At 39.4% G+C, this 144,179-nt stretch overlaps 1 protein-coding gene and 1 long non-coding RNA gene across 2 annotated transcripts; one reads left to right on the top strand and one right to left on the bottom strand.

Annotated features, from left to right (window-relative positions):
• The first annotated feature begins 2,273 nt into the window (after positions 1–2,273).
• Positions 2,274–17,152, top strand: LOC137206041 (uncharacterized). Its single transcript, XR_010934414.1, has 2 exons — positions 2,274–5,209; positions 14,880–17,152. It is a non-coding gene; the product is annotated as an uncharacterized lncRNA (long non-coding RNA).
• Positions 17,153–30,505: 13,353 nt separating this feature from the next.
• Positions 30,506–127,154, bottom strand: TACR1 (tachykinin receptor 1). Its single transcript, XM_067704564.1, has 5 exons — positions 126,146–127,154; positions 104,514–104,708; positions 42,527–42,677; positions 35,250–35,446; positions 30,506–33,699 (listed from the first exon to the last, which is right to left on the bottom strand). The coding sequence occupies exons 1-5, from the start codon at positions 126,532–126,534 to the stop codon at positions 33,408–33,410; spliced, it is 1,224 nt and encodes a 407-aa protein (XP_067560665.1). The 5' UTR covers positions 126,535–127,154; the 3' UTR covers positions 30,506–33,407.
• Positions 127,155–144,179: the final 17,025 nt, after the last annotated feature.

Below are 144,179 nucleotides of genomic sequence, written 5' to 3'. Positions count from 1 at the left end.
GAGGTTGTGAGAGAGGAGGGGAAGAATGCAGGTATACACTGTGTATATGTTATCATCTTATCTGAAATCAAGGATATGTAACTTAATGTTTTTATTTATTAGTTCAAACAAGTATTTATTAAATGCTTGAAAGTGTATAACACTGTCCTAAGAATGAAGGTGGGATACAGGACTTCAAAAGGTAAAAACGACATGTGTCCTGTCTTCAAAAAGCTCAGCATCTATGGGGGAGACAGGCATGTAACTTATCAAATTTTACATCTTACAAAAATTAAGTATCAAAAGAGAGATATAAACTAAATATTGTGGCAGTTTTGATGAGAAAAGGATCAATTCTGTCGATGGGGATTAGGGGCCATGTTCCTGAGGAGGTAACCTTTGAGGTGGCCTTGAGAATATGAATAAAATTTCATTTCAATAGTTATGAAAAGAGTTAGTCTTGGCAGCAACACTCTTAACAACTTGTGTTTATTTAGCACTTCCCCACTGACTGAGTAGCCTCACACACTTTGTTGTATTCAATTAGAACAATAACTTTGCAAAGTTAAGTAAGGGGATATTATTATTATTTTAAGGTCAAATTTTGGCTTAGAGAAGTTCTATGACTTGCCTATGAGGACACATTATTTAGTCGGGGTGGGGAAATGTAGATGTGGAACCAATATCTTCTATCTGCAAGTACTGTGAGAGCCCTTCCCCTGCCCACCCCTGCTTTTAGCAGGCTAACTAGAGGTGCATTCCCGGAGTTTACCAACTGTTGGTCATTCACAGCCTTACTAACTAGCCTCAGCAACTACTGATGGTGCACAAAGTGTGGTCGCCAGACAGCAGTATCAACATCACCTGGGAACTTGTTAGAAATATAAATTCTCAGACCCCTTCCATACCTGCTGAATCAGAAATGCCAGCAATGTGTTTTAACAAGCCCCTCAGGTGATTCTGATGCAAGTTTAAGTGTGACCTAAACCCTACACATTTGAGGATTCTTTTAACTTAAAATAGATGATATGAAACCATGAGAGCTGACTCTAGAAAAAAAAAAAAGCCCAATTAATCCTTACAGTATCTAGAAATTAAATTGTGTTCTCCTTTTCCTTCTGAGGATTGTTATTGAACAGGATGATGTGGCATATAGGGCTGGAATAAATTTGGCATTAAAACTGCATTTACTTCTTTCTCATTGAGAAAACATACATTCAAAGCCACAGGGAACATGGGACTCAGCCTGCAAAAGTCAAGGGCTCCAAGAGCTGAAGTACAAGGTCACACATTGCTTCAGAAAACAAAGGGTTAGATTTCTGACAAGGGTTACCCACAAAAGAGAGGCCTTAACCCTGAGAATTCATGAATCTGCTCTTGCGAACATGCAGTTTCCAAAGAAATTCAGCTGAAAATGGGAGATAGGCTGGTGTCATGGCATTTCATTCCTTTGAATAGTTTGTGAGAAAAAGCAAGAGAGATAAAGTTATTCAGTTACCATGACAACTTGGAGAGGCCCAGGCTGGATAATGATACAATGGAGCTGACAAAGCTTGGCATCCTGATTCTAGATGAGAAAAATGGGGCTGTGGAGGCCTGGAGATTATGTAGAATGAATATTCTTTTCTTCCCTTACAGTTCTGCCACATTGCCTGATTTTAAAAAAATAACCCATTAAACAGTGCACATAGTGACTATGACTGATGTACATCTATTCATGTGTTTTCCTGGAAGGCACTTCTCCCCTTTGTCTTGTTTCTATCTATCCTTTGCTGCATAGCTCCAAACGTGCTTCCTTAAGGAGGGTTCCTCATTGACTGGCCCTCAGTGAACCACAGCATTGAAAGGCTCAGTCATGCATCTAGTCCCATTTTGCAATTTTTTTTTTTTAACACATACAAACTCTTTCCTTCAGGGGAGAGAAAGACAATAATGTTACTTCCTTGTGACTTCAGGGTCTAAAAATAGCAAAACTGTCTATAATCATTTCTTTTCCTCTTTTGTTTACAATAAAAATAGCTAAGAGTTATTGAGTGCTGATTGTATACCATTCCAGTACTACTTAAAGCGTGGTTGAAGACCAGCAGCAATAGCATCACCTGGGAACTTTTAAAAATGGAAATTTGAGGGCTCTACCCCAGACCTGCTCAATCTGAAACTCTAGAGGGTGGGGTCCAGGAATCTTTTTTTAATAAACGTTTAATAAATACCAAGTTTTCAGAATCACTGCATTAGACGCATCTAAGTGCATCATATTTTTTCTCACTTAATTTTCACAACAACCTGGGAATTAGTATCATCTCCCTGTACAGGTGGGGGAACTGAGGCACAGAAAGTATGAGTAAATTGCTCAAGGTCCCTGTAGTGTATTGTTTCCAAAGATTGTGGCAACAATCTCTTCTACTTTTTCAAAGTGACTTTGTCACTTCTATCAAGAGGTGTAGTCTATTTCTCTTTTCCTTAAACTGGACTGGTCTGTGACTTGCTTTGACCAATAGAATGCAATGAAAGAGATATGGTACAACTTCTTTTTTTTTTTAATTGAAGTATAGTTGATTTACAATGTTGTGTTAGTTTCAGGTATACACCAAAGCGAATCAGTGATTCACTGTATATATATATTCTTTTTCAGATTCTTTTCCCTTTTAGGTTATTACAAAATATTAAGTAGAGTTCCCTGTGCTATATAGTAGGTCCTTGTTGGTTATCTATTTTGTACACAGTAGTGTATATATGTTAATGCCAAATTCCTAATTTATCCCTCCCCCCATACTTTCGCCTTTGGTAACCGTAAATTTATTTTCTATGTCTGTGGGTCTATTTCTGTTTTGTAAATAGGTTCATTTATATCATCTTTTTTTTAGATTCCACATATAAGCAATATCATATGATATTTGTCTTTGTCTGGCTTACTTCACTCAGTATGATAATCTCTAGGTCAATCCATGTTGCTGCAAATGGCATTATTTCATTCTTTTTCATGGCTGAGTAATATTCCATTGTGTACATGTACCACATCTTCTTTATCCATTCCTCTGTCAATGGACATTTAGGTTTCTTCCATGTCTTGACTATTGTAAATAGTGCTGTAATGAACATTGGAGTACATGTATCTTTTCAAGTTATGGTTTTCTCTGGATATATGCTCGGGAGTGGGATTGCAGGATCATATGGTAGCTCTATTTTTAGTTTTTTAAGGGTCCTCATACTGTTTTCCATAGTGGTTGCACCGATTTATATTCCCACTGGCAGTGTAGGAGGGTTCCTTTTTCTCCACACCCTCTCCAGCATTTATTATTTGTAGACTTTTTGATGATGGACATTCTGACTCATGTGAGGTGATATCTCATTGTAGTTTTGATTTGCATTTTTCTAATAATTAGTGATGTTGAGCATCTTTTCATGTGCCTCTTGGCCATCTGTATGTCTTGTTTGGAGAAATGTCTGTTTAGATCTTCTGCCAATTTTTTGATTGGGCTGTTTTTTTGATATTGATTTGATTTTTTTTTTTTTTTTTGCTATGAGCTGTTTGTATATTTTGGATATTAATCCCTTGTCAGTCACATACTTTGAAAATATTTTCTCCCATTCTTGTGGTTGCCTTTTCATTTTGTTTATGGTTTCTTTTGGAGGCCTTGCAGAGTCTGTTTTCATTCTCCTACTAACTTGACTCCCATGTAAAGTCCAGGCTGCTGGAGACAGAGGCCATATGATAATAGGGACCATGTGGAGATAGAGACCATGTGGAGGAGAACCAGAGTGTGCTAGCTGACAACCCCACCTAAGCCTTGTCCTGTGGGTGAAGCCATCTTGGACCTGTTAGCCCAGCCTAGTCACTAGCTGAATGCAGCCACGTGCAGGAGCCTTGCTAATGCCACATGGAGTAGAGACTTGCTTGCTGAGCCCTGCCCACATTTCCAACACGAAAAATTGTATGCAATAAAATGGTGGTGTTTTAAGCCACTGACTGTTGGGATAGTTTCTTATAGAGCAATAGATAATGGAAATAGTCATATAATTTGTCAACCATAGATCCTGGAGTCCAACCCATGTACCTTTAGCTTTAGAGCTATCCATCTTAACCATTGCTCTTTTTTTTTAATTTAAAAATTTAAGTTAATTAATTAATTAATATTTTGGCTGTATGGGCTCTCTGTTGCTGCACGTGGGCTTTCTCTAGTTGCAGTGCGCAGGGCCTACTCTTCGTTGCACAGGCTTCTTATTGCAGTGGCTTCTCTTGTTGCAGAGCACAGTCTTTAGGCACATGGGCTTCCATAGTTGTGGCATCCGGGGTCAGTAGTTGTGGTGCACAGGCTTAGTTGCTCTGCGGCATGTGAAATCTTCCTGGACCAGGGCTCAAACCTGTGTCCCCTGCATTGGCAGGAGGATTCTTAACCACTGCACCACCAGAGAAGTCCTTAACCATTGGTCTTTGCTTTGTTTCATTTTTTAAAAATTAGAATTACTATTTTATTAACATATCAGGTTTTAAACTCACGTTCCAGGGCAGACAATCTGGTAAGTTTCTTTCAGTAAACCATGTAGCATATATAACACCCATTTTTACCCTAAGCTAGGTAATAATAATAGCTAACACTTTATGGTACTTGCTATATACCAGGCTAATCATGCTTTGATTATGTTTTAATTTGCTAATTTTTCTCTAACTTTTGAAATACATACTTAGGTAATCAATTTTCAGCCTTTTTTCTAATGCAAGTATTTAAAGGTCTACATTTTCTTCTAAGTACTACTTTAGCTGCACCCTAAAATTTTTGATATGTTATATATTAACTATCATTTCATTTAGAATAATTTCTAATTTCCATTGTGATTTTTTTGACCCAGGAGTTTTGTTTTAGAAATATATTGCTTACTTTGGGATTTTTCTTACTGTCTTTTTATTATTTTCTTCCTAAAATAATTCCATTGTGGTTGGAGGATATATATTCTGTATGATTTCAAACATTTAAAATTGATTGGTGGACTTTCCAAGATGGCAGAGGAGTAGAAGGACATGGAGTTCATCTCTCCCCGCAAATGTATCAAGAATACAACTACAAATGGAACAATTCTCACAGAGCACCCGCTGAACACTAGCAGAGGACCTCAGACACCTAAAATGACAAGAAAGATCCCCACGTAACCAGGTAGGATGAAATAAAGAAGAAATGAAAAGGAAGAGGAGAGGAAGCAGGATGGGACTTGAGCCCCTGGCAGAGAGCTAAAGGTGAGGAGAGGTTCCTGTATCTGTGGAAGCCCCCTCACTGGTTGGGGGATTAACTGGGACAGAAGGGGAGTTTCAGGGGCTTGGAGGAGATCCTAGCAACCAGTCTGTGGCAGGCAGGACAGAGTGAGACCTACCCAGATTGTCCATGCCACAGCACTGCACACCCCAGGCTGAGACAGTTGTCTACCACTGTGCATGGGGGCTGAGTACTGGAACATGGGGTTTGGAGAGCAAACCCAGGGAGGGGACTGCTGTTGGCTGTGAGGAGACAGCCTGAGGGTATGGTAGTGAGGAGCTCCACAAATGGGAATGCTCGTGGAGGAAACCCAGACTGCCACAGAAGAGAAGTGCCATCATTGAGTGATGTACAAAGGGCTGGGCCACCATTGCAGCCTCTTTCCTCACATGCTGGCCCTGCCTCCATGGGCACTAGGGAGGGCTCCCACCAGAGCAGGCTCATGTTCCCCTGCCATTGCCTCCTCTGCCCCCACCTGCCCCACCTGGGTGACCCACTCACCCTGATTGCCACCTCAGGTCCTTCCTGCCTGTTGGGCTTGTGTGCTCCAGCAACCTCTGGGGCAGACTGTGGTGGGAGGAAGACATGCAGAGGAAGGGCTGAAACCAGGTGTTGGCCATGTGACTAAGGAAGAAGAGCTGGAATCTCTCCTCATGGCTGCGCAAACTGTGGAGTTACACCTCCACTGACGGCTTCCTAAATTCAGCGCCTGAGAAATATTGAAAAGGACAACAAGTGCTCCAGCAGCTGGGATGGGTCTGGCTTTAACAGCTATGGGCTTTGTGGGCACATATATGCAGGGGTTGGGCTAAGCCAGAGTCTGAGCTGCCTCCATAGCTCTCACAGCAGGTCCAGATGCACAACTACTGCAGTCCTGGGACCTGATCTCAGTGTATCTGTGCCAGTGGCCTGGTGAAAACAATGCCTGAGAGACACCAGGGCCAATTGCCGGCACACCCACAGTTAAGGTGGGACCAAGAGCAGTGCCAACAACAGTGTAATTTTTGAGCCCACACAGTGGGTGAAAGGGGACACAACAGAGCACATTCACAGGTGAACAGCTACAGAGGAGGAATACTCAGTGGCTTCTTTCGCAGTGAAAGTACTGAAATCCCACCTACCTCACACGACAGATCAGAAACACAATGAAGACACATATCTGGGGGCCTCTACTCCAATAACCAGAGAGCAGACCCTGACCCTGACAGGGCAGGGACCACCACAGAGCAAAGGGGAGGCCCCACTTAATATCCAGGGCAGACTCTTGTAACCACAATACCAGTCAAACCCTCTATCAAGGGGATAATGGCATAAGCCTCTGGACCAACCTCACCCAGCAGGGGACAGACACCAGAAGCAAGAGGACCTATGATCCTGCAGCCGGTGGAAAGGAGACCACAAACACAGTAAGTTTGACAAAATGAGATGACAAAGAAATATGTTGCAGATGAAGAAGCAAGGTACAAACCTACAAGAACAACTAAATGAAGAGAAGATAGGCAATCTACCTGAAAAAGAATTCAGAGTAATGATAGTAAAGATGATCCAAAATCTTGGAAAAAAAATGGAGGCATAAATGGGAAAGCTCACTGGTAAAGGATTGAGAAGATACAAGAAACATTTAACAAAGGCCTAGAAGAACTAAAGAACAAATAGAGATGAACAATACAAAAACTGAAACAAAAAATACACTAGAAGAAATCAATATCAGAATTACTGTGGCAGAAGAACAGATAAGTGAGCTTGAAGACAGAAGGGCGTAAATCACTGCCATGGGACAGAATAAAGAAAAAAAGAATGAAAAGAAATGAAAAGAGTCTAAGAAACCTCTTGGACAACATTAAATGCACCAACATGTGCATTATAGGGGTCCCAGAAGGAGAAGGGCCTGAAAAAATATTTGAAGAGATAACCACTAAAATCTTTCCTAACATGGGAAAAGAAACAGTCACCCAAGTCCAGTAAATGCAGAGTCTCAGGCAGGATAAACCCAAGGAGGAACACATTGAGACACATAGTAATCAAACTGACAAAAAATTAAACACAAAGAAAAAATATTAAAAGCAACAAGGGAAAAATGACAAATAACATACAAGGGAACTCACATAAAGTTATAGGCTGATTTCTCAGCAGAAACTCTGCAGGACAGGATTGGCACAACATATTTAAAGTGATGAAGTGGAAGAACCTTCAACCAAGAATACTCTACCCGATAAGACTCTCATTCAGATTCGACAGAGAAATTAAAAGCTTTACAGACAAGCAAAAGCTAAGAGAATTCAGCACCACCAGACAAGCTTTGCAACAAATGCTAAAGGAACTTCCCTAGGCAGGAAAGAGACCAGCAACTTAAAACAACCCTGTACATATATAGACTGCTATAGCAAAACCTCTTTGGAACAGCAAACCCCAGAACTACAATAGATACACACACAAAAAAGAAAAATCAACACCAACACAACACTAAAGATGGTCATCAAACTACACGAGAAGAGAACAAGAGAGGGAGGGAAGAAAAAAGACCTACGAAAATAAACTCAAAACAATTAAGAAAATGGCAATGGGAACATACATATTAATAATTACCTTAAAACAAATAGATTAAATTCTCCAACCAAAAGACATAGACTGGCTGAATGGATGCAGAAAATAAGACCCATATATATGCTGTCTACAAGAGACCTACTTCAGACATAGGGACACATACAGACTGAAAATGAGGGGATGGAAAAAGGTACAGTAAGTCCCCTACATACAAACATTCAACTTGCAGACTTTCAAAGAGGCAAACGTGCGTTCACATGTCCAATCATGTAAGTTAGTCCATATGTCTGGTGTACATTGTCATGTGTGTGCATCCTCTACAAGTGGTTGTGCTTTTGTGTACTTTACAGTACTGTATAGACTACAATAGTACAGTATCTTTATTTCAAGACAAGGATGTATGGAAGCAAGTGTAAAAGCAGTGGTGATGTAGTTGGTACTGCTAAGAAGCACCAAGTGCCAAGAAAGGATGAGAGAGACAAGAGGAAGAAGAAGTAACTGAAAAAAGAAGAGATTCATGACACAGAAAATGGCAAGGGGATTTTCTTTATTTGAGGAGGCACTGTTAGTTTTTGAGGCACCCAAACATAGAATGGTACACAAATGTTGCAGCAGCTGTTCAGAATGCAATCCAGTGCTACCATGTCATTATGATGAGACAAAAAGATCTACTACCCAGACATCACTGGATCATTTTTTCAAGAGGGTAGATAGAATTGAATCCAGCAAGGAACCAGAACCTGTGCCATCAACGTCAGGTAAGAGTGAAATTTCAGCTTGTCCTCCATCTCCTATTGCTGATGATCCTTCAGCTCTACCACCTCCCACCTCCTCTCCCTTCCAGTCAGTAACTCTTCTTGCCTGTTCACTCGATGCCAGCCCCTGTATGCCAGCTGTTGTACTGTACTAGTCTACTTTTCAAGGTACTGTACTGTAAGATTTTAAATGTTTTCTTTATTTTTATCTGTTTTTTATGTATTATTTTGGTGAAAAGTATTATAAACCTATTACAGTACAGTACTATATAGCTGATTGTGTTAGTTGGGTATCTAGGTTAACTTTGAGGACTTATGAACAAATTGGACTTATGAACGTGTTCTCGGAACAGAATTTGTTCATATGTAGGAGACTTACTGTAGTCCATGCAAATGGAAATCAAAGGAAAGCTGGAGTAGCAATACTCATATCAGACAAAATAGACTTTAAAATAAAGAATGTTACAAGAGACAATGAAAGGCACTACATAATGATCAAGGGATCAATCCAAGAAGAAGATAACAATTGTAAATATATATGCAGTCAACACAGGAACACCTCAATATATAAGGCAAATACTAACAGCCATAAAGGGAGAAATCGACAGTGACACAGTAATAGTGGGGGACTTTAACACCCCACTTTCATCAATGGACAGATCATCCGGACAGAAAATCAATAAGGAAACACTGCCTTAAATGACATATTAGACCAGATGGACTTAAATGATATTTATAGCACACTCCAACCAAAAGCAGCAGAATACACATTCTTTTCATGTGCACATGAAACATTCTCCAGGATTGACCACATCCTGGGCCACAAAGTGAGCCTTGGTAAATTTAAGAAAATTGAAATCATATCAAGCATCTTTTCTGACCACACCGCTTTAAGATTAGAAGTAAACTACAAGGAAAAAAAATGTAAAAAACACAAACACGTAGAGGATAAACAATATGCTATTAAAGAACCAATGGATCACTGGAGAAATCAAAAAATACCTAGAGACAAATGAAAATGAGAGCACAATGATCCAAACCTACAGGATGCAGCAAAAGCAGTTCTAAGAGGGAAGTTTATAGCAACACAATCTTACCTCAGGAAACAAGAAAAATCACAAATAAACAACCTAACCTTACACCTAAAGCAACTGGAGAAAGAAAAACCAACAAAACCTAAAATTAGTAGAAGGAAAGAAATCAAGAAATCAGAGCAGAAATAAATGAAATAGACATGAAGAAAACAACAGCAAAGATCAATGAAACTAAAAGCTGGTTCTTTAAAAATATAATATTTATAAACATTTAGGAGGACTCATCAAGAAAAAAAGGGGGAGAACACAAATCAATAACATCAGATATGAAAAAGAAGTTACAATTGACACCACAGAAACACAAAGGATCATAAGAGACTACAACAAGCAACTGTATGCCAAAAAGATGGACAACCTGGAAGAAATGGACAAATTCATAGAAAGATACAATCTCCCAAGACTGAACCAGGAAGAAATAGAAAATATGAACAGACCAGTCACAAGTACTGAAATTGAAACTGTGATTTAAAAACTCCAAGCAAACAAAAGTCTAAGGCCAGATGGCTTCACAGGTGAATTCTATCAAACATTTAGAGAAGAGCTAACAGCTAGCCTTCTGAAACCATCCCAGAAATTTCCGGAGGAAGGAAAACTCCCAAACTCATTCTACAAGGCCACCATCACCCTGATACCAAAACTAACCAAAGATATCACACAAAAAATTATAGGCCAATATCACTGATGAATATAGATGCAAAAATTCTCTACAAAATACTAGCAAACAGAATCCAATAACATATTAAAAGGATCATACACCATGATCAAGTGGGATTTATCCCAGGGATGCAAGGCTTCTTCAACATATGCAAATCAATCAATGTGATATACCATATTAACAAATTGAAGAATAAAAACCATATGGTCATCTCAATAGATGCAGAAAAAGCTTTTGCCAAAATTCAACACCTGTTTATGATGAAACTCTCCAGAAAGTAGGCAAAAACGGAACCTACCTCAACATCATAAAGGCCATATATGACAAACCCACAGCAAATATCATTCTCAATGGTGAAAAGCTGAAAGCATTTCCTCTAAGATCAGGAACAAGACGAGGATGTCTACTCTTGCCACTTTTATTCAATATAGTTTTGGAAGTGCTAGCCTTGGCAATCAGAGAAGAAAAAGAAGTAAAATGAATCCAAATGGGAACCCAAACTGTCACTGTTTGCAGATGACATGATACTATACATAGAAAATCCTAAAGATGCTACCAGAAAACTACTAGAAATAATCAATGAATTTGGTAAAGTTGCAGGATACAAAATTAATACACATAAATCTCTTCCTATACACTAACAACGAAAGATCAGAAAGAGAAATTAAGAAAGCAATCACATTTACCATTGCAACAAAAAGAATAAAATACCTAGAAATATGCCTACCTAAGGAAGTAAAAGAACCATACTCTGAAAACTATAAGACACTGTTGAAAGAAATCAAAGATGACACAAACAGATGGAGAGATATACCATGTTCTTGGATTGGAAGAATCAATATTGTGAAAATGTCTATACTACCCAAAGCAATCTAAAGATTCAATGCAATCCCTATCAAATTACCAATGGCATTTTTCACAGAATTAGAACAAAATTTTTACAATTTATTTGGAAACACAAAGCACCCAAAATAGCCAAATCAAGCTTGAGAAAGAAAAACGGAGCTGGAGGAATAAGGAATCAGGCTCCCTGACTTCAGACTATACTACAAAGCTACAGCTATCAAGACAGTATCATACTGGCACAAAAACAGAAACATAGATCAATGGAACAGGATAGAAAGCCCAAAGATAAACCCACACACCTATGGTCACCTAATCTATGACAAAGGAGGCAATAATATACAATGGAGAAAAGAGAGTCTCTTCAGTAAGTGGTGCTGGGAAAACTGGACAGCTACATGTAAAAGAATGAAATTAGAACCCTCCCTAACACCATACACAAAAATAAACTCAAAATAGATTGAAGAGCTAAAAGTGAGACCAGACACTTTAAAACTATTAGAGGAAAACATAAGCAGAAAACTCTCTGACATAAAGCGCAGCAAGATCTTTTTTGACCCACCTCCTAGAGTAATAAAAATAAAAACAAAAATAAACAAAAGGGACCTAATTAAACTTAAAAGCTTTTGCACATTAAAGGAATCCAAAAACGAGACAAAAAGAGAGCCCTCAGAATGGGAGAAAATATTTGCAATCAAAGCAACTGACAAGGGATTAATCTCTAAAATATAGAAACAGCTCATGCAGCTCAATATTGAAAAAACATAAAACCCAATCAAAAAGTGCACAGAAGACCTAAATAGACATTTCTCCAAAGAAGACATACAGATGGCCAAGAGGCACATGAAAAGATGTTCAACATTGCTAATTATTAGAGAAATGCATATCAAAACTACAATGAGGTGTCACCTCACACCAGTCAGAATGGCTATCATCAAAAAATCCACAAAGAATAAATGTTGGAGAAGGTGTGGAGAGAAGGGAACCCTCAGACACTGTTGGTGGGTATGTAAATTGGTATAGCCACTATGGAAAACAGTATGGAGGGTACTGAAAAAACTAAAAGTAGAACCACCATATGACCCAACAATCCAACTCCTGGGCATATAACCAGAGCAAACCATAATTCGAAAATATACTTGCACCCCAATGTTCATTGCAGCACTATTTACAATAGCTAGGACATGGAAGCAACCTAAATATCCATAAACAGAGGAATGGATAAAGAAGATGTGGTACATATATAGAATGGAATATTACTCAGGCATTAAAAAGAATGAAATAATGCCACTTGCAGGAACACGGATGGGCCTAGAGATTGTCATACCGAGTGAAGTAAGTCAGACAGAGAAAGAGAAATATCGTATGATATTGCTTATATGTAGATTCTAATAAAAATGATACAAATGAACTTATATACAAAACAGGAACAGATTCACAGACTTAGAGAAGGAACTTATGGGTACTGGGTGGGGGAAGGTTGGGGGGGAGGGATAGTTATTGAGTTTGGGATTGACATGTACACTGTTATATTTAAAACGGATAACCAACAGGGACCTACTGTATAACACAAGGAACTCTGCTCAATATTATAGAACAACCTAAACGGGAAAAGACTTTGAAAAAGGATAGATACATGTATATGTATAACTGAATCACTTTGCTGTGCACCTGAAACTAATACAATATTGTTAATTATACTGCTGGGCTTCCCTGGTGGCTCATTGGTTAAGAATCCACCTGCAGAGGGGGAGACCTTCAAGATGGCAGAGGAGTAAGACGTGGAGATTACCTTCCTCCCCACAAATACATCACAAATACATCTACATGTGGAATAGCTCCTACAGAACACCTACTGGACGCTGGCAGAAGACCTCAGACTTCCCAAAAGGAAAGAAACTCCCCACGTACCTGGGTAGGGCAAAAGAAAAAAGAGATAAGAGAATAGGGACAGTACCTACACCTCTGGGAGGGAGCTGTGAAGGAGGAAAAGTTTCCACACACTAGGAAGCCCCTTCACTGGCAGAGACGGTGGGTGGGTGGGGGAAAGCTTCGGAGCCAGTGAGGAGAGCACACCAACAGGGGTGCAGAGGGCAAAGCAGAGAGATTCACAGAGAATCAGTGCTGACCAGCACTCACCAGCCCGAGAGGCTTGTCTGCTCACCCACCAGGGAGGGTGGGGCCTGGGAGCTGAGGCTCAAGCTTCAGAGGTCAGATCCCAGGAAGAGGACTGGGGTTGACTCCGTGAACACAGCCTGAAGGGGACTAGTGAGCCACAGCTAGCCAGAAGGGAGTCCGGGAAAAAGTCTGGACCTGCCTAAGAGGCAAGAGACCATTGTTTTGGGGTGTGCAAGGAGAGGGGATGCAGAGCACTGCCTAAATGAGCTCCAGAGATGGGCTTGAGCCGTGGCTATCAGCTCAGACCCAGAGATGGGCATGAAACACTAAGGCTGCTGCTGCAGCCACCAAGAAGCCTGTGTGCAAGCACAGGTCACTAACCACACTTCCCTTCCTGGGAGCCTGTGCAGCCGGCCACTGCTAGCATCCTGTGATCCATGGAAAATGTCCCCAGGAGACCACACAGCATGCCTCAGGCTGTTGCAACGTCACACCAGCTTCTTCCATGGCAGGCTCACCCTGCATTCTGTACACTTCCACTCGCCCCACTTCCCCCAGACTGAGTGAGCCAGAGCCCCCTAATCAGAGGCTATTTTTACCCCGTACTGTCTGAATGGGGAACAGATGGCCTCAGGCAACCTACACGCAACGGTGGGGCCAAACCCAAGGTGGAACCGCAGGAGCTGTGCGAACAAAGAAGAGAAAAGGATATTTCTCCCAGCAGCCTCAGAAGCAGTGGATTAAATCTCCACAATCAACTTGATGTACGCTGCATCTCTGGAATACCTGAATAGACAACAAATCATCCAAAAACTGAGGTGGTGGACTTTGGGAACAACTATAGACTTGGGGTTTGCTTTCTGCATCTAATATTTTCTGGTCTTATGTTTATATTAGTTTAGTATTTAGAGGTTATTATCATGGGTAGATTTATTGATTTGGTTGCTCTCTTCCTTTTTTAATATATATATAGATATGTATATATTTTTTTCCTTTTTCTCTTTTTGTGAGTGTGCATGTGTATGCTTCTTTGTGTGATTTTGTCTGTATAGCTTTGCTTTTACCAATTGTCCTAGAGTTCTGTCTGTCCTTTTTTTTTTAGCATAGTTTCTAGTGCTTGTTATCATTGGTGGATTTGTTTTTTGGTTTGAGTGCTCTCTTCTTTCTTTTATTAAATTACTTTTTAGTTTTTTATTTTTAATAATTTTTTATTTTAATAACTTCTTCCTTTCCTTCTGTATTTCCTTCTTTCTTTCTCTTTATTTCTTCCTTCCTTCCTTCCTTTCTCTCTTTCCTTCTTTCTTTCTTTCTTTCTTTCTCCCTTCCTTCCTTCCTTCCTTTCTTTCTTTCTTTCTTTCTCTTTCTCTCTTTCTTTCTTTCTTTCTTTCTTTCTTTCTTTCTTTCTTTCTTTCTTTCTTTCTTTCTTTTTTCTTTCTTTCTTTCTTTCCTTCTTTCTTTCTTTCTTTCTTTCTTTCTTTCTTTCTTTCTCCCTTCCTTCCTTCCTTCCTTCCTTTCTTTCTTTCTTTCTTTCTTTCTTTCTTTCTTTCTTTCTTTCTTTCTTTCTTTCTTTCTTTCTTTTCTTCTTCTTTCTTTCTTTCGCTATTTTCTCCTGAGCTGTATGGCTGACAGGGTCTTCTTGCTCCAGCCAGGTGTGAGGCCTGTTCCTCTGAGGTGGGAGAGCTGAGTTCAGGACATTGGGCCACCAGAGACCTCCTGGCTCCATGTAATATCAAAAGGAAAAAGCTCTCCGAGAGATCTCCATCTCAATGCTAAGACCCAGCTCCACTCAACGACCAGCAACCTACAGTGCTGGAAACCCTATGCCAAACAACTAGAAAGACAGAACACAACACAACCCATTAGCAGAGAGCCTGCCTAAAATCATAATAAGGTCACAGACACACCAAAATGCACCATTGGACAAGGTCCTGCCCACCAGAAAGACAAGATCCAGCCTTATCCACCAGAACACAGGCACCAGCCCACTCCACCAGGAAGCCTACACAACCCACTAAACCAAACTTAGCCACTGGGGGCAGACACCAAAAACAACGGGAACTATGAAACTGCAGCCTGTGAGAAGCAGACACCAAACACAGTAAGTTAAGAAAAATGAGAAGACAGAGAAACACACAGCAGGTGAAGGAGCAAGGTAAAAACTCACCAGACCAAACAAACAAAGAGGGAATAGGCAGGCTACCTGAAAAAGAATTCAGAGTAATGATAGTAAAGAGGATCCAAAATCTTGGAAATAGAATGGAGAAAATACAACAAACGTTTAACAAGGACCTAGAAGAACAAAAGAGCAAACAACCAATGATGAAAAACACAATAAATGAAATTAAAAATTCTCTAGAAGGGGGCTTCCCTGGTGGCACAGTGGTTGAGAGTCTGCCTGCCAATGCAGGGGACAAGGGTTCATGCCCCGGTCCAGGAAGATCCCATGTGCCGCGAAGTGGCTGGGCCCGTGAGCCATGGCTGCTGAGCCTGCGCATCCGGAGCCTGTGCTCCACAATGGGAGAGGCCACGTACAGAAAAAAAAAAATTCTCTAGAAGGAATCAATAGCAGAAATACTAAGGCAGAAGAACGGATAAGTGACCTGGAGGATAAAATAGTGGAAATAACGACCACAGAGCAGAATAAAGAATGAAAAGAATTGAGGACAGTCTCAGAGACCTCTGGGACAACATTAAATACACCAACATTCGAATGATAGAGGTCCCAGAAGAAGAAGAGAAAAAGAAAGGGATGAGAAAATATTTGAAGAGTTTATAGTTGAAAACTTCCCTAATATGGGAAAGGAAAGAGTCAATCAAGTTCAGGAATCACAGAGAGTCCCATACAGGATACATACAAGGAGAAACACGACAAGACACATATTAATCAAGCTAACAAAAATTAAATACGAGGAAAAAATATTAAAAGCAACAAGGGAAATACAAGAAATAACATACAAAGGAAACCCCATAAGGTTAACAGCTGATCTTTCAGCAGAAACTCTGAAAGCCAGAAGGGAGTCGCAGGACATATTTAAAGTGATGAAAGAAAGAGAAAAACCTACAACCAACATTACTCTACCCAGCAAAATTCTCATTCAAATTCAACAGAGAAATTAAAACCTTTACGGACAAGCAAAAGCTAAGAGAATTCAGCACCACCAAACCAGCTTTACACAAATGCTAAAGGAAATTCTCTAGGCAGGAAACAAAAGAGAAGGAAAAGACCTACAATAACAAACACAAAACAGTTAAGAAAATGGGAATAGGAACATACATATCGATAATTACCTAAAATGTAAATATATTAAATGCTCCAACCAAAAGACATAGACTGGCTGAATGGATACAAAAGCATGACCTGTGTATATGCTGTCTACAAGAGACCCACTTCAGACCTAGGGGCACATAGAGACGGAAACTAAGGGAATGGAAAAATATATTCCATGCAAATGGAAATCAAAAGAAACCTGGAGTAGCAATTCTCATATCAGACAAAATAGACTTTAAAATACAGACTATTACAAGAGACAAAAAAGGACACTACATAATGATCAAGGGATCATTCCAAGATAATCCAAGATAATCCAAGATATAACAATAGTAAATATTTATGCACCCAATATAGGAGCACCTCAATACATAAGGCAAATGCTAACAGCCATAAAATGGGAAAATGACAGTAACACAGTCATACTAGGGAAATTTTAAAACCACACTTTCACCAATGGACAAATGTATGGACACCAAGGGGGGAAAGCGGGGTGGGGCATGGTGGTGGTAATGGGATGAATTAGGAGATTGGGATTGATGTATATACACTAATATGTATAAAATAGAGAACTAATAAGAGCCTGCTGTATAAAAAATTAAATTAAAAAAGGGTGAAAATAGCAAAAAAAAAGAAAAGAAAAAAGAAAAGGTAGAGTATCTTATTAGACAAGAAATTGTTTAAACCAGATACACATTGTTAGACCCTAATCAAGCATTCTGAGCAGAGTTTTAAGAGGCGGTAAATTGGAAAAATCAGGTTTAAAATAAAACTCACAAATTCATGACAAATTGGACTGATCAGTTGAAGCATAAACTTTCAAGGGAAGAATCAGAACTCCTTTGACCTGAAAATCTGAAATCAATTTTCAGAATGCAAGCACCATTATGGAGAATGGTTAGAGCCTTTAGAGTGATCACAGATTTGATGTCATACAGAATTCTAGAAGTCCTGCCCCTAAGCACAGTATGAACCGGCTAAGGAAAATCTAAAGGAGTCACAGGTTTCAAAGTCTTTCTCTCCGTTTGTGTTAAATGTTTTTTTCTGGTGAAATTTGGATAGTAATTGACATTTCTGATTAAACATTAAACTATCTCTCCCAAGGAATTTTTAGAGTCTTAATGAGGGGAAAGATATATTTCTGTGGTCACCACAGCTGCTAAAATGAAACAACTGAGGTAAACTGACAATACCAAACCTCTTTTAGATGAAAGGAAAGGGTTGTAGTATGCCTATTTTGTTCTGAATGCATTATTCTTTTTGGATTTTTCTCATATGTTGAATCTCATGGATAGCTGTACTCATTTGCCAGAGGAATCAGAATACAGTTGTTACCATGACCCCTGGCAACACATGCATATTTAAGTTCAAGTTATTTTATAAATTAAAAAGATTCTTTTAATTACATACTCCTATTAGAGTAAGAGGCACATAATAGATGCTTATGTATAGCTGCTTCAAGAGTGGTTTCTATAATAGAGGATTCTTCCATTCTCTTTAAAGACCTCTAATGTTCTCACCAAAGATTTTTTCATAGATTTCAGGGCTCTCCCTGGGTCAGAATCCAATAACTCCATTCTCCTTAAAACATATGAACATCCACCATATCCTGGAAGGTCCAGGAAAAGATATTTGGCTTCCAGAATTGTTTAAATGTTATCCCAAGTTGTGGGGTTTTTGCTCTCAATCTCTATTCACTGATTCCTCAGACAGTGCTCTCAGCATAAACTCAAAGTATGTATTTTTTTGTTTGTTTAATTAAACTTATGTCTACTTTTCCTCTTTCCAAAAAGTTTTGAAGCAATTAGTAGCAACAAAGCAAATAAAATGGAAATGGAAAGTGTTGACTGGAAGAAAAAGGCACAATGTGAGTGTTGTGAATAAAGGTTTATTCAGGGTCTTATTGAGGACCATAAACTGGGAGATAGCCTCTCAGATAGCTCTGAGGAACTGCTCCAAAGATGTAGGGGGGAAGCTAGTTTATATGTGATTTTTGTTAGGGAGTACATGCAGTTGAATATACATCTTGGTGAAAAATTACTGAGAGTCACAAAGAACAGATATCTCAAGTTAATGATTATAGTGCTTTTCTATGTATGGCAAGATGCAAGAAGTGAGGTTCATTAAAATTCTTCTTGAAAAGCATCTAACGATCTAAGGCCTGTTTGTCCAAAGCACAGAGCATCCTGTTATCATCTTTAATTTCTTCTCTCTGAATCACAGAGTACTTCATCCTGTTATTGCCTTAATCTCTTTTTCTGAAGCACTGAGTATATTGTCAGTCAGTGACTGCAGCAGGTTAATATTTGTAGACTTGGATAGTGAGTGAAAAGCTCTTTGCTTTTCTTTTGTTTGTAGTTCCCCCATTTTGGTCATAAATTCAGCCAAAGTTTGGGAGGCATTTCATGACAAATTTGTCCCATGGCCCTAGGAAGGCTAATTCCTAGGTCAAGAGAGTACTTCATTGATAGACCACTCGATGTGCTATGACTGAACTGGGCCCTGTTAATTGTAAATGTCTCTGGACCGCCTGTCTTACTAGTCTGTTATGGTCCAGGAAATGATTCTCCCTTGTTGCTTCTTCCCCTATCTAGAGTTTACACTATTACAATCAATCTTTTACTGTTATATAGAATTATATAGCTAGACAATTGTTTCAATTCACTTAGTCATCATTATTTTTGTCACAGATTCAGTTGCACATTGTGTAATACAAGAAAAACAGTGTTGAGAGGAGGGGAAGATAGAGGAGGAGTAAGACGCGTAGATCACCTTCCTCCCCACAGATACACCAGAAAAACATCTACACGGGGAGCAACTCCTACAGAACACCTACTGAACACTGACGGAAGACCTCAGACCTCCCAAAAGGCAAGAAACTGCCCACGTAATGGGGTGGGGCAAAAGAAAAAAGAATAAAGAGAGACAAGGGCATAGGGATGGGACCTGCACCAGTGAGAGGGAGCTGTAAAGGAGGAAAGGTTTCCACACACAAGGAAGCCCCTTCATGGGCGGAGACTGCGGGTGGCGGAGGGGGAAGCTTCGGAGCCGCGAAGGAGAGCACAGCAACAGGGATGGGGAGGGCAAAGCGGAGAGATTCCCGCACAGAGGATCAGTGACAACCAGCACTCACCAGCCCGAGAGGCTTGTCTGCTCACCCACCGGGGCCGGCAGGGCTGGGACCTGAGGCTCGGGCTTCGGTCGGAGCGCAGGGAGAGGACTGGGGTTGGTGGCGGGAACACAGCCTGCAGGGTGTTAGTGCACCACTGCTAGCTGGGAGGGAGTCTGGGGAAAAGTCTGGACCTGCCAAAGAGGCAAGAGACTTTTTCTTCCCTCTTTGTTTCCTGATGCGCGAGGAGAGGGGATTAAGAGCGCTGCTTAAAGGAGCTCCAGAGATGGACGCGAGCTGCGGCTAAAAGCGCGGACCCTAGAGACGGGCAAGAGACGCTAAAGGCTGCTGTCGCCACCACCAAGAATCCTGTGTGCGAGCACAGGTCACTATCCACACCCCCATTCCGGGGAGCCTGTCCAGCCCGCCACTGCCAGGGTCCTGGGATCCAGGGACAACTTCCCCAGGAGAACGCACGGCACGCCTCAGGTTGGTGCAACATTACGCTGGCCTCTGCCGCTGCAGGCTCACCCCACACTCCGTGCCCCTCCCTCCCCCCGGCCTGAGTGAGCCAGAGCCCCCAAATCAGCGGCTCCTTTAACCCCGTCCTGTCTGAGTGAAGAACAGATGTTCTCCTGTGACCTACACACTGAGGCAGGGCCAAATCCAAGGCTGAGCCCCTAGAGGCTGTGAGAACAAAGAAGAGAAAGGGAAATCTCTCCCAGAAGCCTCAGAAGCAGCAGATTAAAGCTCCACAATCAACTTGATGTACCCTGCATCTGTGGAATATATGAATAGACAACGAATCATCCCAAATTGAGGAAGTGGACTTTGAGAGCAAGATTTATGATTTTTTCCCCTGTTCCTCTTTTTGTGAGTGCGTATGTGTATGCTTCTGTGTGAGATTTTGTCTGTATAGCTTTGCTTCCACCATTTGCCCTAGGGTTCTATCTGTCCATTTTGGTTTATTTTTAAATATTTTTTTCTTAATAATTAATTTTTATTTTAATAACTTTATTTTATTTTACTTTATCTTCTTTCTTTCTTTCCTTCCTTCCCTCCTTTAGAAAACGAATCATCCCAAATTGAGGCGGTGGACTTTGAGAGCAAGATTTATGATTTTTTTCCTGTTTTCCTCTTTTTGTGAGTGTGTATGTGTATCTTCTGTGTGAGATTTTGTCTGTATAGCTTTGCTTCCACCATTTGTCCTAGGGTTCTATCCGTATTTTTTAAAAAAATTTTTTTCTTAATAATTACTTTTTATTTTAATAACTTTTTATATTTTATCTTATTTTATTTTATTTTACTATATCTTCTTTCTTGCTTGCTTTTTTTCCTTGCTTCCATCCTTCCTTCCTTCCTTCCTCCCTCCCTCCCTCCCTCCTTTCTTTCTTTCTTTCTTCCTTCCTTTCTTTCTACTTTGATTATTTCTTTCTACTTTTTCTCCCTTTTATTCTGAGCCATTTGGATGAAAGGCTCTTGGTGCTGCAGCCAGGGGTCAGTGCTGTGCCTCTGAGGTGGGAGAGCCAACTTCAGGACACTGGTCCACAAGAGACCTCCCAGCTCCACAGAATATCAAATGGCAAAAATCTCCCAGAGATCTCCATCTCAACGCCAGCACCCAGCTTCACTCAACGATGAGCAAGTTACAGTGCTGGACACCCTATGCCAAACAACTAGCAAAACAGGAACAGAACCCCACCCATTAGCAGAGAGGCTGCCTAAAATCATAGTAAGTCCACAGACACCCCAAAACACACCACCAGACGTGGACCTGCCCACCAGAGAGACAAGATCCAGCCTCATCCACCAGAACACAGGCACTAGTCCCCTCCACCAGGAGGCCTACACAACCCACTGAACCAACCTTAGCCACTGGGGACAGACACCAAAAACAACAGGAACTACGAACCTGCATCCTGCAAAAAGGAGACCCCAAACACAGTAAGATAAGCAAAATGAGAAGACAGAAAAACACACAGCAGATGAAGGAGCAAGATAAAAACCCACCAGACCTAACAAATGAAGAGTAAATAGGCAGTCTACCAGAAAAAGAATTCAGAATAATGATAGTAAAGATGATCCAAAATCTTGGAAATAGAATAGAGAAAATGCAAGAAACATTTAACAAGGACCTAGAAGAACTAAAGATGAAACAAGCAATGATGAACAAAAATAACTGAAATTAAAAATACTCTAGAAGGGATCAATAGCAGAATAACTGAGGCAGAAGAACGGATAAGTGACCTGGAAGATAAAATAATGGAAATAAGTACTGCAGAGCAGAATAAAGAAAAAAGAATGAGAAGAACTGAGGAGAGTCTCAGAGACCTCTGGGACAACATTAAACACACCAACATTCGAATTATAGGGATTCCAGAAGAAGAAGAGAAAAAGAAAGAGACTGAGAAAATATTTGAAGAGATTATAGTTGAAAACTTTCCTAATATGGGAAAGGAAATAGTTAATCAAATCCAGGAAGCACAGAGAGTCCCATACAGGATAAATCCAAGGAGAAACATGCCAAGACACATATTAATCAAAGTGTCAAAAGTTACATACAAAGAAAACATGTTAAAAGCAGCAGGGAAAAACAACAAATAATACACAGGAGAATCCCCATAAGGTTAACAGCTGATCTCTCAGCAGAAACTCTGCAAGCCAGAAGGGAGTGGCAGGACATATTGAAAGTGATTAAGGAGAAAAAGCTACAACCAAGATTACTCTACCCAGCAAGGATCTCATTCAGATTTCATGGAGAAATTAAAATCTTTACACACAAGCAAAAACTGAGAGAGTTCAGCACCACAAAACCAGCTTTATAACAAATGCTAAAGTATCTTCTCTAGGCAAGAAACACAAGAGAAGGAAAATACCTACAATAACAAACCCAAAACAATTAAGAAAATGGGAATAGGAACATACATATCGATAATTACCTTAAATGTTAATGGATTAAATGCTCCAACCAAAAGACACAGACTGGCTTAAAGGATACAAAAACAAGACCCATATATATGCTGTCTACAAGAGACCCACTTCAGACCTAGAGACACATACAGACTGAAAGTGAGGGAATGGAAAAAGATATTCCATGCAAATGGAAACCAAAAGAAAGCTGGAGTAGCAATTCTCATATCAGACAAAATAGACTTTAAAATAAAGACTATTAGAAGAGACAAAGAAGGACACTACATAATGATCAAGGGATCGATCCAAGAAGAAGATATAACAATTGCAAATATATATGCACCCAATAAAGGAGCACCTCTATACATAAGGGAAATACTAACAGCCATAAAAGGGGAAATCGACAGTAACACGTTCATACTAGGGGACTTTAACACCCCACTTTCACCAATGGACAGATCATCCAAAATGAAAATAAATAAGGAAACTCAAGCTTTAAATGATACATTAGACAAGATGTACTTAATTGATATTTATAGGACATTCCATCCAAAAACAACAGAATACACTTTCTTCTCAAGTGCGCATGGGACATTCTCCAGGATAGATCATATCTTGGGTCACAAATCAAGCCTTGGTAAATTTAAGAAATTTGAAATTGTATCAAGTATCTTTTCCGACCACAACGCTATGAGACTAGATATCAATTACAGGAAAATATCGGTAAAAAATACAAACACATGGAGGCTAAACAATACACTACTTAATAACGAAGTGATCACTGAAGAAATCAAAGAGAAAATAAAAAAATACCTAGAAACAAATGACAATGGATACACGATGACCCAAAACCTACGGGATGCAGCTAAAGCAGTTCTAAAAGGGAAGTTTATAGCAATACAAGCCCACCTTAGGAAACAGGAAACATCTAGAATAAACAACCTAAACTTGCACCTAAAGCAATTAGAGAAAGAAGAACAAAAAAACCCAAAGTTAGCTGAAGGAAAGAAATCATAAAAATCAGATCAGAAATTAATGAAAAAGAAATGAAGGAAACAATAGCAAAGATCAATAAAAGTAAAAGCTGGTTCTTTGAGAAGATAAAAAAAAATAGATAAACCATTAGCCAGATTCATCAAGAAAAAAAGGGAGACGACTCAAATCAATAGAATTAGAAATGAAAAAGGAGAAGTAACAACTGACACTGCAGAAATACAAAAGATCATGAGAGATTACTACAAGCAACTCTATGCCAATAAACTGGACAACCTGGAAGAAATGGAGAAATTCTTAGAAATGCACAACCTGCCAAGACTGAATCAGGAAGAAATAGAAAATATGAACAGACCAAACACAAGCACTGAAATTGAAACTGTGATTAAAAATCTTCCAAAAAACAAAAGCCCAGGACCAAATGGCTTCACAGGTGAATTCTATCAAACATTTAGAGAAGAGCTAACACCTATCCATCTCAAACTCTTCCAAAATATAGCAGAGGGAGGAGCACACCCAAATTCATTCTACGAGGCCACCATCACCTTGATACCAAAACCAGACAAGGATGTCACAAAGAAAGAAAATTACAGGCCAATATCACTGATGAACATAGATGCAAAAATCCTCAACAAAATACTAGTAAACAGAATCCAACAGCACATTAAAAGGATCATACAGCATGATCAAGTGGGGTTTATTCCAGGAATGCAAGGATTCTTCAATATATGCAAATCAATCAATGTGATAAACCATATTAACAAATTGAAGGAGAAAAACCATATGATCATCTCAATTGATGCAGAGAAAGCTTTTGACAAAATTCAACACTCATTTATGATTTAAACTCTGCAGAAAGTACGCATAGAGGGAACTTTCCTCAACATACTAAAGGCCATGTATGGCAAACCCACAGCCAACGTCATCCTCAATGGTGAAAAACTGAAAGCATTTCCACTAAGATCAGGAACAAGACAAGGTTGCCCACTCTCACCACTCTTATTCAACATAGTTTTGGAAGTTTTACCAATAGCAATCAGAGAAGAAAAGGAAATAAAATGAATTCAAATCGGAAAAGAAGAAGTAAAGCTGTCACTGTTTGCAGATGACATGATACTATACATAGAGAATCCTAAAGATGCTACCAGGAAACTACTAGAGCTAATCAATGAATTTGGTAAAGTTGTAGGATACAAAATTAGTGCACAATAATCTCTGGCATTCTTTACACTAATGATGAAAAATCTGAAAATGAAATCAAGAAAACACTCTCATTTACCATTGCAACAAAAAGAATAAAATATCTAGGAATAAACCTACCTAAGGAGACAAAAGAACTGTATGCAGAAAATTATAAGACACTGCTGAAAGAAATTAAAGATGAAACAAATAGATGGAGAGATATACAATGTTCTTGGATTGGAAGAATTAACATTGTGAAAATGACTCTACTACCCAAAGCAATCTACAGATTCAATGCAATCTCTATCAAACTACCACTGGCATTTTTCACAGAACTAGGACAAAAAATTTCACAATTTGTGTGGAAACACAAAAGACCCCGAATAGCCAAAGCAATCTTGAGAACGAAAAACGGAGCTGGAGGAATCAGGCTCCCTGACCTCAGACTATACTACAAAGCTACAGTAATCAAGACGGTATGGTACTGGCACAAAAACAGAAAGATCAATGGAACAGGATTGAAAGCCCAGAGATAAACCCAAGCACATATGGTCACCTTATCTTTGATAAAGGAGGCAGGAATGTACAGTGGAGAAATGACAGCCTCTTCATTAAGTGGTGCTGGGAAAACTGGAAAGGTACATGTAAAAGTATGAGATTAGATCACTCCCTAACACCATACACAAAAATAAGCTCAAAATGGATTAAAGACCTAAATGTAAGGGCAGAAACTATCAAACTCTTAGAGAAAAACATAGGCAGAACACTCTATGACATAAATCACAGCAAGATGTTTTTTGACCCACTTCCTAGAGAATTGGAAATAAAAGCAAAAATAAACAAATGGGACCTAATGAAACGTCAAAGCCTTTGCACAGCAAAGGAAACCATAAACAAGACTAAAAAACAACCCTCAGAATGGGAGAAAATATTTGCCAATGAAGCAACTGACAAAGGATTAATTTCCAAAATTTACAAGCAGCTCAGGCAGCTCAATAACAAAAAAAACAAACAACCCAATCCAAAAATGGGCAGAAGACCTAAATAGACATTTCTCCAAAGAATATATACAGATTGCCAAGAAACACATGAATGAATGCTCAACATCACTAATCATTAGAGAAATGCAAATCAAAACTACAATGAGATGTCACCTCACACCAGTCAGAATGTCCATCATCAAAAAATCTAGAAACAATAAATGCTGGAGAGGCTGTGGAGAAAAGGGAACACTCTTGCACTGCTGGTGGTAATGTGAATTGGTACAGCTACTATGGAGAACAGTATGGAGGTTCATTAAAAAACTACAAATAGAACTACCATATGACCCAGCAATCCCACTACTGGGCATATACCCTGAGAAAACCATAATTCAAAAAGTCATGTACCAAAATGTTCATTGCAGCTCTATTTACAGTAGCCCGGAGATGGAAACAACCTAAGTTCCCATCATCGGATGAATGGATAAAGAAGATGTGGCACATATATACAATGGAATATTACTCAGCCATAAAAAGAAATGAAATTGTGCTATTTGTAATGAGGTGGATAGACCTAGAGTCTGTCATACAGAGTGAAGTAAGTCAGAAAGAGAAAGACAAATACCGTATGCTAACACATATATATGGAATTTAAGAAAAAAAAGGTCATGAAGAACCTAGGGGTAAGACAGGAATAAAGACACAGACCTACTAGCGAACGGACCTAAGGATATGGGGAGGGGGAAGGGTGAGCTGTGACAAAGCGAGAGAGTGGCATGGACATATATACACTACCAAACGTAAGGTAGATAGCTAGTGGGAAGCAGACACATAGCACAGGGAGATCAGCTCAGTGCTTTGTGACCACCTGGAGGGGTGAGATAGGGAGGGTGGGAGGGAGGGAGACGCAAGAGGGAAGAGATATGGGAACATGTGTATATGTATAACTGATTCACTTTGTTATAAAGCAGAAACTAACACACCATTGTAAAGCAATTATACCCCAATAAAAATGATAAAAAAAAAAAGAGGAGGGTTATGAAAAGGCAAGAAGGGAGACTAGAAAAAAACAACAACAATAAACCCAATTGAAAAATCAACAATTGAAAGAGGGTTAAAGAATTTGGAACTTCAGAACCTAAAAAAGTTAGGATGTCTATCTGATATGAGAAAGCTTAGGAGTTTGTGGAAGTCAGTCAGTGAGACAGGAAAACATTTTCTGTGAGTGACTGTATGTGCGTTGCCACTGAGGAAAACCTTGGGCTTAAGATTTTGTTGTCTTTCGACAACATTTGGTGTGGTAAAACATCAAGGTTTCTTTCCAGCATCTCTACTTTGACATTCCTCCCACTGGACTGTGGTGAAACTCTGTCCAGGGGGGTAGACAGTTTTTTGAGGGCAGGGACCATGTGCTATTGAAATTTATATTTCCAACCCCCCACAGACTGACTGCTACATCATGGCAAATCTTCAGTGGATGAAGTTGAATTACCAGCTGTCAAGTCCTTATAGGTATAAAATAAGCAGAAAAGTGCTGCCTCTCTTTCTGAGATAGCGTTTGGGTTGTCCCCAAATTTCTGAGGTGAACCCAGAATCATGTTCATAATCATCCATAACAACATCTGTTTTTGACTATCTGGACCAGCCCAGGTGGCTGCCATGTTTCAGGAATAGTTATTGTCCCGTAGGACACTTTTGCCAAAACAGGTACTCCTCCAGGCGGTGGTTATGGAACAAGAGGGCAATGGGCATGGGTCAATGAGTCAGAAAAGGGCAGAGGAGCACGGCCAAATCCAGAAGGAGCTTTCTGGGCAGTGAGCATGCACTGCCTGGCCTCTTCATGCACTAACATTCTTCTTTAAATTCATGATTGGCATGGTTAGGAGATGACAGCACTGGAACCTGGCATCCCTCTGGAGTCTGCTGTTCTCCCAGCCCAGCCTAGTGGCTGGATCTCTTGCTTCAGCTGCTTCTTTTGAGTGTTGGCACTAATTCAGGAGTCCTGCTCTGAAAATCTTCTTAATTTCAGAAAATGGGTGAGTGGGAGGTGAGGTTAGGGGGTGAAAGAAAAGAGTGGGTGAGTGGGTACATGAAGTGGGCAAGAGGGTACTAGAGATAAGAAACGAGAATTTGTTAGGGATGGTGGGTTTTCACTATTCCACCAAATACGCTCTTTATTAAAATGTGTACTAAGAAGGCATCCAGAGTAGTGGGATTAAAACCTAGAGATTTCAGCAGGGAGTATGTTAGGAGGAGAGAGTTTCTAGGGATGAAAATAATTTTGGACTAAAGAGTGGAGTACAAAAGGATACTGGACATAAAAAGAAGAGGAAAGAGACAAAGGACATGTGAACACATTGCAGAGGACTTGGGTTTGAATCTGTCTGTGTGAAAATCTCTGAAGCTCGTGAAATAGATGCTAACATGCCAGCAGGCAGTGGTGAGGCAAGGGCAGCACCCCCGGTGGGGCTTATGTCATTGTTGATACACTTTGTCACTTGTTTCCAATTAGCAGCCTTTTCTCCTTGCTAGCTGCACTGCTTGAGAAAGAAGCCAGAACCAAAGGTTGAATTTTATGTTGAATTTGGTGTTCATGAGATGTGCCCTTCCATGCCTCATTCCACTTCCTCCCTGTTTTCCTAACTGGTAAAGATAAATGAGGGTGTCTCAGAACATTGCCTGTGGAGTTCAGGAAAGCAGTTTCTGCAGTTAAATGCTCCCTTCACTCTTGAAAATGGAGAGGAACGCTCTTGGTGTGTCCCTACCTTGCCTGCCTCTGTTTGAGGCCTTGACTGAAACCCCCTCTTGAGTTCCAGAGCTGAGGAAATCCATTTACTCATGAAAAGAATCTGAGGCAGCTATGCAGGGAGAATTACCAAAGCCAGACTGGCTCCTAAAGCTAAGCACCTTCAGCGCGTATGAGGTCACATGTGCCTACACAGGACTAAATGAAAACGTGCTTGCATTTCCACAAGAATGTCAATACTCCACAGCTGATATTATTTGTTGACCTGTAACTAAGGTTAGTCTTTCTTCAGCTAACAAATATTCATATTTCCATGGAAGAGTGAGCACACCCCTTAATCATGAATTTGGTGTTTTTACTGCCACAAACATCTTTAAGGATGTTCTACAGCTTTAACACATCTGGGCGCCTGAGGTGAATTATGATTTTGTTCCAAAGTTGTTTCAAGTTTCATGGCAGCCACTCTGATTCTCCCAGGGCTCACCTACCTCCCAGTGTGCTCTGAAGGCCTCAGGGCTCCTCACCCCTCTCCCATAAACAATTTATTTTCTCTCCTTCTCTAGAGAGTGGAGGATGAATGATTTCTTCTGAGAAGATTCAGGTTTTGCACCCTTTATTACACACACACACACACACACACACACACACACACAGTGTTTTACATATGATTTGTGGAGACCTTGAAGGGAAGATGTGGATTTCTTGAAGCTTATCCAGGCACCTCAATTTAAGATGCCTTAGTTTAAACAGAAACATCTTTATTATTTGTTTCTGATACTCATCGTGTTGCGACGCTATCTAGATTCTCCTCAAACCTCCCTGTTTTAACGCAGACATAGAGAATGGACTTGAGGACACGCGGAGGGGGAAGGGTAAGCTGGGATGAAGTGAGAGAGTGGCAAGGACATATATACACTACCAAATTGTAAAATAACTAGTGGGAAGCAGCCACATAGCACAGGGAGATCAGCTCAGTGCTTTGTGACCACATAGAGGGGTGGGTTAGGGAGTGTGGGAGGGAGGGAGACACAAGAGGGAGGAGATATGGGGATATATGTATATGTATAGCTGATTCACTTTGTTATAAAGCAGAAACTAACACACCATTGTAAAGCAATTATACTCCAATAAAGATGTTAAAAAAAAAACCCAAACTCCCTCTTGTAAGCTTTACAATCTTTGTCATTGCAAGTTTGCTGACAGCTGCTGATCACTCTTTTGAGGATGCATGCCTGAGGGGTGAGGTGGTACAGGGTGGCCCCTACTTCCTGGGCTTCCGTTCAGGTTTGCTGGGCTTACAGAGATGAACCATTGAAGTTTCTAATACTGCCAAGGGTTTCCTGATATGTGTTTTCAAACAGAGGGGGCTGGACCAAAGCTCTGGTGGAAGCTGTGGAAGTGATGTTACAGATCTCCCTTCAGGAGAGGCCCTGCAGTGGGTGTGCCATCAGCTGCCTGCCTCCAGCTGCTGTGATTTCAGGGACCACCACAGTGTTCAAGAGCAGACCACCCTCTCCCAGGAGAGCTCCCAGTCAGTGACCCAGCATGTTGAGGGTACCAGGCCTGGCCATTTCTGCTTGCTGGGGCTTTTCTCTGGGCACCCTTTGCACACTGGTGGGCCAGCTGAGACTTTCTCAAGGCTGCTCCTCATATGGAAGCTCCTCCTGCCCAATCTTACCCTCCCCCTTTTTTCACAGGTGTCAGATCTGCATAGTGGTCTCAAGGCCTCCCCTGCTTACCTTCCTCACCCCTTATCTTTCCCAAGTGTTCCCTCAATAAATCTCTTGCACTTCTGACTCTGTCTTGGTGTCTGCTTCTAGGAGGACTTGAACTGACACAGCTCTACTCATAGGTGACACTGTTGGTCACTTCATACAATCCCATATTACCTTCCCAGATTCCCACCTGGAAACAGTTCCCACATCTTGCCAACCCATTTTGTCACAGAGTTAGGAGTTTTCTGGGTGTTGGGTTCCATTCTTTGGTCTTTGCAATTTATTAAGATTCATAGTACCACCCCATTCAGTGTCTTGTAGGTTGCTTAGTTTCTCTGGAGATGAGACAGAGGCATGAGACAGTTAAAAACATACTTTATTTCTATATGGAGATTCTTTCTATGATCTCAGGTTGGAAAACATAGAAACTTCAAGAAATACCCCTCTCCACTTACATGATTCTTCCTGAAACCAGGTCAATAAGGTTAGCTCCCAAGTCCCCTTTTCCAAGGGTTCCACTCAGTCCTTCCAAGAGAAAGGACATTCCAGTATGTCTTAGCACTCCAGTGGGAGGTGAGGAAGACAAGGACCCCTATCCTTTAGTTCTTGCCATATAGTGTCCCTCCCCAACCCTCAGTTGCTATGGTACTACTGTGAGTCCATTATATACATCAGCTTCTCTCTGTGAAAGAATGAGGAGGAATCAGCACAATACAAATAGCTCATTGACAGCAACTGGATCCCACATTTTAGAAGTAACATAACAGTGATAGCCCCATGATGCCTTATATTCTATTACTACTGAACAGAATATCAAGGAAAAACACTTAGGAGATAACACAGGATGACAGATTTCTATAAGAATGAGACCAATGCACAGTGCAGATCATGGTGTTTCTCACACATGGGAGGAGACAACAATTTTATAAGTTAAACGGGTGTTGGAGAGTGAGTTAGAGGAAGACTTGCTGGGCTCTCTCAGAGGAAACGTTCTGCCATATTTGAAACTGTACACTCCTATTATGTGCAGTGATGATGCTGTCCAAACACACCCCTTCAGTTCCCCTGGATTGGCTGGTGCTCTCTTTGGAATTATCTCAGAGAGCTCTCATTGCAAAAGGCTATCTTAAGGTCTTTGGCCCGATTACCCATGTTGAGTGTGGGTCTTTAGAATCCTGTGGAAAATCTGCTTCTCAACTTCCTCCATGCCTGCTGGGCAGCCTAGACCCACTAAGACTGGTGAGTTAACAATGGCCTGTTGGTAGGCTCCTCAAGAACAGAAGGAGCTGTGCGTCCCCAGCTCAGGGCCAAGTCCAGAGCAAGTGCTCCATAAACCTTGTTGAATTCAACTCTAACCTCTTCCATAGAGGGGATGTCCCCTACTCATTAACACTTTCTTCTTAGGTACTTCTCATAATCATGCCAGTTCTTTACATCCCTCTGAAGTGAATAATCCATACATGGTATGATTCTTTATCAGAAGTAAGACTAATGCTTTGGGCACTGACTTTTGTTGCCCCTAAATTATGTGTTCCATTCATATATTTGCACTGAGTTGGTTTTCTTAGTTTATTTAATCCTTCTCATGCTGCTTTGGAGGATATCTTTCTGGCTTATACTGTTGCTATATAACTTCTTCCTGGCCTGTCAATGCCCTGGTAGGGTTAGGGCCAGCACAGCTGGTAACGGCTGTAAACCTATGTGCAGCACAGTTCTCCCTCAACATGATGGATGCAGAATATGTCCATGCATTCTTCAAACCACAAAGAAGGCATTTATGGTAGTTACATGAGGTTTCTGCTTTCAGCCACATCTGTACAAAGCACAGATCTGGGAGACAGAAAGAAACTGCACACTCACCTGCTATAACCCCCAAACTGTCAGGACACGAAGCTTTAAGTTCATGACTCTCTGTCAACTGACTCTTCTGTAAGGTTGATCGATCATCCCACCTCTTTTAGACAGGAGGCCAGCAAAGCTGGTGGCAGGAAGGGGAGATTCAGAGAGTCTAAAGGGAAGATGCAAGGTGGCCTCTTCCCACAAGCGTTGTTGCAGGGTGCAGCCTCCTCAGTCACTGAACTCATGCCTTATGCTAGTATAAAGCTAAAAATCTAGGTGAGTGCCCCTGCCCTAAGATACCCAAAAGTCCAGAGCAGGGAGCCTACATGTTTTTCTTCCCTGGTGGCATTCTCCAGCTGGGAGACTTAGCCTGTTAAATCCATATAGAGAGATGTAGAATTTGACACGAAGTCCTCTGCTCTGTCAAAGGCCAAAATCTTCAGGAGAAGCAAAGTGCTCACAGTTTTAGGATAAATCAGAGAATGTCATATATGGATACTGATACATGGTCTTAGCAGTTGCTACATCTCTAGGTATTAATTCGCTGGACTTACTGCTTCTATTCTTCCTGAGACTACAAATTTTTGGTTGAACAACAAAAAAAGACTCATACAATCATTGAACCAATGAATGTTAACATTCAAAAGGACACCTAGATGATGTAGTTCAGCTCATAGTTTTACAAATAAGGAAAGAGAGGATCAGGTAGATTAAGTATTGCACAGTTCTCCTGAGTCTTGGTTCATAACAGACATTAGCTAGTATCAGTGGACATATTCTATCAGCATTGATTGCTCAGGACAGTCACTGGGGACATAATACAGATAAACTTGAGGCTCTCAATCCCATACTGCACTGAGATATTGAGATGCCAAAAAGGGGCAGAAGTATGCCTTCTTTTCATGAGTCCTTAGAAGAGAGTGTTACATCTTTCATTCAGATTTTATGTGGTTCCTCCTTTTGTTCACCTTATCAAGCAGAGGCTGATGCAGTATGAGCCACCAGCTAAAGGAAAATAATCTAAGCAAGACTGAGAACACCTTTATTGAAATAAGATAGCAGCTTTAGGCAAACAGATCAGTTGGATCTTTTGCTGCATTGCAGGAATTACCCTGAAATGAGTGCCAACATGCAATTAAAGTTAATTCTAGAATCTTGGAATGGATTGTAGAGAAAATCGAGTCTAACCTTCCCATTGTACAGGCTCAGAGAAGTTCGATGATTTGTTTTGGGTCACACAGCATGTGGGTGGCAAAGACATAGAAGAATGCAGGTTTTTGACTCCAGGATAGAATGTTTTTCCTAAACTATTCTGACCTTTTCACAAGCCGCAAAAGCGTTTCTTATGGTCTTTATATTGAGGATTTATCCATGCATGAAATGAAGCAAGACAAACACAAAGGTGACTGCGTCTACTGAACGCCCCATAGTCTAGGAGAGCATGTTGGAGTAGAAGCTGAAGTTCTCCGTCGTGGTCTTAGAGTCGCTGAGAGGGGAGTCATTGGAGGTCTTGTCCAGGGATGAGGGCATGGCCTTGGGGCCTTCCTCCAGGTCTTCCTCATGGGCCCCCACCACTGTGGAGACAGTGGTCTCCAGGCGGCTGACTTTATACACACTGCCCTGCGTCTGGTGGTACCTAGTGGATTTCATTTCGAGCCCCTCATAGTCACCAGCACTGATGAAAGGGCAGCACCGAAAGGCTTGCTTGAAGCCCAGACGGAACCTGAAGAGAGAGTAGAAGGAGAGGTAATCCTTGAGTATGGCCTGCTTTCAGAGGTGTTCCCATCATTGTGGTAGCTCTTTAATACGTGGACATACCCAAATGAGACACTGTGTTATTAATTTTTTTAATTAATTGACAGCTGAAGATGCTAAGGGCAAAAAGATTCAAAGGTCAGTGATCAAGGTCAAATCCAGGACTAGAACCCAAGTTCATGTGAAATGCATGTCTGTACTTAGGGTGGCTGTTGAAATATACTGCCTCCACTGGTTCAGGGTCAGCTGATTTTGGGTCAATTCAACATCAGTAAAAACATTCACCAAGTGTTTACTATATGCACAATACTGTGTCAAGACTCAGTCCTTTCCTTCAAGTAGCCCACTGACTTTCTGCCAATCATGTCCCTTCAGAATCAGCTTTTGGGAGATTAAACTTAGAAGTGTTTAGGTATGTTGTGAGGCTCCTAGAAGAAAGATAAATCCATGAGTTAGACAAACAAGACCATTTGGACAAGTCCCAGGGGATATCTGTCCCCAGATTCATAGCACCTGAGTGTCTCATTCAGAGAAGTCACGTTATAGGCTGATAACTGTTGGCTATAAATGTGACAAGCCTTTTTTCCTTCCCCCTCCTTCTCCTGCCTCCTTTTTCACAGAGGCTGAGATGGTGCTCCAGATGAGTGAGCTGCCACCATGGCATACCAGCTGCCTCTTGGGGACTCCGCACACAGTGGTGAATTCCCTATTACTGAACACCATTCTAGATGGCTCTCCCTTCTCTTACTTGTCTGAGGTTGGCTTCCACTTCAGGGAAGGCTCTCCTGGCCCCTGTGGCCAAGTAAAGGCAGAATCAGGCCTTTGAGGCTCTGACTTCTTTTTGCTTACCCTGTCCTGCTGGAAGTGCTGGAAGAAACTGGACAAAGCTGCCCAGATTTTATGATGGGATGGGAAGAAGAAAATGAGAGACCAGAGAAGGGAAAAGATGCCATGTGGTGGATAATTATTCTAGGGGCATCAATCTCTCTCTTTCTCTCTTGTTCTCTCTCTCACTATCACTCTCTGACTCATTCACTCTCTGACTCCTCTCTCTCTCTCTCTGATTCTCTTTCTCTCTGTCTGCATGGACAACCCTCTGTGCATGGAATCCATAGAGCAGATTGAGAAATTCATGAACTTGATCCAGCTTGCAACCTGCTTTATATATATTAATCACAGAGGTTTCTTTTATCTGCCCCTGCACCCCACCCTCTACTACTGACTTAGTAACGAGTGTTTAAAAGTCAGAAGATTTCACATAAAAACATGGATTTCTGGTTCATCTTGGAAAAGAAAAAAAAGTCTCCTCAGGGCTCATATTCCTGCATGGTGACAAGAAGACCATTTGTCTTTGTAGTTCCCAAGTAGCCAACCTAAATGAGGAAAGCCAGCTGTGAGACAAGAGGGAGTGGTAAAGACTACAGAGAACTAATCATCGCATGGTTCAGTCCGCAGGGATTGAACAGTGTGATGATTAGTTTCTTGTCCTGGAGAGAGTATGGGGGATGGGGTTCTTACCTGTCATTGAGGCAGCAGTAGATGATGGGGTTGTACATTGTAGAGCTCATGGCCAGCCACATGATGGCCAGGTAAACCTGCTGAATAAACTTCTCCAGGTAGAGATCAGGGTTGATGTAAGGCAGGAGGAAGAAGACGTGGAAGGGCAGCCAGCAGATGGCAAAGGTGCATACAACAATAATCATCATCTTAACCACCTGGCAAGAGGGTGAGACAGGTAAGACCACCAGCACATCCTCTCTTTCTCATGTTATTTTCTCTCTTATCCTGCCCCCTGACTGTGCACAATGTGATATGGAGTGTAAAGTAATTATAATAACACCTTTCAAGGTGGAGGAAGGACCATTTATATGTGGTACCAAAGGACTTTGTTTATGTCAGTGATTCTCAGAGGGTGGCCCCAGGACCAGCAACATGGCCATAACTTGAGTACTTGTCAGAAATGCAAATTCTTGGACCCCATTCCAGGCTAACCGAATCAAAAAGTTTGAGTGTGGGACCCAGAATTCAGACTTTGACAAGCCCTTCTGATTGTTCTGATGTGCACTCATGTTTGAGAACTTCTGTGTTATACCATACTTCTGGGCAATGACTGGAGAAGCCAAGGGAGACCAGATTAATGAGCAAAGGGGAATGGGTGTTCAGGAGGTAAAGACCCAGGAATGGGGAGGAAGCAGCAGGGGGAAAGGGGTCATGAGCCAGAGCAGGCTTCTAGGTGTGAAGACTCAGGGAGAGGGAAAGAGAAGGGGTGGGATTTGGACAGCAGCAGCAAGGGAGTGTCAGATGTTTAAAGGGGATATTAATAAAATGGTTTTATGAATACTGGGTGATATAACCCATTCCTTTTTATTCCCAAGAAACCTTCAGAGAAAAAATGACCTAAGAGAGGTGTGGCCAAGATAGTGGAGTAGGAAGACACTGAGCTCACCTCCTCCCATGGGCACACCAACTAGTTACAGAGAAACTATTAATGAGAATGACCTGAAGACTAGCAGAAAAGCTTTTCTTGAACTAAAGATATAAATAAGGAATCACAATGAGATGGATAGGAGGGACAGAGATGCAGTATAGTCAAGAGCCACACCCCTGGGGAGGTCACCCCCAAATGGAAGGATGATCACAATTGCAGAGGTCCTCCCCAAGGAGCAAGAGGTCTGAGCCCCACATCAGCGGGGTATGCACTGGGAAGACAAACCCTCAGAATCTCTTGCTTTGAAGGCAAGCAGGGCTTGCACACTGGAGGGCTAGAGAGCTGTAGGAAACAGAGATTCTGCTCTTAAAGAGTGCACAAAAAATCTCACATGCTCTGAGTCTCAGCACAGAGGTAGTGATTTGAGAGGAGCCTGAGCCAGACCCACTTGCTGACCTTGAAGAGCCTCCTGGAGAAGAAGGAGGCAATTGGGAACATCCCTGGGGACAAAAACACCAGTGGCAGCTGTTTGGGGGAGCTCATTCTAGCATGAGGACACTGGTTTTGGCAAATGCCATTTTGGAGTTCTTCTTCTAGTCTATTAGCTCTGGGAGGTTACCCACCCACCAGTGGGCTGGTACCAGCCCCAGGGCCCTCATAGACCCACAGCCAGCTGCCCCAGGACCTGGCCCTGTGCACAAGTGCGCCAACAGTCACAAGGCAGAGTCAGCAGTGAACTGGGCTGGGGGCCAGCCCCACCTACCAACATGCCCACAGTAGTCAGTCCCAACACAACAGAACGGCCCACACAGCACATATAGGGGGCACCCCTAGAGCATAGAGCTCTGTTGATCAGAGGAGAGTGTGCTGCTGGGCCCCACAGGACAGCTCCAACACAAGGCCACTTCTCCAAGCTCAGAACATGTAACCAACTTACTTAATGCATAGAAATAAGCACAGAGAAATAAATACACACAATTTGAGGAGACAGAGGAATATGTTTTCAACAAAGGCACAAGACAAAACCTCAGAAAAAGAACTAAATGAGGTGGAGATAAGCAATCTACTTGAAAAAGATTTCAAAGTAATGACAATAAATATGCTCAATGAACTTGAGAGAAGAATGGATAAACACAATGAGAATTTAAATAAAATTAGAAAATATAAAGAAGAACCAAACAGAACTGAAGAATACAATAACTGAAATAAAAAATTCACTAGAAGGAATCAACAGTGGATTAGGTGATACAGAGGAGTGGATCAGCAAACTGGAAGACACCCAAGCTGAACAAAAAATTTAAAAAGAAAATAATTAACAAAAAAATGAGTGTAGTTTAAGAGACCTCTGGGACAACCAAAGTGTACAAATATTTGCATTGTAGGGGTCCAAGAAGGATAAGAGAGAGAGAAAGCATCAAAGAACTTATTTGAAGGAATAATAGCTGAAAAGTTCCCCAATCTGGGAAAGGGAACAGACATCCATGTCCAAGAAGCACAAAGAGTCCCAAACAAGATGAACCCAAAGCAGTCCACACCAATACACATTATATTAATATGGCATATATTAAAGATAAAGAGAGAATATTAAGAGCAGCAAGAGGAAACAAATAGTTACACACATGGGAACTCCCATAAGACTGTCAGCTGACTTTTCAGTAGAAATTTTGCAGGCCAGAAGGGAGTGGCACCATATATTCAAAGTGATGAAAGGATAAAACATGCAACCAAGAATACTCTATCTGGCAAGACAATCATTCAGATTTGAAGGAGAGATACAAATTTTAAGACAAGCAACAGCTAAAAGAATTCAGCACCACTAAACTGGCTTAACGAGAAATGTTAAAGGGACTTCTCTAAGGGGAAAAGAAAAGACCATAGCCAGAAATATGAAAATTATGAGAGGAAAAATCTCATTGGTTAAAGCAAACATACAATAAAGATAGTAGATCAACCACTTATAAAGCTAGTAGGAAGATTAAAGACAAAAGTAGTAAAATCATCTATATCCACAATAAGTAGTTAAGGGATACACAAAACAAAAAGATGTAAAATATGATGTCAAAAACATTAAATGTGGGGGGGGGAAATAAAAATGAAGGGTGGTTAGAATGAGTTCAGACTTAAGTGGTCACCAACTTAAAAATAATCACATGTGGGACTTCCCTTTGGTGCAGTGGTTAAGAATCTGCCTGCCAATGTGGGGGACACAGGTTCGAGCCCTGGTCTGGGAAGATCCCACATGCCGCAGAGCCCATGCACCACAATTACTGAGCCTGCACTCTAGAGCCCGTGGGCCACAACTACTGAGGTTGCATGCCACAACTACTGAAGCCGGCGCACCTACAGCCCATGATCCACAACAAGAGAAGCCACTGCAGTGAGAAGCCCTCACATCGCAATGAAGAGTAGTCCCCACAACCCACAACTAGAGAAAGTCTGCATGTAGCAATGAAGACCCAACACAGCCAAAAAAAAAAAAAATCACATGTGTATGTATATATAGTTTGCTATATATAAACATCATGGTAACCACAAACCAAAAAAATCTCTAATAGATACACATGAAAAAAGAGAAAGGAATCCAAACATAACATTAAAGGCAGACATTAAACCACAAGGGAAGAGAGCAAAAAAGAGAAGAAAAGAGAACTATAAAACAACAAAATGGCAATAAGTACATTACAGACCAATATAACTGATGAACATGCATGCAAAATCCTCAACAAAATATTAGCAAACAGAATTCAACAATACCTTAAAAGGACCATACACCATGATTGAGTGGAATTTGTGCCTGGGATGCAAGGATGTTTCAACATCAGCAAATTAGTCAATGTGTTACATCACACTAACAAATTGAAGAATAAAAATCATATGATCATTTTCATAAATACAGAAAAAACTTTTGACAGAATTCAGTATCTTTTTATGACAAAAACTCTCAACAAAGTGGGTATAGAGGGAACATACCTCAACATATAAAGGCCATATATGACAAACCCATAGCTAACATCATATTCAGTGGTGAAAAGGTGAAAGCATTTCCTCTAAGATCAGGAACAAGAAAACGTTGCCCACTCTCACCCTTTTTATTCAATGTAGTATTGGGAGTTCTATTCAAAGCAATCAGACAAGAAAAAGAAATAAAAGATATCCAAATTAGAAAGGAAGACTTCAAACTGTCACTGTTTGCAGATGACAGGATACTATACATTGAATATCCTAAAGAACCCACCAAAAAACTATTAGAACTAATAAACAAATTCAATAAAGTTTCAGGATACAAAATTAATATACAGAAATCTGTTGCATTTCTATATACTAACACTGAAATATCAGAATGAGAAATTAAGAAAACAGTCCCATTTACGACTGCATCAAAAAGAATAAAATACCTAAGAATAAACCTAACCAAGGAGGTAGACAACTTGTACTTGGAAAACTATAAGGCACTGATAAAATAAATTGAAGGGGACACAAGCAAAAACCAAAATATAGCATGCTCACAGATTGGAAGAATTAATATTGTTAAAATGACCATACTACCCAGGGCAACCTACAGATTCAATGCAATCTATCAAAATACCAAAGGCAATTTCACAGAACTACAACAAATAATTCTAAAACTTATACAGAAACACAAAAAACCCCAAGTAGCCATAAAAATCTTGAGAAAGAAGAACAAAGCTGGAGGCATTATGCTCTTGATTTCAAAAACATACTAAAAGCTACAGTAATCAAAACAATATGGTACTGGCACAAAACAGTCACAGAGCTCAAAAGAACAGAATAGAGATCCCAGAAATAAATCTACACCCATATGGTCAATTAATCTATGACAAAGGAGGCAAGAATTATAGTGGGGAAAATACAGCCTCTTCAAAAAACAGTGTTGGGAAAAGTTGACTGCTACATGCAAAAAAATAGAACTGGATTACATTCTCACATCATATATAAAAATAAATTCAAACTGGATTAAAAACTTAAATAGAAGACCTGAAACCACAAAACTTCTAGAAGAAAACAGGAAGCACCCTTTTTGACACTGGTCTTAGCATTTTTTAAAAAAAATTTGTCTCCTCAGGCAAGGGAAACAAGAGCAAAAATTAACAAATGGGACTACATCAAAGTGAAAAGCTTTTGCACAGTGAAGGAAACTAAAAACAAAAAGGCAGCTTACTGAATATTTGCAAATAATATATCTGATAGGGGATTAATATCTAAAATATACAAAGAACTAATATCACTCAACATCAAAAAAACCAAACAACTGCATTAAAAAATGGCAGGGACCTGAAGAGATGTTTCTCCAAATAAGGCATACAGATGGCCAAAAGGCACATGTAAAGATACCCAACATCACTCATCAAACCAAAACCGCAATGAGATATCACTTCACACGTGTCAGAATGGCTATATCACAAAGACAGGAGATAACAAGCATTGGCAAGGATGTGGAGAAAAATGAGCCTTTGTAAACTGTTGGTGGAAATGTAAATTGGTGCAGCCATTCTGGAAAACAGTATGGAGATTCCTCAACAAATTGAAAAGAGAACTACCATATGATCCAGCAACTACACCCCTGGGTATTTATCCAAAGGAAACAAAAACACTTTGAAAAGATACAAGTACCCTGATGTTTATAGGAGCATTATTTACAATAGCCAAGATATGGAAGCAACCTAAGTGTCCATTGATAGAGGAATGGGTATAAAAATATATTTTATGTATATATATATATACACACACATACAATGGAATATTACCCAGACATTAAAAAATGAAATCTTGTCATTTGGGACAACATGGATGAATATAGAGGGTATTATCCTAAGAGAAAGTCAAATATCACATCATCTCACTTATATGTGGAATCTAAAAAACAAAACAAAGAAACAAACAAAACAAAAGCAGACTCATAAAGATGTAGAGAATAAAAGGGTGGTTGCCAGAAAGAAGGGGGATGGGTAGGTGGGTGAAATGGGTGAAGGGGATTAAGGGGTACAAACCTTAAATAAGTCATGGGGATGTAATAAGCAGCATAAAGAATATGGTCAGTAACATTTTAATAACTTTGTATGGGGTCAGATCGTTACTAGAATTATTGTGGTGCTAGTGGATGCAAATGTCAAATCATTATGTAATACACCTGAAATTAATATACTATTGTAAGTCAACTGTATTTCAATAAAAAAGAAAAGCTATCTAGCATCCACACAATGAAATACTATGCAAAGAAGTACCAAAAGAGAAAAATAAAGAATGAGAAATCTCTTTCTATATTGATTTTTGAAGATTTTGTGGATATTGTTAAATTTAAAAATAAGAGGAAGAACAGCGTGTATTTACTATTTGTGTAAGAAAGAAAAGAATATATATTTATTTGGCTTACAAATAAATTTGGCTTACAAATAAATTTATTTGCATTACAATATCTGAAAGGATTAACAACAACTGTGGTTATCATACTGTGTGTGTGTGTGTGTGTGTGTGTGTGTGTGTGTGTGTGTGTGTGCATACACATTTGGGAACTGTGTAGATGGAGGACCTAGAAAGGAGGGAGACCTTTCATGGTAAGACTCAATATATTTCTTGACTTTTAATTTTCGAATAATTTAAGACTCCCAAGAAGTTGCAAAAATAGGTCAGAGAGTTCCCAGGTACCCATCACACAGCTTCTCCCAATGATTTCATCTTACATAACTATGCCACATGATCAAAATCAGGAAACTGATGATAGTGCAGTGCTATTAACGGACTGCATTTGGATTTTGCCAGTTTTTACATGCATTTTTTTTTTGGTGTATAGTTCTATGAAATTTTATCATATGCAGAGATAAGTGAAAAACCCACAGCAATCAGGATACATAGCTGCTCCATCATCACAAAGAAACTCACTCATGCTGTCCCTTTGTAGACAGACTCTTCCCCCAGTACTAATCCTGGCAACTCCTAGTCTATTCTCCATCACCATAATTTTGTTTCTTTTAGTACTTTTTGATGTTTGAACCAAGTAAATGTACTATTTTGTCAAATTTTAATAATAAAAGAGAACTGAATAACGCTTCATGCTTTTGTAGTTAAATATGTGTGTTTGTGTTTTAATGACTTGACAGTTTTCAATTAGCCTTAAGGCGAGAGTGAGGTGGCTTATGCCTGTACAGGCAGGCCTAGGTTACGAAAACATTGAAGAAAGATCTCTTCCCTCCCCTCCCTTCCCCTTTCCTCCACTCCCTTCTATTGTTCCCAGGACCCAGGGATGTTTTGTGCCTGCTGCCTCTGGGTCTCCTGAGGCTCTGGGGCTCATAAACTTGCCGGTCTGTCACCTATGCCAGGGTGGGTTAAGTACTGCCTGCCCTTTGCTCACCTTGCGCTTGGCAGAGACTTGCTCGTGGTAACGGTCAGAGGAGTCCCCAGGGATCTCGCTGGCCCACAGGGTGATACCCACTACAGTGTACGCATAGCCTATCACCAGCAGGGGGAGGAAGTAGATCAACACAGTCACACAGATGTGGTACCTGCAACAAGGTGGATGGAAGGGGTCAGTTCAAGAAATAATAGGGTTGGTCAAGCCTTGATGGTTACATTTCTCAGCATTTGCCATTAATAAGCTTTGATAATAAGGCTAGCCACCTGCATTGGAGAGAAGGGTGATATGTTAATGGATAAAGTAGGGAAAGCAAATCTCTTCAACTTATGTTTTTCTTACGGACTTTTTCCATAATGGAGATTCCTATTCAGAATGAAAAGAGAAGAACAAACACTGATCAGAGGGAACTGAATCTGTTGTATACCTACAGCAATTTTAGTTGATGTTAAGTTCAATATTGCTTACCTCTCCCTCCAAAGAGAAAATGAAATCTTAGGCTGCATTAATGGAAGTATAGTCTCTAGAATAAAGGAGGTGATTTTACTGCTCAATACATACTTGTCAGATTTAAACTTAGGGTCAATTTTGGTGCAGGAACATAGACCAACTAGTACATTCAGATGAGAACCATCGTCGTGGTTAATGAGACAATCTATCCTAAATGACAAATGGCTTCACGGATATAAGCATAATTATCTTGGAGAGAGATAAGACTTATCCTAGAATTAAGATCAGTAGGTGAGAGTCACAAAGTTTAAGCTACTTCTAGGCCTGGTCCTTAAATATATATCTCCAGATGGAAGCTGTCTGGGTCTCTGAGTTACCACTTGGAGGACAGATACCAAATGATTTGAGTCTGATTGGAATATGAGAAAGAAACAAACCTTTGCAGTGTTAAACCACAGATTTTGAGGTTTCTTACAACAGCACAACTTATCCTATTCTGTTTAAGATGAAGCTCATTGTAAGTTGGACATTTTAATAAGTTATTTGAATTTTGAGAAAGAGTATTTTTTCTCAGATGGTCCTTGGCATGTCTGGCTAGTTATAGGACTTTCCCCCTGATGTGAGTTTAATGCAAAGCCTCAGCATTCCTGATAATAATAATAAGAAGAAGAACAGCTAATATTTTGAGGGTTTTACTCTAGGTCACTGTGTTCCTAATAACATTAATGATAGTATTAATAGCTGAACTGGAAGTTAGATTTTATTGAGTGAATAACACAGTGCCATGCACTTTACTGGCATTATCTTCTTTAATCCTCAAAACAAATGATTAGGTAGATACTATCATAATCCCATTTTGTAGATAAGGAAACCAAAGCTTAGAATTTAATTAACTTTCCGAAATTCATAGCTGGTAAAATGAGGAGCTGAGATTAGAGCCAGCCACAGAGCCAGCTTCTTTTCACTGGAGAAAAGTCACCCAGTGATATATATATATTTTAATAATTTAATTTTATTTATTTTTTTATACAGTAGGTTCTTATTAGTTATCTATTTTATACATACTAGTGTATACATGTCAATCCCAATCTCCCAATTCACCCAACCACCACCATCAGCACCACCACTTTCCCCCCTTGGTGTCCATACGTTTCTTCTCTACACTGTGTCTCTATTTCTGCCCTGCAAACCGGTTCATCTGTACCATTTTTCTAGGCTCCACATATATACGTTAATATACGATATTTGTTTTTCTCTTTCTGGCTCACTTCACTCTGTATGACAGTCTCTAGAACCATCCACGTCTCTACCAGTGACCCAATTTCATTCTTTTTTATGGCTGAGTAATATTCCATTGTATATATGTACCACATCTTATTTATCCATTCATCTGTTGATGGGCATTTAGGTTGCTTCCATGACCTGGCTATTGTAAATAGTGCTGCAAGGAACATCAGGGTGCATGTGTCTTTTTGAATTATGGTTTTCTCTAGGGGTATGCCCAGTAGTGGGATTGCTGGGTCACATGGTAATTCTATTTTTAGTTTTCAAAGGAACCTCCATACTGTTCTCCGTAGTGGCTGTATCAATTTATATTCCCACCAACAGTGCAAGAGTGTTCCCTTTTCTCCACACCCTCTCCAGCATTTGTTGTTTGTAGATTTTCTGATGATGCCCATTCTAACTGGTGTAAGGTAATACCTCATTGTGGTTTTGATTTGTATTTCTCTAATAATTAGTGATGTTGAGCAGCTTTTCATGTGTTTCTTGGCCATCTGTATGTCTTCTTTGGAGAAATGTTTATTTAGGTCTTCTGCCCATTTTTTGATTGGGTTATTTGTTTTATTAATATTGAGCTGCATGAGCTATTTATATATTTTGGAGATTAATCCTTTGTCCATTGATTCATTTGCAAATATATTCTCCCATTCTGAGGGCTTTCTTTTCATCTTGTTCATTGTTTCCTTGGCTCTGCAAAAACTTAAGTTTCATTAGGTCCCATTTGTTTATTTTTGTTTTTATTTCCATTACTCTAGGAGGTGGATCAAAAAAGATCTTGCTGTGATTTATGTCAAAGAGTGTTCTGCCTATGTTTTCCTCTAAGATTTTTATAGTGTCTGGTCTTACATTTACATCCATTTTGAGTTTATTTTTGTGTATGGTGTTAGGGAGGGTTCTAATTTCATTCTTTAACATGTAGCTGTCCAGTTTTCCCAACACCACTTATTGAAGAGACTGTCTTTTCTCCATTGTGTATCCTTGCCTCCTTTGCCATAGATTAGTTTACCATAGGTGTGTGGGTTTATCTCTGGTCTTTCTATCCTGTTACATTGATCTATATTTCTGTTTTTGTGACAGTACCATATTTTCTTGATTACTGTAGCTTTGTAGTATAGTCTGAAGTCAGGGAGTCTGACTCCTCCACCTCTGTTTTTTTTTTCCCCTCAAGACTGCTTTGGCTATTCAGGGTTTTTTGTCTCTATACAAATTTTAAGATTTTTTTGTTCTAGTTCTGTAAAAAATGCCACTGGTAATTCAATAGGGATTGAATTGAATGTGTAGATTGCTTTGGGTAGTAGAGTCATTTTCACAATATTGATTCTTCCAATCCAAGAACATGGTATATCTCTCCATCTGTTTGTGTCATCTTTGATTTCTTTCATCAGTGTCTTATAATTTTCTGAGTACAGGTCTTTTACCTCCTTAGGTAGGTTTATTCCTAGGTATTTTATTCTTTTTGTTGAAATGGTGAATGGGATTATTTCCTTAATTTCTCTTTCTGATCTTTCATTCTTAGTGTATAGGAATGCAAGAGATTTCTGTGCATTAATTTTGTATCCTGCAACTTTACCAAATTCATTGATTAGCTCTAGTCACCCAGTGATATTTTCTTCCACTATTTATGCTTATTTTCTGCAATATTTTTTTTCCAAAAAGGAAAACTCACTCACAATTTCTCCTTTATCAATAGTTTGTTTTCAATCACTTCTTTGCAAAGCCCCACAGTTTTACCACTTATTCTGCCTCCTCTGAATGCTAAAATTTGAAACTTGAAGAGTTCTTAAAGTAACAAGCCACAGATTCAGCAAAGCAGGGTGTTTAGTGCAAGCTGTTATGTACAGACTGGCTGTTCCATGCAGACATGCTGTTCTGTGCAGACAGGCTCTTCCATGCAGACAGGCTGTTCCAGTCTTACCAGACTTTCAATGTTCACTTTGATTGTCTCCTCTAGAAGACTTCTTGGGAGCCTCAGTTCTCTAGTCACCACAGCAGTGACTGCATACTTGTTTCCTACCTGATCTCAGTCCCTCTTCCTGATTGCTGTATAGATACTGCTTGAAATCAAAATGTTTGGGGACTATGGTGTCAGGGAGACCCTGGGAACCTGCAGGTTGCACCTATTTCTTCTATCTGTAAGAACAGCCCTCCCTTTTGAAGACCAATACTTACTTGGCGATAAAAACATGTTAACTGAGCTTTGTGGGGTCTTTCTCTCAGAGCGCTGAGCATCTTTTTGGAGTCAGGGATATGATGAGAGAACACTGCAGTCAAGTCACAGATGCTTCTTACCTTGGACCAGTGGTTCTCAAACTTAAACCAGCCTCAGAATCACCTAGAGGGCTTGTACAAATATGGAAGGCTAGGCCCCACTCTGGGCCCCACCCAGTTTCCAACTTAGCATGTCTGAGGTAAGTCTGAGAATCTGAATTTATAACAAGTTCCCAGGTGACGCTGATGCTGGTTCTGGTTCAGACTTTGAGAAACATTTAGACCACTGGTTCTCAAGCTCAGAATCACATGAGAAACATCGGGGGAGATTTTTAAATGATCAGTGTCCAGAGATACTCATGTAATTGGTCATGAGTGTGGGAGCAGAAAACCACAGTTTAGAAAATTCCCCAAGCCATTCTGGAATACAGCTGACATTGAGAATCACCTTTTCAGATCCAAGGCCTACAAGCCTGTTGGAACTACTATATTGTTGTTGGAGATTTAATTACATCACTAAAGTATGTATTAACCATATTTTCTAGTTTCTGTATCTGATGCTTTGACATCTTGGGTCTTGCTGATGAATCTAGGAGGGACTGCCTGTCCAGAGCTAGCTAACTCCTAGAGATAACTCCTGCTAGTGTGACTTCATATTCAAACTAAACAACCCAAGGCCCCTACCTGCCGTCTATCTGCTTTTTCGGGGCTCTTACACTACAGGATACTATCCTTCTGCCCTAATCACCCCAGGGCCACCTCAGACATCTATGGGCAGCCCCTACACTGGAGCCCACTGAAATGATTCAAACAAGAAAATGCTAGGCCTGTTTACCCTGCCTCACTGGTTGCTTCCCTCAAAAACATAGTAAAAGACTTTCCTACAGTTTCCCCATGCTCTCTGCCTGTGACCCTCTGTGGGGTGGTGTGCACCTTCCTCTTGGGAACTATGAGTAATAAACTATATTTTCAATGGAAATCACGTCCTGATCTGTTGGCCTCACTGTACGTGAATTAAAAAAATGAAACCTATACTTTAAAACAAAGTGCTCCAGGGAGATCAACTCGATGCTTTGTGACTACCTAGAGGGGTGGGATAGGGAGGGTGGGAGGGAGATGCAAGAGGGAGGAGATATGGGGATATATGTATATGTATAGCTGATTCACTATGTTATAAAGCAGAAACTAACACACCATTGTAAAGCAATTATACTCCAATAAAGATGTTAAAAACAAAAAACAAAGAAAACCCCCACAAAGTGCTCTTTGGAAAATCACAAATCAGACCATTAGGAAAATGCTAAGCTAAATCAGTAAACATAAATTATCAGCTTCTTTTTTTTTTTTAAGAAGGAAAAGTTATTTTGTTATTCATTTGTGGGAAAGAAAAAGTATGGACTTAATTTCAACTAAAATGAGTTATAGACAGGTCCATGCTTTAACAGGGATAATTAAGAATAACAGGAATATGCCCCAGCAATTCCACTTCTAGATACATACCCAGAAATGAATGCAGGGACTCAAACAAATACTTGTACACCAATGTTCATAGCAGCATTATTCACAATAACTAAAGCGTGGAAACAACCCAAATGCACCTCAGTAGATGAATGGATAATCAAAATGTGGTATATACATAAAATAGAATATTATTTAGCCTTAAAAAGAATGAAGTTCTGATACATGCTACAACTGGATGAACCTTGCAAACATTATGCTAAGTGAATAAGCCAGACACAAAAGGACAAATATTGTATGACTCCACCTACATGAAATATTTAGAACAGGAAAATTCATAAAGACAGAAAATAGAACAGAGGTTACCAGGAGCTGGGATATGGGGATGGGAGCTACTGTTTAATAGGTACAGAATCTGGGATGATAAAAAGTTCTTGAAATGGACAGTGGTGACAGTTGCATAACATTGTGAATGTAAAATGATAAATTTTACATTATGAATATTTTATCACATATGTAAATGTCATACACACACACATATATATTACATAATATAATAAAAAACCATAAGAACATTTAATCTGACCTGGGGTACCGGGTTTCCAGATTTTCAGCCTTCTATTCCCCTCAGATACTCCTCAACTACCTCCAAAATAATAAAAATCCTCCACTGTGATCAAAGGGTAAGTAAATCTTGCTCATATAAACCCCTTTCACATGGAAGTTGCAAGTGCTCAATCCAATGTCCAAGTTATCAAAAATTCTAAATGAATGTAGGTCAAGTGAATGAAATTTAATCACTAGAAAATATGAAAATAAATATATTTCTTCCATCTTGACACATTCTTGGAGAAGTTTTACCTATTCTTGCAGTTAATTGGAGATAAACCTGCATTTTAATATTTTGCCCAAATCATTATTTTAGAGAACTGGTCAATAGGACCTAGTATAATCTTATTTTGTACAGCTTCATGGGTTTTTTTTGGCTCTTGAATCTGATAGCTCTCAGAAGTAATATCTGCCTTGGGAGAAGAGATCAGGGATCAGGGATCAGGGATGTGCCAAATGTGAGCCAGGGAAAGAATCAGGAGTGACTGCAATAGACTGTGACTGAAAGGACAGCTTGGTTCCCACATGATGAGATAGATGAGACATGTGCATTGATTTTTTTGTGTTTTTTATTAAGTCTTTTTAAAAACTGAGGCATAGTTGATTTATAAAATTATATGTTTCAGTGCAACATAGTGATTCACAATTTTAGAGGCTATACTCCATTTATAGTTATTATAAAATATTGACTATATCCCCTATTCTGTACAACATATCCTTGTAGCTTATTTATTTTATACATAGTAGTTTGTACCTCTTAATCCCATACTCCTATCTTGCCCCTCCACCCTTGCCTCTCACCACTGGTAAGCACTAGTTTGTCACTATATCTATGAATCTGTTTCTCTTTTATTATATTCACTAGTTTGTTCTATTTTTTAGATTCCACATATAAGTGATAACATACAGTATTTTGTCTTTCTCTGTCTGACTTATTTCACTAAGTACCTTCCAAGTCCATCCATGTTGTTGCAAGTGGCAAAATTTCATTCCTTTTTATGGCTGAGTAATAGTTCATTGTATTAATATTTATATACCACATCTTCTTTAGTCATTCATCTGGTGATGGAAACTTAGGTTGCTTCCATATCCTGGCTATTGTCAATTATGCTACTATGAACATTGGGATGCATATATCTTTTTGATTTTTGAATTAGTGTTTTTGTTTTTTTGTATATACATCCAGGAATGGAATTGCTGGGTCATATGGCTAATTCTGTTTTTAGTTTTTTGAGGAACCTCCTTTCTGATTTCCATAGTGGCTGCACCAATTTACATTCTCACCAACAGTGTAGGTTTCTTCACGTCCTCACCAACAGTTGTTATCTGTAGACTTTTTGAAGATAGCCATTCTGACAAGTGTGAGGTGATATCTCATTGTGGTTTTGATTTGCATTTCTCTGATGATTAGTGATACTAAGCATGTTTTCATGTGCCTGTTAACCATCTATATGTCTTCTTTGGAAATATGTCTAATCAGGTCTTCTGTCCATTTTTAATTGGGTTGTTTCTTGATATTGAGCTGTATGAACAGTTCATATATTTTAGATATTAAACCCTTATTGGTTATATCATTTGTAAATATTTTCTCCCATTCAGTAGGTTGTCTTTTCATTTTGTCCATGGTTCCCTTTGCAGTACAAAAGCTTTTAAGTTCAATTAGGTCTCTTTTGTTTATTTTTGATTTTATTTCCTTTGCCTTAGGAGACAGATCCAAAACAATATTGCTATGATTTATGTCAAAGAATGTTCTGCCTATGTTTTCTTCTAGGAGTTTTATGATTTCAAGCCTTGTATTTAGGTCTTTAACCCTACTATCATTTTCTTACATGTAGTTGTCCAATTTTTCCAGCATCACTTATTGAAGAAACTGCCTTTTTCCAATTGTATATTCTTGCCTCATTTGTCATAGATTAATTGACCATAAGTGCATGGGTTTATTTCTGGGCTCTCAATTCTGTTCCATTGATCTATGTGTCTGTTTTTGTGCCAGTACCATACTGTTTTTACTATTATAGTTTTGTAGTATAGTCTGATGTCCAGAAGCATGATCCTCCAGCTCTCTTCTTTTTCAAGATTATTTTGGCTATTCAGGGTCTTTTGCGTTTCCATACAAATTTTAAAATTATTTGTTCTAGTTCTGTGAAAAATTACCCCAGCTTTCTTTTGATTTCCATTTGCATGGATTACCTTTTTCCATCCCCTACTTTCAGTCTGCGTCTTTAGATCTGAGGTGAGTATCTTGTAGGCAGCATTATATACAGGTCTTGTTTTATATTCTTTCAGCCACTCTATGCCTTTTGATAGGAGAATTTAGTCCATTTACATTTAAAGTAATTATTGATATGTACTTTCTTACTGCTATTTTGTTTATTGTTTTTGCGTTGTTTTTGTAGTTCTTTTTGTTTCTTCTTTTTTTCTCTTCTACTGTGATTTTATGACTATCTTAGTGTTATGTTTGGATTCCTTTCTCTTTTGTGTGTGTATCTATTATAGAGTTTTGGTTTGTGATTATCATAAAGTTTATATATATATAATTATCTATGTCTATATATGATTGTTGTAAGTTGCTGATCTCTTAATTCAAACACACTTTAACAACCCTGCATTTGTACTCTCCTCTCTTCTCGATTACTGTTTTTGACTTCACATTTTACATCTAATTGTTTGAGGTATCCCTTAGCTGCTTATTGTGGATATAGGTGATTTTACTACTTCTGTCTTTTAACTTTCCTACTAGCTTTATGCATGGATCATTTCCTACCTTTATTGTATATTTGCCTTTACTAACGAGTCTTTTCCTTTCATAATTTTCATGTTTCTATTTGTGACCTTTCCTTTTTTTACTTAGAGAAGTCCCTTTAGCATTTCTATTAAAGCTGGTGTGTTTGCTGAACTATTTTAGCTTTTGCTTGTCTGTAAAATTTTTGACCCCTTCATCAAATCTGAAGGAGAGCCTTGTTGGGTACTGTGTTTTTGGTTGTAGGCTTCTCCTCTTTTATCACTTTAAATATATCATGCCACTCACTTCTGGCCTGCAGAGTTTCTACTGAAAAGTCAGCTGATGGCCTTATGGGAGTTTCCTTGTATGTTATTTGTTGCTTTTCCCTTGCTGCTTTTAATATTCTTTCTTTAACTTTAATTTTTGTCATTTTAATTAGAATGTGTCTTGGTGTGTTCCTCTTTGGGTTAATCCTGTATGGGACTCTCTGCACTTCCTGGACTTGGATGACTGTTCCTTTCCCAGGTTAGGGAAGTTTTCAGCTATTATGTTTCCAAATATATTATCAGCCCCTTTCTCTTTCTCTCTTCTCCTGGAATCTCTATAAAGCAAATATTAGTGCACTTGGTGTTTTCCCAGAGGCCTCTTAAACTGTCCTCATTTCTTTACATTCCTTTCTTTTTTTTTCTGTTCAGTGGCAGTGATTTCCACTACCCTGTCTTCCAGCTCACTGATTCATTCCTCTGTTTCATTTAGTCTACTTTTGATTCCTTCTAGTGTATTTTTCATTTCAGTTATTGTGTTCTTCATCTCTATTTGGTTATTCTTTATATTTTCTAACTCTTTGTTAAAAACTTATACCTTCTGACTCTGTACATCTATTCTTCTCCCGAGTTCATTACCCTGAACTCTTTCTTGGGTATAGTGCATATCTCCACTTCACTTAGTTCCTCTTCTGGGGTTTTATCTTGTTCCTTCATTTTGAACAAGTTCCTCTGTTGCCTTATTTTTCCCAACTTGCTGTTTTTAATTCCTATGATTCTGGAAGTTTAGTTATATTTCCTGACTGTGGAAAGGTGGCCTTTTATAGGAGATGTCCTGTGTGTCTGGCAGCACACTCCTCTCTCATCACTAGAGCTATATGTTCCCCTATGTGGGCTTTGTGTGTTCTTCTGTTGTGGCAGGTTGACTACTGTGAGTGGTCTGGTAGGCTTGGTTGGCCCTGGTCTGGTTGGTTGCTAGGCCCTGCCTTGTGTGAAGGTTGCTGGACACTAGTTTGTGAGGCTGGGTTACAAGGCAGTTGGCTTCAGAACCCAAGGAGGACCAAGGGCTAGTGCTGACGCACTGGTGGACGGAGTTGGGGTCCAGGAGACTCCAGCATTGTTACCTGCCCACTGGTGGGTGAAGCCATGTTCTGGGGCTAATGCTGGTCCACTGGCAGGCAGAGTTGGGTCCTGGGATCTATCTTCAAGACCCAGGGGTCCCAGAGCTTGTGTCAGACTGCTGGTGGGTGGGGTCAGTTTCTGACACAGTAGGCTGTTTTGTCGGGTGTGTCCCAAAGCGTCTGTTGGCCTGCAAGTGGGCAGGGCCTGGGTTCAGTCAGACCAAGGGCCTGGGTTCAGTCAGTCCAAGCAGGTGCTGGACTGGTGGTGAGTGGGCTAGGTCTTCAGGCTGTGGGGTTGCTGTTGTCCTATGGCTGGGTTCCACCTGTGGTGGGTTATGCTTGTCCTGAGGAGAACATTCTCACTGGTGGGCAAAGCTGGGACCCATCTTGTCCCAGGGCAGGATCTGGCCTGCTATTGTGTGGACTGGGTCCTCAGGCTATGGGGCTGTGTATGTTCTGTGGCTCATGTCTACCTGTTAGTGAGTGAGGCTGGTCTCAAGGCTAGAGCAGGGTTGGTGGGGCCAGGGATTCTGGGGAATGGGTCTGCCTACTGGTGGGTGAAGCTGAGTCCTGAGGTCTCTGAGTGCAAGGCCCTGGGGGTCCCAGTTTTCGTTCTTGCACTCTGGTGTGTGGGGCCAGGTCCTGGACATTTTGGTGGGCCAGACTGTGTCCAGTGGTGGCTGTGGGCTCAGGGGGTTTTAAGGCACCCTGCTGTAAGTGGGGTGTTAAAGTCCCCTACTATTATTGTATTGCTGATTTCTTTTTTTAATGTCTCTTAATATTTGCTTTATATATATAAGTGGTCCTGTATAGAGTGCATATATGTTAATGTGTGTAGTACCCTCCTCTTGCATTGATCACTTTATCACTATATAATGCCCTTATTTGTCTTTTGTTATAGAATTTGTTTTAAATTCTATTGTGTCTGATCTGAGTATTGCTATCTGCTTCCTTGTCATTTCCATTTGCATGAAATATCTATTTCTATCCCTTTAATTTCATTCTGTGTGTCTTTGGTTCTGCAGTGCATCTCTTGTAAGCAGCATATAGATAGGTCTTGTTTTTTTTCTTTATCCATTCAGCCATTCTATGTCTTTTGGTTGGAGCATTCAGTCCATTGACATTTAAAGTAATTATTGATAGATATGCACTTATTGACATTTTATTACTCATTTTCAAGTTGTTTTTGTAGTTTTTCCCTATTCTTTTCTTTTTCTCTTAGTCTCTCCACTTGTGGTTTGATGATTTCCTTAGTGGTATGCTTGTCTTCCCCTCTCTCTTGTTTTTGAGTATTTACTGTAGCTTTTTGATTTATGCTTACCATGGGGTTCATATATGTTCACTTATAACTATATCTATTTGTTTTAAGCAGGTAGTCCTTTAAGTTCAAACATATTCTAAAAGATCTACATTTTTTATTCCCTTCCCCCATACTTTGTGCTTTTGATGTCACATTTTACACCTTCATATTTATCCCTTTACTGATTATTCTAGTTATACTTGATATTACACTTTTTTGTCCTTTAATCTTTGGATTAGCTTATTTAAGTTATTGATCCTTAGACTTTCAGCTGTTCTAGTGGGATTTTCCCCTTTCCTACAGAATCTTCATGTTTTAGCCTTTTCTTTTCCCTTTAGAGAAGACCCTTTAACATTTCTTTTAGGGAAGGTTTAGTATTGATTGACTCTTTTAGTTTTTGCTTATATGAAAATTTCTTTACCTCTCCTTCTGTTTTAAATGATAATCTTTCTGGGTAGATTATCCTTGGTTGCAGGCTTTTCCCTTTCAGTAATTTAAATATATCATGCTACTCCCTTCTGGCCTGCATAGTTTCTGCAGAAAAAGCAGCTGTTAACCTTATGGGGGTTCCCTTGTATATGATTCTTGGTTTTTATTTTGCTACTTTTAGAATTCTCTCTTTAATTTTGCCATTTTAATTATATGTCTTGGTGTGGGTCTATTTAAGTTTATCTTGTTTGGGATTCTCTGTGCTTCCTGTACCTAGATATCTGTTTCCCTCTTCAGGCTTGGGAAGTTTTCAGCCATAATTTCATTAAATATATTTTTAACCCCCTTCTCTCTCTTTCCTCCTTCTGGGACCCCTATAATGCAAATGTTGGTATGTTTGCTATTATCCTAAAGATCCCTTAAACTATTCTCATTGAAAAAATAATTTTTTTTTTTGCTATTTTGATTGGGTGATTTCCATTATTCTATCATCTAGATCACATATGCATTCTTCTGTATCATCAGGTCTGCTGTTCATTCCTCTAGTGTGCTTTTCCTTTCATTTATTGTATTCTTTACTTCTGACTCATTCTTATTGATATATTCTAGTTCCTTGTTAAATTTCTCACTGTGTTCATCTGTTCTTTTTTCTAATTCAGTTAGCATTCTTATTACTAATGCTTTGAATTCTTTATCTGGTTTATTTCCATTTTATTAGTTGTTTTTCCATGGATTTTCTCTTGCACTTTCAATTGTGACAAATTCCTCTGTCTTCTCATTTTGCTTATCTTTCTCTGTCTCTATGCAATTAAATGAAACAGTTACCTATTGTAGTCTTGAAGATGTGTCCTTGTGTGGGAGTGTCCCTATACAGTCTCCTTATGTCCAGTGGCTTTGGTCAGAGAGCTGGATTTGATGTGAACACAAGTCACATCTTCTTCAGGGTGTGCTGGCAGCTATCATCTTGTAAAGAGCTGGGGCTGGAGATGGAAAGACGAGGGCCAGAGCCAAGTGTGAAGCAGGGCTTCCCCTATGCTCAATGGTTGTTTCTGCCCTATCAGTTGTGGGGTCAGGTCCCAAGTTGCTGGAGCAGAAGAAATCCTGTAGGTTGGGTCCGAGCTGGCTCTGTTCCCTTTAAGTGTGTGTTCTTCTCCCTCCCAGCTCCTGCACCCAGCAGTACTGGTACAAGAGGGACTGTTGAGGGTAGTCAGCAAGGTTTGGGATGTGGGTTGTGGCAGTCTGGCTGCTGTCAGAAATCCAGACTGCCTCTGATGTGCCACCTGTACAATTGCCAATAATGGCTGCCTTTTCCCTGCTCAGACGCTACTTAGGGTTTGAGCTTCTTCAGCATCTCACAGCCCAGCTTTTCCCTTGGTTGTAGCAGTCCTTGCTCCAGTTTGGAGATGCAATGCAAGGCAAGCAGTGTTGGAGCATTTGCTCAGTTCAGGCTGGGGTGCATGCCGGGGAGGTGGCGGAAAACCAGTCAGCCACCAGTGTGATTTAAATTCTCCCTCTCTGCCCGCTCAGGAGCAAGCAAGTGTTTATGTATTCCTCATGACTGGAGTTCAGGCTTCCCTCTGCTCTCCTGTTAGCGCCACCAGCCCTCCAACCAGCCAAGGGTGTTCATCTTGCTGGCATCAGACTCCAGGGTTGGGGTGGCCAATATGTGGCTCAAACTGCTCACTCCCCAGGGAGGATCTCTGCCTGTGTAATTGCCCTTTTCCTCCTAGTCCCCTCCCAAGGGTACTGACCTGATCGCTTCTCTTCCCTTCCAACCCAATTCCATGTGTATCTTTCTTACAGCTTTGATTGTACAGGAGTCTCTCTGCCAGTTTCCAGATAGTTTCCAGTGAGAATTGCTCCACACGTAGATGTATTTTTGATCTGTTTATGGGGGGAAGTAAACTCTGTGTTCCCTTACTATGCAATCTTGATCTCCCTCCCCATATCTGCTTGATTGGATGATATGGTCCTTAGAGGGAGAGCCCAGTGTTATTTCTCTTTAATTCCTTTTACAACACAGGCACCAAGGAAATATTGGGTTGGCCTGAATGAACTTTTTGGCCAACCCAATACTTCACAGAAAGGTATAATCTCAGGCTTCAAAGGACATTAGAATTCTCACCTCATCCATTCCGTACAGCAAGAAATCCCTCCTGATGGTATCCACCACAGGAGGGGATTCATTGTAAGTTGAAATTTTACAATTATGCTATAGTTATTGTCATTTCTTTTTTGTGAATTGACCACTTGCATAATTTACTTAATTTTACATTGGGGTGTTCATATTGTCTTTGCTAATTTGTAAGAACTCTTTATGGATTCTATCATATCATAGTTAAAATGTCTTTTCCATATAAAAATCATGAAAACATTCATTTATGCTTTCTCTTAGCTTATTTATTTATTTGCATTTAACTATTCAGTCTCTCAGGGATCTACTTTGGTATTATGAGAAAAGGCTCCAAATTTGCTTTCTCCAACAATTGTTAATAGTTTCCCAAGTACCACTATTGGATACTCCATCCTTTCCCTGATGATTTAAAATTGCACTTCTGTCTTGTACACTCACATGGCTCTGTTTCTGGGCTTTTGCTCTGTTTCCTGGGTCTATCTCTCCTTTCTGGTATCAGCTTCACACCATCTCAATTTCTGTGGCTTTGTAGTACATTTTTTTAATCCTATGGCAGTACAAATCTCTTATTATTTTACTAAGTTCCAAAAAATAAAGTATCTCCATTCCTGCACATTTCTTAAGAAGAGGGTCAAGGGATGGTTTTAGTTATTTGCAGCCAGGTTTGCAGCTTCACAAAAGATATCATATGGTCAGTTCACTGGCCCATCCCAGCACTGATTCTCATGATGAAGTTTAGTGGTGGATGCTATTGATCTGCCCAGGGCCTTATGTCCTTGTTTCAGATTCTTTCTTGGTCAGCTCTTTCAGGCAAACAGAAAGGTTCTATAAGGATGTGTTGCCAGGAATGGCTCCAGAGTTTGGAAATGCTCTAACAAGAAATATTTAAATACTGGACTCCAGCAGAAATAAACTCAGTTCCCTTATCCACACCCCTCCTCCATCCAGCCTGCTTAGGGGCAGGGCAGGGATTTGGGTGGAGGCAGGTGACTAGTAATCCTGCCTGAAATTTTTATTCGGTGGATATGTTAAAGAAAAAAAACAAACCATAAATTACAAAGCTTCTGCAGGCTTCATATATCTGAGAAAGAGGAACAAATTAGTAGTTGGTTTGTTGGTTGTTGGTAGTTGGTAGTTGGTTTGGCTGAGGATCTTATTGTGTTTTGCGATAAGAAAAGATAGGCCAATAGCTTAACTTAAGGTGGGGTGAAAAATGCCAAACTACTGTCTGTGAGGAAGAAAAATATCAAGAGTACCAGTAACAAGAAGGAGAGGGAAAAGGAGAGATTAAGAGAGAGAGAGAGAGAGAGAGAGAAAGACATTGAGACCCCTTGGTTGGTAGCAGGGACTTGTAAAAGGACACATCTAGCAAGAAATTTTCTATGGTAAGGACTGCTCAGTATACTGCAGGAACCGTGGTATCAGAAAGTCAATTCAAGAAAGTACAATCCTGTCCTATACTGTAAATCTCTGATTTCTCTAACCACTCCCAAAATCTTCTGTAAAATATGCCTCACCCAACAATTCCATGTCAGTGGGGCTTTGAGATATGAATGAAGAGGACTGGTTTCCAGAGTGGAACCAAGTGGGCTGGCCAGAAATAGTGGTGGCCACAAAGTTCCCATTACCTTGTGTGGGATAGGAGATGTGGTGGAGAGGAAGTCTCTGTCTCAGGAAGCAGGGAGACAGAGACAGATTTCCTGAATCTGTATTATGTTCCCTGGTCAATCTTCCCAGTCTGGCAGATGACATCAAATCATGTAGATATTCCTTGAATCCCCATGGTAGTTCTGGAAACCCCAACCAGCCACAGGGCTCAGATAATTGACGTCTGAACAGACATTGCCACCATGTGGTGCCAAACTGCAGCTGGCACCTGGACCATTCAGTATTTCACTTAGATGACTGGTATTTCTGTAACCTATTAATAAAATAGCATGTATTTTATGTGCTTGAATTAATTGTAAACTGCATACCCCTCCTCCCAATCCCTTACCATGTCATGATGTCATTTTCCGGTATGTACCTTGGCCTGGTCTTTACCAACATGGCTTGGGCTTTGCAAACCTCCTCGCATAATTACAAGCCCATTGAGAACAAGATTGAATTTTATCTGTAATTTGTTTTTTCTGAGTGTCAGTGGACATTGATAAATGTTTTGTTTATATAACTTACCCACTTTCAACCTCTCTAGATAGTGCTTAACTCTATGTGTTTTGCTCACCTCGAGGTTGGCTTCACTGACTATCACTGCAGTGGAATATTCCTTGCTGTATAAGCAAGCAGGGACAGATTTGGGATGAGCTTATGCCTTGGCTGCTGAAGCTTGTGATGAATGCTGAGCCAAAGAGGACTCAGATACATGTAGCAGAACTGAAGCTTGTACTTTACCATTCTGTTGAGCATTTAAAATACTGTTTTTTTGGTAGGGCATTGTTTAAAATTTGATTGATGCTAACTGGTATTAGTAAACATTCCCTTATATAAGTAAGTTGCCTATAAATGTGGGTGTTTTTATACTCTAATCCTTGGCATCTGAAAAATGCAAAATAATCAAAACAATCATAGTCACAAGAGCCTGCAACTAATAACCATTCATGTCCCCAGGTCTGGACTAAGTGCTCAGACTCATGGCCCTCATGCTGAGTGCCCACTTTCCTTGCTATGCCCTGATAGTATTTTCTCTCCACAAGGAAAATCTTGGCATAACAACCACTAACAAATGGCCAGGTAGTGGCCATTTTTCTTTTGATAAAGTCTGATGAAATTTAGTTTATCAAGTGCGGTACAACATAAACAGCCATTTGCTTGTAGAAGACGTAGAAATTTTACATTTTCTATGTGCAGTAGTTTTATTGTAAAGATGTTTCTGAAAAGTGGATTTGACTTCATCTATTACTTCTGGAACTTGGGGTAAAGGACAGTTATTGCTAACCCCATTTTAAATTGAAAAATAAAGGTACAAGGAAGATAACTGCTTTGTTCAAGTCACTCAGGGTTGAAATGGGAATAGAAAACAGATATGTTCTTTTCTCATTTCAACCCTTTGCATTTCTATTATTTCTGTTTAGATGAGCTTGAAAGAAGAATGGATAAATGTCTCTTAGAGCAGGGAAAACACAGTTTTCAAGAATAAGCATGTATATTAAGCACAAAAATTATTCACAGCATTTAATAATGCAGATAATTCACTGAAAAATGTCATAACTTAAAATATCAGACACAGAATTCAATTCCATCTACATGGGTGACTTGGAATGTGGCCAAGTCTTGGATTTCAGCTTACATCTGGATTCCTTTTTGTATTTCCACAGCCTTTTCCTGTCTTGAACCCTGAGCCCAAAGACTCTCAGTTGGCTGAAATATGTGGGAAAGACAAACACTTTACTTTCGGTACCTCAGCCAAAATTTCTCAGCATAGACAATAGACCGTTATGCTGTGAACCACACAAGCTGCTAGTCTATAGTTTTCATTAACAAATTGAGCAATGCAATTTGTGTGTTTCACAAGAAATTGTCAAGGAGACTACATTAATCAGTTTGAAGTCTGCCGTGAGTTATATGTGAGAGGACAAACATTTTTAATGAAGGACTGTTGACAGCTTTTCATACCTCCTCAAGCTGGTCGAAGAGAATCTAGTCAATAGATGCTTTCATGCTTCTGTGGCTGAGGGGAATAGTTGTGACAGAGATCATAGGGCCTTCAAAACATAAAATATTTACTACCTGGCCTCTTAAACTCTGCCCACTCTGTTCCACTGTACTGCAAAGAGAAGAGGCTATTACTAGTACAGAAAAAAAAGGGAGAGTATGCAAATCAATAAAATTAGAAATGAAAAAGGAGAAATCACAGCTGATACCACAGAAATACAAAGGATTATAAGAGACTACTACTAACAACAATATGCCAATAAAATGGACAACCTTGAAGAAATGAACAAATTCTTGGAAGGGTACAATTTTCTAAGACTGAACCAGAAAGAATTAGAAAATATAAACAGCTCTATCACAAGTAATGTAATTGAAACTGTAATTAAAAATTTTCCAACAAAGTCCAGGACCAGATGGCTTAACAGGCGAATTCTATCAAATATTTAGAGAAGAGCTAACACTGATTCTTCTCAAACTCTTGCAAAAAAATTACAGAGGGAGGAACACTCCAAAATTCATTTTACAAAGCCACCATCACCCTGATGCCAAAACCAGAAAAAGATATCACAAAAAAAGAAAATTACAAACCAATATCACTGATGAACATGGATGAACAAAATACTAGCAAACTGAATCCAACAACATATTAAAAGGATCATGCACCATGATCAAGTGGGATTTATCCCAGGGATGCAAGGATTTATCAATATCCACAAATAAATCAGTGTGATATACTATATTAACAAATTAAGGAATAAAAACCATATGATCATCTCAATAGATGCAGAAAAAGCTTTTGACAAAATTCAACACCAATTTATGATAAAAAATAAAACTCTCCAGAAAATGGGCACAGAGGGAACCCATCTCAACATAATAAAGGCCATATATGACAAACCCACAGCAAACATCTTTCTCAATGGTGAAAAACTGAAAGCATTTCCACTAAGATCAGGAACAAGACAAGATATCCACTCTCACCAATTTTATTCATCATGGGTTTGGAAGTCCTAGCCACAGCAATCAGAGAAGAAAAAGAAATAAACTGTATACAAATTGGAAAAGAAGAAGTAAAGCTGTCACTGCTTGCAGATGACATGATACTATACATAGAAAATCCTAAAGATGCCACCAGAAAACTACTAGAACTAATCAATGAATTTGGTAAGTTTGCAGGATACAAAATTAATGCACAGAAATCTCTGACATTCCTATACATTAACAATGAAAAATCAGAAAAAGAAATTAAGGAAACAATTCCATTTACCATTGCAACAAAAAGAATAAAGTACCTAGCAATAAACCTGCCTAAGGAGGCAAAAGACTTGTACTCAGGAAACTATAAAACACTGAGGAAAGAAATCAAAGATGACATAAACAGAAAGAGAAATATACCATGGTCTTGGATTGGAAGAATCAATATTGTGAAAATGACTAAACTACCCAAAGCAATCTACAGATTCAATGTAATCCCTATCAAACTACCAATGGCATTCTTCACAGAATTAGAACAAACAATTTTACAATTCGTATGGAAACACAAAAGACCTCAAGTAGCCAAAGCAATCTTGAGAAAGAAAAACTGAGCTGGAGGAATCAGGCTTCCCAACTTCAAACTATACTATAAAGCTACAGTAATCAAGACAGTATGGTACTGGCACAAAAACAGAATTATAGATCAATGGTACAGTGGGAGAAAATATTTGCAAATGAAAAAACAGACAAAGGATTAATGTCCAAAATATACAAATAGCCCATGGAGCTCAATATCAAAAAAAACAAACAACTCAATTAAAAAATGGGCAGAAGACCTTAATAGACATTTCACCAAAGAAGACACACAGATGGCCAAGAGGCACATGAAAAGATGCTCAACATCACTAATTATTAGAGAAATGCAAATCAAAACTACAATGAGGTATCACCTCACACTTGTCAGAATAGCCATTATCAAAAAATCTACAAACAAGTGCTGGGGAGGGTGTGGAGAAAAGGGAACCCTCTTGCACTGTTGGTGGGAATGTAATTTGATACAACCACTATGGAGAACAGTATGGAGGTTCCTTAAAAAACTAAAAATAGAAGTACTGTATGGCCCAGCAATCCCACTGCTGGGCATATACCCTGAGAAAACCAGAATTCAAAAAGAGACATGTACCACAATGTTCATTGCAGCACTATTTACAATAGCCAGGACATGGAAGCAACCCAAATATCCATCAAGAGATGACTGGATAAAGAAGATGTGCAACATATGGAATGGAATGGAATATTTCTCAGCCATAAAAAGAACTGAAATTGAGTTATTTGTAGTGAGGTGAATGGACCTTGAGTCTGTCATACAGAGTGAAATAAGTCAGAAAGAGAAAAACAAATACCATATGCTAATGCATATATATGGAATCTAAAAAAAAAAGGTTCTGATGAACCTAGTGGCAGGGCAGGAATAAAGATGTAGACATAGAGAATGCACTTAAGGACCCTGGGGGAAGGGGAAGCTGGGGCGAAGTGAGAGTAGCATCGACATATATACACTACCCAATGTAAAATAGCTAGCTAGTGGAAAGCAGCAGCATAGCACAGGGAGATTAGCTCGGTGCTTTGTGACCACCTAGAAGGGTGGGATGGGGCGGGGAGGCTCAAGAGGGTGGGGATATGGGGATATATATATGCATATGGCTGATTCACTTTGTTGTACAACAGAAACTAACACAGTATTGTGAAACAATTGTACTCCAATAAAGATGTATTAAAAAAAAAAGAAGGAAGTAGTATAGATCAATACTGTGCCTTCACTGGTCTTATTAGTGCTATCGTGATGCTCTCCCTTCTTCTGGCACCAACCCAACTCCTACCCTTCTTCAAGGTCCATCTCCTGATGCTGAGAACTTCTCTGGACGAGTCTAGTCTTCACAATTCCTCCTAGTCCTTTGATCTCCAAGACCACTTAACATCTACTAAGTTTTTGATTACTTGATGCCTTGTACAGTTCTTCATTTCAGGCAGCTTAGCTTTGTCTTCCAAGTTACCTGTAAACTCTGTGAAAGCACAGACCATGGGTATCTTTCTTCTCCCTACATTATCAACCTTGGATTAAGTTTTCTACTACTCAGCTCTGATTGTTGATACAAATGTCCTCCCTGTTTAGGCTCCCTATTACCTACCAGATTAAGCATGAACTCCTTAGCACAACATTTAAAGCTCTCTATAATCTTCAGCCCCCATTCTTACTAGCTAACTAGTGCCCAGAGTGGCTGCTCAGGAATGGTCTTTTCTGCTTTCCCTTACTTTGCTTTCTCTTATGCTCTTACTTCATTGGAAGAGGCCTGAGAACAGTTCTGGATTTGATAATGATGAGGTCAGTCATGAGCAATTTTAGTGTTAGGATGGGGACAAAAGCCAGAAAGCAGGAACAAAGGAATATGTCAATGAAAAAAATAACTGTAGCAGGCATAGTGTAGATGTTTGTGCTGAGAAGGAAGAAGTGGTGAGGCAGCCAGAAGACCAATGTTTAGTCTAGGGTGAGTACTGCATGGATTTGTGGGTGAATGACAGGAGTCAACGGCAATATGAAGAGGAAGTTAGCTAGGAATAGCTCAGAAGGAGCAGAAAGAGGGCTCAATTGCAGAGAGGGAGAGAGAAGAGAAGGGAGGTCCAGTTTCTGTCTTCTCAGTGTGGTTGACATGAGCCATCTACTGAATCAAATATGCAGGACAGGATTAGAGATCTGAGGAGACTGGCCACAGGAAGGCAGCTGCTGACATCAGTAAGAGAAGATTGCCAAGTAGCATGAATTAATATGGACACAATTAGCCTCATTTCCTGGCTTTTGCTAGCATTCCTGGGAGATCTGAGTCTGATAATATCAGGACTGATAATATCAGGATAATATCAGGGGAGAAAATATCAGGAGAAAATATAAGGTGGGAGAGTTGAAGTTGGGGATGGCCATAGAATCCATGGAAAACCTTGGGAACAATGCCTAGGTGAACACATTGGATTGAGCGACCTTTGATTTAGCACCAACTGCAGTCCAGAAAATTACCATGTCTTACCCTGTTTAACCAATTCTGTTAAGATTGGGGTTCATCATCCTAATTTTTCAATTTAATTTGAGGTTCAAAGATGTTCCTTGACTGATGTGGTTTGAGCTGGAACTTTAATCCAGATATTTATTTCCTTTTCCACTCTATCATTGTGCCTTCGTACTATAGAAATGGTGTGTCAAGAGGCCCCAGGGTACCACAGATTGGGTGGGGGGGTAAGTGGAGCCTTGAACGGTTAAGATTCTTTAGCACCTTCATTTCTATCGAATCACATATCCTTCCTCATTGTGACACCATTCATCTAACCCCTCCTGGTCCACCCAGCCACATGAGTGGTGTTTGTTCTCTGCTGAATTTGTCTGTGAAAAGCAGAGTTCTGAGGGTACCAGTGTCCATCTGGGGGAACCATGGGTAGCACAGGTCACTCCTTGCTTTACCCTTTCTCCAGTAGAAGAAAATCAGGAGTGGGAAGGGGACCAGCAAGGGTCCAACCCCAAGACCCCTTTGCTCTTCACTATGACTCTCCAAGAAAGACCTCTGTTAGGGACTGAATGTCTGTGTTCCCCAAATAGACCTGTTGAAACGTTAACTCCCAGAGGGATGATATTAGGAGACCGGAGTCTTTGGGAGGTAATTAAGTCATGAGGGTGGAGCTCTTATAAGAAGAGAGAAATAATCTCTCTTTCTCCGCAGTTGAGGATACAGCAAGGTGTCCCTCCACAAACCAGGAAGAAGGTTCTCACCAGGAAAAGAGTGGGCCAGCATCTTGATCTTGCATTTACCAGCCTTCAAAACTGTGAGAAATAAATGTTTGCTGTTTAAGCCACCTAGCCTATGGTATTTTGTTGCAGCAGCCCAAATTAAGATAACCCCAGTTTATTCCAGACTCAGATCTCTGAGTACAATTCTCTGGTGAAAACCTGTTTTGGTGCCATCTTGACAATAACAACAAAAAGTGTTTTTAAAGATAAGAAGGCAGTTTCCTGGGTCTAGAAGCAGAAAGACAAGAGACTTTCCCATCATATTTAAACTCATTTCTTCCATCTTCATGGCAGTTAGTCTCAACAGAATGTTTAAAAAAAAATCACTGTGAGCCAGCTTTAAAAATGATGATTTCTGGGCCCTACCCTAGGGATTCTGAGGGAAGTCCTGGGAGCACGAATTTTAACAAGTGCCTCAGTGATTCTGAGGCAGGTAGCTCTTCCTACATGTGAAAAAACGGTGCTCAGAGAGGGACATTGTGTCTGTTGTACACAGTGGTGTCTCGGGATGGCTGGTTGGCCAGGCACCAAGAGACCCTCAAGGGCATTTTCCTTAATAAGTTTTCTCTAGTGCAGGGGCTTGCTCCAGTCTTTGAGCCTCAGAACCCTCATTTGTCAGCATGCATAGCCTCACAGGCATGGACATACTAACCACACTCTCAGGAATCTGATTTGTAAACCATTTTTAAGGGAGAAATATGACCGCTAAGTAAACTCGGTGTTGGTGCTGGCCAAATCAAAAGGCTGCAGATCATGTAACCAGATTCAGCACCAGGAGCGTTGGCTGGCTGAACCCAGGGCCTCCCTGGCATCAGACTCTGAGACCCTGAAAGGCAGGTGCACCCGCTTCCACAGTGAGAATCTATTTGTCAGAGGGATGGACACACCTGTTCCTGAGGGGACCCCTGCCCTTGCATAGTGCCTGGCACACAGTTGGTGTCCTGAAGGTGACTTAGCAGGGTGAGAACAGCTTCAGAACTCTTTTGTCTAAAATCTCAAGATCTATGGTTCCCAGACTTCTGCATTTCATGGAAAAATTTTAAATAAAATTTGGGAACTGATGTAGGTTTTGTTTTCAGTTTCTTATTGTTCCAGGTAAGGATGGAACAACAAAATTAACCTAACCTAAACTAAGGTAAGCTAAACTAAGCTACTGATGATTGTCTTCATCATTCCATTTGGCAAAGTATATTTTAATAACAGAAAAGAAGGGTGGGTATAATTTCTGCATGAAAACCAGACCTTTAAATGAAAAAAACCTCATTACCCACAGGTATACAGACTGGGTATTTGGAAACACCTGACACTCTGGGCAATCAGTCTCTTTCTTTGCCTGCAGTCACCCTCCAGACAAGCTACAATCGGATTCATTTTATTTCCATCTACTCACAATCACAGTCCAGCCCAACCTCTGAGATCACCCTGATTGGGGTTTTAGGTGTTCTCAAACTGGGCAGTGTCACTTTCAGACAAGCTCCTGATGTAAAGACAGCTTTGGCATCCTCTGTGTGTGGAAGCTCCCAGTGAAAGTCTCAGAGGGTGATTTTATTTCCAAGAGGAGGCATTTGAGGAGAAGTGTGATGACTGCCTGGTGCTGGTCACCAGGGCTCGGAGCCTGCATCTTCACTCTGACCTTCCTCTTAGGGAGGGTGTGTGATAAGGGGGCCACACGATGTTGGTGTTGGCTGGTAAGACAGTAACTGGTTTGAGTCCAGTTTCTAAGTGGGACCAAGACAGAAGAAATAAAGAAACAAAAAGGAATAAAGGATAAGCGCATGGTGGTTGCTCACAGGTGAGAGTGCAGCTTGCGGCTTTCCCTGCCTGGAGTCAGGTGGGCACCCACTGGGGCTGGCCTGGGAGGAGGGAGCAGTCAACCAGTAGGTAACGAGGCTCCTCTGTCTGGAGACCAGTCACGGAGGAAATAGGAGAACAGAGAAAGGAATCTCTCCCACTTCCATTTAATGGAATTTTCCACAGCCTCACATAGGAATGGCCACCTCTTACCAAGAGACATAAGGCCAAATAAAGCAAGGCTTCCCAAACCCACCTGGAGGACCATTTCTGCTGGGCAGAGTGAGACATTTACAGAATAGGTTTCCTCAGCTCAGCTTTGAGGCCCTTTCCTACCCAAGGGCAACTTCACAAGCCCTGAAATAAAGGATACCTGCACCACCCCTCCCATTTTGTGTTCTGCCCAAACCCAAAACACATCTTGGAATTATATGACATGTATAGTGTCCGAGATGAACCACACATATTAGAGTTTATATTAGTGTATATTATTAAGTAGTGTGTTTTTTTTAAAAACACCTACTATGTAATATACTATCTACTAAATGGAAGGAAGTGTCAAAATATTTTCACAACTGGTGCAGCTGTGCCTGTTTGTTTCTGCTGAATGCCAGCCCAGCTCATGAGGAGCACCCAGCTTATCTGCAAGGTAAGAAATGACTGACACAAGTGTTGGCTGGTGCTGTCGTAACTTGCTGCAAAGGAAAAAATTGACGATGGGGGTTTTGTCATTTTTGTTCCCTGAAACTCCAGCCTCTAGCAAGAGCCCTATTAAATCTCTTAACTGTTAAGCCCTGTTAACAGTCCATCAGGAGCTCTTGGGCATACTCTGCCTTGTGGGGGAGGCAAAACTCAAACTTCATGTCCAAGTAACATGGCTCTATAGAATGTGGCTGATTTTCCCAGGTAGACTGGCCCTGGGTCCTGCATCATTTTTGAGATGTCTTTCCCCACTATGGAGAAATAAGAATTTTTATAAAAATAGCTACTGAAGAATATACTGACATGAAATGCAATATGATCCAGATTTCTCTTTAAAACTTTTTTTACAGATTTCTCTTTTAAAATGAGAAGTAAAATTATTTTATTCACCTTATTCACTAATAACAACAGTATTTTCAGGCAAGACGGTTGCTTCGAATTGTAGTCTATATGCTGCCACCTGCCATACAGAGGCCAGGCTAATTTGGGGTGTGTGTGCATGAGGATTAGTCTTCCTTCATGGAATAAAATGTTTTAGTCCTAATAGGGTTGGAGAGCATCTATATATGCAGTGTAAGTAGGTGACCAAATTGTCTTGGCTTGCCCGGGATTTTCCTGATTTTAAAATGAAAAGTCCTACGTTCAGGGAAACCCCTCAGTTCCAGACAAATCAGTATCGTTGTTTACCCTAGATGTGGAGTTGCTGTGAGCCTGCTCCTCTTCCCAGCTGTCCCCTCTTTCACTGGCTATAATAGGGCTGATTGTACACTATTTAAAATCCATTCTTTTGAGTTAAAACACTGTCCATATTAAAATGTAGGCATCTTTGAGAGGGGTGAACCATTAAACCATTATAACTGGAAGCAACATTCTATGCAGCTGATCACTCCCTCTTCTTGAAACAACTATCTTCTTCCTCATAAAGATGCAAATTAAGATCACAACAAGATAGCATTTTACATTTACTATGTAGGCAAAAAATAAAGAAGTCTGGCAACACCAAGTGTTGACAGGGACACAGAACACCAGGAACTCTTATTTACTGCTGGCAGGTATGTAAGTTGGTACACCCACTTTGGAAAACAATCATCATATAGACTCTTATAAAGTTGAACTTTATAACTTATAAAGTTCAACTCTTATAAAGTTGAACATGTGCGAACTCAAGTTAATTTCACTTTAAGATATATGCCCTAGAGAAACTCTTCTACTTGGGTCTCAGGAATCATACACAAGTATTTCATAGTAGCAAAAAATTGGAAACCACCTAAGTGATGACAAGTAATACAATGGATAAATGAATTATGGAGTACTTATACAGGAGACAATATGGAGCAGTTAACACTAATGAACCACAGCTACATAATGTCAAGCAAAAATGTTAAACTAATTATGAAAACTAAATGCAGCCATTTCCATAAAGGTGAAAATCAAGAAAATTCCTATTTTTTAGGAATCCATACAGAGCACCTATGGGAAGGAAGCAGAGATGGTTTCTATAGCTTAATAATGTTCTAGTTCACAAGATGAGTGTTAGATTCTTTATTATAAATTATTAATATGTCCAATTATTTACATATATGTTACATACATTTATTTGTAAAAATAAATACATAACAAATGTTTTAGGAAAATAAAATGTGGAAATAAATCAAAATATTGTCAATGAATACAATAAACATAAAGAGACTAAATTCACTGGCTAAAAGGCCAGTAAGATGGTAAGATTATATTTTAAACAGCAACAATTATGAGAAATCCAGGTAAGTGCTCTTTATGAAAGTGACACACAAAACAAAAGAACAGAGAAAAATTGACAGTAAAAGGGCAGAAGAAGATATTACAAGCAAGAGGTAACTATGTTAACATCAGACAAATAGACGTTAAGCCAAAATTTAGGAATATCCAATATCCTAATATCCAATATTAGGAATCGAGTCTCTGTAAAATCACCAGAAAGTTAAAACTTATTTTAATCTGTATAACATAGCTTTACTATGTTAGAAAGGTATAAAGCAATACACAACATAAGTACTAGGAGAAATGGATAAATTCACAACAACACTGGGTGGGAGATTTTAACACAAGTGAATGGGAGATGCAGGTTTGTGCTTCAATCTGCCTCTGCTATTCTGTCCCTACTAATTTTTATGTGACTGTGAGCAAGTCTCTTCCTCTCGTTAAACCTTAGTTTCTCATATCTGAAAAGAAGAGACTGGACCATATGAATAGGAATTCCATGAAATACCCACAATCCTATGCCAGGCAGTGTTTTGGAAAGAGAACTTGTCATATGATGGATGCTTTTAAGAATCTACCACGCACTGTTTTCCCTGACAATGTCACCTCCCAACACCCCACTGCCTCTCACCCCCATCCCAGGCAGCTTTACAAATACAGAAGCTTATATTTGTTAGCTGAAAGACTAAGAGAGTGAAAACACAGTCCAGTCGATCCAGCTTCTGGGAGCTGTACTTGTGGTTTGCCTCTTGAAGCTAATTAGAGTGAGGTAGGCAGTCCAAACCACCTCCACTGGAAGGCTGGCATTAATACAGGACAAATGCACCTGCAAACCTGGAAGTGGCCATCTGTGAAAGTTGGGAGTACAGCTTCCTTCAGTGGCAATTCCAAGTGCAGCATAAAGGGACTAGTTGGACAGTGCTGGTGTGTAATAGAGGTTGTTTTTGCTGCCTTGACAATCACTGGTGCAACATTGGGCTGACTGCTGCTTATCTCTGTATCTCTTTCTCTTCTCTAAAGTGATTGGACTGGGTTCTAACCTCCAAGGCCTTCCCAGCTCTGGAAGAGACTGAGAACTCTAAGTCTTGGCAAGATAACTCTTTTGTTAATTGACATTTTTACTCAGTAGGAAAAGGGGAGTGTACTAGCATTTACTAGGTGCTACGAGGTTCCAGATGCTTTACATAAGTAATTTCATATAATTCTCACCATATACCTATTGTTATTTTAGTTTTACTTATGAGAACTGAGGCTCAGAGAAAAAATACAGTAATATTGACAGGATTCAAACTCAGGTCTTTTGACACCACAGAGTGTGATTTTTTCTATGCCAACCAACCTACAGTAGCTAATTCATCTCCAGTAAAAGATTGTTCAGATTGTTCTGCTGTGAATTTTTCTTCCTATAAGGCAGAATTCTTCCCGAAGAAGCTAAAAGAAAAGAGAGGTTTTTGGTAAATTGCTGACACAGGACTACAAAAATTCCACAAATATCTGATGATTGATATGGGAACAACTCAAATACACAAACATTCTGGCAAGGGATGTGTAGGAGGTCATCCTGAGGCAGAGCCTTGTAGTCAACAAGGCAGCACGTGCATTCATTCATTCTTACATCCACTTTTCAAATACTTTCTCAGCATTTATTGTGGGACAGGTCTGGAATGCTGAGGGTACAGTGATGAGCAACATAGACCCAGTCCCTGCTCTCTTTAGTTCTGCTAAATTCTCAGTAGCTCAGGTCTACTGAGAATTCAGTCACTGGATAATGCATTTCAATATGGTGTGAAAGTGCTGTGATGGGAGAGTACATGTATCATGGGAGCTTTTGGCTGGTGCCTGCTCCTCCAGACAAGAGGGTTCAGGGAAGGCTCCTAGGAACATAACCCATTAATGATCTTGTCCTCTTCTCTTTATGCTTCAATCTTCCCGTTTTTCTTGGTCTCAGCTCTGTGCTGTTCTCTCTTTCCTCCAATAATCAAACTCACATCAATTAATTCAGGTTGGAAAGCTCATCCACATCTATTGTGTTACCCCTTCTGGAGAATCTACATTTTGATTTGGGACTCCTGATATCAAATGAACCAATTCTCTATTGATGTGACTTCTATTATTAGAGCAGGGAGATGTTCCAGATTGGGAGTGAGATGGGCTCCCCTAGATCACCCAGGTAGGGCCTCTGAACACCAGCAAAGAGGAAAGAACAGGGGTTGTTCATTTAAAGTGCTTAGCATAGTACCTGGCTTATACAAGAGCTTGACAAAAAATTAATGTCATTCAAAATAATAATTTCATTTCTATTAGTTCCCCTTTGCTTCCATTTTATTATTTCTCCTTTCTATGAAGACCCTCTGCTTCTAGGCAAAATGTCCAATGGCATCTTGGTTTGCTTTTCCACATTCCACTCTAATATGTTCCAATTACACCATCTATGCCACTTCCAACATCGTGGAGGTAGCACAGAGATGCAAACAGGGTCCTGGAAGTGATATATTCAGAGGAACTAAGGATCCTCTTTGGGCACCAAAAAAGCAAATAGTAACTCTAAGTGGTTTTCAAACCATACATATTCTTGTCTGCCTTTGTTCCTTTTCTGATAGGAACAAAGTCACACTGTGTGCAAAATGTTTAGCACCATGACTTGTCTCCTATAGGCTCTTAGTAAATGAGAGTTTCTCTTTTTTGGTAGTTCTTCCACTACCCACCATATATTTTTTAAAATCTATTTAGTAACAAATCCTGAAGATTCTCAGAATTATTAAGGGGAAAATATGATAAATAATTCTAAAGTTCATGTAAAGTGAACACAGACATTGAATCATGCACCCACAAGCTCTCTGACAAATGTATTAAAGCATCAAAATCCTGTCTGTGCTTGAGGCCTTACCAATGTCAGGGAGCTCACACTTCACAAGGCAGTCTATACCATTACTTCTCAGTAGTAATTATTCCCAAAGTTGTCTTTACATGGATGCCACATAACATGCCTTCCTGCCACTTCCATTCATTGGTCCTAATTTTGCTCTCTGGAACAACCCAAAGTAAGTCCCTTACCTCTTCCATGTGAAAGGGCCGTAGGACTGTAGTGTTGTCCATCACAGTTGAAGGGGCTATTATAATAAGTCTCCTTAGCATATCCTTCTGTGTCTAGTCTCTCTTCCAGAGAGAGTACATTAGTGCTCCCAGCCCCACCTTATACCTAGGCAAGAGGGGGTCATTATCCCATGTCCTTTGCTATAGGAGCCCCTGTCAGGCCCTTTCATGACCAGGCCAACCCCATAAAGCAAGGAGTCTGTGCGTTTCCTGGGGGTCAAGAAGACATGCCTGTAGGTGACCCCTCCACCCTCATCATGTTGTACTTGGAACCCTGGAATTCCCTAGACCCTATTTCTAGGGCCTATGTAAGCCTCTTCCTTTGGGTCAGTCTCCCCAAGGGTAGACAATGCTGCTTGTGTTGCCTGTGAGGTGGCCAAGGGACAACTGCTTATAGGGACTGGATTTAGAAAGAACTTGGATGCAGAGATTGGGGTGTCACTGTGTGAGACCCCATCTCTGGGTAGGGGCAGAAGCAGTGGTGAGAAGGAAAGTAGACCAGTCTGCAAGCTAGAGGCTAGGTTGTCCTGCAAGATCATTTTCTCACAGAGAACATCAAGGAGTAAAATGTTCAAACCTGGGCTTCAGGTTAACATTAAGGCATATTTTTTTCAAGATAAAGGATAAAGATGTTAATGAATGGTTTATTAGCTTGATTTATAACTTTTAAATATTTAGACATATTATGCAAGATGCACTCTTGTTTTGGCAGGCCTGAGTGCTACAGTAGTTTGGAGAAGGAAGAGACAAACATTTGCTAAGCAGCTGTATCACCTCAGGCAGGTTGCTGCATCACAAGATGCGGAGAAGGTTTTCAGAAGCTGGTTTTGAAGCAATTAAGTGGATCTGACCACAGATCACAGCATTAACGGAAGCAGTTACTCTCCAATTTTGCAAATGGTTGTTACATGTTTATTACTTATACTTCAGGATATTAAGATTGTGAGGAAAGTAATTCTTACTGAAATTAACTGCAAGCATAAGGAAGGACGTCCCCTAGGAGATAAGGTTTGAATTTTGCCTTGCAGTATTTGTCAATATTGGGAAGGAATTCCAAGGCACACAAATTATTGAGCAAAGTCCTGGAGGTAATGAGGGTGACCTGGCTGGAGTCAGTCATTGTTGATTTCTTCCAGCCCCAACCACTCTTTATAGTCCCCCATGTGGCTAAATTCCTGACCTTTCTTCAAATCTTACTGAAGTTCCTCTTCTTCCATGGAGCTTACTTGGATTTCCTCATTTCATAATCACCTTTCTTTTCTGCTTCCATTGGAATACTTTATCTACACCATCAACATGTACAAGCATTTTTAGAAAATCTACTGTACATGGGCACTACTAGTTGGCACTAACCAGTTTAGAATTTAATTGTGAACTAATACTTTTGGGAGTGTTATTTTTGACTCCAAAAACTAGAACTCGTGGGGATCAAGAGCCCTTCAGTTAGAGAATGACAATAAAACTGGTCTGTGGCAAGGTCGTTCTGACAGTTCTAAGTTGTTTGGGTTGAGGAGAGAGAAAACGAAGGGGGGGAGCAATTATCAGTCTTCTCAGACTTTTTGATCAAAGTTGCTTCTTGTAGTACAGGAACTGGGGACATGTGTATCCTCTGGGGAATCTGAGGGCATAGTCCTAAGCTATGCATGTCAAGCTCAGACATTTATGTAAAGCCTCTTGCTTTATCTTAAAACTTCATGCAGATTTTATATTTTATGCCATGATACATTTTTGTATCTGTTAAAATTAAGTTTTAAATTACTTATCACTGAGTAAAACCAACTCTCCTGGAATATTTATCATGCCAGTTTTATAAAACATGAATTATTCTCAGGGCCAAGCACAGCACTTGACACATAGTGAACAATTGATAAATATTTGTTGAATGAATGAATGAATGAATGAATCATATTGGGGAGTCTCATATGCCCAGTCCATTGCACTATATTCCCAGGAGGAAGCATGGCTGCATTTGAGTAGCTGGAGGTTAGATCACTATTTCAATGGTCATATCAGGTGTGAACAAAGAATGTTGCCTGCCATTTCAGTAAACAAAAGATGTTGCGGCCATCAAGCTATCAGACATTACGGTGCACCCTGAGGGGATTCAGGATGGAGAAAAACAGGATACTGGCCCTAGATAGTTAGGGTGCATATCAAAGGAATAACTTCATTAAGCCCAGACTCTTGCATCTTCCCATACATAGAAAAGTGCTAAATTCATTAAATTGAGATGTCTGGTTTTTCTTTAATTAGCAGTAATGTTTTGATGTTGGCTTACCTGTTTTTGTTTTTGGTTTCTTTGCAAAAATTCCTATATATCCTGTCTCCTCCCTTACCTCGTTGGAAGAGTCCCTCAGAGCTTTTTGAGAGGCTGTATCCCAGGCTTAAGTCCTCAGTAATACCCCAAATAAAACATAATTTTCAACTTTTAGGTTGTGCATTTCTTTCAGTTGACAGTTTTAGCAACCAATGAAGGGACCCAGAGCAAACTTCTCTCCTTTGCCTGAACTCTATGAGGACCTGGAACCTTGGCATTGAGAAATGGAATATTTCCTGCCATATCAGTAAACAAAGGATGTCACAGTCATCAGGGATTGCAGCCACAGCCTATGGTGAACTGGTGAGCCCTGAGGGAACTCAGGAAGTAAAGAATACCTGCCATCTAGCAACCAAAAGACTTCAGCCACTTCCTACGCTGAGCCCTGAGGAAACTCAGGATATGAAAACAGAGGATACTGGCCCCAGATAGCTGAGGTGCCTATCAAAGGAATGATTTCAGTGAGCTCAGACTCTTGCATCTTCCCATACATAGAAAAGTGCTAAATTCCTTAACCTGGCATATCTGGTTTCCTTTAATTAACAGGAATCTTCTGATGTTCTTGACTATCTGCCCTTTCTTGCAAAACTCCTGTATATACTAGCTCCCCCTTCGCCTCGTCGGAACAGTTCTCTCAGGGTTACTTGAGATGCTGCCTCCCAGCCTTGAAGTCCTAAAAATTCCTGCCGAATAAAACATAACTCTCAACTTTTATGTTGTGAATATTTTTTAAGTCGACAGTATCCGCAGAGGCCTCTTGTGCCCATCTGCCTTCTCAGAGAGTCCAGACAAATTTGGGCGAGTCTCTTCCGGTTCTTGGATTTTCAGATTATTGGCAGATGATCCTGAATTTTATGTGGTGGTGTATAACAGGTACCTGGCTCCCCAGTTGAAAGATACTGCAGGAATCTGGTTGAAAGACACTGGGAGTTGTTCATTTGCGAGACACTGAACAGTCTGGACTGGGAGTCCAGAGAGGCTGGCTTAAATGAGGGGCACCAGAGAGCCAACCTCCAACTAACACTCCAGCTAGATTTATGTATGTACAAAACTTATACTTAACAAGTACTTACTTAATTGGGTGTTAAAGGAAATCTCCCCATGAAAATAGCCAATATGGGGCTCTTTTATCGCATACACATTAAGTTAGAGAATCTGATGGATGGAACATCTTTTCAGAATTCTGACCTTAAAGAAATAAAAGCCCTTCTGGGGGAACTTGTACTAGGTGGCTACAAAGACCAATTATCATTCACTACACACATTTGATAGGGTTTACTGTTGAGAAAAGCTGTAGAAGTGTAAATTCAAATGGAAACTAATTAAAATCCTTGCCTAAAGAAGCCCCATCAGTCCCAAACAACTTCAAGTAGAGACCTTTGATTAAAGTCACTTTTGTGCTAGTCAGTACTTCTCCAGCTTTATCTCCAGGTTGTCACTGATTTCCCCACCCCTTTCCATTTTAAACAAATAATTGGACACCTGTTTATCTCCTTACCATTCCTAATCACTTCTCCCCTGCTGAGACCTGGTCCTTTAAACTAAGTAGTCTATTCACCTGGAGGAATTGAAGCATTTTTTGATACTGTTACCAAGTCTAACTGCAGCTCTAGCAGGGTCAGGATTCTAATTACCTAGTTGTTATTTGTGGTATTTTCATGAGGCAAAGTGCTACATGCAGTTACATAGAGACCTACTCATTGATAAGGAACTTGACCCCCAGGGGCAGGCATTTAGTTATTGTTTTTGGAATCCTTCCAAGGGAAGCTCTCCTCTGTGGTAGAATGAACTTCTCTCATCTGCAGTCCTGCCACACCTGAGTCCTTGCTTGATCCTTGGTTTGATCCTGCAGCCTGAAGTTCCACCTATCCCTTTTGGTGATGGATAAAGACCTAGACCCTCAACTGGCCAGCAATGCATTGTCTGACCTGGCCCTGCCCCTTTCTGCAGCCACATCTCAAGCCACTCTCCCATGAACCTTGTTCCAGCCATCCTGGCTGGACTTGGTCCTTGTTCTTGATCAGGTCCTACTGCTTTCAGCCTCAGGACAATTCCTTGCAGCCTCTCCGCTTGGAATAAGTCCCCCTACTCTCCTTTTTCATTCACAAACTCCTCAAGGCTTAGCCCCGCTGGGCATCTTCCTCGAAACCTCCAGCCTTTTTATTTATTCTCAAGGTATACTGTCTTTCAAATGCTTGTCACAGTTGATGATATTATATTGTTAGATGATTATTTGATGTGTGTCTTTGCCACTTGATATTAAGCACATGGAAGATAGGGATAATCTTTGGTTTGTTCACTGTTGTATATCCAGGGGTTGAGACTCAATAAATATTTGCTGAATGAATTCATAAAAGTGTTTGCTTTGTGGCATGGTCATTCTGACAGTTCTGTGTTGTTCAGGTTGAGGAGAGAGAAAACGAAAGCGGGGTGGGAGGCAATTACTGGTCCTCTCAGACTTTTTGATGAAAGTTACTTCTTGCAGCAGAGGAACTGGGGACATGTATCCTCTGGAGAATCTGAGGGCATAGCCCTAAGCTATGCATGTCAAGCTTAGACATTTATGTGAAGCCTCGCTTCATCTTAGACTGATGAAATTGCATTGGTGAGAGTGCTAAGGTGCATGTGCACGTGCATGTATGTGTGGTGTGTGTGTGTGTGTCTCCCTCCTCTTCCCTTCTTCTTCCATAAGGTGGAGACCCTTGTACTTTAGACAATAGCTGCCATGTGTATGGCAATGGTGGGTTAGGTGGGTCACTTACAAGGAACTTGGAAGCAAAATGACTTATGGTGTCCTCCCAACCCACAAACCTTAAATCACGTCTCCCTTCTTAATTCCCTTGACGTGAGCTACCTATTCTCACTTCCTGAGATTCCTTATCTCTGGATTTCAAATCTTCTCCCTCTTCCCCAAAGCTCTTCTGCTTTAGCTGCTCACAACTCCTTCTCCCCCCTTTCCATGTGCTGCCCCCATCTTCTTGCTAGTCTGATAGATTCCCTTGGAGAATATCAAGCTCTTAGCCTGTGGCAATTTTCCATCTGATTATAGTGGTTTCCAGTTTTAACATACCCACGTAAGATAGCCCAGGCTCAATTAGATGCCATGGAGGCTTATCACATGTTCCTCTCTTTGGCCTAGAACACAGAACTGGGGGCCAGGTACAGAGTTTCAGATGAGGCTACTGGTCAGAGAGTTCTTCATGTTCCAGAGATCACATCTGCCACAATTTTACATAGGAAGTACACATGACTCATCTTTTGCATAAATATAAGATTTTTCATCAGCAAAATCTACTAGCTCTCCTTTCAAAGATATATCAAGAATCAGACCACTTTTCACCACCTCCACTTGCAGCATTTTGACCTAAGCCACTTCCATCTTTCTCCAGAATTACTGCCATGGTCTCCCTGCTTCTCCCTTAAGTCCTTATTTCAACACTGCATTCTGAGTGATCTTATTGACATTGTAATTCAATCATGCTGCTCCTCTGCTTAATGTCCTCCAATGGAAGGAAATCCTGCCATTTGAAACAGCATGGATGGACTTTGAGCACATATTCCTAGGTGAAATAAGTCAAAGAAAGGCAAATGCTGTATGATCTCACTTATATGTGGAATCTGAATAAAACCAAACTCACAGAGTATAGATTGGTGGTTGCCAGAAATAAGGGATAGAGAGTGGAGAAAATGGGTGAAGGTGGCCAAAAGGTACAAATTTCCAATTGTAACATAACTCCTAGGGACGTGATATACAAAATGTGACTATAGTTAAAAATATTGTATTGTATTTGAAAGTTGCTTAAAAGTTCTCACCTCAAGAAAAAAAAATTGTAACTGTGTGAAGTGATGAATGTTAACTAAACTTACTGTGGTAATCATTTCACAGTATATACATATATCAAACCATTATGTTGTACACCTAAATTCTTTAAATTTCATTTCAGAGAAATGAAATGTATAACCATGTGAACATGTTGGTAGGGGCAGAGGTGTCACTCTCTTAGCTGACAGATTGGGAAAGTGTTGCCGAGAGGCTAAATTCTTAATGTAGAAGCTGGAAGCAGTTAAGGGAGCCTGAGTGGAGACGGCTTGGCTTTGTCACCACCACCACTCCTACCTTCCCCCCACCCAACCATAGTGCATTACAAGGGTTTTATCAATACTAAAAGAAATAAATTTCTGGAAATCACAGCACACTGCCTGTCTTAAAATGAATGCACCAAATATGGCAACTCATCATTTCATCAAAATCATTATCAACACCATTCATCTAATTATCTATATTGCACCGTTTTTTCCATAAGTACAGTGTGAGGACTTATCACAGCATTTGTTGAAACAAATATATTATTGCCTCCTCAGGTCTGCTCAAAGATCACTTCTCAATGACATGACCATCCTACTGCAAAGTACAACCCACTCCTTTCCTGTCCTCTGAACTTCCATCTCCACTCTGATTTTATTTTTTTCCCCCATATTGCTTTTCACCTTCTAACATGCTATACAATTTACTTATTTTTGTTTATCTATTGCTTAATTTCTACCCCCCCACCCCCACTAGAATGTAAACTAAGCATGGGTATCTGCTCTGCCCATTAGCATTCCACTCTCCCTTCAAGTTCCAGTCAAGTCCCAGCCTTTTTTCCTGTCTCTGGTTTGCACTGATTCTGCCTCCCTTGGTTACTCATGGAGTAAATTTTTTATTTCACATCTCAGTGTTTGACAGAATTCCTTTTTGTAATCTTCTATTTCTTATGTGCTTGGAGGTAAAAAATAATTTCACACTGGGCTATAACTCTTAATTTAGTCATAAGTTAATGATGACCTTGAAAAATTACCCAACCAGTCTAGACCTCATTCTCTCCATTTTACAATAAGGGGCTCAATTAGGTGATATTCAAGTTCTCCTCAGATTTTATGTTCTAAGACATGATAAGTAGTTTGACAGCAGGGTCCATGGCCAATAATAATAATGACAGTTCTCATTCACAAGTTCCTGCTTGCTACATTGTTTCCAATCCTCTCAATAATCCTATAAGGGAGGTACTATTATACCCATTTTACAGATTAGGAAACTAATACTCAGAACTGTTAAAAAAAACTTACTTAAATGACTGTTAGTGAGACAGTCACTAACAGCAGTGACTGATAGGCTGGAACTCTATCTTAAGCCTGTCTAACTTCAAAGGCTGTGTCCATTTCCCACTTCTAAATGGCTTCTTGTCTTATATTTCTTTTATATTACTCTTGACCATGGATGACATACCCGGGTACAATAAATGATCTGAGGTGAAATTTGAATTGTATTTCAAAGCTCAAAAAGAGGAATCTGTTTGCATTTTCTTGTGTGGCTCTGACACCTGCCTGCTGTTTGGGCTGGGGCTTACCCTCAGAAGCTCCTTGATCCTGGCAGTTGGACAGAAGACAGCCCACCTGGTGAAGAAGTTGCTCTCCCACCCACTGATGTATGACTGTGGGCAGGTTACATAAGTTTTATATGCCTCAGTTTACAAATTGTTTTCATTCATTAAATAAGGATAATAACACCTACCTCCTGGGATTTTTAGGAGAAATTTAAATGAAGAATGATTGTAACATCAGCATGTGATGCTTTAAAGATTTTTTTTAAAATTGTGGTAAAATATATATAATATTTACCATCATTTTTTAAATATTTACCATCTTAACCATTTTTAATGTACAGTTCATTGGTATTAAATACATTCATTTTGTTATACAACCACTACCACTCTCCACCTCCAAAACTCTTTTCATCTTGCAAAACTGAAACTCTATATATGGTGGGGTTTTTTTGTTCCAACTTCACCTGGATGCAGAACTCAGCACACCTTCCAATTCTCTCAAAAGAATACACAAACACCAAACATACACTCACATCAATGAGCAGCAAAGACCTCCCTGATAATCTGACAGGGTGTTAGGAGGGAGGGTTTTCATCACACACACTGTAGTAAACAATTCCATATTCACATATTCTGAGTCACCTTTCCTGATATGATGCCAATCCTCTGGTTCCCATCCTTCTCATCCCTCCCCCAACTTCAAATCCCTCCTCCACTGATTGTGCAGAATGCAATACCACCAGCTTTCTTTTCCAAATTCATGTTTCCAACTTATTATGGTGCTCAGAAAACAAAGTCCTTGCCAGTTAACATGGCATTTGTTGGGGTTCTAAATAATAAAGATTATTTTCCTTGTACATTATCATCATCACCTACATCATCAAAAACTTCTGTTGTGAAGAAGAGACCAAGATGACGGAGGAGTAGGAAGCAGAGTTCACCTTCTTCCACAGAAACATGGAAAATACAAGTGGAACAATTGTATTTGTACAAGTGGAACGATTCACACAGAACAGCTACTGCGTGCTGACAGAAGACCTCAGACATCCAAAAAGGGAAGAAAACCTCCATGTAACTGGGTAGGAAAAAAAGAAAAGGAAAAAGAACGAATCAGGATGGGACCTGTGCCCCATGGAGGGAGCTGTGAAGGAGGAAATGTTCCCGCACCTTGGGAAGTCTCCTCACTGGTGGGGAGATCAGCCTGGAAGGAGGGGGAGCTTCAAAGCCTAAGAGGAGAGAGCAGCAATCAGTTTGTGGAAGGCAAAAGTAAGAGTAACCTGCACAGAGGGTTGGCACCACCACCCTGCGCTCCCCAACCTGAGACATTCCTCTCTCAGTGTGGGGGGGTGTTGGGGAATGAAGCTCAGGCTCTGAAGGTCAGTCCCAATGAGAGGACTAGGGTTAGGTGTGGAAACAGCCTTAAGAGGTTGGGCAGTGGCAACTGAGGGTGTACTAGGAAGAAACTTGGACCCACCAGAGAGGCAAGTCACAGTTATTGGAAGGCACATGGAGAGGGGTGGGACCACCATAAGAACTTCTTTTCCTGCGAGTGTTCCCAGGCAACAGGACACCACCGACAGGAGCTCTGGGGGCAGGCGCAAGTCGCAGTTGCCATCTTGGGCTCCAGAGGTGGGCACTGGCCACCTCTTCCAAACCCATGGGCAGACACCAGGACATGCCCCTGCTGATCCAGAAGGTCAGGGATAGCTTCTGAAACTAGGAAATCTGTCAGTGGGCACTGCGACCTGCCCTGCTCTCCTGAGAGGCATGGATAGCTCCCCCCACTAAGAAATCAGCCCAGAGGAGGGGCTGAAACCACAGCAGAACCACAGGGGCCATATGACTAAGGAAGAAGAGCTGAAATCTCTCCTCATGGCTTCATGAACTATGGAGTTACAACTCTGGTGACAACTTCCTAAATGCAGCACCTGTGAAACATCCAAAAGGACAACAAGTGCTCTGGCAGCTGGGATGGGGCTGGATTTAGCAGCTATGGGCTTTGTGGGCATGTACATGTGGGGGTTGGGCAAGGCCAGAGTCTGAGCTGCTTCCATAGCTCCCACAGTGGGTCCAAGTGTATGACAACTGCAGTCGTGGGACCTGATCTCAGTGGATCTGTGCTAGTGGCCTGGTGAAAACGAAAGTCACCAGGGCCAATTACTGGCACATGCACAGTTAAGGTGGGACTGAGAGCAGTGTCAACAAGAGTGTACCTTTTGAGCCCATACAATGGGTGAAAAGTGACACAACAGAACACATTCACAGGTGAACAGCTCCAAAGGAGGAATAGTCAGTGGCTTCTCTCCCAGTGAGGGTGTTACAATTCCATCTACCTCACACCACAGGTCAGAAACACAGCTAAGAAACAGATATGGGGGCTTCTACTCCAACAATGAGGGAGAAGCCACTGGCCCTGAAGGGCAGTGAGAACCACAGAGCAAAGGGGAGACCCTGCTCAATATCTAGGGCAGGCTCTGGTCTCCACACCAGTCAAAACCCATATCAAGCGGATAATGGCACAAGCCTCTGGACCAACCTCACCCAACAGGGGGCAGACACCAGAAGCAAGAGGAACTATGATATTGCAGCCTGTGGAAAGGAGACCACAAACACAGTAAGTTTCACAAAATGAGATGACAAAGAAACATGTTGCAGACAAAGGAGAAAGATAAAAACTTACAAGAAAACTTCTTCCTTTGAAGAGATGGGCAATCTACTTGAAAAAGAATTCAGAGTATGATATTAAAGATGATCCAAGATCTCGAAAAAAGAATGGAGGCACAAATTGAGAAGATATAAGAAATGTTTAACAAAGACCTAGAAGAACTAAAGAACAAACAAACAGAGATGAACAATACAATCACTGAAATGAAAAATTAGAAGGAACCAACAGCAGAATAACTGAGGCAGAAGAATGGGTAAGTGAGCTGGAAGACAGAATGATGGAAATCACTGCTACAGAATAGAACAAAGAAAAAAGAATAAAAAGAAATAAGGACAGTCTCAGAGACACCTGGGACAACATTAAATGCACCAACATTGACATTATAGGGGTCCCAGGAGAGGAAGAGAAAAAGAAAGAGCCTAAGAAAATATTTGAAGAGATTCTAATTGAAAACTTACCTAACATGGGAAAGGGAATAGTCACCAAAGTCCAGGAAGTTCAGAGAGTCCCATATAGGATAAACCCAAGGAAGAACACACCAAGACACACATTAATCAAACTAACAAAAATTAAATATAATGAAAAAATATTGAAAGCAACAAGGGAAAAGCAGCAAATAACATACAAGGGAATTCCCAGAAGGTTATCCACTGATTTTTCAGCAGAAACTCTGCAGGCCAGAAGGAAGTGACACGATAAATTCAAAGTGATGAAAGGGAAAAACCTACAACCAAGGATACTCTACCCAGCAAGGCTCTCATTCAGATTCGAAGGAGAAATCAAAAGCTTTAGAGACAAGCAAAAGCTAAGAGAATTCAGCACCACCAAACCATCTTTACAACAAATGCCAAAGGATCTTCTCTAATCAAAGGGGTTGGGGAGAGAAGCCACAACTAGAAATAAGAAAATCACAAATGGGAAAGCCCACTGGTAAAGGCAAACATACAATAAAAGCAGGAAATCATCCACACACAAATGTGATATCAAAACCAGTAACCATGATGAGAAGAGAGAACAAAGGTAGGAAATGGGAATTGCATTTGAAATTAAGAGACTAGCAACTTAAACAACCTTGTACATATATAGACTGCTTTATCAAAACATCATGAGGAAGGGAAGAAAAAAGACCTATGAAAACAAACCCAAAACAATTAATAAAATAGCAATAAGAACATACATATCAGTAATTACCTTAAATGTAAAAGGATTAAATGCTCCAACCAAAAAGCACAGACTGGCTGAATGGGTACAAAAACAAGACCTGTATATATGCCGTCTACAAGAGACCCACTTCAGACCTAGGGAAACATACAGACTGAAAGCAATGGGATGGAAAAAGGTATTCCATGCAAATGGAAATCAAAAGAAAGCTGGAGTAGCAATACTCATATTAGACAAAATAGACTTTAAAATAAAGACTGTTGCAAGAGACAAGGAAGGACACTGCATAATGATCAAGGAATCAATCCAAAAAGAAGATATAACAATTGTAAATATATGTGCACCCAATATAAGAGCACCTCAATATATAAGGCAAATGCTAATAGTCATAAAAGGGGAAATTGACAGTAACACAATAAGAGTGGGGGACTTTAACACCCCACTTACACCAATGGACAGAAAATCCAGACAGATAATTAATGAGAAAACATAAGCCTTAAATGACAAACTAGACCCAATAAACTTAATTGATGTTTATAGGACATTCCATCCAAAAACAACAGATTACACTTTCTTCTCAAATGCACACAGAACATTCTCCAGGATAGATCACATCTTGCATCACAAATCAAGCCTCAGTAAATTTAAGCATCTTTTCTGACCAAAATGCTATGAGATTAGAAATCAATTACAGGGGAAAAAAATCTGTAAAAAACACAAACACATGGAGGCTAAACAATATGTAACTAAATAACCAATGGGTCACTGAAGAAGTCGAAGAGGAAATCAAAAAGTACCTGGAGATAAATGACAACGATGATCCAAAACCTATGGAATGCAGCAAAAGCAGTTCTAAGAGGGAAGTTTACAGCAATACAATCTCACCTCAAGAGAGAAGCAAAATCTCAAATAAACAACCTAACCTTACATCTAAAGCAAATAGAGAAGGAAGAACAAACAAAATCAAAAGTTAGTAGAAGGAAAGAAATCATAAAGATCAGAGCAGAAGTAAATGAAATAGAGATGAAGAAAACAATAGCAACAATCAATGAAACTAAAAGCTGGTTCTTTGAGAAGATATACAAAATTGATATACCTTTAGCCAGACTCATGAAGAAAAAAGGGAGAGGACTCAAATCAATAAAATTGGAAACGAAAAGAAGTTAAAACAGACACCACAGAAATACAAAGGATCGTAAGAGACTGCTGTGAAGAACTATATGTCAATAAAATGGACAACCTGGAAGAAATGGAAAAATTCTTTGAAAGGTACAACCTTCCATGATAGAACCATGAAGAAACAGAAATTATGACGAGGCAAATCACTAGTACTGAAATTCAAACTGTAATTAAAAATCTTCCAACAAAATAAAGTCCAGGATGAGATGGCTTCACATGAAAATTCTATCCAACATTTGGAGAAGAGTTAACACCTACCCTTCTGAAACTCCTCAGAAAATTGCAGAGGAAGGAACACTCCCAAGCTCATACTAGGAGGGCACCATCACCCTGATACCAAAACCAGACAAAGATATCACACACAAAAATTATAGACCAATATCATTGATGAACATAGATGTAAAAATCCTCAACAAAATACCAGCAAACAGAATCCAACAACACATTAAAAGGATTATACACCATGATCAAGTGGGATTTATTCCAGGGATGCAAGGATACTTCAATATATACAAATCAATCATTGTGATACACCATATTAACAAATTGAAGAATGAAAATTATATGATCATCTCAGTAGATGAAGAAAAAGCTTTTGACAAAATTCAACACCTATTTATGATAAAAAAAACTCTCCAGAAAGTAAGCATAGAGGGAACCTACCTCAACATAATAAAGGCCATATACGACAAACCCACAGCAAACATCATTTTCAATGGTGCAAAACTGAAAGCATTTCCTCAGAGATCAGAAACAAGAGAAGGATGTCCACTCACGCCACTTTTATTCAACACAGTTTTGGAAGTCTTAGCCATGGCAATCAGAGAAGAAAAAGAAATAAACTGTATAGAAATTGGAAAGGAAGAAACTAAAGTGTCACTGTTTGCAGATGACGATACTATACATAAAAAATTCTAAAGATGCTACCAGAAAACTACTACAGCTCATCAATGAATTTGGTAAAGTTGCAGGATACAAAATTAATACAAGAAATATCTCTCATTCTTATACACTAACAACAAAAAATATGAAAGATAAATTAAGGAAACAATCTCATTTACCATTGGAACAAAAAGTATAAAATACCTAGGATTCAACCTAGCTAAGGAGGCAAAAGACCTGTACTCAGAAAACTATAAGATACTAAGGAAATGAATAAAATATGACACAGACAGATGGAGAGATATACCATGTTCTTGGATTGGAAGAATCAACATTGTCAAAATGACTGAACTACCCAAAGAGTTCTACAGATTCAGTGCAATCCCTATCAAATTACCAATAGCAATTTTCACAGAATTAGAACAAAAAATTTTTACAATTTGTATGGAAACACAAAAACCTCCAAATAGCCAAAGAAAACCTGAGGGAAAAAAAAAAATCAGAGCCGGAAGAATCAACTCCTTGACTTCAGACCATACTGCAAAGCTACAGTCATCAAAATAGTATGTTACTGACATAAAAAAGAAATAGAAATAAATGGAACAGAATAGAAAGCCCAGAAATAAACCCATGCACCATGATTACCTAATCTATGACAAAGGAGGCAAGAATATACAATGGAGAAAAGGCACTCTCTTCAATAAGTGGTGCTGGGAAAACAGGACAGCTACATGTAAAAAAATGAAATTAGAACACTCCTTAACAGGATACACACAAATAAACTCAAAATGGATTAAAGACCTAAATGTGAGGTCAGACACCATCAAATGGTTAGAGGAAAACATAGGCAGAACACTCTATGACATAAATCACAGCAAGATCTTTTTTGACCCACCTCCTAGAGAAATGGAAATAAAAACAAAAATAAACAAATGGGACCTAATGAAACTTAAAACGTTTGCACAGCAAAGGAAACCATAAACAAGATGAAAAGATAATCCTCAGAATGGGAGAAAATATTTGCAAATGAAGCAACTGACAAAGGATTAATCTCCAAAACATACAAGCAACTCATGCAGCTCAATAACAAAGAAACAAAAAACCCAATCCAAAAAGGGCAGAAGACCTAAAGAGACATTTCTCCAAAGAAGATATACAGATTGCCAACAAACACATGAAAGAATGCTCAACATCATTAATCATTAGAGAAATGCAAATCAAAACTACAATGAGATATCATCTCACACCAGTCAGAATGGCCATCATCAAAAAATCTAGAAACAATAAATGCTGGAGAGGCTGTGGAGAAAAGGGAACCCTCTTGCACTGTTGGTGGGCATGTGAACTGATACAGCCACTATGGAGAACAGGATGGATTTTCCTTAAAAAACTACAAATAGAACTACCATATGGCCCAGCAATCCCACTACTGGGCATATAACCTGAGAAAACCATAACTCAAAAAGAGTCATGTACCAAAATGTTCATTGCAGCTCTATTTACAATAGCCAGGGCATGGAAGCAACCTAAGTGTCCATCAACAGATGAATTGATAAAGAAGATGTGGCACATATATACAATGGTATATTACTAAACCATAAAAAGGAATGAATCTGAATTATTTGTAGTGAGGTGGATGGACCTAGAGACTGTCAAACAGAGTGAAGTAAGTCAGAAAGAGAAAAACAAATACCATATGCTAACACATATATATGGAATCTAAAAAAAAAAAGAAGAAAATAGAAAATGGTCAGAAGAACCTAGGGGCAAGACTGGAATAAAGATGCAGATCTACTAGAGAATGGACTTGAGGATATGGGGAAGGGGAAGGGTAAGCTGGGACAAAGTGAGAGCGTGGCATGGACATATATACACTACCAAACGTAAAGTAGATAGTTGGTGGGAAGAAGCTGCATAGCACAGGAGATCAGCTTGGTGTATTGTGACCACCTGGAGGGGTGGGATTGGGGGGGTGGGAGGGAGGGAGATGCAGGGGGGAAGATATATGGGGACATATGTATATGTATAACTGATTCACTTTGTTATAAAGCAGAAACTAACACACCATTGTAAAGCAATTATACTCTAATGAAGATGTTAAAAAAACAAAAAACAAAAAACCTCAAAATGGGTGAAAGACCTAAACGTAAGACCAGACACTATAAAACTATTTGAGGAAAACATAGGCAGAACACTCTTTGACATAAATCGCAGGAAGATATTTTTTGATTCACCTCCTAGTGTAAAAAAAATTAAAAAAAATAATAAGCAAATGGGACCTAATGAAACTTAAAACTTTTACACAGCAGAGGAAATCACAAACAAAACGAAAAGACGACCCTCAGAATGGCAGAAAATATTTGCAAATGAAGCAGCTGACAAGGGCTTTATCTCAAAAATATTCAAAGAGTTCATGTAGCTCAATATCAAAAAAACAAAACACCCAATCAAAAAATGGGGGGAAGATCTAAATAGACATTTCTCCAAAGAAGACATACAGGTGCCTGAAAAGAACATGAAAAGATCCTCAACATTGCTAATTATTAGAGAAATGTAAATCAAAACTACAATGAGGTATCACCTCACACTGGTGAGAATGGCTATCATCAAGAAATCTACAAACAATAAATGCTGGAGAGGGTGTGGAGAAAAGGGAATCCTCCTCACTGTTGGTGGGAATGTAAATTGGTTCAGCCACTATGGAGAACAGTATGGAGGTTCCTTAAAAATTTAAAAATAGAACTACCATATGACCCAGTAGTCCTACACCTAGGCAGATACCCAGAGAAAACCATAATTCAAAAAGATATGTGCACCCCAATGTTCATTGCAGTATTATTTACAATAGCCAGAACTTGGGATCAACCTTAATGTCCAACAGAAGAATGGACAAAGAAGATGTGGTACATATATACAATGGAATATTACTCAGCCATAAAAAAGAACTAAATAATGCCTTTTGCATCAACATGGATGGACCTAGAGATTGTCTTTTCTCCATTGCATATCATTTCCTCCTTTGTCATAGATTGGGTGACATATATGTGTGGGTTTATCTCTGGGCTTTGTATCCTGTACTATTGATCTATATTTCTGTTTTTGTGCCAGTACAATACTGTCTTGATTACTGTAGCTTTGTAGTATAGTCTGAAGTCAGGGAGTCTGATTCCTCTAGCTCTGTTTTACTCTCTCCAGATTTTTTTGGCTATTTACAGCTTTTCTGTTTCCATGCAAATTGTAAATTTTTTTTTGTTCTAATTCTTTGAAAAATGCCATTGGTAATTTGTAGGGATTGCATTGAATCTGTGGATTACTTGGGTTAGTACAGCCATGTTGACAATATTGATTTTTCCAATACATGGTATATCTCTCCATCTGTTTGCATTATCTTTGATTTCTATCATCAGTGTTTTATAGTTTTGTGAGTACAGGTCTTTTGTCTCCTTAGGTAGGTTTATTCCTAGGTATTTTATTCTTTTTGTTGCAATGGTAATTGGGAGTGTTTCCTTAATTTCTCTTTCTGATCTTTCATCATTAGAGTATAGGAATGCAAGAGATTACTGTGCATTAACTTTATATCCTGCAACTTTACTAAATTCATTGATTAGCACTAGTAGTTTTCTGGTAGCATCCTTAGGATTTTCTCTCTATATATAGTATTATGTCATCTGTGAACAGTGACTGTTTTACTTCTTCTTTTCCAATTTGTTTTCCTTTTATTTCTTTTTTTTTTCTCTGATTGCCATGGCTAGGACTTCCAAAACTATGTTAAATAAAAGTGGAGAGAGTGGACATCCTTGTCTTTTTCCTCATCTTGGAGGAAAGCTTTCAGTTTATCAACATTATGAATGATGTTTGCTGTGGGTTTGTCATATATGGCCTTTTTTATGTTGAGGTAGATTACCTCTATGCCCACTTTCTGGAGAGTTTTTATCATAAATGGGTGTTGAATTTTGTCAAAAGCTTTTTTTTTTGCATCTATTGAGATGATCATATGCTTTTTATTCTTAATTTGTTAATATGGTGTATCACACTGATTAATTTGTGTGTATTGAAGAATCCTTGCATCCCTGGGATAAATCCAATTTTATCATGGTGTATGCTCCTTTTAATGTGTTGCTGGATTCTGTTTGCTGTTATTTTTTTGAGGATTTTTGCATCTATATTCTTCAGTGATATTGGTCATAGAATTCGCCTGTGAAGCCCTCTGGTCCTGGACTTTTGTTTACTGAAAAAATTTTTTAAATTTATTTTATTTATTTTTGGCTGCATTGGGGTTTTTTTTTGCTGTGCATGGGCTTTCTCCAATTGTGGTGAGTGGGGGTTAATCTTGGTTACAGTGCACGGGCTTCTCATTGTGGTGGCTTCTCTTTGTTGTTGAGCATGGGCTCTGGGTGTGTGGGCTTCAGTAGTTGCAGCATGCAGGCTCACTGCTTGTGGCTCACGGGCTCTAGAGCACAGCCCCCACAGTTGTGCCACATGTGCTTAGTTGCTCCGCGGCATGTGGGATCTTCCCAGACCAGGGCTTGAACCTGTGTCCCCTGCATTGGCAGGCAGATTCTTAACCACTGCACCACCAGGGAAGCCCTACTGGAAGATTTTAATTACAGTTTTAATTTCATTACTTGTGATTGGTATGTTCATGTCTTCTAATTCTTCTTGGTTCATTTTTGGAAGGTTGTACATTTCTAAGAATTTTTCCATTTCTTCCACGTTGTCCATTCTATTGGCATAGTGTTGCTTGTGTAGTCTCTTATGATCCTTTGTATTCCTGCATTGTCAGTTATAATTTCTCCATTTCATTTCAAATTTTATTGATTTGAATTCTATCCTTTTTTCTTGATGAGTCTGGTTAAAGGTTTATCAATTTTTTTTATGTTCTCAAGGAATCAACTTTTAGTTTTATTGATCTTTACTATTGTTTTCTTCATTTCTATTTCATGTATTTCTACTCTGCTCTTTATGATTTCTTTCCTTTTATTAACTTTGGGGGTTTCATTCTTCTTTCTCTAGTTGCTTTAGGTGTAAGGTTAGATTTTTTATTTGAGACTTTTCTGGTTTCTTGAAGTGAAATTGAATTGCTATAAACTTCCCTCTTAGAACTGCTTTTGCTGTGTCCCATAGGTTTTGGGTTTTCATGTTCTCATTGTCATTTGTTTCTATGTACTTTTTGATTTCTTCTGTGATCTCTTAGTTATTTAGTAGCATAATGTTTAGCCTCCATTTGTTTGTGTTTTTTCCAGTTTTTTTCCCTGTAATTGATTTCTAATCTCATAGTGTTGTGGTCAGAAAAGATTCTTGATATGATTTCAATTGTTTTAAATCTACCAAGTCTTGATTTGTGACCCAAGATGTGATATATCCTGGAGAATGTTCCATGTGCACTTGAGAAGAAAGTGTATTCTGCCACTTTCGGGTGGAATGTTCTATAAATATCAATTAAATCTATGTGGTCTATTGTGTCATTTAAAGCTTGTGTTTCTTTGTTTATTTTCTCTCTGGATGATCTGTCTATTGATGTAAGTGGGGTGTTAAAGTCCGCCACTATTATTGTGTTACTGTCGATTTCCCCTTTCATGACTATTAGCATTTGTCTTATATATTGAGGTGCTCCTATGTTGGGTGCATGTATATTTACAATTGTTATATCTTCTTTTTTGATTGATCCCTTGATCATTATGTAGTGTCATTTCTTGTCTCTTGCAACAGTCTTTATTTTAAAGTCTATTTTTTCTGATATGAATATTGCTACTCCATCTTTCTTTTGATTTCCATTTGCATGGAATATCTTTTCCCATCCCCTCGCTTGCTGTCTGTATGTGTCCCTAGGACTGAAATGGGTCTGTTGTAGAGAGCTTATATACGGATCTTGTTTTTGTATCCATTCAGCCAATCTGTGTCTTTTGGTTGGAGCACTTAATCTATTTACATTCAAGATAATTATTGATATGTATGTTCCTATTGCTATTTTCTTAATTGTTTTGTGTTTGTTTATGTGGGTCTCTTTCTTCTCTTGAGAAGAGAAGCTTAGAGAAGAGAAGCCACTTAGAGAAGCTCCTTTAGCATTTGTTGGAAATTTGGTTTGGTGGTGCTGAATTCCCTTAGCTTTTGCTTGTCTGTAAAGCTTTTCATTTCTCTGTTGAATCTGAGTGAGATCCTTGCTGGGTAGAGTAATCTTGGTTGTAGGATTTTCCCTTTCATCACTTTAAATATATCCTGGCACTCCCTTCTATCCTACAGAGTTTCTGCTTAAAAACCAGCTGATAACCTTATAGGAATTCTCTTTTACATTATTTGTTGCTTTTCCCTTGATGCTTTTAACATTTTTCCTTGAATTTATGTTTTTTAGTTTGATTAATATGTGTCTTAGTGTGTTTCTTCTTGGGTTTATGCTGTATGGGACTCTGTGTTTCCTGGACCTGTATGGCTATTTCCTTTCCCATGTCAGGGAAGTTTTTGACTATAATCTCTTCAAATATTTTCTCAGACCCTATCTTTTTATTTTCCTCTTCTGGGACCCCTATAATTCAAATTTTGGTGAATTTAATTTGTCCCAGAGGTCTCTGAGGGTGTCCTCATTTCTTTTCAGTCTTTTTTCTTTATTCCATTCCATGGCAGTTATTTTCACCATTCTATCCTCCAGTTCACTTATCTGTTCTTCTGCCTCAGTTATTCTGCTATTGATTCCTTCTAGTGTATTTTTCATTTCAGTAATTGTGTTGTTCATCACTGTTTTTTTGTTCTTTAGGTCTTGTATGTCCTTGTTAAACATTTCTTTTATTTTCTCAATCCATGCCTCCATTTCTATTACTACTTGGATCATCTTTACTATTGTTGCTCTGAATACTTTTTCAGTTATGTTGCCTATTTCCTCTTCATTTATTTGCTCTTGTAGGTTTTTACCTTAATCCTTCATCTGTAACATATTTTTTGGTCATCTCATTTTTTTGATGGGTGCAGCTGTGTTCCTGTCTTGCTGATTGTTTGACCTGAGGCATCCACCACTGGAGTTTGCAGGCAGTTAGTTGGAGGCAGGTCTTGTCGCCGAGATGAGGGCCTCTGGGAGAGCTCACACTGACTAATATTCCTGGTACCTGAAGATCTCTGTTAGTCCAGTGGTTTGGACTTGGTGCTCCAACCACAGGTGCTCAGGTCTCCTCTATGTTAATTATGTCAATGGTTTGTCTCATACATTGTGGGTTTTTCCCTCACTTTGTCATTTGCCAAACTCTCTCATGGAGTTTCCTGGCATACAGTATTTAACAAATATATCTATACCTGTATCTATATCTATGTTTATACTCAAACCAACCATCTCTTCATTTTAGTTTTGTCTTGAGTGTTATTTTTTGAAAGTTTTCACTCCTTTCGAATATATTTGGAATTTATATTCATTTTAAGATGTCAGAAAGAAACACATTTTTTTGATTAGTGCAGAGTTTCACCAGAATATATATTATGGACACTATTTCTGTGGGATGTTACCAGGGTTAGTCAAAAGAAGGATTCTATGATCAAGTAAATTTGGGAAACACAAGGTTTAACCAAAACCATCAGGTTTCTTTGCTGAAAAATTATCAGAGTGGAGCCTATTCATTACAATATTATTTGAAATAGCAAAGCACTAGGAGCAATCCAAATATAAATCAATATCATGCCAGATAAATAAGTTATGATTTTTCTATACAAAGTAATACTATGCAGCTGTAAAGAAAAAAATGAGACTATTTGCTTAATACTAAGGGGAAAGAATATCTGAGTTAAACTGTAAGTGGAAGAAACAAGAATATGGTATGTCATATATGACACTTTGTGTTAAGAAAGGAGACAATTAGAATATGTAGTCAAACCCTTTTTGATAAGCAGAGAGGAATTTTGGAAAGCTCACAAGAAACTGAGAACAAAACAGATGGAGAGATATACCATGTTCTTGGATTGGAAGAATCAATATTGTGAAAATGACTATACTACCCAAAGCAATCTACAGATTCAATACAATCCCTATCAAATTACCAATGGCATTTTTTTTTAAAGAACTAGAACAAAAAAATCTTAAAATTTGTATGGAGACACAAAAGACCCCGAATAGCCAAAGCAGTCTTCAGGGAAACAAACGGAGCTGGAGGAATCAGACTCCCTGACTTCAGACTATACTACAAAGCTACAGTAATCAAGACAATATAGTACTGGCACAAAAAGAGAAGCATAGATCAATGAAATAGGATAGAAAGCCCAGAGATAAACCCACGCACATATGGTCAACTAAACTATGAGAAAGGAGACAAAGATGTACAATGGAGAAAAGACAATCTCTTCAATAAGTGGTGCTGGGAAAACTGGACAGCTACATGTAAAAGAATGAAATTAGAACCCTCCCTAACACCATACACAAAATTAAACTCAAAATGGATTAGAGACCTAAGTGTAAGACCAGACACTGTAAAACTCTTAGAGGAAAACATAGGCAGAATACTCTTTGACATAAATCACAGCAAGATCCTTTTTGATCCACCTCCTAGACTAATGGAAATGAAAACCAAAATAAACACATGGGACCTAATGAAACTTAAAAGCTTTTGCACAGAAAAGGAAACTACAAACAAGATGAAAAGACAACCCTCAGAATGGGAGAAAATATTTGAAAATGAATCAATGGACACAGGATTAATCTCCAAAATATATAAACAGCTCATGCAGCTCAATATTAAAAAAAAACAAATAACCCAATCAAGAAATGGGCAGAAGACCTAAATAGACATTTCTCCAAAGAAGACATACAGATGGCCAAGAAGCACATGAAAAGCTGCTCAATATCACTAATTATTAGAGAAATACAAATCAAAATTACAATGATGTATCACCTCACACCAGTTAGAATGGACATCATTAGAAAATCTAAAAATAAGAAATGCTGGAGAGGGTGTGGGGAAAAGGGAACCCTCTTGCACTGTTGGTGGGAATGTAAAATGATACAGCCACTATGGAGAACAGTATGGAGGTTCCTTTAAAAACTAAAAATAGAATTACCATATGACCCAGCAATCCCACTACTGGGCATATACACTGAGAAAACCATAATTCAAAAAGACACATGCCCCCCTATGTTCATTGCAGCACTGTTTACAATAGCCAGGTCATAGAACAACCTAAATGCCCATTGACAGAGGAATGGATAAATAAGATGTGGTACATATATACAATGGAATATTACTCAGCCATAAAAAGGAATGAAATTGGGTCATTTGTAGAAATGTGGATGGATCTAGAGACTGTCATATAGAGTGAAGTAAGTCAGAAAGAGAAAAACAAATATCAAATATTAACGCATATATGTGGAACCTAGAAAAATGGTACAGATGAACCGGTTTGCAGGGCAGAAATAGAGACACAGATGTAGAGAACAAACATATGGACACCAAGGGGGGAAAGTGGCGGGGTAGGCGTTGTGCTGTGATGAATTGGGAGATTGGGATTGACATATATACATTAATATGTATAAAATGTATAACTAATAAGAACCTGCTGTATAAAAAATAAATTAATTAAAATTTAAAAATTCAAAAGAAACTAAGAACAGTGGTTAGAGGGAGAAATCTTTTTTCTGATTACTTTTGAAACTTACTGGTTTTTAAACCACATGAATATATTATATTAAAAAAGTAAATAAAAAATTTAAAAATGGAAAGCCTCTTAGAGGCTTCAGTACACTAATGTAATTTTGACTCTCTAAGTTGTGGGTAGCTGTGAGTTATGTGGTTACCCATAATGGTTACTTATAAACTCATTCAAGTTACAAAATCCTACAGAATTTGGGGTTCTCACGTTTCCAAAAAAATTATGGAAAAATCGTTTCAGAATTCACATGTTATCTGTAGCATATACTATATATAAAATTTTATATTCTTGGGTTTCTGTGTGTGTGTATGTATGTGTGTGTGTGTGTCTGTGTGTGTGATTTTTATTCTGTTTTTTATTGACCAATTCTATCCTCAGTATTGAGTATTTTCATATCTGAAAGAACAAGCCACTTCTTATATTTCTTTTTTGTTATTTTGCTGATATCAAAATTAATTCTTCTTTTTCAACATTTTCTTGAACTATTTTTATCCATTTATTCTTTCAGATGATTTGCTTTATCAGCCACCTAAACATACTTGTTGGAATAGTTTGAGAAGAACTGATATCTTCATGGAATTACATAAAGACAGAAGGGCGTTTCCACCTTTTTGGCTATTGTGAATAATGCTGCTATGAACATTGGTGTACAAAAAAAAAATGTATATAGAAGGGAGACTGTTTCCTATATACCCTTAGATAATTTCCAGGTTTTGGATCATGTGAAATGTTTCTCAAGTATTCTGTTATGCCATTCAGTAAAGTCTAAAATAGCATGATTTTTTTGTTTTTCTTCATATAATGCCTATTTCTTAATTTTCTGGGGTTTTCTTTGTTTGTTTCTGTTGTAAAGAAGATGTGTTATTCACTTTATTTTCTCAAGGATTATTATTGATATAAACTATTTTTTTCTTTAATACATATTACCTTTTAAAAATTTTATTTTTGACATTTATTGAGACAAATATATACTTCCCTTTGACCAATTCATTTGATAAAATAAAATAACAATTTACTGATAACTTACTAACGTTATTGTTGGAAGAAGTCATGCTCAAAAAATAAAACATTGTTATTTTAATATAATTTTGAATTCTTTTGTGTGGATCTCTTATCTATAGTTGGAAATGGAATTGGCCTAAATGTTTGTTTTTGGAGCTTAGTTTGTCAACTTTTTACATTTAGGTCATACCAAATGCATATAATAAATTAGCAAGTTCTCCATATGGTTCTGAACTCATTAAGAGTTTATAAGGTATTTGAAAGAAATTTTCTGCACAAATTTTGATTCCATTGCCTTTTATAATTGTAACTCTTGAACAGTATTTTCATTCTTCGCCTCTCAAGCTGCATTAATGTGATTTACAGTTTTGTAGAAAATTGTCCATTTAATCTTACATTCAATTACACTTTCAGGCCTGGTTGTGTTTTCTCTTTCAGTAAGGTCAGCTATCTCTGGAAATTTAACATGACAGCACAAAGGAATCCCAAATTTGGTAGTCCCATCTTTTTCAAGCTTACACTTTCACCTCCAAATTAGGCGTTGCCATATGTATTGCACATGACTTCCCATGGTGGCTACTGCCTCCTCTTTGTCTCTATCTGTGCAATATCTACCAGAAAGGTAGTGAAATTTATGGCATTTTTATGGCAACCTTCCTAGTTTCTGCATTAATGTAGGCTTCTTCTCCTTCTCCTTCTTTTTTTAAAATTTTATTTACTGTAAATTTTTTGTCTGAGTGTCAGGGTTAAAGACTTGCTTTTGTGCAACCATTTTCCCCTGAAATATCAATGCACTTTTCATTATCAGTTTAACTGCTTTCCATCAACAGCAGTGACAATACTAGGAGTGCTGGGCTATATAAATGTCGTGGGTGTCAGGGAGGAGATTAATCATACAAGCTAGCATAAACAGTCCTGGAACCACTAATATGCTGACACCCTTTTGGCAAGGCCTGGAGCAGCTTGGTAAAGGATCCACACTTGTTTTTTATTTGTGAAATAATCAAGAATGTGGAAAATTGGGGAAGTAAACTACAGGTACTTTTTCTAATATTCTTTTTTCCTTCTTATTCTCCACCAATTAGTTGATTTTTAATTTTCATTATTATTAATGAAACTAAAGGATATGTATAAATGTAAATATTTCAGCTAAGATGACGGGATATGACATACAAAAGACAAAATGCTATAAATAAAGACAGTCTTCTGTTACAATTGGTACTAATAAAGAATTATATTAGAGGACCTCCCTGGTGGTGCAGTGGTTAAAAATCCACCTGCCAGATGTAGAGAATGGACTTCAGGACACAAGGAGGGGGAAGGGTAAGCTGGGACGAAGTGAGAGAGTGGCAGTGACATATATACACTATGAAATGTAAAATAGATAACTAGTGGGAAGCAGCTGCATAGCACAGGGAGATCAGCTCAGTGCTTTGTGACCACCTATAGGGGTGGGATAGGGAAGATGGGAGGGAGAAGCAAGAGGGAAAGGATATGGGGATATATGTATATGTATAGCTGATTCACTTTGCTATACAGCAGAAACTAACACAACATTGTAAAGCAATTATACTCCAATAAAGATGTTTAAAAAAAAAAAGAATCTGCCTGCCAATGCAGGGGACTAGGGCTTGGAGCCCTAGTCTTGGAAGATCCCACATGCCACAGAGCAACTAAGCCCATGTGCCACAACTACTGAGCCTGCATGCCAAAATTACTGAAGCCCATGCACCTAGAGCCCATGCTCTGCAAGAAGAGAAGCTACCACAATGAGAAGCCCGTGCACTGCAGCGAAGAGTAGCCCCCAGTCGCCACAACTAGAGAAAGCCCGAGGGCAGCAACGAAGACCCAATGCAGCCAAAAATAAATAAAATGAATAAATTTATAAAAAATAAAAGAATTATATTAGAGTTAATATATCCACGTTCATGTACACTTTCACAAAATCTCCAGGTAATTATAGTCATGAGTGATGCTGTTTTCTGACATAGTTTCCTTTCCCAGGACTATTGGTAATATTTGTAATTCAGATAAGCACATCTTACTTCATGCTAAAACTTTACCACAAAGTTATGTACAAAGAAGTTTAATTAACAGAAAATGACATATGACCAATATTAATAAATGATTCAGGGAAGCTGAAATTCCCCAGGCTGCCTAAATCTCATTCTTTGGGATGTATTTCTCATTTTTCATCCTTATTATAGACTTTTTCTTGGCCATATTGGTGAGCCCTCTGATAAAGAAATATTGACTCATTCATCTTCCTTGTCCTCAGGGGTATTACCCCATAACCTTCCAGGGCCACGGCAACTTGACACCCTGGATAGCATCCTCAAGAGTGGGCTTGGATCCAAATAATTTTGAAAGCTACTGAATTTGCATTTTTCAAAGCCAAATATTTCTTCTTTATACTTTAATTTTTCTTTTACTGTGCTTTTTTTCTCCATCGGGAAGAGTTACTTTTGGTTACCCGTGAAATTTTTCTTCCTCACCAGTCAATCACTCTACCATTACAGGACTTCCTAGGTAGTGTCACAGTTTCACAAGAGCAGTCACAGCTGCCAAGTTGCTAAAATTATGGCAGGACTCAATCACAAACTATGACAATACTATATTAATAATGAACTCAAGTCTCCAGTTTCATGAATAATTTTAGAATAACATTCCATAACTGCAGATTGTAGACATAAACAGTGGATGACAGAAGAAATTGAACCTGTCCCTGCAGGGATCTAGGGATGTAGCTAGAAGCAGCCTGCTTATGAAGTTTGCTGTTTTATCTTACTAGTCAGCTAAGGGAAATCACTAATCAATTTTCAAAGAAGGAGATTAGTTAAAAAAACTATTATTTACATATGCATACACACATATATGTTCACATCAAATTGTACAAGCATGTATAATGACATAAGAAATTCTTTATGATATGGTAAATGGCGGATTATAAAATGTAAATACAAATGATTCAAACTATGAAAAAAATTCAACCCCGTTCCAATAAGAGAAATGCATTTTTAACTTTAGTGGGTAAAAATCTAAAATCTTGACAATACAGTCTGTTGACGAGGCTGTGGAGAAACAGAGACTTTCACACATTTCTGGTGGGAATGTAAATTAGTATGGAAGGCCAATATAAAAATTTGACCCAGCAATTCCATTTTGGGGATTTTTATGCTCCACATAGCCTTACATTATAAATGTAAAGGTTATTCATGACAGCAATCCAATAGCAAAAGGCTGGAGACAATCCCAAGTCCACTAAAAGTGACTGGTTAAATAATATTGTACATTTATAACATGGAGTACTGTGTAGCTGAAAAAAAGAATAGAGAAGCTTTTCATGAACTGATATGAAAAGATCTCTAAGACGTATTAAGTTAAATAAAAAACAGAACAATGTGCATAATAAGCTACATTTTGTGTTACAAAAAGGGAAACAATCTATATTTGTGTTGACCTGTAGGTACACAAGACACTTCAAAAGAAACTAAGAACAATATTTCCCTGGATGGAAATTCATCAAAATGTTAGAGCCTTTGTAAATGATGGGAATATGGGTGATTAAAGAAATTATAAGAACTTTCATTATACCCCATAATTTATTTATATTTTTAAATGCAAAATGAAGTTTTAAATGATTTTCCAGGAAGATGAACCAAGTCTATCTGTAGCATTTTGTAGCCCAGATGTACGTGCTTATGAATAATAGCAGCAAGGGATGAGTGCTGTGGAGAGTCTATGGGCTTGTTCTCTGGTTAACATTTGTCACATCCTTCCAGGGACAATAATTTGTCCTAACCCCCATTAGACCAATTGGAAAAATTCCAAATGGGCTGATAGGAGTTAGCAAGGCAAAATGCAAATAACCATGAGAATGAAATGGGGCCCATCCATACTTCGGCTAATTCAGAGATGAGTACTTATGAATGTCACCCCAGGCACAGCCCACACTTCAGAAGATAATTTCTTATGGAGGAAATTTGGGGTTATCCCAATGGAAGCAGTATCTTGAGAGCTTGCAAAAGCAAAAACCTTTGGATAGCATTTAATTTTAAGTTAAATAAAAATGAAACATAAATTCCAGACAAAGTGCATAAGTCAAACTACTTGGCATTACGAGTAATTTTAAAGCAAACACTCATGCTACTACCATTGTGCTGGAGAAATATAATGCCATATCCTCAGAAGCAACTCCAAGTGTCCCTTCTTGATCACATCCCTGTCTCTCCCTTGAAAGATAATCACAGTCTTCACTTTCATGGTAACTACTTCTTTGCTTGCAGTTGTAGTATTACCACCTTTCATTTTGCTTGTTTTAAAACCTTATTTACAAGAGCCATTTATGCTGCATGGAGCTACATTTTGTTCATTCTGCCAACTACATAATATTCCATGGCATGCTTGTACCACAGTTAAAATATCCATCTAACTGAAGGCGGACATTTGGAATATCTCCAGTTTAGGGCTTTAAGAATGATGCTGATATAAACAATATCTAGATGTATGTGGGTTCATAGCATGAGTTTTTCTAGGGTAATTAATTACCCCTGAGTGAAATTGCAGGGTTATGGGGTATGAATAGTTTCTTCTTTTCTAGATACTACAAAATGTTTTCCAATGTGGTTTTATCAATGTATACTTTTAGCAGTCTACTAAGGTTCTTCACCAAAAGTTCTAAATGCTTAGTTTAGTCAGACTTCTGAACATTTGCTAGTCTAATAGGTAGATAGTAAGATCTCATTATGGTTTTAATTTTCATTTCACTGTTGATGAATGAAGTTGTGTGCCTCCTTATATATTAATTGGCCATTTAATATATAAGGATATCTTTTGCCTGTCCTTTTATTGGATTGCGTTTCTTTAAAAGTGTTTACTTTAATACATGTATTAATAAGAATCTAAATGATAAGTGATCAGGGTTAGAGGTTAACCATGTAGCCAGAAGGCAAATGCCAGACTTTCAAAGATTTTCAAAAGACCCAGATTTTCACAAAACCTTTTAGCGTAATTATCTGGCATAAATTATTCATCAGATGAATTGGGCCTAAGCATTTGCCCATCTTACTCCCTGCTGCCAGTTTTCTGCCCATGTACCCAGATCAATGAATGACGCTAACAACAGTAGGTAACATTCACTAGATTCTTTCCAATGTGCATGGCACTGAGCTAAGCAAGTACCTTATTTACTTCTCTCAACACCTCTATATGGACTGTACTATTAGGCTTAGGAGCTTGAATAACTTGACTATTACGACTCAACTAGAGAGAGATGTAGCTGGGAGTTGATCACTCATTTAACTCTCAAGCCTATGCTCTTACCCTGTCTCAAAATAAAATTTCATTATGGTTTCAAATTTGGAATTACTGTGTACTGTGGAAATGGCAATCATTAGTTCTAATAAAAGAGAATATAATAAAGTACTTAGTTTAGAACTGATGGAATTTAAATTCCCTAAAAAATATATCATGATGCATTATGACAGATACTGACAAAAATAAAATAGGTTTGCATAAAGCTTACACTTATGTTTGTATCACAGACAATATGTGAATGGCAAATGTGGATGCTTTCAACTTACCACTGCATCTATAAACATTTTATACATCTTGAATAGATAAAATCAGGAGCTCTTATTCCAGGCCCATTTGTTTTTAGGTTAAAATCATGAAATAAACAATAATGGCAAACCTAACCATGCATCCAGTAGCAGTTACCCAAAATTCTTTAAAGGTAACTTGAAAGGACAGTCCAAAACATTGAGTCTCAAAGGGACTTTCTAATCATTAGTAAGCATAAAACAGAAAAATGTTTAAAAGTAAAACACTATTGTTTCTTGCATGAGATCCCAGAGATCTGTGAGAAAATAAACCTTTATTTCCAAGTTAAAATTTGAATTTGTTGGAAGATAAAAGAACTGTGCTTATTTGAAGCAAAAAGTTTCAGAAAGGTGATCAGACTTTGAAAAGCTCACAAGAACTAAGAACTGAGCTAAGGTCCATGAAGTTGACGGCAGTTTCTGAAGCAGTTTATATAATGAACTTTAATTCAGAGGGGTTTTTTTTCCCCCTTTTGAGGGAAGGTTCTGGCTTGAACATGTTCATGGGTCCCGTACAGCTTGTAAAGCTATGTTCTTTCTCCCACTGTGACTCTGCTCAGGCTTGTAGTTTCACTTGAAAGAAAAATGTTCAACATCTCCTAGGCTAAGCATTAATCCTCCCACTGCCTGATCAATTAAATCCCGCTGTCTGTGTCTGGAAGGCAAAGTCTGAACTTTATGTATTGCTTTCTGACAGGCTACATTTCCATGCTCCATGGAACAGATGCAGTAGTGTAACTCTGTGTGCAACAGGATTTTGGACCCTCAAATCTAGAGGGCCAACAGGTACAGTGTCTCATTTTACCATTTAATAAGTTCAAAGGTCTATAATGATTATATTATACTATCTAATGAATTTAGTTCAATAACAGTATCTTATCTTTCGTATGGCATTTAATAGCTTACAAGGCGAGAATACATTATCTTGTTTGCTCTTCAAAACAGTTTTTTATGTGAGGCAGTGCTTTATCATATTCCATTTAACAACGAGGAGAGACTGTGCTCTTGCCCAGGGTCACATAGCTAGAAACTGGCAATCTTGTAATTAACACCCAGATCTTCTGATTCTAATACAAGTGGTCTTTCTTTTACAATTCACTTAATAAACCCAAGATTGGAAAATTATAGAGGACTTTCAAAAGGAGCCATATTATCAATGTGCTTTGAATCCAGAAAACTGATGATAATATAAATGTCAAATTGCTGCTCACTTGAATAGAACAAAACAAAGAATAAGCCATTTTAATGTTGCCTCTAAGATAAGAAATTTTGGAAAATGTGCCAAGATAGCTTTAAAAAGCCCTAAATGTGATCGGTCAGGCCGCTGGAAGAGAAACAGGCTTGTCCTGTGGGGGACCTGTTACTCATAAGGTCTCAATGTTCTGGCCTTGCCTTCCCATGCATTTCACATGTATAGGTATTTTTCCAGCTGCAAAATCCTAGAAGGTAGGTGTTTTGGTTTAGTTTTCCCCAGAGACACATCCTGAGATAAAGATTCAGGTGCAAATGACTTATTTGGAAGGAGAAAGAAACACTAGTAGGGAGTGGGGCTAACAAAGCGTGTGTCATTGAGCCAGCTGCTACCAGGGTGACTGGAGCTTAATCCCAAGAGGAAACCCTGAACACAGTAAAACACACACCTCAGAGACCTCCCACCTGAAGTGGGAGGGAGCTGGGGTGTTCATATGCCAACTCCCATCAGTTTGTGTGTGTTTTTTTTTTGGTTGAGTTGGGTCATTGTTGCTGTGTGCAGGCTCTCTCTAGTTGCGGTGAGCGGGGGCTACTCTTCATTGCAGTGTGCGGGCTTCTCATTGCGGTGGCATCACTTGCGGAGCACGGGCTCTAGGCGTGTGGGTTTCAATAGCTGTGGCTCGCAGGCTTTAGAGCACGAGCTCAGTAGTTGTGGTGCACTGGCTTAGGTTGCTCCATGGTATGTGGGACCTTCCCAGACCAGGGCTTGAACCCCTGTCCCCTGCATTGGCAGGCGGATTCTTAACCACTGCACCACCAGAGAAGTTCCCCCATCAGTTGTTTTTGAGAGCTGCTGGGAGTGTGGAGGGAAAGATAATTCCCTTACCCTCTGGCATGCTGTGCAAGAGGGCAAAATGGCACTCTATAGGGTAGGAAAAAGTTCCCAGGCAAAGAAATGCAGACACTGGCAGGGCAAAGTCACTGGTAAGAGGGACACGGTAGTGTGCCCAAATGGTATGCTATATCAGGATCCAGGTCTTATATTTTAAAACTTTTCATTCAAAGTCCAGAATAGTATTTGGGACATAACAGTCTCCTGAAAATTATGGACACATCAACCTGACACAGAGTGGTTGTGAGAAATGTTTACAAATTAAAACCTAACATACAAATTAAATCCTAACCACCAGAAGAACAAAAGAAAGAAGGAACAAGAAAGGGCAAAGAAGGCACTGAAATTCATCTCTACTCACACTTTCTCATAAATCTTGTTGGGATGCTCCGGCCAATCGATCATGCACACCACTCGGTTGGGCATGGTCTCTGTGGTTGAGTAGTAGCCCTGGGGGAAGGCCAGGAGGAGAGCCAGGACCCAGATGACGCAGATGACCACCTTGGTGGCTGTGGCCGACAGTCGGGGCTGGAGGGGGTGGATGATGGCCATATACCTGGAACAGAGAAGAAAGGACAAAAATTCCAATTTGGTCACCAAAATCTGCATTAGTGATTATGTATTGTTCCTGCCCAGTGAAAAATTCTCCAGAAGCCCTTTGAGTCCTGGTGATTTTTACAATTATTTTCTTTTTCATATTCTATCCTTAAGTTTTATGACTTTTATGACATAAATGCTAAACTCAGCCATATATTTTTAATATTTTAGAACCCATCTAGCAACATTTCAGGAGAGAAATTTTCATCCTTGTCCTTATGCTAGGGACATGATGCCTAAGTATATGTCAGTGGTTTACAGTGAAATAAGAAAAATAAGAACAACTTTGGGAATTTAGCCAATGTAAAGCCTATTTTTACCTTTTTTGGATTAAGGAATAATGGTGATAGAAATAGTAGTTTTTAAAGTCCTGGTGTGGCAATTTTAAAGGCTAGCAATCCTGTACAGGTCCATACAATTTGAAGGGAAGTGAATGTGTACAAATGAGAAAGCAGTGGCCTAAAGCTAACAAAAAACCAATAGCTCCTGGAGAAATCTTCACCAATTCTTTGAACATCTAGAAGTCAGTGTATGGCTAACAAAGTATGCTTCATGAAGAGAAAGAGACTCTCCACCTCCTGAGACAGACACACTTGAGCATATCAAAGCCCAGGGTAGATGAAACCTCTCTGCAGGAAGAGGGAAGCAAAGTGAATGATGACTTTAGGTCTGGAGCCATTTCTCCATCTCTTACTTGGGATCAAGCACTGAGTGGTGTCATCTGAATGAGTGTCCACGTCTGAATTTGTGTATAGACTTTGAGATTTTAGAATTAACAAATGTTCCAATCAGCATTTCATATCAGTTATAGTCACATCAATTCTGCCTCCTGCATTGAAAAAATCACCTACCTTTTAAAGGAATAGGTTTAGCCCAGTCCCCTAACACCCCTGCCCCGAGCTTTTGAGGTGTGTGGTGGACAGGAACGAAGCAGCTTGGGATGGAACACAGCTCACGCCCCTTCTAGGGTACTGCTCCCTTCCCCCATGTTGTGAGGACCCCTCCTGCCTGGAATCTTGTTCTCCAGTGGATGCTGGACTCAAAGTGGCTGAAGTCAAGTACTCCTACCTCACTGGCCTGGTTACAGGGTCCTCACTTGGGGAAGGGGAGCCATGCCAACCTCTTTTCCCATCCCTTTGTTACTATTTTGCACTCTTAACACCTGCCAATAAATATTGTCTACACTGAAAACAATTATTTTTTGCAGAGTTCATGGATCCATCCCTTAAAATATGCATTTTTTTTTCACAGTAGGAATTATGTCTTATACCGCCTTTTGGGTTTAAGTATCTGACAAAGTCTCCGAATCATGCATTTGATTCTCTGACAGGCAGGTGTTTCTGGCTTCCATGGGACTGAATAGTCAATGGAGACTTCAGAAATGAGCAGACAAATAGAACAGCTGTCAGCTGGCTCCAAATAATTCCACATAATTCTTTTCTACAGTCTTTGGACTCTAGGATCTCTAGGCTGGAACTGGGGCCAGGCTTACAAGGAAAGCAATTTCATTCAGTATGTGCACTACAAATTCACACTGTGCACCTGCCGCACGCAGAGCACTGTGTTTCCTTGTGAACTCCGAGCTTCTAATTTCTCCAAGGAGAAAACGCATATAAATAAACAGCCACAAAACATGACAGTAGGATATGTGACCTCAAGTGGTAATCTGATAAATACCTCAGAGCCTTAGGGAGGCTGCAGATTCGGAATGGCAGGTGGATTATTGAAGAGGCTTAAAGGGGTGTGCTTGGCTGGATTTGGGGTGAGCCTGCTGAGCATCTGGCTTGAAGGGCAAGAAGCATTCAGAGACTTCCTCCCTTCTCCATGTTATGATTAGTTAGATCTTCCCTGTCTGAGAAGCGTGATGGCTCAGTTTTCATGAAGGCTTCCCTGATTGTCCTTTTATAGAATACCTTTTAGAATAACTTTTCCTAGATTTTCTTGCTAGGGACTTAGGCTTTCCTTCTCTGGTCTGTAAGAGTGATGGCACAGACAGTGTTCAGTATATGAAAGAATATTAGGATGCCTCAGGTCAGCTTTTACACATGTAATCAGAACTGATGATAGCTCCCCGGAAGGAAATCCCCAGGATCTTTTCCTTCTCCCTCTTTTGGAAAGTGGTTAGGTAGTCTTTTTTAAAATTTATTTTATTCAAGTATTGTTGATTTATAATATAGTGTTAGTTTCTACTGTACACCAAAGTGGTTTATATATATATATATATATATATGTACATTCTAAGGGTTGATAGTAATTTTTTTCCTTGTGATGAGAGCTCTTAGGATTTATTCTCTTAACAACTTTCATATATAACATACAGCAGTGTCAATTATATTTATCATGTTGTACATTACACCCTTAGTACTTTTTTATCTTATAATGAAAATTTGTACCTTTTGGCTACTTTTACCCAATTCCCACTCCCCCAACCCCCACCTCTGAAAACCACAAATCTGATCTTCTTTTTCTATGAGTTTGTTTGTTTTTGAAGTATAACACTATGTTAGTTCCTGGTATACAGCATAGTGATTGGATATTTCTATGCAGTTCAAAATGATCACCATAAGAAGTCTGGTTGTGATCTGTCACCATAAAAAGATATTACATAATTATGGACTTCCCACACTGTACATTTCATACCCATGTCTCTACTCTTATTTGAATATTTTAGTCATGACATATCAGCAAGTCACTGTGCCCCTCCTTTGTCAAACACACAAAAGTGTCAGCATGACTCTGAAAATGTTATCACCTATTTGGGAAATATAATTATGCTTTAACAAAAGGACACTAAGTGTAGGTAGTCTTGAAGTCAGGAGAGAGCGGAATTAGGAATAGACTTGCAAAAGATATTGTGGTGGAGGTGAGTAGTAATCTATAAATCTCTGGGCAAATTTCCCTGGTTGATTTGGTGGCTATAAAGTCTGTTACTCAACTACCATCTACAGAGCATTGAAAGGGCAAAGACAGGGATTTCCCTGGTGGCACAGTGGTTAAGAATCTGCCTGCCAATGCAGGGGATACGGGTTTGAGCCTTGGTTCGGGAAGATGCCACATGCCACGGGGCAACTAAACCTGTGCATCACAACTACTGAGCTTGTGCTGTAGAGCCCGTGAACCACAAATACTGAGCCCACACGCCACAACTACTGAAGCCCGCGTGCCTAGAGCCCGTGCTCCGCAACAAGAGAAGCCACTGTAATAAGCCCACGCACCCCAACGAAGAGTAACCTCTGCCTGCCGCAACTAGAGAATGCCCGCACGCAACAAGGAAGACCCAATGCAGCCAAAAATAAATAAATAAATTTATATATAAGAAAGAAAGGGCAGGGCTTCCCTGGTGGCGCAGTGGTTGAGAGTCCGCCTGTCGATGCAGGGGACACGGGTTCGTGCCCTGGTCCGGGAAGATCCCACATGCCGCGGAGCAGCTGGGCCCGTGAGCCATGGCCGCTGAGCCTGCGCGTCCGGAGCCTGTGCTCCGCGGCGGGAGAGGCCACAACAGTGAGAGGCCCGCGTACCGCAAAAAAAAGAAAGAAAGAAAGAAAGAAAGAAGGTAAAGACAACTCTCAACCTGCAGTGAATCAAGCATTGTCTGGCTACTTCCAACGGAGGTCCAGTATACTGCAGACCTGATGACCTTCTATACTTGGGGTGGTATCCTGAAAAGAATCCTGAGAAGTCTTGATTTCCCTCTTGGTTCTGCCTCTTTCCTGCTGCCTGACAGCAATGAAACCTTTGTTTCCTCTTTAGTCATGGGGTTGTTGTGGCAATCCTAGAATCAGAGCCAGTGGATGTGGATTTGTGCAATCACTATTGTCTTCTTTCCAATTTGCTGAAGGGCTGGACCTGGTTGGTCATGACTAGAGTCTCTTTTGAGTGTTTGTATTAAAATTGTAGAATTGCTTACTGAAGCATTTCCCAGAGACAAGATCTTTCCCCTACAAAGCTGGACATGCAGCCGTGAAGATGCCTGTCTCAGCTTCAGCACCTCCCAGGCTCCTGCTTTCACTGTGTCTGTGCATTCTCAGACTTCACAGGAGCTTAGAGAGGATGCACAAGGGAGAATGTGGTGATTACACTGTCTCTTTTGGATATTATTTCAAATGCAAATTTTTAATTTACTTTTAACTCAGAATAAATGTTCAGACTTTAATAAATTTAACCTAACAGTCATCCTCATGGCCGAATTGGTGATACATGGCTCAGAATCTAATGTGACTGGGGCTTAAGGGGGATCGCATAAGCATATCAGTGCTGTAGCTCCAAATGGGTGGCAGAAAGCCATATTTTATTTTTATTGCAAAAATTGTAATTTGGAAGCCCATTTCAGTTAACTCTGCCATTTCCTGAGTGTAGGCGCTATTTCAGTGACAGATAAAAGTATTGTACACATAAAGCCAGAGAGACTAAAAAAGATTGACTTTAAAAATGTATATATTTTCATTTGTATGAAATAGAGCCATTTATAAATCTCCTTCCTCCCTTTTTTTCTTTCTTCTTTCTCTCTCTTGCAATTCTCACTTCTGGGGTTTGTGTAATGCACTTCTTTCTTATTTACCCTAAATCTAGTACCACTTGGATGACTTGTCTGCAGAAGGATACATATTTCCTTTCTTACTGTCCATTTGTATTTTGGATTCCATTAACATACATTTATATATTTATTTGTAACCACCCTGAACAATTCTTGCTTATTCGCTTGTAAGTTATCACAGAGTAAGTGCTGCAAGCCCCAGGAAATTACATTCAATAAATATTTATTGACTACATTGCGCTCATGGGACTAGAAGGCAGTCAATGAAATGTCTTTCTAGTTTATGCATTAATCATCAGGCTACCAGAGAGACTGTATGGAGGCTGTGTGGGATGTAGATTATGTTCTCCACTTCAGGTTGTTTCAGTCCCGTGGTGGGCCATGAGCTCTGATTTGAATTGTATGTGGCCTCTCTGATGAAAACTTGAGGTGTTGTCTTCCTCTTGCATAATTTTGCTTTATAAAATGAACTCTCCATATAGTGCTTTAAGTCTGGCAAAATATAAGCCTGCACATTTTTAAAAACACAGAATGAAACAATCCTATTGTGAGAAAGAATTCCAATCTTCTGACAAGCTGCAGTATTCTCATAACTTTCACCTATACCAGCCCTAAGTCATTTGGCAAACAGAATGTCTTTCCTCTACTAGGATATCTGTCTCACCACATCCTTCTTCTACATTTCCCTTCCAATTCCAGTCCTTGCTCTCCCTTATCCACACTCACTTCTTCCTGTGATGGTACAAGTTTCCTTTGAGGGACTGCATCTCCCTGGGTTCAAATGACCAGGAGGGGTGACAGCTAAGAGCATGGCTATCTCTTCTCTCTTTATCCTCCACAGATTCTTTGAGGATGGTAGTTGCTGTGTCTTATTCATGCTGGTATCCTTGGCTTCCTCAGTGCCTAGGATATAGTAAATACTCAATGAAAGCTTAATTTAATAAATGAATATACAAATTTCTTGGCACATGGCAGGGGCTCTGTAAATGGTTGTTGAATAAAAATACATGCAGCAGGAGAAGTACATGCATATTATACCTTTGTTTCTCCCAGTCTGAACATATGTGAGAATAATTATTGCTCAGTGTTTTCTGTTGTACAGACATCCAGGATCATCCTGCAGGAGTGATCTCACTGGACCCAGGTCTTCAGAATTTCCTAGATCTTGACATTAAGCCCTTAAATTCCCAATAATTATTTGTCAAATAAATTCTGCATTGACCAGCATGTTGGGAACTGTACAAAACAAAACTCAGTCTTTCTACATGGCATCACCCTTTGGCTCTTCCTCTGAACAAGAGGTCACTTCATCCTTTCTCCTACTCCCCTCCCTTCCATTATAAGGAGCACATAGTCCTTCTACCTGAAGTCACTAACATTTCATCAGTTGGGGTTTTCTTCCAGGACATTTCCTTAATCATCAAAATTCAGGGAACTTATTTAGCCAGATCATTTGACCAGCAACTTTATCTACTCAACTAAGACAAATCTCACAACTTATAACCAAAGAGGTCTTTGAGCAGCCAATAGAGATGACACAGAGTCATCTACTAAATCATTGTGGTAATGGCAGAGCCTCTCACGTTCTCACTGCTGTTATGTACAACTCTAAATAGCATGAATTTTTTGCCTCCAAGCCCAAGTAGATTCATAACACTGTTGGTGGACTCATTTCAAAAAGTACCAAATAACAACAAGATTTCAGTAAACAAGACCATAAGAAATGGGTACAAAGACAGATGAAACCAAGAGCCTGTGACAATTTAGAGTGAATTGAAGGAGGGGATGTGGCTGACTGTTGTCCAAGTTGTCCTATTCAGGTGGACCCATGTGGTTCAAATATGATTCAGATGTAGAGTCTCCAGCCAGGGTTACCATAAAAGTATACATGACTAAAGACTGAAATGGACTATGGGTAAAATGCAGTAAAGGTCTAAACCAAATATAATATCCTGAGTGTTTTGAGGAACAGCCAAGATGACAGAGTAGGAAGACCCTGAGCTCAACTCCTCCCATGGACACACCAAAATTAGTGAGAATGACATGAAGATGAACCAAAAAGATTTTCCACATCTAAATATATAAAGAAGGAACCACAAGGAGACAGGTGGGATGGGGGGCAAAGACATGGTATAGTCAAGATCCACAATCCTGGCGAGCTGACCAACAAATAGGAGGATAATCACAATTGAAGAGGTTCTTCCCAAGGAGTGAGGGGTCCAAGCCCCACAGAGGGCTCCCAATCCCAGAGGTCCTTTACTTGGAAGGTGAGTCCCCAAACATCGGGGTTTGAAGGCTAACCAAGTTTGCATATGGGAGAGCTGGAGGCCTTTGGGAAACAGACTCTGGGCTTGAAGGGTACATGCAAAATTTCACACTCTCTGAGACCCACTGCAGAAGCAGTAATTTGAAAGGAGACCAGGTCAGACCCACTTGTTGATCTTAGAGAGCCCCTCAGAGAGGCAAGAGGGAACTGGGACTCCCACTGGAGACATAGACAATCAAGGCAGCCATTTTTTTAAAAATGGGCAAAGATATTTATTCCATATTAAAAACAAACAAAAGGAACGGCAAACAAGTTAAAACCACACACCACCTGATGTCAGTAGGGATGCTGGTATTTTAATCTACCAATCTGTTTGTAATGAAGGCTTTTAAGCAATCCCACTTTCTATAATGGAAGCTTTCAAAGGAGCTGGGGTAGCTGGTATGGGTAGGTTAACATTTAATAGGCTCTGGATCATTCACATCCAGATATCAATCTCTGTGGGGTTTTTTTTAAATTTTTATTTTACTCTATTGGAGCATAGTTGATTAACAATGTTTTGTTAGTTTCAGGTGTATAGCAAAGTGATTCAGTTATACATATGCATGTGTCTATTCTTTTTTAAAATTCTTTTCCCATTTACATTATTACAGAGCATTAAGCAGAGTTCCCTGTGCTATACAGTAGGTACTTGTTGGTTATCCATTTTAAATACAAGAGTAGTATGTACATGTTAATCCCAAACTCCCAATCTATCCCTCCCACCCACCCTTCACCTCTGGTAACCATAAGTTCCTTCTCTGTTTCTGTTTTGTAAATAAGTTCATTTGTATCATTTTTTAAAGATTCTGCATATAAGCGATATCATATGGTATTTGTCTTTCCCTGTCTGACTTCACTTCCTATGATAATCTCCAGGTCCATCCATGTTGCTGCAAATCACATTATTTCATTCTTTGTAATGACTAAATAATATTCCATTTCATATATACTACATCTTCTTTATGTATTCATTTGTTAATGGACATTTAGGTTGCTTCCATGTCCTGGCTATTGTAAACAGTGCTACAATGAACATTGGGGTGCATGTATCTTTTTGAACCATGTTTTTCTCTGGATATATGCCGAAGAGTGGGATTACTGGATCATATGGTAGCTCTATTTTTAGTCCCTTAAGGAACCTCCATACTGTTCTCCACAGTGGCTGTACCAATTTACATTCCCACCAACAGTGTAGGAGGGTTCCCTTTTCTCCACACCATCTCCAGTATTTACTGTTTGTAGATTTTTTGATGATGGCCATACTGACAAGTGTGAGGTGATATCTCATTGTAGTTTTGATTTGTATTTCTCTAATACTTAGTGATATTGAACATCTTTTCATGTGCCTCTTGGATATCTGTACGTCTTCTTTGGAGAAATGTCTGTTTAGGTCTTCAGCCCGTTTTTTGATTAGGTTGTTTGTTTTTTTCATATTGAGTTACATGAGCTGTTTGTAAATTTTGGAGACTGATCCCTTGTCATTGCATTGTTTGCAAATACTTTCTCCCATTCTGTGGGTTGTCTTTTTGTTTTGTCCATGGTTTTCTTTGCTGTGCAAAAGGTTTTGAGTTTAATTAGGTCCATTTGTTTATTTTTGATCTGTCTAGGAGACATATCAAAAAAGATATTGCTGTGATTTATGTCAAAGTATGTTCTGCCTAATTTTCCTCTAAGAGTTTTATATTAACCAGTCTTACATTTAGGCTTTAATCCATTTTGAGTTTGTTTTTGTATATGGTGTTAAAGAATGTTCTAAGTTCATTTTTTTACATGTGGATGTCCAGTTTTCCCAGCATCATTTATTGAAGAGACTTTCTTCTATTGTATAGTCTTGCTTCCATTGTCAGAGATTAATTGACCATAGGTGCATGGGTTTACTTCTGGGCTTTCTATCCTATCCCATTGATCTATATTTCTGGTTTTGTGCCAGTACTATACTGTTTTGATGACTGTAGTTTCATAGTATAGTCTAAAGTCAAGGAGCCTGATTCCTCTAGCTCCGTTTTTTCCCTCAAGATTGCTTTGGATATTCGGTGTCTTTTGTGCCTCCATACAAATTTTAACATACTTTGTTCTAGTTCTGTGAAAAATGCCATTGGTAATTTGATAGGGATGGCATTGACTCTGTAGATTGCCTTGGGTAGTAGTCTTTTTGACATTATTGATTCTTTCAATCCAGAACATGGTATATCTTTCCATTTGTTTGTGCCACCTTCAATTACTTTCATCAGCATCTTACAGTTTTTGGAGTACAGGTCCTTTGTATCCTTAGGTAGTTATATTCCTAGGTATTTTATTCTTTTTGATGTGATGGTAAATGGGATTGTTTCTTTAATTTCTCTTTCTGATTTTTTGTTGTTGTTACTGTAGAGAAGTGCAAGAGATTTCTGTGTATTAATTTTGTATCCTGAAACGTTACCAAATTCATTGATGAGCTCTAGTATTTTACTGGTGGCATCTTTAGGATTATCTACGTATAGTATCGTGTCATCTGCAAACTGTGAGAGTTTTACTTCTTCCTTTCCAGTTTGCATTTATCTTATTCTTTTTCTGCTTTAATGCCATGGCAAGGACTTCCAAAACTATGTTGAATAAAAGTGGTGAGATTGGACATCCTTGTCTTGTTCCCGATCTTAGAGGAAATGCTTTCAGCTTTTCACCAGTGAGCATGATGTTAGTGGTAGGTTTGTCATATATGGCCTTTATTAAGTTGAGGTAAGTTCCCTCTATGCCTACTTTCTGGAGGTTTTTTTTTTTTTAATCATAAATGGGTGTTGAATTTGTCAAAAGGTTTTCTGTATCTATTTAGATGATCATATGGGTTTTATTCCTCAATTTGTTATGTGGTGTATCCCACTGATTGATTTGTGGATATTGAAAAATCCTTGCATCCCTGGGATAAATCTCACTTGATCATGGAGTACATCATAATGTATTGTTGGATTTGGATTGCTAGTATTTTCCTGAGGATTTTTTACATCTATGTTCATCAGTCATATTGGCCTATAATTTTCTTTTTCTGTGGTATCTTTGTCTGGTTTTGGTATCAGTGTGATGGCGGCCTCATAGAATGAGTTTGCAATTATTCCTTCCTCTGCAAGTTTTTGGAGGAGCTTGAGAGTGATAAGTGTTAACTTGTCTCTAAACGTTTGATAGAATTCTCCTGTGAAGCCATTGGGTCCTGGAATTTTGTTTATTGGGAGTTTTTAAATCACAGTTTCAATTTCAGTACTTGTGATTTGTCTGTTCATATTTTCTATTGCTTCTGGGTTCAGACTTGGGAGATTGTACCTTTCTAAGAATTTGTCCATTTCTTCCAGGCTGTGCATTTTATTGGCACATAGTTGCTTGTAATAGTCTCTTATGATCCTTTGTATTTCTGTGGTGTCCGTTGCAACTTCTCCTTATTCATTTCTAATTTTATTGATTTGAGCCCTCTCCCTTTATTTCTTGATGAGTTTGGATAAAGGTTTATCAATTCTATTTATCTTTGCAAAAACCAGCTTTTGATCTTTTAATTTTTTTAACAACGTTATTGGAGTATAATTGCTTTACAAAGGTGGTTACATTCTGCTTTATAACAAAGTGAATCAGCTATATATATATACATATATCCCCATATCTCCTCCACCTTGTGTCTTCCTCACACCCTCCTTATCCCACCCCTCTAGGTGGTCACAAAGCACCAAGCTGAACTCCCTGTGCTTTGCGACTGCATCCCACTAGCTATCTATTTTACATTTGGTAGTATAAAGAAGTCAATGCCACTCTCTCACTTCGTCCCAGCTTACCCTTCCCCCTCCCCATGTCCTCAAATCCATTCTCTACATCTGTGTCTTTATTCCTGTCCTGCCCCTAGGTTCTTCAGAACCATTTTCTTCTCTTTTTTTAGATTCCATATATATGTGTTACCATACGGTACTTATTTTACTCTTTATGACTTACTTCACTCTGTATGACAGTCTCTAGGTCCTTCCACCTCACTACAAATAACTCAGTTTCATTTTATTTTATTGCTGAGTAATATTCCATTGTATATATGTGCCACATCTTCTTATTCCATTCATCTTTTGATGGACACTTAGGTTGCTTCCATGTCCAAGCTAATGTAAATAGAGCTGCAATGGACATTGTGTTACACGACTCATTTGGAATTATGGTTTTCTCAGGGTATATGCCCAGTAGTGAGATTGCTGGGTCATACGGTAGTTATAATTTTAGTTTCTTAGGGAACGTCCATACTGTTCTCCATACTGGCTGTATCAATTTCCATTCCCACCAACAGCGTAAGAGGGTTCCATTTACTTCACACCCTCTCCAGCATTTATTGTTTGTAGATTTTTTGCTGATGGCCATTCTGACTGGTGTGAGGTGATACCTCATTGAAGTTTGATTTGCATTTCTCTAACGATTAATGATGTTGAGCATCCTTTCATGTTTGTTGGCAATCCGTACATCTTCTTTGGAGAAATGTCTATTTAGGTCTTCTGCCCATTTTTGGACTGGGTAGTTTTTTTGTGTTTTTTTTGATATTGAGCTGTATGAGCTGCTTGTAAATTTGGAGATTAATCCTTTGTCTGTTGCTTCATTTGCAAATATTTTCTCCAATTATGAGGGTTGCCTTTTTGCCTTGTTTATGGTTTCCTTTGCTGTGTAAAAGCTTTTAAGTTTCATAAGGTCCCACTTGTTTATTTTTGATTTATTTCCATTTCTCTAGGAAGTGGGTCCAAAAGCATCTTGCTGTGATTCATGTCATAGAGTGTTCTGCCTATGTTTTCCTCTAAGAGTTTTATAGTGTCTGGCCTTACATTTAGGTCTTTAATCCATTTTGAGTTTATTTTTGTGTATAGTGTTAAGGAGTGTTCTAATTTCATTCTTTTACAGGTAGCTGTCCAGTTTTCCCAGCACCACTTACTGAAGAGACAGTCTTTTCTCCATTGTATACTCTTGCTTTCTTTATTAAAAATAAGGTGACCATATATACATGGGTTTATCTCTGTGCTTTCTATCCTGTTCCATTGATCTATATTTCTGGTTTTGTGCCAGTACCATACTCTCCTGATTACTGTAGCTTTGTAGTATAATCTGAAGCCTGGGAGCCTGTTTGCTCCAGCTCCGCTTTTTCCTCAAGTTGTTTTTTGCTATTTGGGGTCTTTTGCATTTGCATACAAATTGTGAAATTTTTTGTTCTAGTTCTGTGAAAAATGCCATTGGTAGTTTGATAGGGATTGCACTGAATCTGTAGATTGCTATGGGTAGTATAGTCATTTTCACAACATTGACTCTTCCAGTCCAATAACATGGTATATTTCTCCATCTATTTGTATCACCTTTAATTTCTTTCATCAGTGTCTTATAGTTTACTGCATACAGGTCTTTTGTCTCCTTAGGTTGGTTTATTCCTAGGTATTTTATTCCTTTTGTTGCAATGGTAAATGGGACTGCTTCCTTAATTTCTCTTTCAGATTTTTCACTCATTAGTGTGTAGGAATGCAGGAGATTTCTGTGTATTAATTTGTATCCTGCTACTTCACCAAATTCATTGATTAGCTCTAGTAGTTTTCTGGTAGCATCTGTAGGATTGTCTATATATAGTATCATGTCATCTGCAAAGAATGATAGCTTTACTTCGTTTTTTCCTATTTGGATTCCGTTTATTTCTTTTTCTTCTCTGACTGCTGTGGCTAAAACTTCCAATACTATGTTGAATAATAGTGGTGAGAGTGGACAACCTTGTCTTATTCCTCATCTTAGAGGAAATGGTTTCAGCTTTCCACCATTGAGAATGGTGTTAGCTGTGTGTTTGTCATATATGGCCTTTATTGTGTTGAGGTAAGTTCCCTCTATGCCTGCTTTCTGGAGGATTTTTTATCATAAAAGTGTATTGAACTTTGTTGAAAGATTTTTCTTTATCTATTGAGATGATCATATGGTTTTCTCCTTCAATCTGCTAATATTGTTTATCACGTTGATTCACCTGCGTGTATTCAAGAATCCTTGCATTCCTGGGATAAATCTCACTTGATCATGCTGTATGATCATTTTAATGTGCTGTTGGATTCTGTTTGCTAGCATTTTCTTCAGGATTTTTACATCTATGTTCATCAGTGATATTGACCTGTAGTTTTCTTTCTTTGTGACATCTTTGTCTGTTTTTGTTATCATGGTGATGGTGACCTCAGAGAATGAGTTTGGGAGTGTTCCTCCTGCTGCTATATTTTAGAAGATTTTTAGAAGGATAGGTGTTAGCTCTTCTCTAAATATTTTAGAGAATTCTCCCGTGAAGCCTTCTGGTCCTGGGCTTTTGTTTGTTGGAAGATTTTTAATCAAAGTCTCAATTTCAGTGCTTGTGATTTGTCTGGTTATATTTTCTATTTCTTCCTGGTTCAGTCTTGGAAGGTTGCGCTTTTCTAAGAACTTGTCCATTTCTTCCAGGTTTTCCATTTTATTGGCATATAGGTGCTTGTAGTAATCCCTCATGATCCTTTGTATTTCTGCACTGTCAGTTGTTACTTCTCCTTTTTCATTTCTAATTCTATTGATTTGAGTCTTCTCCCTTTTTTTCTTGATGAGTCTGGCTAATGGTTTATCAATTTTGTTTATCTTCTCAATGAACCAGCTTTCAGTTTTATTGATCTTTGCTATTGTTTCCTTCATTTCGTTTTCATTTATGTCTGATATGATCTTTATGACTTCTTTCTTTCTGCTAACTTTGGTTTTTTTGTTCTTATTTCTCTATTTGCTTTAGTTGTAAGTTTATGTTGTTTAATTGAGATGTTTCTTATTTCTTAAGGTAGGATTGTATTGCTATAAACTTCCATCTTAGAACAGCTTTTGCTGCATTCAATAGGTTTTGGTGTTTTCATTGTCATTTGTTTCTAGGTATTTTTTGATTTACTCTTTGATTTTTTCAATGATATCTTGGTTATTAAGTAGTGTATTGTTTACCGTCCATGTGTTTGTATTTTTTATAGATTTTTTTCCTGTAATTGATTTCTAGTCTCATAGCACTGTGGTTGGAAAAGATACTTGATATGATTTCAATTTTCTTAAATTAATCAAAGCTTGATTTATGACCCAGTGTATGATCTATCATGGAGAATATTCCATGAGCCCTTGAGAAGAAAGTGTATTCTGTTGTTTCTGGATGGAATGTCCTATAAATGTCAATTAGTCCATCTTGTTTAAAGTATCATTTAAAGCTTCTGTTTCCCTATTTATTTTCATTTTTGATGATCTGTCCATTGGTGAAAGTGGGGTGTTAGAAGTCCCTACTATGATTGTGTTACTGTTGATTTCCCCTTTTATAGCTGTTAGTATTTTCCTTAGGTATTGAAGTTCACCTATGTTGGGTGCGTAAATATTTACAATTGTTATATCTTCTTCTTGGATTGATCCCTTGATCATTTTGTAGTGTCCTTCTTTGTTTCTTCTAATAGTCTTTATTTTAAAGTCTATTTTGTCTGATATGAAAATTGTTACTCCAGCTTTCTTTGTTTTCCATTTGAATGGAATAACTTTTTCCATGACGTCACTTTCAGTGTTTATGTGTCCCTAGGTCTCAAGTGGGTCTCTTGTGGACAGCATATATATGGGTCTTGTTTTTGTATCCATTCAGCCAGTCTATGTCTTTTGTTGGGAACATCTAATCCATTTACATTTAAGGTAATTATCGATATGTATCTTTCTATTACCATTTCCTGAATTGTTTTGAGTTTGTTATTTTAGGTCTTTTCCTGTCTGCTGGTGGGTGGAGCTGGGTCTTGTCCCTCTGGTGTCAGGGATGTGCTCAGGAAGACTTTAAGCAGACTGTCTGCTGATAGGTTGGGCTGTTTTCCTGCCCTGTTGGTTGTTTGGCCTGATGCATCCCAGCACCAGAGCCTAAAGTCTGTTGGGTGGGGCTAGGTCTTGGGGGAAAATGGTGGCCTCCAGAAGGGCTAATACCAATGAATACTCACCAGAGCTTCTGCTGCCAGTGTTTTTCTCCCTGCAGTGAGCCACAGCCACCCCCTGCCTCTGCAGGAGACCCTCTAATACTAGCAAGTAGCTCTGGCCCAGTCTCTTATGATGTCACTGCTTTTTTCCCTGGGTCTTCCTGCACAATAGACCTTGGGTGACCCCTCCAAGAATAGAGCTTCTGTTTCTTCCAGTCCTGTAGAATTCCTGCAATCAAACCCCACTGGCTCTCAAAGCCAGATTCTCTGGGACTCCTCCTCCCATTGCCAGACCCCCAGGCTGGGAAGCCTGATGTGGGGCTCAGGACTTTCACTTCTGTGGGAGAACTTCTGTGGTATAATTGTTTTCTGGTTTGTTGGCCACCCATCTGGCGGGTATGGGATTTGCTTTTATTGCAATTGCACCCCTCCTACTATCTCATTGTGGCTTCTTTTTTGTCTTTGGACTTAAGGTATCTTTTTTGGTAGGTTCCAGCGTTTTAGTTTTTTAGATTTTTTTCAGCAGTTAGTTTTGATTTTGATGCTTTTGTAAGAAGGGATAAGCTCTCAACCTTCTACTCTGCCATCTTGCTGGCAAGTCTCTAAAGACAGCTATTTTTGAGAGCTCACTCTACCACAAGGACACTGGTTCTGGCAAGGACAATTTTGACATCTTCCCTCTAGCCTATTAACACTGGAGCCAGGTCCCATGCACCAGTAGTCCAGAACCAGCTCTGGGACTCCCTGGGCTATGCAGTCAACTATGCCAGGAACCAGAAATGCCCACCAGTAGGATAGGATCAGCCCAGTGACTTCCTGGGCCACATAATCAACCATGCTGGACCCTATACCACCCACCCATGTACTAGGAACAGCCCCATGGTCTCCTGGCACACACAGCCATGCTGGAATTTAGCACTGCTCACTAGCAGTACTGCAGTAGCTCCAGGACACCCAAGGCCATAACCCTGTCCACTAGTGGGCCAGTATCAGGGCTGGGACCCCCAGCACATGTAGTCAGCCATCCCAGGACCAGGATGTACCCACTAGTGACTGGCAGCATACACACAAGGCAGGACTGGCAGCCAGCTGGGTTGGAAAACAGCTCTGCCAACCAGCACACTCACAGTATTTGGTCCCACTACAACAGATGGGCCCATTCAGCCCACACAGAGGGCACACCAAGATAATATATCTCTAGTGTCCAAAGGGGAATGTGCTACTGGTACCCAATGGAATCTGCTACATAAGTTCTTTTCTCTAACACTGGAAAAAATAACTGACCTAACCAATATATACAAATAAACACAGAGTCTTGGGCAAAATGAGACAACAAAGAAATATATTCCAAATGAGGGAACAAAATAAAACTCCAGGTGAAGGACTAAGTGAAGTGGAGAAGAGCAAAGCACTGAATAAAGGACTGATACTTATACAATAATAGAAGGGGACCTTAACACCCCACTTACATTAATGGATGATCTTTGAGACACAAATCAACAGGAAAACACTGGCAACAATGCATTAGAGAAACAACACATTAGATCAGATGAACTTAATAGACATATATAGAACATTTCATCCAAAAGTAGCAGAACACACATTCTTTTCAAGGGCACATGGAACATTCTCTAAAAATAGATCACATACTGATCCACAAAACAATCAACAAATTTAGAAAAATTGAAAACATATCAAGCATCTATTCTTTTTTACTATTTTATTTATTTATTTATTTGGCTGCATCAGGTCTTAGTTGCAGCATGCAGGATCTTTGTTGTGACATATGGGATCTTTAGTTGTGGTGTGCAGTCTCTTTGTTGCAGCACACAGACTTCTCTATTTGCAGCATGTGGGTTTCTCTCTAGCTGTGGCTTACGGGCTCCAGAGTATGCGGGCTCAGTACTTGTGGCATTGGGGCTTAGTTGCCCTGCAGCATGTGGGATATAAGTCATTGGACCACCAGGGAAGTTTCCAAGCATCTACTCTGACCACAATGGTATGAGACTAGAAATCAACTACAAGAAAAAAACTGCAAAAACACAAACACATGGAGTCTAAACAATATGCTAGAAAACAACCAATGGGTCACTGAAGAAATCAAAGAGAAAATAAAAAATACCTGGAGAGAAATTGAAAGTGGATCCAAAATCTATGGTGTGCAGCAAAAACATTTACAAGAGGGAAGTTTATACAAGTGTACATCAGGAAACAAGAAAAATCTCGAAAAAATAATTTAACCTTAAACCTAAAGGAACTAGAAAAAGAAACAAAATCCAAAGTAGTGGAAGGAAAAAAATAAAAAATATCAGAACAGAAATAAATGAAATAGAGACTGAAAAACAATAGGAACGATCAATGAAACTAAGAGCTGGTTCTTTGAAAAGATAAACAAAATTGATAAATCTTTAACCAGACTCATCAAGAGAAAAAGAGAGAGGACCTAAATAAACAAAATCAGAAATGAAAAAGGAGAAGTTACAGATAAATACTTCAGAAATACAAAGGGTAATAAGAGATTACTATGAAAAATATACACCAATAAAGTGGACAACTTAGAAGAAATGGAAAATTCTTAGAAATGCATGATCTCCCAAGACTGAATCAGGAAGAAATAAAAAAATATGAATAGACAAATTAACAGTAGAGAAGCTGAATCAGTAATTTTAAAACTCCCAACTAACAAAAGTGAAGAATCAGGCAGCTTCACAGGTGAACTTTACAAAACATTTAAAGAAGAGCTAACATCTAACCTTCTCAAATTATTCCAAAATACTCAAGAGGAAGGAACACTTCCAAATTCATTATATGAAGCCAGCATCACCCTGATATCAACAGCAGACAAAGATAACACAAAAAAGTAAAATACAGGTCAATATCACTGATGAACATAGATGCAAAAATCCTGAACAAAATGCTAGCAAACCGAATTAGACAATACATTAATAGTACCATTCATTATGATCTAGTGGAATCTATCACAGGGTTGCAAGTGTGGTTCAATATCAGCAAATCAGTCAATGTGACACCCAAGTTAACAAATGAAGAATAAAAATTATAAGTTCATTCATTAGATGTAGAAAAGTTTTTGGCAAAATTTAACATCCATTTATGATAAAAACTCTCAACAAGTGGATATAGAGAGAATGTACCTCAACATATAAAGGTCATATATGACAAGCCCACCACTAACATCATACTTAATGGTGAAATGCTGAAAGCATTTCCTCTAAGATCAGGAACAAGGCAAGGATGTCCACTTTTGCCCCTTTTATTCAACATAGTATTAGAAGTCCTAGACACAGCAATTAAACAAGAAAAATAAATAAAAGGAATCAAAATTGGAAAGGAACAAGTAAAGTTGTCACTGTTTGCTGATGACATGATATTATACATAGAGAATCCTAAAGACACCACCAATAAATATTCAAATTAATAAATTAATTCAGTAAAGGTGCAGCCTCCAAATTAATATACAATAATCTGTTCTGTTTCTATGTTATAGCAATGAACTATCATAAAGAGAAATTGAGAAAACAATCCTATTTAAAATCACATCAAAAAGAATAAAATCCCTAAGAATAAAGTTAACTAAGACAGTTTTGTACTCCAAAAACTAGAAAACTCTGATGAAGTAACTTTAAGATGACACAAACAGATGGAAAGATATACCATGATCACAAATTGGAAAAATTAATATTGTTATAATGATCATACTATCCAAGGAAATCTACAGATTAAATGCAATTTCTATTAAAATACCAATGGCATTTTTAAAAAATTTCATTTCATTTTACCCAGTAATTCTACTTCTGGGAAATCTACCCTAAAGAAATAATCAAGAAAGCAAAATAAAATTATCATACAGAAATGTTTATTAGTACCTTAATCATAATGGCAAAACAATCTAGACATCACCTAGGTTCCCAGCATTAGGGAGATGGTTAAAGTAATAATGGCACATTCAAAAAATGGAATAATAGGAAGCCACTATGATTATGTGACTGAAGACATTTTAATAACATGGGAAAATATTATTAATGTTTTCCATTAATATCAATGGAAAAAAGTAAGTTACAAAATTATCTAGAATCTGACTTCAATTATGTAGTGTAATAGTCATAAAAGAAATTCAACTGTTAACAGGTGTTATTTTTACATTGCGAATTAATGGTTGATTTGTATTTTTGTTTCTATGTCCTTCATGAACAAGGTTTAATTTTATAATCTGGAAAACCATGTTGCTTTCATTTTTAATATGATTCAAAGGTTATCTGTTAAAAATTCAAGGAGCATACAAAAAGATAATTTAACATTTCCTCAAAGTCTGCATTGTCATGGTGGAGAAAGAAGCAATCATTCATATGGAAAGAGCTCGAGGTCTCTTCCTTTCTAAAGCATTCTTGGGAGAGAATGGATGACCATGCCTGTGGTGGAGCTAGATTCATCAGAGGGCCTGAGGAGATTAATTTACTCAGCTCATGAGGCTGAGCAAGGAAAAACAGAAGGAGCACTTGGAGGACTTGGAGACACAGCCTTGAGGCATCATCCCTCACTCTACCTTGAACTCTAACCCTGAGCATGCCATTGATAATCTGCACATCAGGCACAGATGACATTTCTTGTTGTCATTGCTCTCAACTCTGACACCAGAGATCCTCTGACCTCACTGAGCAGGTGTCATGAAGGGTCAGGGTCTATGGTTTGCCTGGAGAGAAACAGTGGAGCCTGTGATGCCAGAGTCAAGGCAGTCAAAATCTGGCTCCTTGCCCAACCCACTGAAGAGTTTGACCCTGTATCTTGCCCCTAACCTTCTAAGTTCAAAGGGAAAGAGAAGGGCTGTGGAACATGTCATTTCTGTGTAAGCCAAAGCAAGAGAGCTGTCCTCTGGTGTTCCATCAGCTACTGAATGCTTGGGCTCATGCTGACTGTCAGGTCTCCCTTGAGCTCACACAAGTACCTGATGCAGTAAAAATACCAACTTCCCCTCTAATTTAGGGATAATCAAGACAGCGTTTGTAAGGCCGAAAAGGCACCAGGTTTCACTGCACATATAATCAGTTATACATCATGCTGTGAGTTTTCTAAGTTTAAGAGGGCTGATGTGAAGTTAAAAGAGCAAGTTAGTGCAGAAAGATTACAGGTACCTCACTTTCAGCAAACCAAATGTCTAAAAACCAGAATAGCATAAGAGATAAATTTACAAAAGAATTCATTTCACTACCACTTTGAGTAATTGGTTTCCCTTCTACATTTAAAATATAAATTGATTCACCACAACTTATTTTACACACAACATATTAAGCACTTAAGAGTTGCATAAAGGGAACTTAAAAATTAGCATTTGGACATCACTGCAAAGAAAACATAGTTTTCTCTGATTTTAAAAGTGATCATTGACTACAGAACCTGCAAAAGACCTCAAATCAATTGCAAATCTCTATACAAAAGAATTCAGTAATTTGGGAATGATATTTTTTGAAGTTTTTCTCTTAGCTCCTTCTTTGGGCTTCTCATATTCATTTATCTCAGCAAGGCCATCAAAAGAACCCATTTTAAAATCACAGTGGTAGGTGTTTTAAACATACCTCCACATCCTAGGTAAACATTTAACACTTGTACACCCAGAGATATACACATTAGAGACCTAGGACACCCACCAAAAAGTCAATACAAATAGAGCTGTGCTCTAATGATCAATTTTCCATCATGCCACCTGAGGACACTTTCATTCCAGAACTGTAGCTCTAATGTGTGAAAATGCCAACACTTTCACTTTTAATCAGCTTCTGAAACCCTAGCCTGTTGGGTGCGGGAAAGAAAGAGCTTTCAATTGCCTTTAATTGCCTTTGCCAAGCATGTTTATCTGTAGATGTAGAGAGGCTAAAAACATTGACCTCACATGGCCAGAGAAGTTTAGAAAAACTCCTGGATCCTTAAGAACAGCATAGCTGCCTCTCATTTCTGAATGAGAACCCCTAGCAGCATAGAGAGAGCTGAATTAGAATCCTGAGTATTTTATGATTCTAATAAAATGCTTTTCACATCCAAATAATATTGGAGAGTTGTGTTGGGAGCAGAAAGCTCCTGAATATTCAGGAAAAATTGAAGATGAGAAAGTTGTCCTATGGGTACTTAAAACTGGAAGGTATCAAAAGGCTGTATAGCTGAATAGCAGGCCTGCAAGGATTCACAAAGCCCTAGCCAGGGGTTGGCCCCTTGGCCACATCCTGGGTATCCCCTTCAGGCATTAAAGGCAAAAGAGAGAAGGAATATATGGAAAGAAGCAAAGTAGGAGTTGAATGGAAAATGTCAGGAAGATGAGTGGAGAAGGGAAAAATAAAAGAGAGAAATGAAGAAAAAAGGTAGGATGTATACATAAAGGAAGGGAGACTGGTGATGGGTGAAAAAGAGTAGAAAAAGAAAGAAATAGAAAAGAAAATCGTGAGATAAGATAAAATATCCCATCAACAACTGACTCAGCTGACTGTCAGTATAAATCCAGGGGTTCAGGTGGCCAATCTCCACCTTGAACCAGGCACTATCCAACCCTGAAGCTGCATAGCAATGCTATCTTCCTTTAAGGATTTTTTCCCCTTTTCCACAAAGGGCAAGCTCACCTATCGAAGGCCACAGCTGTCATGGAGTAGATACTGGCAAAGACAGCAGCAATGGGGAAGAAGTTGTGGAATTTGCAGTAGAACAGGCCATAGTACCACTCGTTGTGGACAGCATAAGTGAAGTTCACCACTGTATTGAATGCAGCCATGGAGGCCTCTGCGAAGGCCAGGTTCACCAGGAAATAGTTAGTAACTGTCCTCATTCTCTTGTGAGCCAAGATGATCCACATCACCACCACGTTGCCCACCACGGAGGTCACCACAATGACTGTGTAGGCAGCTGCCCAAAGGACAATTTGCCAGGCCGGCTGCACAAACTGGTTGGGCTCCGAGGTGTTGGTGGAGATGTTTGGGAAGAGGTCTGAGTCCACAGGGAGGACGTTATCCATTTTTCTGCTAAGCGATTAAACCTTCCTCTCTGTACACACACACAAATCCTTTGCAGCAGGGTCCTGAGCCAGCGCCTGGGGTCAGAGTCCTGTTTAACCAAGACAGGAGGGCTGCAGGCTCTTTCTAGACAGAACTCTTTCCTTGTAAGCAGAAGACTTGACGCTAAGATAAAAGCTTCTAGATGTGCTGTATACCCTTTGTGGCTTTGAATTCCTCCACTTTTGAGCTTCAGAAAGCACTTGAGTTCTGTAATCTGGAGACAGCGTCTCTCCTGCGTTGAGCTGGAAAAGAGAAAGAAATTCCACGGGTCGCGGTTCCAGGAAGCAGAGATCCTCCACCTTACTGCACCTGCTGCTGCTTGCAACTGCTATTCCTCCTATCTGCAGCGGGAAAGGCAAAGTCCTGTGCTGCGTGAGGACTTCGGGGCGAAGGTGGGGGTGGGAGGTATTAGTCACAGCACGACCTGTCAAAGTTCAGAGCCTGTGGCAGGAATTCTGGGGCCCTGCGTCCAGCTGGAGATTTTTTCCTTTGCTTTCACTACAGCCGCCTCCGCCGCCGCCGCCACCGTCTGCAGCTTTGCAGGCGCCTCTTGGCTCGGGTCCTGCTCGGCTCGGGAGTTAGCAGAACCTTGGCAGGCTGCGCGTGAGGTCTTTATAACCCACTGTAAAGACGTCACTGGGAAGGGGCAGTACCTGGCTACGTGCTCGCCAGTCCCCTTGCGCAGAGCTGCAGCTGCATCATCTGTTAACAACAGTCTCACTGCACCATCTCAGCCACCAAGCCTTTTGCTGCTACCTGCTGTGAGAGTCTGCAAGCCGGGTTCCCCACGCACTCCTCGAGGGGGCGCTAGCTAGGTCCCCTCGGAGTAACTGCGCCAGATGGGGTCCGCAGCTAGAACCCCAGATGAACCAAGGGGAAAGGAAGGATTCGCGAAAGAGCTGTAGCGATGGACGCTCAACATCCAGGGAAGTCAGGAATGCTGCCATAGCTCTGCAGAGGCCCCTGCTTCTGGAGGTCGGAGTTGGCCAAGTGTGGGGGCGACGTGCCAGCGCGCGCTCCGGGCCTCGCTCCAGCCCGAAACGCTCCCAAAACACCTAGTTCCTTTCCCTAGCAGGCCGATTCCCCTGGGAAGCAGTGATAGGTTCTAAGCTTTGGGGACACCTTCCCCAGCCACCCTTGTCCCATGAAAAGCACCAGTAGCGCTCTCCAGATGAGGCCCCCGCGCAGGCGGTGGGGACTGGCCTGAGCTCCCTGCGAAGGGGTCGGGGGCTCTTCCTCCTCTCCCCACCCGGCTGCCAGGTTTGCATAAATACTGGAGGGCATGTCTGCTCGTCTTATCTCCCCACCCCAGACCCGCCCCTGGCGGGCTTCGAGGCCTCGTCTCCTAGTCCAAGACCATTTCAAATGGCCAAGCTGGTACAGGGCGCTGGGAGAAGCTGGGAGGGGCTCGCCAGTAGGTGCCAACCGTTTCGCAGAAACCGAGGTGGACTGAGGTTCTGAGGGCGTTCCAGCCAGACGCCCTGGGAGATGAGGTTCCGTGGGCACTCGAGTCTTCCGAGCCTTTCTGGGGGCCATCTACCCCTCTGCCCGATACCACACCTTTCACTGCGGGGACTCGGAACTGTGGGATGTGGGCTGAGATGGGCGCGGAAGCTCGGGTTTGAGTAAGCCGGCACTCTACTGGGAGCCGAGTTTATGCACTCGTTCTGCCTGGCTGAGCGCTTCTCCTGCGAGGGAGAAAAGTATCTCCAGGGAAGCGCTTTAATGTTCAGAAAGGTTTTTTGTTTGTTTGTTTGTTTGTTTTTAACATCTTTATTGGAGTGTAATTGCTCCACAATGGTGTGTTAGTTTCTGCTTTACAACAAAGTGAATCAGTTATACATATACATATGGTCCCACATCTCTTCCCTCCTGCGTCTCCCCTCCTGCCACCTTCCCTATCCCACCTCTCCAGGCGGTCACAAAGCACCGAGCTGATCTCCCTGTGCTATGCGGCTGCTTCCCACTAGCTATCTAGTATCTACCTTACGTTTGGTAGTGTATATATATCCATGCCACTCTCTCGCTTTGTCACAGCTTACCCTCCCCCCTTCCCATATTCTCAAGTCCATTCTCTAGTAGGTCTGTGTCCTTATTCCTGTCTTGGATTTAAGCTGGGCTAAAATCCGACGCTTTCGGGGAATCTGCTAGTTCACTCTGCTTTTGTTGAATCCTGGAATTTCAGCGTTTATATGAATCGCATGTTGCACTGCCTGGTCCTCCAAGCACCCTTAAACCCTGAAAAGAAAACTCCAGTGATACCTTGAAGAGAACAGTGCTCACCCTGCCCCATCCCGCCCCACCCCACCCCATTTAGAGAGGCAGCAAAGGAGAGCCTTCTTGTGGAAGGGAACACCTTCTCTTCCACTCTGGATCTCTCACTTCTGCTTCCACCACCTCGCAGAGCTGACAGAGAGTGTGAGTATGTATGTGTGTGTCCACCTTTAATTTTTCCTCCCAAGCTGTCTTAAGGCTATCTTTCCCTCTTTCTCCCTGTCTGGTGGAGACAGCCTGACTTTTTCTAAAGGAATTTTACTCAATGCTTGGGGGTGGGGTGGGGAGAAAGAGAATAAATCCTAAGTAAATAATAAAAGCTAAATATAAATAAATTTAAAATAAATGCTAAAAAATCAGGATTTATCTATTAATCCTCCATTAGTGGGGCAAGATGATAATTTGAACCAGGTACTACTGTGCTGTGGATATAGCCTAGAAAACATTTACAGTATAGTGACAGAGAAAGAGAAAATTACCTACACAAAATGGGCAGTATTATGATGAGCAAAGGTATTAGGCCTGATAAGAGAAGAGGGAGGCATTAATCTAGACAATGAGGGGAACCAGGGAAGAGTGTAGAAAATCATATCTGTGGATTTGAATGTTAAGCCTGAAGAATGTTAAGGATGAGAGGAGGCTGAGGGTGAAAGGGAGGAGAATATCCCATATATACATTTCATATGTCAAATCATGTCACCCTGCTTAAAGTCCCACAAGGTCCAGCTAACTCAGAAGAACACCTACATTTCTTTGGCCTTCAAGAGTCTGCATTCCTGGCCCCGAAGAGTAGGTGAGGCTGGCTTAGGTGGCTCCTTCCTCTTCCTGGATCCTCATGGCTGGTAGCCATGTCCTAAGTATGTATGACTTGCTGAAGTTAATTTCTTTCCCACAAAAAAAACAAAGCATATTCATGATAGTTTCACATTAATAAAATGACGCAGCCATACAGTAGCAAAAGTTATCCTTAATTCGCACACACACACACACACACACACGCACACACACACCTTATAAGCAGGGACTTGCTCTGGCATCACTCCTTCCCCACACAGGGAATAACTTTGTTTGCAAAATTTTATCAGTGAGATCCTATATATGCTTTTTTTCTCCAAGAGTTGATATTTGTTTCCTTAGCTCTCCTTTCTACTGAACTTCCTCCTTGGCACACAACACAGACCCACCGGGCTCAGAGAAAATTCTGACAACCTAGTATAAATTCTTTCATATTTGTCCAGGTCCTTTAATAGTATAGGCAGAAATACAAACACAATAGCCATACATTTACACATATAGGATTTTCACTATCATCTGAATTTTGTTTTTCTCACTCAAAATATTGTTTGGATGCTTCAGAGACAACAGGTAGATTTAACTCATTCTTTTCAATGGCTAAATATTATTCTTGTGGTATAGATGTATCATAATTTATACACTCTCTTCCCTATTTGTATTAAAATTCACTTTGCTTCCAGTTTTTGCTGCTAAAGACAATGCTACTATAAACATTTTTATGTCTCCGCAGTCCGATGCTTTATTTCAATGAGATAGATTCCAAGTGGGATTGCTAGTGGATTGTATTTATATTCATATGCATATATGTATATGTGTTGTATGTTTCTATTTTATGTTGCCAGATTGCCTTCTAAAAGGGTATAACACTATAACATTTCACTAGTGATTAATTTACCGTTTTCCCCACATCACCTACAGTAATAGATATTAAGGTTTTTTTTAGTTTTGTCAGTCTAAAATATGTAAAATACGTTAACATTGTTAATACATAGTTTTTATTTTCCTGACAGCTAGAGAATTTGGACTTCTTTTAATATTTTTTGGCTATGTGGATTTTCCCTTCTATAAATTGTCTATTCATACCCCTTTGTCCCTTTTTCTGTTGGATTGCTTTCTGGTCATTTTTTTCTAGGTGCTCTTTGTATGTTATAGGTATAAACACTTTGCATGTCATGAATATTTCAAATATTTTTTCTAGTGTTATTATTTATCTCTTGAATTTATGTATTTTCCATAAAAATGTAAATAATTTTTAAGTAGTCTGTATTTGCTTTAATAGCTTTTGGGGTTTTTATGTTCTGGTTTAAAAGAACCTCCCCAAATCCTGGCTTTTTTCACATTGTTTCCTAGATTTTCTTTTCAGTTTTTTACTGTTTCTTTTTTTTACATTTAGGTCTTTAATTCACCTCGAGTTTGCTATTTTATATTATGTAAAATACTTTTTTCATATAGTTTGCTCATTTTCACAGCTCTATCCAGTTTCATAGTGAATTAACTCATTATCCTTGTCATAGAATAAATTTTTGAATATATGTGATTTAATATTTATATTCTCCAGTCTTTCCCACTGATCTATTTATCTATTTCTATAGCAACATTATACATATAATTCATATGAGCTCCTACTTTTCCTAGCCCACTTGCAATGAGGCAGAGCCAACTAATTCAGCCAACAGGTTGTTAGTGGAAATGAAATGATATGTATCACTTCCAGGCTAAAGCATAGAAGTGTGTGTGTGTGTGTGGGCAGGGGAGGGAGTAAAAGAAAGAGAGTGAGAGAGAGAGAGAGACTTCTCCATATATTGTCTCCTGCCAAGTCCCAAATGATGCAGCTACAAGAGGACAGGTCCTAATCATCTGGAATTCCGGAGTGACTGCATAATACAGGCCCCTGCCCGATCATTATGGACATGTAGCATATGCAAGAAATGAATTCTTCTTGTGTTAAAGCACTAGGGGGGCTTCCCTGGTGGCGCAGTGGTTGGGAGTCTGCCTGCCGATGCAGCGGACGCTGGTTTGTGCCCTGGTCCGGGAGGATCCCGCACGCCGCGGAGCGGCTGGGCCCGTGGGCCATGGTCACTGGGCCTGTGTGTCCAGAGCCTGTGCTCCACGGCGGGAGAGGCCACAGCAGTGAGGGGCCCGTGTACCGCAAAAAAAAAAAAAAAAAAAAAGCACTAGGGTTTGGGATTAATTTGTTACTCACTATGATATAGTAGCTTATCCTGACTAACACAGAAATAAAATATTCTGATACTGGTAAGGCAAGTTCACATAAGTGCTCATTTCATGATTTTCTTATCTATTTTGGGACATCACATTTAAATTTTAGTATTTTTAATTCAATTTTAAAAATTCCAAACAAAATAGACTGCAGTACTATTCTAATTGGAACTGCCTGTAATTTATTTAATTTTGACAGAATTGACATTTTTGATACTAGATTTTTTCTTCCAAGAACATGGTATGCCTTTCCATTTCTTCAAGGCTTGTTTTATGCCTTTCAAAATGATTTTATAATTTTGGTTAAAATAGATCCAGTCTTTTGATTAAATGTATTTCCATGTGTTTTGTTTCTATTGTAAATGAAATATTTTCCTTTTTTACCTTAGATCAAAGAAAGCCTATTGACTTCTGTGTATACGTATTTGTTTATATGTGTCTGTGTGTGTGACTTAGCCATCCTACTTAATTTCTTATTCAAGAAAATTCTAGTGTTTTCCACTTGAGTTTCTGTAGTTTTCAATCACATCTTTAGCATTTTCTTGTCTCATTGAATTTCCTTTACCTTCCAAGACAAAGTCGAATTCAAAACAGTGATAGCAGGTATTTCCATACAGTTTCTGAAGTTAATTAGGATGGCTTTGGTTTTTTACCATTTAGGATAATATTTGTTGTTAAATTTGTTAAACAGTCTTTTATGTTTAAATAGCTTCCTTCTACTATATTTTGCCTTGACGTTTTCATTGGAATGTCATATCATTTCTTTTTATTAATGCCTTTTTCGGGATTTGTTGATATGAATGTGCAATTTTTTTCACTAACTTGTCGACACAATGGATTAACTGGATAGACTTCCCAACACTGACCCAAACACTGACCTACCCTAACCTTCCTGGCATGAATTCTGCTTGGCCAGAGGCTATATCATTCCTTTGATACATTGCTGGAATCAAATTGCTCGTGTTTTATTTAACATTTTTGCATCTATTTGCCTAAGCGAGATTGATGTCTGGGTTTTTTTCCTCTTTTCCTTTTCTATCTTTTTTTTTCATGGTTTTATCTCATTTATTTACAGAAATAAATATATTTATTTACAGTAACAGAAAGATGTTCAGGAAAACAGGCAAATTGCAATATAAGGTTTTGGTATCAATGTTATGCATCAAAAAGTGAACTGTGAAGCATCTAATCATTAACTATGACCAAAGTATTACTCCTGGTCCCTGAACCAGCAGCATTGGCATCACCCGGAAGCTACTTGGGAATGTAAGTGCTTGGGCCAATGCAGAACTATCAAACTAGGTAGGCATTTTAATAAGACTGTAGGTCTTATTACACAGTGTTCATTGCAGCACTATTTACAATAGCCAGAACATGGAAGCAACCTAAGTGTCCATCAACAGATGAATGGGTAAAGAAGATGTGGCACATATATACAATGGAATATTACTCAGCCATAAAAAGAAACCAAACTGAGTTATTTGCAGTGAGGTGGATGAACCTAGAGTCTGTCATACAGAGTGAAGTAAGTCAGAAAGAGAAAAACAAATACCGTATGCTAACACATATATATCGTATCTAAAAGAAAAGAAAAGGTTCTGATGAACCTAGGGGCAGGACAGGAATAAAAATGCAGTTGTAGAGAATGTACTTGAGGACACGGGGAGGGAGAAGGGTAAAGTGGGATGAAGTGAGAGAGTAGCATTGACATATATATATTACCAAATGTAAATCAGATAGCTAGTGGGAAGCAACTGCATAGCACAGTACTTTGAGACCACCTAGAGGGGTGGGATAGAGAGGGTGGTAGGGAGATGCAAGAGGGGATATGGGGATATATGTATACATATAGCTGATTCACTTTGTTATACAGCAGAAACTAACACAACATTGTAAAGCAATTATACTCCAATAAAGATGTTTAAAAATAAAGACTGTAGGTGACTCATATGCACATTAAAGTTTGGGGAGCTTAAAAGAGGTCTAAGTGTTTTCCAAATTTCTCAGATGATAAGAATATCTTGAATTGCTTGTTAAATAAACATGTTATCATTTTCCCCTAAAAATTCTAATTTGGTAGGACTGGATTGAGGCTCAGTGATCTGTGCTTTTATCAAGTACTTTGGGTCAGTCTTCTCTTCAAGCAAGTTTTGGAAATAAAGGGGTGTGTTATTTAAAATGAAGCATGAAACTAGATGATTCCTTTCTTCATCTGAAGAAAATTTTCTTCTAGTATTTTTTGAAATTATTACCTCTTTTCCATTAATCCTTTTTTCTCCTTTTGGGATTCTTATTTTTGGCATGCTATGTCTCTTGTATTCATTCTGTGAATGTTTTAAAAACTATGCTTCACCCCTTGGTGGTAACTAGTATCTAAAAGATGAAATAACAGAATAGAAAATGTCAGAGTGCATAACACATAGAGTAAGGGTAAGTATTGTTTTGTGAAATTTTTATTTCCATTACAGCCTTGTGTGAATTGCAGTAGAAAAAAAATTTGAACATGATTCTGAAAGTTTCTTTAAAATTTCCTCGTGGTTTCCATCTTTTTTATATTTCTGATTTGTGATCAAATATATTTCTTGCACTTGATTTTTCTCAGCCTTTCTCTTGGGTCTTTTAATACAGATGTAGAGTATTTTAGCCAAAATGTTTTTGTTTAGTTTCTTGAATCTCCTTATGGATACTTACTGTTATTGTAATGTTTTATTCAGGTGTTCATGTAACTCTTTCAGCAGCTGTCTTATCTGAACATGTTTTCTGATCGTCTAGCTTCATTCTTTTTCTGACTGCTAGGTACCATTGCATAGATTGCTCTTTTCTTTCTTACATTACCAGGACTCAGGTTGAAGCATTCTAAACAGTGGGCATTTAGTGATTACCCAAGTCATGAAAGAAGTTGTGGGATTAGGGTTAGGGTTGTCCATTCCCTCCCCCAACATACAGACTATCAAAGTCCTGCTGTGATGCCAGGGAGCATCCCTGCCTTCATTCTCCTAGCCTTTTTCTGCCCCAGGGGCAGGGAGACCTACCTCATCCTTCCTATTTCCTCTAGACCTTTTGAGCATCATGGAGACTCCCTGGTACACCAACCCAGGGCAGACACTTGCCCCTATTTTAAGATCTGAGTACCCAGTTTCCTCTGTTTTGGTTCTCCTCCAAGTTTTCACTCTGATCTCCCAACAAAGCCCAGTCTGCTAGAGGAAGCTCTGTCGAATTCTATCGTTCTCTTAGTTCAACCCCCAACAGAGTCCTAGGAATCACTTTATGTCCAGCTGCCCTTAAGGCCTGAAGCCACTTGGATGTTGAGAGAGGATATTGGAGTTGGCTGAGAAAGGGAGGGAAGCTGCATTCCAGTCCCCATAAACCCTGGTCCCCTGGAACCACTGGTGTGGAAGCAACTCCTTCCCTGCTTCAAGTGTTGATGTGTTACTTAGTCACTGGCTCCCTTCCTCAGCCATCCTTTCACAAGACAGACTGTCTGGTGTGCATTATACCTCATTCAAATTAGATTGTTAGTTCTCTGAAGGCAAGAAAAATGTTATTTGTTAGCATTCCCTTCCATACAGTGTTCTTCCCAGAGTGAGTGATCAATACATATGTATTAAATTGGATTGAATTAAACAAAAATGGTTGAATTTAGAAAGGCAAGGAGGCAGCAACAGATCAGAAATCATTAAACTGTAAATCTTCCAAACAAAAAAACAACAATAAAAAATAATAATAACAGGAGGCAGGGGCAGGAAGAGGAGGATCCCTGGCACTTAACAGTGATTACTATGTGCCAGGCACTATTCTATGTGCTTTACATATAATAAATTTATTTTATCTTGTGTCAGCACTTCTAATATAATAACATGAGTACTATGATTATAACTGTACGTGGATGTTATTCCCCTCCTACTTCTCCAGACTCATGAAACATTTTTCTTAAAGTAACCATTTCCCACACAGACCCTTGTTCCTCATAGTGTTCTGAACAGTGAGATGCCTCTGAACTGAACTGAAGGTGGTGGGAGTAGGCAGTGTGGTCTGCTCAGTCACGGTAGGGACAGACACTGTGGTCTATCTGAAAAACTCCAGTGCAAAGCCTTTGTTTCTTAAAGGGTGGCAGACACAGTTCTGAGCCTAAACCTTATGAGGCCTTGTGAACTTCTTTTCCCATTCTCTCTCTCAAACACACACTCTACTAACCACATTAAAACAAGCCCAGACTAGCCTGCTGGTAGATAAGAGGCCATGTACAGGAGACCCCAGTTGTCCCAACCAAGAACCTCCTAGACCAGATCACAGCCCGTCAATCTCCAAACATGTGTGGGTACCCAGATCTGCAGAGCCACATGAGCCCAGGCAATACCAGATGAATCATCCAGTTGACCTGCAGACTCATGAATAAAACAGTCAGTCGTTATTTTAAGCCACTGAGTTTTGAGGTGGCTTGTTATACAACAGCTAACAAATACAGGAAGACTGGCAATACGTAAGTGAACAAATATATAAGGGAGAGTAAGCAGATCAGATATGGACAACTGCCATGAAGGAAATAAGACAGGTTCACATAATGGAGAGGGACTTGCACAGGCTATTATATACAGGAAGAGGAGTGAAGGTCTTTCTGAGGAGGAGAGAGGTAAGCCAACATCCAATTGATTAGAAGATGTTGTCTGTGGGGAGGGTTGAGGCAGTGTTTTCCTGGAGCAAAGAAAAGCATGTGTTGGGGGAATAATGAATTAGAAAGGCAATGATAGGGGAAGAGGTCTGGGAGAGAGGCAGGAGCCAGACTGGAGCCCTGCAGGCTGCAATAAGGAGTTAGAATTTTAACTCGTGCTGGGAGAAGCCACGAGGATATTGACACAGGGGAGTGTTGTGTTTTTTCACTCTCTGGTTGTTGTGTGGTGGCTGCAGGAAAGCAGTTGATAGACCAATGCAGAGGTCAGATGGGAGGTGCTGGTGACTCAGATGAAGATGGCCCAAAGTGAGCAGAACCCCTCCATGCCTGTCATAACACTTACTCCATTCTTCCTTGTTCAGAGCCTGCTGTTTACCCAGCAGGGCTGCCACCAGGTGATGGTGGACTCCCTGAGGGGGTCACCTGTCTCCTTTGTCTCCCCATATCCGATGCCACACACACAGTAGGACCTTAGTAAACACTTGCCTTAGGAAAGCTCTTCTCTGAATTTTTGATCCCTAACTTGTGCAGTGAAGTCCTATCCAGTCTCTTCCCTTTCCTTTCACTCCAGTGGCTTGGAAGAGGTGCTAGTCCTCTTTCACAGCACTGTGGAGGCCCCAAGAAGTGCTCCAGGACATGGTCCTTGTTATTACAAAGCATCTCTTAATGGCCTGTGGCCACCACCACCCAGTTTGTTCCTCTCCAAAGCCTGGAGTGCATGCCTGGGCTCTGTTTGGGGTTCAGCCTGAATCATCAGATGACTGTGGGGAAGTCTTTAGGCTTTTTGGCACCTCTTTCTCCTGCTATAAAATTCCTCTTGTTTGCACTTCCCACCAACCCACCTTGAAGGCCCTAGACTCCTACGATCCAGCTTTTATAGAACACCAGGAGTGATTGAGGCAACCACTAGGAGCAGGTGTTGCATTTGGGACCCTGACCTGATGAGCTAACGTTCCCCAAGCACCTTGGAAGTCACAAATATAGGAACTTTATGAGGATATTAACCTTACTGATTTTATCTTTTAAAGAGAGGCAGACAAGAGCATGTCTTTAGAGGTAATGACCTAAAGGTCATCCAAAGTAGTTTTAAAGGATGGTTGGTCACAAAAAGGCTTGAAACAAGTTATTTCATTTTAGATGAATTGGATAAGAGTTGTTATTTAGTTAACGATTGCAAGAAAAAGGCTGTATTGCGAGAAAGAGCAAGAACACACAATGGATGTACTGACATCCGTGGGAACAGAATATAATTGTGAGTTACTGAGATGGAAACAAAAATTAACATGGTCAGGGACTGATAGTAATTTTAGTGTATCTATCTGGGAAATTTTTTAAGGATAGTGTATATGAACAGCTGAAGTAGATGCAGAGTGATTATGAGAGTCTGAATGTTTCTTTGCAAAGTGGAAGAGAAAGAAGGAATAAAATAAAAAATAGTCATTCCTCTCTAAAGAGTAAAATTCTAGCTAATATACAGGGTAGATGAAAAATTAATACATTACCAATTATGGTTCTGCTTTTACTTCTATTTGCCAGGATTTATGGCTTCTGTGTGATGTCCTCTTGGGATAAGTGATGTGAATATATAAAAATGTGTCATCTGTGACACGTATCACATTTAACAGAAAAAATCTCAGGCTTGATCAATATTTTCATTTGCTGTCACCTCTTTCTAAAGTATAGGGTATTAGAGGAGGTGGCCAAGTAGGAAGACCATGAACTCATCTCTTCCCATGGACACACCAAAATTACAATTATTTACAGAGCAACTATGAGAACAACCTGAAGACTAGCAGAAAAGATTTTCTACAACTAAAGGTATAAAGAAGGAACCACAACAAGATGGGTAGGAAGTGTTGAGACATGGTATAGTCAAGACTCACTCCCCTGGGAAGGTGACCTACAAATGGGAGGATAATCACAATTGCAGAGGTCCTCCCCAGGGAAAGAGAGGGCCAAGCCCCACATCAGACTCCTCAGCCAGGGAGTCCTGCACCAGGAAGACGAGCCCTCGGAACATTTGGCTTTGGAGGCCGGTGGAACTTGCATATGGGAGAGTCTGAGGGCTATAGGAAATGGGGAATCCTTTCTTAAATTGTGCATGCAAAATCTCACATGCTTGGAGTCCCAGTGCAGAGGCAATAATTACAAGTGGCCTGGGTCAGACCCCCTTCCTGATTTTTTGGAGAGCCTCCCAGAGAGGCAGGAGGCAACTGGGACTTGTGCTGGGGATAGAGCCATTGGTGGCAGCCTTTTTGGGGAGCTCCTTATGAGGAGCTATCACTGGCAAGTGCCATTTTGGAATTCCCCCCTCTAGTTTATTAGTACCAGGGGCCCCTCCCCATCCACCAGTGAGCCAGCACCAACTCCGAGCCCCCTGGGCCATGCAGCCAACTGCATGGGAAGACCACCCCACCATCCACTGTGCCTGCAGCCACTGCATGAAGCACAGCTTCACAGACAATCAGGACAGGGGTCAACCCCACCTACCAACACAGACATAATAGTTGGCCCCACCACAATAGAAAGATGCACACAACAAATATAGGGGCACCTGTAGAGCACATGGCTCTGGTGACCAGAGGGGAGCATGCTGCTGGGTCCCTCAGGATGTCGCCTACATAAGGCCATTTCTCTAAAAGAGGAAAATGTAATCAACCTACCTAATACAAAGAAATAAACTCAGAGATTGGGTAAAATGAGGAAACAGAGGAGTATGCTTCAAACAAACGAACAACACATAAACTCAGAAAAGATCTAAATGAGGTAGAGATAAGCAATTTACCCAATAAAGAGATCAAGGTAATGATCATAAAGATGTCCAACAATAAAATGATATGAGTATTACCTTCCTCAAGAGCAGTTTGAGAACTAAAGAAGATAATGTGTATGTCTTTAACATTGCATTGATTATGTAAACGATGGTAATAGCAATGTAACACTGCTTACCTAAACATCTTACTTTTAGTATCTACACTCCCTTGTGGCACATACTGTGTCTTTTTAAAAATTGAAGTATAGTTCATTTACAAATTTATATTAGTTTCAGGCATATAACATAGTAATTCAATATTATTACAGATTACATTCCATTTAAAGTTATTATAAGATATTGTCTATATTCCCTGTGCTGTATAACATATCCTTGTAGCTTATTTATTTTATACATAGTAGTTGGTGCCTCTTAATCCTCATTGCTAATTTTCCCCTTCCCCCTTTTCTCTCCCTACTGGTAGTCACTAGATTGTTCTTTATATATGTGAGTCTGTTTCTATTTTGTTATATTGATTTGTTTGTTTCATTTTTTAGATTCTACATATAAATAATAACAGTGTTATCTTTGATTTATTTCACTAAACATAATAAAACTAGGTCCATCCATATTGTTGCAAGAGGTAGAATTTCATTTTTATGGCTAATATTCCATTGTGTGTGTGTGTATATATATATATAAACCACATCTTCATTATCCATTCATTTGTTGATAGACACGGGTTACTTCCATATCTTGGCTCTTGTAAATAATGCTGCTCTGAAATTTGGGGTTCATGTATCTTTTCGAATTGATGTTTTCTTTATTCTCAGATATATACCAAAGAGTGGAATTGCTGGATCATATGGTAGTTCTAGTTTTAGATTTTTGAGGAACCTCCATACTGTTTTCCATAGTGGCTGCACCAATTTACATTCCTATTAACAGTGTACAAGGGTTAAGTTTTCTCCATATCCTTGTCAATATTGGTTATCTGTAGACCTTTTGAGGATAGCTATTATGATATGTGTATGGTGCTATCTCATGGTGGTTTTGATTTGCAATTCTCTGATGATTAGCCAGGTTGAGCATCATATCATGTGCCTGTTGGCCATCTGTATGTTTTCTCATGATTTTTTGTATCTTTGTGGTATTGGTTATTTCTTCTGCTTCATTTCTTATTTTGTTTATTTGTGTCCTCTCTCTTTTCTTCTGGCTAAAGGTTTATTAGTTTTGTTTATCTTTCCAAAACATCAGCTCTTTGTTTCATTGATTTTTCTATTGTTTTTTCAATCTCTATTTTATTTATTTCCTATGTGACCTTTATTATTTCCTTCATTTTGTTGACTTTGGGCTTTGTTAGTTTCCTTTTTCTAGTTTTTTTAGGTGGTAGGTAAGATTGATTGAGATTTTTCCTGTTTCTTGAGGAAGACCTATATTGCTATGAACCACCCTCTTAGAACTGCTTTTGCTGCATTCCATAGATTTTGGAAAGTGATATTTCCATTTTCATTCATCTTGAGGTATTTTTTAATTTCCTCTTTGATTTAATCATTGACCAATTGGTATTTTTTAGAAGCATGCTGTTTAGTCTCCTTTTGCTTGTTTTATTCCCCCATTTTTCTTGGTAGTTGATTTCTAGTTTCATACCATTGTGGTTGGAGAAAATGCTTGATATAATTTCTAACCTCTTAATTTTGTTGAGGCTTATTTTGTGGCATAGTATGTGATCTATTCTGGAGAACCTCCCATGTAGAGTTGAAAAGAATTTTTATTCTGCTATTTTTGGATGTAATGTCATGTAGATATCTATTAAATACAATTGGTCTATTGTGTCATTTAAGACCGCTGTTGCCTTATTTATTTTTTGCCTGAATGATATGTCCATTGATGTCAATGGGACGTTAAATTTCCCTACTATTATTATGTTATAGTCAATTTGTCCCTTTATATATTTAGGTGCTTCTGTATTTGTTTGTTTGTTTGTATTTTTTGTGGTACGCGGGCCTCTCACTGTTGTGGCCTCTCCCATCGCGGAGCACAGGCTCTGGACGCGCAGGCCCAGTGACCATGGCTCACGGCCCCAACCGCTCCGCGGCACGTGGGATCTTCCCAGACCGGAGCACGAACCCGTGTCCCCTGCATTGGCAGGCGGACTCCCAACCACCGCGCCACCAGGGAAGCCCGGTGCTTCTGTATTGAATGCGTACATGTTAACGAGTGTAATATCCTCTTCTGGTATTTATCCCTTTATCATTCCCTTTATTAACATACAATGCCTTTATTTGTTATAAACTTTGTTTTAAAGTCTATTTTTTTTTCTGGTATGGGCAATGTTGTGTTCACTTTCTTTTCTTTTCCATTTGCATATCTTTTTCCATCCCCACACCTTCAGTCTGTGTGTTTCTTTAGCCCTGAAGTCAGTCTATTGGAAGCAGCATATTGAAGGGTCTTGTGGGTTTTTTTAATCCAATCAGTCACCTTGTGTCTTTTTTTTAAATTAATTTTTATTGGAGTATAGTTGCTTTACAATGTTGTGTTAGTTTTTACTGTGCAGCCAAATGAATCAGCTATGAATATATATATGTCCCCTCTTTTTGGACTTCTTTCCCATTTAGGTCACCACAGTGCATTAAGTAGAGTTCCCTGTGCTATACATTATGTTCTCATTTGTTGTCTATTTTATACATAGTATCAATAGTGTATATGTGTCAATCCTAATCTCCCAATTCCTCCCACTGCCCCCCCTCTTTCCTCCTTGATATCCATACATTTGTTCTCTATGTCTGTGTCTCTATTTCTGCTTTGCAAATAATATCATCTATACCATTTTTCTAGATTCCACATATATGTGTTAATATATGACATTTTTTTTCTCTTTCTGACTTACTTCACTCTGCATGACCCTCACTAAGTCCATCCACATCTCTACAAATGACCCAATTTCTTTCTTTTTAATGGCTGAGTAATATTCCATTGTATATATGTACCACATCTTCTGTATCCATTCATCTATTGATGGACACTTAGGTTGCTTCCATGTCCTGGCTATTGTAAATAGTGCTACAATTAACACTAGGGTGCCTCTGTCTTCTTGAATTATGGTTTCCTCAGGGTATAGGCCCAGTAGTGGGATTGCTGGGACATATGGTAATTCTATTTTTAGTTTTTTAAAGAACCTCCATACTGTTTTCTATAATGGCTGTATCAATTTACATTCCCACCAACAGTGCATGAATGTTCCCTTTTCTCCACACCCTCTCTAGCATTTAGTGTTAGTAGATTTTTTGATGATGGCAATTCTGACCAGTGTGAGGTGATACCTCATTGTAGTTTTGATTTGTATTTCTCTAGTAGTTACTGATGTTGAGCATCTTTTCATGTGCCTCTTGGCTGTCTGTATGACTTCTTTGGAGAAATGTCTATTTAGGTCTTCTGCCCATTTTTTGATTGGGTTGTTTGTTTTTATGATATTGAGCTGCACAAACTGCTTGTATATTTTGGAGATTAATTCTTTGTCAGTTGCTTCATTTGCAAATATATTCACCCATTCTGAGGGTTGTCTTTTTGTCTTGCTTATAGTTTCCTTTGATGTGCAAAAGCTTTTAAGTTTCATTAGGTGCTATTTATTTTTGTTTTTATTTTCATTACTCTAGGAGGTGGGTCAAAAAAGATCTTGCTGCAATTTATGTCAAAGAGTGTTCTGCCTTTGTTTTCCTTTAAGAGTTTTATAGTGTCTGACCTTACATTTAGGTCTTTAATTCATTTTGAGTTTATTTTTGTATATGGTGTTAGAGAGTGTTCTAATTTCATTCTTTTACATGTAGCTCTCTAGTTTTCCCAACACCACTTATTGAAGAGGCTGTCTTTTCTCCATTGTGTATTTTTGCCTCGTTTTTCATAGATAAGGTGACCGTAGGTGCGTTCAACTTGTGTCTCTTGATTGGAGCATTTCATACATCGACATTTGAAATAATTATTGAAAGGTATGTCTTTATTGCCTTTTATTCCTTGTTTTCAGTCGTTTTTGTAGATGTTCTCTATTCATTCCCTTTTATTGTTTCTACCATTATGGTTTGATTATTTTCTTTAATAGTGTGTTTGGGTTCCTTTCTTGCTAGTTTTTGTTTATCTATTGTAGGTTTTTGATTTGTGGTTACCAAGGAGTTCATATATGTTGGCCCATAATTGTATCTACTTGCTTTAAACTGATTGTCATTTAAGTTTCAAACACATTTTTAAAAGATATTGTATTCCTCTCCCCCACATTTTGTGTTTTTGATGTCATAGCTTATCCATTTACTATTTACTGAGATTTCATTTGGTTTACAATTTTTTGTCTTTTAATGGATGTGTAGGCTTATTTAAGTGATCTTCTATCTTTACTATATATTTACCTTTCCTATCAGGATTTTCCCTTTCCTATAGATTCTTAGGTTTCTTCAATTTAGAGAAGACCCTTCAACGTTTCTTTTAACGTAAATACAATATTGCTGTATTATTTTATTTTTTACCTGTTTGAGAAGCTCTTTATCTCTCCTTCCATTATAAATTATGATCTAACTGTGTACAGTATACTAGGTGGCAGGTTTATTCCTTTCAGTACTTTGAATATATCATGCCACTCCCATCTCGCCTGCAAAATTTTGCAGAGAAAGAAGCTGATAGCCTTATGGGGATTCCCTGGTATATGACTCTTTGTCTTTCTCTTGATGCCTTTAGAACTCTCTCTTTATCGTTAACTTATGCCATTTTAATTATGATATGTCTTGGTGTGGGTCTATTGTGTTCATTTGTTTGAGACCCTCTGTGCTTCCTGTACCTGGCTGTTTCCTTCTTTAGGTTTGGGAAGTTTTCAGCCATAATTTCTTCAAATGCATTTTTAAATTCCCTTC

The sequence above is a fragment of the Pseudorca crassidens genome, chromosome 14, assembly GCF_039906515.1.
Source record: "Pseudorca crassidens isolate mPseCra1 chromosome 14, mPseCra1.hap1, whole genome shotgun sequence".
Classification (NCBI taxonomy): Eukaryota; Metazoa; Chordata; class Mammalia; order Artiodactyla; family Delphinidae; genus Pseudorca; species Pseudorca crassidens.
Note: the sequence above shows the minus strand (reverse complement) of the source record. Positions and strands in the feature narration are given on the sequence as shown.

What these genes read in the sequence shown, in the direction of transcription:
- TACR1 (XM_067704564.1), bottom strand. Translation starts at nt 126,534, where the DNA reads ATGGATAACGTCCTCCCTGTGGACTCAGACCTCTTCCCAAACATCTCC. An exon ending in ACAGCTGTGGCCTTCGATAG is followed by an intron (nt 104,709 to 126,145) that starts GTGAGCTTGCCC and finishes TCTCTGTTCCAG; the next exon opens with GTATATGGCCATCATCCACC. An exon ending in TACTGCTGCCTCAATGACAG is followed by an intron (nt 33,700 to 35,249) that starts GTAAGAACCCCA and finishes CTCTCTCTTCAG; the next exon opens with GTTCCGTCTGGGCTTCAAGC.